At 36.4% G+C, this 121,896-nt stretch overlaps 1 protein-coding gene, 1 non-coding gene and 1 pseudogene across 6 annotated transcripts; 1 reads left to right on the top strand and 2 right to left on the bottom strand.

Moving 5' to 3' along the window:
• Positions 1-3,236: 3,236 nt before the first annotated feature.
• On the top strand, positions 3,237-99,474 carry SS18 (SS18 subunit of BAF chromatin remodeling complex). Of its 5 annotated transcripts, XR_001177920.2 has the most exons (12): positions 3,826-3,962; positions 6,384-6,460; positions 21,278-21,362; positions 48,721-48,874; positions 52,431-52,652; positions 73,383-73,550; positions 74,238-74,342; positions 77,192-77,284; positions 77,995-78,117; positions 80,419-80,552; positions 92,346-92,415; positions 97,692-99,474. XR_001177920.2 is itself a non-coding variant. In XM_045065469.1 (11 exons), the coding sequence occupies exons 2-11, from the start codon at positions 6,384-6,386 to the stop codon at positions 97,716-97,718; spliced, it is 1,188 nt and encodes a 395-aa protein (XP_044921404.1). In that variant the 5' UTR covers positions 3,237-3,454; the 3' UTR covers positions 97,719-99,474. The 5 variants fall into 5 exon arrangements, 4 of the variants coding, with proteins under 4 accessions (XP_044921404.1, XP_004742917.1, XP_004742918.1 ...); XM_045065469.1 differs by lacking the exons at positions 3,826-3,962; positions 92,346-92,415 and adding an exon at positions 3,237-3,454; XM_004742860.3 differs by lacking the exon at positions 92,346-92,415.
• LOC123387720 lies at positions 51,985-52,091 on the bottom strand. The gene has a single exon (XR_006602216.1). It is a non-coding gene; the product is annotated as a U6 spliceosomal RNA (small nuclear RNA).
• Positions 99,475-120,641: 21,167 nt separating the features above from the next.
• LOC106004824 lies at positions 120,642-121,331 on the bottom strand (annotated as a pseudogene).
• Positions 121,332-121,896: the final 565 nt, after the last annotated feature.

Below are 121,896 nucleotides of genomic sequence, written 5' to 3'. Positions count from 1 at the left end.
CATCTAAAATGGACCCCTTCTGGGCTATAATTTAAGTGTTAGCCTGCTGGGTTCCTTCTGGAAGCTCTAGGGGAGAATCTGCTTACTTTATCCATCTTCCACAGGCTGCCCACATTCCTTGGCTCATGACCCCCTTTTATCTTCAAAGATAAAACTTGACGGCCAGTCAAGTTTTTCTCAAGACACCATCTTACTGATTTTTTAACTCTGTAATTTCACTGTTCCCTAGGTAAGGATATTTATAAATTACAGTGGGCTGACTCAGATAAGCCAGGATAATTTCTTTAAGTTCAGCTAGTTAATCACTTGAATTTTGACACTTAATTCCATTTAGTTATTTAACCTATCATATTTACAGGTTCTGAGGATTGGGAGGTGGTCATCTCTGTGAGGATGAAATTATTCTGCCTATCACACCCATTCATAAGAAAGTTAACAATTCATAGGGAAAGTAGTATAGTTGACCCTTGAACAATGCAAGGATTAGGAATGCTGACCCCACATGCAGTTGAAAGTCAATGTGTAACTTTTAACTTCCCAGAAATTTAACTAATAGCCTACTTTTGACCAGAAGTGTCTTACTAATAGCATAAAAAGCTGATTAAAACATGTTATATGTATTATATAGTGTATTCTATAGGCTAGAGAAGAAAATGTTAAGAAAATCCTTAAGAAAAAAAATACATTTTCTTCTTTTTTTTAAGTTAACATATGATGTTGGAGAAAATACAATACATATATAATAACATATAATGTTTGGAGAAAATACATTTAGAGTACTGTATTATGTCCAAAAAGTCTGCATATATGTGGACTTATGCAGTTCAAAGCCACATTGTTCAAGGGATATTATAATCCTCTCTAAAACTGTGAAGTCGTTCAAGAGCAGTTATTCTTTTACTACAACATAGTAACCACATCATATAGAAGTCAGAGAACATCCTAGGTAGGGAAAAATCCCATTTGATTTCTGTTTTAGGCTGAAAAAACTTTTTTAAAAAAGATTTATTTATTTGACAGAGAGAGAGAGAGAATACAAGCAGGGGGAGCAGCAGAGGGAGAGGGAGAAGCAGGCTTCCTGCTCAGCCTCCCATGAAGGGCTCTGAGCCCAATTATGAGCAGACAGGCTTGGTCTATGCCTCCCCATGTATTCAAAGAGTTTATGGCAGCACAGAGACTTTAAATATCAGCAAATTTGATAAAATGGGTATTCAATTAATTACAAAACAGTATGTATTAGAGAAATGCTTATATGAACGTAATCTCAATTATCTGTACATATATGATATAATTTTGTGAATTAAGATAATTTTTAATGCCGTAATTTTGCCTTGTTATTATATGACCTCAATTCCTTCTTTACATGTCTCCATTTTTATTCCGTTTTCTCCTTAACTAAATACTGGGTACTCTTCATTCTTTTTCTCCCAAATCTGCTACCACTCAGTCTATACTTTGGGATTCCTCTCCCCCCAAAACTAATGGTCAAACAAGACAGAAAGGAAACTTGAGAGTAACATAGGGTTCCTTTAAAGTTTCTTTTCTTACAGAGATCATTTGATTTCTGGCTTGATCTTTAATGCCCTCCTATTGATGTCATGTGATGGACACAGAAAATAAAGGTATTTTTATGGCACACATGCCATCACAGAAAAGGCTGAGGTTATTCATGCCTAGTGCCCTAGGCCCCAATCTTCTACTCTGAAGGAAAGAACACCTTGGGCTGACCTGTTACTTATCTTCAGTTAATTTCTTTTCCTATTGTTGGGAAGCTATAATTTAAACAAAGAAGGTACTTATCTTTTGGTACCTACTTGGAATAGAAGTCTGCTTTGCACTTTTTTTTTTTTTTTAAATTGGAATATAGAAACTCAGACAACTATTCCCACTGGTTCATGTTGTTAAGATTTCAGTGCTATCTTCCAAGCAGACACAATTGGGTAGGATCATGCTTCATTTTTCCAACTGAAATATTCCTCTTAACAGTTAAGGTACCATTTTTAAAAAAAGATTTTTGTTTTAAGTTACCTCTGCTCCCAATGTGGGCTGGAACTCACAACCCCTGAGATTGAGTCACATGATCTACCCATTGAGACAGCCAGGTGCCCCAAGGTGCTTTTGTGTAAACATCAAGACATGATGGTGACAGTCAGGTGTTGGACATAGTGTGTTAATGGTGAACAAGACTTGGTAGGCCCCCCCCCATCCCCCAAGGCTTAGGGTAGTGAAACACAAGAATTCTAAGAAAAACTATTATTAGTAGGAGTATGAATTCTCTTTCTTTATTCTTAGGATAGCTTAAGTCTTTCTATCCTTTAGATGTCAGTTAACAGAGAAGGCTTCCCACTCTTACTCATGTGATTGCCCATCATTTTCTCATTCCTTATTGGCATCTAATCGTTTTAGACGTTTACGTATTTACATATTTGTTTGTTTCTAATCTGTCAGCCCTATCAGATTATAAACTCCATGAGAGCTGGTTCCATGCTCACCTTATTCACAGTTGTATCCTAGGTGTCTTGCATAAAGACAAGCAGACTAGCACACAAAATGCAGCCACATTTGCTTAATAAATGAAACTTATGACCTCTTGCAAAGAGCATGTATTTGAAACAAAAATTTTTCAATGTGCATTTTTATCTTATTTTTTCCAGTTTTATATATAAACGAAGTGACTGACTTTTGAGTCTCATTACTGTTGGGTCATATTTTACATAAACGTTTCCTTTGTGTTACATGGATGTCCGAATTTAGAGAATAATAATTATTACAACCCTGACAACCTCCCCCACCCCCACACACATTACCCACATTTGCCGGTGTTTCTGGCATAATTCGAGAGCTTTGGATTTTTTCTTTTTTTTTTTTTTTAATTTCCTCACACTGATTTGAAGCCTGGCAGCTCTGACCTAATTTGCAAGGCATTAAATGTATAATTGTTTAAGTGTGAAAGTGCACGATCTCAAAACTTAACCCGAAAGATCCACGTCGGACGAAATCGACGCGCATTTCTGCCAAGGGTTTGTCCCAAGCGTAGAACGACTCTCCAAAGTCTCTCTAGCCAAGTTGGCGGACTGCCCTGAGTACTGGACACAGCCTTCCTTTCTCGATTTGGGGGTCAGGCTTACTTCCCAACTGTTAAAGCACGCCTGTGTGTGCGTGCGAGACTTGTGAACCATGAGGTGCGCCTTTGGGGCGTAGCCGAGCAGTTTAAACCAGCGAATCCGCGTTCATCTACACCTTCCACCTCCGCTTATCTCGGCAGATGCTCCACGGGTTTGCACGAACTCGCGGGTCCTGACCCTCCTTCCCTCTCCGCGGTGCCGGGACAACCCAGGGCGGCCACTTCTTCCCGGGGGCGGGGGGTGAGGATGAAGTTGGAAAAACTGAACCAGGGCTACAGCCGAGCGCCAAAACGCACTTGGAGGGAGTCTTCAGCGCGCAGGAGAAGGAGGCAAGTTGCACCCGCGCGCAAGGGGCGGGCCGGCTCGGGCCGCTCGCATTTCCTGTGACAGGGTCTGCCCCAGCCTCTCCTTCTCCCTCGGCGGCGGGACCATTTCCTGAATCGCTGAAGCGGAGGGAGGACTGGGGCGCGGCTCTACCACTAGCTCAAACGGGAGGGGGGCCGAGGCAGGAAAGGAGGAAGGACGAGAGGTGTGCCAAGAACAGGGCAATGCTGCCAGGGCTGTGGTTCCCGGTAACGCGCCCAAAGAAGACTTCTGTGGGCCAGAGGAACTCCTGGAGGCCAGGCCGGCCGGCTCGTCGTCGGGCGCCGGAGCATCCCCCCTCCCCGCATTCCCGAGGTGGTTCGGCCCGAGAGGCCGGCGTCTCTCCCCCAGTTTGCCGTTCACCCGGAGCGCTCGGGACTTGCCCGTAGTGGTGACGGCGGCAACATGTCTGTGGCGTTCGCAGCCCCGAGGCAGCGAGGCAAGGGGGAGATCACTCCCGCTGCGATTCAGAAGGTGAAGCCTCGCGGGGTCGGGGATGCCAGGCGCATCCTGCCCTTGGGAGCGCACGGGGGGCCAGCCCGGGAGTCGGCTGGGCCGGGGGCGGAGGCGGGCCTGCAGGGAGGCGGTCGTGTGTGGGAACCCGAGCCGCGGGCTCAGCCTGAGTGGGTGGTGGAAGGCGGCGAACCGGTTCTCCCACGGAGTCCTGCGCGCGTTTGGGCTCTTTCCTACAGGCACAAAAGCCCAAATAACCGCCGCCGGATTTCTCTAGGGATGGGGCGGCGCTCGGGCGGCGGGGCGCGTGCGCCCGGCCGTAGCGGCCGCGCGGGGAAGGGCTGTTTGTCGGAGCCGGCGCCCCCCGCGGCCCCGCGCGTCTCTCCGGAGTTACTTTGGCGTCGCCCCGCCCAGCGCGCCGCGGCTGCTTCGTGCACACCCGACCTCGGGTCGCGGGAGGCCGAGGGGAAGTCGAAGCGCGGGTCGCCACCCTCCGCCGCGCTGCGCACTTCGGCCGACTTGGGGAGCTCCCGGGAGAACTTGGGGGGACGTTGCAAGAGCCCGAAGGGCGGGCGGAGGAGGGCCGTGTGGACTTAGGGGCTACCCTCGGAGTTCCTTCTCCCTTCCGGATTCACCCCCTCTCCGTGTACATCCGCTGCGAGTACTCATCCAGCGCCTGCTCTGGGTGCTGAGGCTCAGTGGTGAGCCATGGTCCCTGCCTTCATGGAACTTGGAGTCTCGGGGCGGAGACAATCTGATAATCGTGACCTATTACAGAAGTCGTGATAAATACACGGGGAGGTGCGTCCCTTTTAGAGGGTAGTGTTGCCTCTGTCGCTGCTGTGTTACTGCCAGTTGGGGACACAGAGCCTCTTTATTGTCCGCTATCCCTTGTTGCCTGTGAGCAAGGCAGTCGTCTGAATTTTAGTCAGCCAGACTTTGAAAAGTTACTTGCTAAATTGAGCAGTTTACCTTAAGTATTTCGGTCATGTTGTATACACTGGGATGAGGATGAAAACTGAAGAAAAGCCAACTTTTCCGTACCACTCAGGACACTATTGTATGTCCAGCGGATTATGTTAATGGGTTTCTGTTTACTGTCAGGTTCTTTCTAGTGTGGCATTTGACATTTGCCCAACTGTTGCTTTATTTTTTGCATAAACCCGCTTGTCAGTGCCTCGAAATGCACTGCGTTCACGTAGTACATTGAGCTGAGTCTGCAGCCTGGCAAACAGCTCCAAGTACATACACGGAAGACGCGTTTCTGGAGGGATTCACTTTTTATTTTTATTTTTGGACTGTAGAAGAGTTCTGTGGTTGGTTGGTTGGTTTCCAAAAAGTTTTTCCTACGGAGATACGTTGTGAAATCATTAGATTGGACTAATGGATTTTTAAAGACTTTTTTTTTTTTTTTTGCATCTTATGATTCTATTTAGGAAATAACTGTACTTTTTGGAAAAGGATGTCAGTATATATATTTTTTCCTAGCAAGTGAAGACTGTGATTCATTAGGTAGGAAGAAAGTCACAATTTAGGTTAAATGGATTTTGTTTTTAAAAGAGCAACATTAACTAAATTATTATTGTATTATACTTAATAGACTGATTAGACTGATTATTGTATTATACTTTATTAACTCTTGGAAGGGTGAGGCACATTCAGGAGGAACATCTACTTCTGTCCTTTAACCTTAAGATAAATCTGAGCCCCTGAAATCCCAAGTGATTTGCGCAGGATTGGGAAGCTGGCACTCAAACTAACTGACCTTTTCATTGCTACATCAGTACTCTTTACTCAATACTGCCTTGCTTAAATGAGTTATTTAACCCTTAAACCAGTATTGCTCTGAATTGTTTAAGACGATAGAGTGATAAACTGATAAGCTTTTTGTTTTTAAACTTTGGAACAATTTAATTATAAGGTAAGTTCATAAAGTCTGCAACAAATAATACATGATTAGAAATTATTATGTTTGATTATACTGTATTTGAAGAATCACAGAACCATGCTGTGTAACACTTGGAAACTAGCCATCCATCTCCTCAAGCTTCATGGGCCTACATTTTCATGTGTTCATTGTGGGTAAAGACAAAATTTTTCTTTACTACCGCAAAGCATAAGAATGATGCAGTCAGCTCGGACCCTTACCTCTTAGTTTTAACAGACTAAAGCTTCTATTACAGATAGTAGAAGTAATAAAATGTTTGAATACAAAAGAAACCCCTCCTGGGCTGCAGGAATAATAATATTCAGAGGGAGAATAACTGCAATAGAGTTACTTGAAAATTGTTGATACCATTCCAGAGGTGTAGATCTAAGACTTAAAAGACCAGAATAGATTCAATATCTATATGAATAAACATTTCTAGAAATCTGAAGGATTTTTAAAAATTTTATGTGATGCACTAGATTTATAATAAACTTTTTCTAATTTTATTTCAGATGTTGGATGAAAATAACCATCTTATTCAGTGTATAATGGACTATCAGAATAAAGGAAAGACCTCAGAGTGTTCTCAGTAAGAATGATATGAAAAAATTTTTTGTATTCATTTTTCTGTGTTAATTTTTTCTTTTCTTTTTAAAAACAGCTTTAATGAGATATAATTCACATACTGTGCAATTCACCCTTTTTAAAGTGTACAATTCAAAGCTTTTGGTATATTCATAGAGTTGTGTTATCATCACTTCAGTCCATTTTAGAACATTTTCATCATCTCTAAAAGAATCCTGTACCCATTAGCAATAACTTTCCATTCCCACCTCCTAATTCCTCACTCCCTAACAACCTCTAATTTGCTTTCTGTCTGTGTAGATTGGCCTGTTGTGGACAATTCATGTAAATGACTTCATATAATCTGTGGTCTTTTTTGACTGAGTTCTTTTCCTTAGCATAATATTTTCCGAGGTTCATCAATATGAAGCATATATCAGTACTTCCTCTCTATTGCCAAATAATTTTTCAGTGTTTTATTTATACCATGTTCTATTTATCCATCAGTAATGGACATTTGGGTTTTCATTTCTTGACTGTTATGAATACTTCTGCGAAGAGTAGTGTATAATTTTTTGTGTGACTTTTCCTGATTTTTGTAAAAAAATGTTTTATGGGCTGCAGTGGATGTCTTTTTTTTCTTTCTTTGATACTTATCCTGCATTGTAAAATAATGACTTCAAATTTCTGTGTAGTCTGATTTGTGGAAGAGTTAGATCGTTACATATGTAGGATATTTAATTACATCCATATATGTGGTTGAGAAAGCAAAGCTTGTATCTAACAGAGTGTTGGTTATCATTCATAAGAACCAAATTTGTGATTTTAAAGTGATATGTCTGAAGTAAATGCTATCCTTAATAGAATTAGGTGTAGTAGAACAAGTTCAATATTTTATCAGAAGTCTCTAGGATAGGGCACCTGATGGCTCAGTTGGTTAAGGGATTGCCTTTGGCTTGGGTCATGATCCCAGGGTCCTGGGATCGGGCCTCGAATTGGTCTCTCTGCTCAGCAGGGAGTCTGCTTCTCCCTTTCCCCCTCCCCTTGCTTGTGCTCTCTGTCTTTCTCCCTCTCTTGCTCTCTGGGTGTCAAATTAAAAAAAAAAAAAAAAGTCTGTAGCACTGTCCAGTAGAAATATATTGCAAGCCACATACATAATTTTACATTTGTTGATAAACACATTAAACAGGAACAGGAGAAATTAATATTAATAATATATTTTATTTAAGCCATTATTTCCAAAATAATATCACTTTAATACATAACTAGTATAAATATATTGAGATAGTTTATATTCTTTTGTTTCATACTTAGTTTTTGAAATCCCTTGTGAGTCTTACACAATAACACATCATTTGAGTTAGCCATATTTCATTCTACTTAGTGGCTACTTTTTTGGATAGTGCAACTCTAAAATATTTTATTGTGACCATTGTTTTGAGACACATTTGTCTCTTCTAGTGATCTCACTAGTCTGTCCTCAAGTAGATTTTTTTTTTTTTTTTTTTTTTTTTTTTTTTTTTTTTTTTTTTTTTTAAAGATTTTATTTATTTATTTGACAGAGAGAAATCACAAGTAGATGGAGAGGCAGGCAGAGAGAGAGAGAGAGGGAAGCAGGCTCCCCGCTGAGCAGAGAGCCCGATGTGGGACTCGATCTCAGGACCCTGAGATCATGACCTGAGCCGAAGGCAGCGGCTTAACGCACTGAGCCACCCAGGCGCCCTCAAGTAGATTTTTTAAGCAACCCTGGGTCTTGCCTCTGCATGCGCTTTCCTGTTGTACTGGACTTTTGCTATCACTTGATTTACCCTGTATCTAATTTTGAGACTCTATTGGTTGCTTTGTCTTTTCCCTCTTCGTTTAACAGCATTTTTGAAATGAAAAAGTCGTGTTAGGGTCATTGTAAAAAGAAAAAGTATAAAATTTGGTAGATAGAAAAGTAAGTCACATTTCACTTTCCACTCTTAACGCTTTTCTCCTTTCCTCAGGGGTAACTACTTTTAATAGTTTAGTACCTGTCCTTCTGAACATTTCTCTGTGTGTTTACACACATGGCATTTATATCTACATAAGCACATTTAGATAAATATTTTGTTTTTTAATAGGTTAGAATTTTATAAATGGAATGGCTGGGTCAAAGACCATGCTAAATTGCCAAATTACCCTGCAAGAAGATTGTATCTCTCAGCCAGATTTTAGAGCCTTGGTTTCTAACATCCTCTGCCAACATTGAATATTAGTCTTCTTTTGAATTTTTTCCACATCTGGTTGGTGAAAAGTGAGTGGTATCTTTTTCTAGAACTTTTTATTTTGAAATAATTTCATTCTTAGAAAAATGTTTTAAAGACAGTATAAGAAATTCCTGAAATTCCTATATGCACTTTAGTTTCATTTTTCTCCATATCATTCATTTCTTTTCCATATTGTTTCTCTGAAGCATTTGAGAATAAGTTGCAGACACGATTCTCTCTTACCTTTAATTACCTTAGGGTGTAATTTATAAAAATAGGCACAAATTCTTAAATAATCAGAGTATAATTGTTAAAATTAAGAATGCAATGCTATAATCTTAAGACCTGTTTAAAATTTTGCTAATTGTCCCATTAATGTATTTCTTCTGGTTTAGGATCCAGTGCAGGATCAGATGTTACATTTAATTGTCACATGCCTTGAGTACACCTTTGATCTGAAATCATTCTTCAGTCTGTTACCTCAATTGTTGAAGAATACATAGCAGTTATTTTGTGGGATATCCCTCATTTTGGGTTTGACTGTTGTTTCCCTTGATTAGATTCATGTTCCGTCCTTTCCGTAGGAGCATCACAAATGTCATGGTGTGTCCTTCTCAATGCATTCTCAAGTAGCTGTATGATAGTGATTTGTCCCAGTATTTGTGAGAATCTTAATCACTTAGTTAAGATGAGGGCTGCCAATTTCTCCGCTGTGAAGTTACTATTTTTCTCCTTTTAATTCATATGTATCTTATCCTTGAGACACACATAAGTTGTTCCTTCTTGTTTTTTTTTGTTTGTTTGTTTTTTGTTTTAGCATTTATTTTAGTATCCATCATCCAGTGTTTCTTGATTGAAACAATTATTACTGTGGTGGTTGCCAAATGGTGACTAAATCAATCATTCCTTTTATATTTATTTGAAATCCTACTATAAGGAAACCATTTCTCATTCCCTGCCCCCATTCACTCATTCATTTATTTATATGTGAATGGATTTATGTTACTTACTATGTTCATTAGGTTATAATGTTACTTTCTTACTATGTTTATTAGGTTATAATGCTACTTTACTTCCCTCCCTCCTTTTTTTCCCTCCTCCTTCCTTCCTTCCTTTTTTTCTTTCTTTCTTTAAGATTTTATTTATTTTTTTGACAGAGAGACAGCGAGAGAGGAAACATAAGCAGGGGGGGTGGGAGAGGGAGAAGCCGGCTTTCTACTGAGCAGGGAGCCCCTTGCAGGGCTCTTTCCAAGGATCCATCCCAGGACTCATGAGTCAAAGGCAGACCCTTAACAACTGAGATACCCAGGCATTCATCTGTTTTCTTTCTGAAGTTGTCCTCAGTGTTGACCACTCGAGCCCCTCAAGCTAGCTTTTTGATATGTATCCATGATTTTTTTGAGCATTTTCTTATTTTCTTGCACCACAAGAAGATCTCATCTTGTTCTTTTTCCTGCCCCAGTTTGGAATTACCCATTTCTTCAAGCCCGGGTTCTTTTTTTAGAGAATGGTATTTAGAAACTTAGGTCTGAGTACCAGGATATTTTCTTTTCTAGTCATTTGTACATTTTGTATTTTGTATGATCATTTCCATTACTTTTATGTATATTGTTTCTTCAAGGAGTCATGTCTGTTTATATTTCAAAATATTCTTTAAAAAATTAATTAGCTGATCTATTTCCTTAGTTTAACTATGGATAATGATCAGTGGTAGGGAGATCACTGCCTCAGATCAGCCATGGGATAATAAAAGTTGACAGTCTCTGATTAGAATACTTACTTTCACCTATGGTTTTTTAAACTGCCAGATAGAGCCAAGGATTTTGACATAGTACAGGTTCAGTTTCTTAGAGGACCCAGCAGTACATAGCATGGATAAGACATATTTAGATATAGAATCAGCCTTTCCAACTTGAGTCAACAAAAGAATATACTATTTTATTCTCTATATTCTTAGTTTTTGTGTGTGTATATATAATCATTTCCCCCTTCTCTGCATATTAGAATAGACCTCATTTTCTCACATATTTGGTGCAGATGGGGTTTAAATTGATTTAGATGGAGTTTTACATTTTGCTCTTTCTGATGGATTCTTAAATTTCTTTTATTCTTAAAGCTCTTTATTCTTTCTTTTTTAAGTTTTTGGTGTTGGTTTATGAGTAAAGAAAAAATTCTTCCTCTCAACCTTAAATGTTCTTGTTTCCTGCATTAGGAGAAGGAACAGGAAAATGAAGAAGAGCATCAATTAAATGATAGCCATCTGGGCTATTCGATTTTAATTAAACAATTCATTAAGATGTGATAACTTTGCCTAAAACAGTATATTTTTAATATAAAATAACTTTTTATGAAAGTAGTATATGAATTGTAGAAAATTTAAAAACACAGATAACGTAAAAATGAGATGACAGCCACTATATTCTCATCACATAAAGATTTTTCACTGGTAAGATCTCTGTGTATATTGCTGTACCTATCTTTATCTACATCTATGTATACACGTTCCTGTTATGCTCAATAAAAATTAACAGATCACTTGTAGAACTCATATGCACAGATTCTCTTCCCTTTAGATTGTGATAACGTGTGAGAATGTATTGTTGTTCTGTTGTAGTGTTTGATTTGAGTATTTTGTTAATCAACTTAAATATTTACTTAAATCAGCCCTTGTTTTCTGTATTTCATCATGAATGTAACTACTTCAGAGTGTACTGTAAGTGGTTTTCATGCAAAAAAATTTCTACTAATCATTATATAAAAGAATGTAGTTTAAAATCTCTGATTATGAATATAACTTTTATTCTGTAAATCGTATTTCTGTTGTCTTATACATATAATCTTCATAGTTTCTTGGTAAAGGTTTATTGTTAAAAATGAGAGTGACTTTTGGTTCATTTTTTAAAAATTTAATTATTATTTTTATTAACATACAATGTATTATTTGCCCCAGGGGTACAGATCTCTGAATTGTCAGGCTTACACACTTCATAGCACTCACAATATTACATACCCTTTCCAATGTCCATAACCGAACCACCCTTTCCACACCCCCCTCCCCCCAGCTACCCTCAGTTTGTTCTCTGAGATTAAGAGTCTCTTATAGTTTGTCTTCCTCCCGATCCCATGTTGTTTCATTTTTTTCTTCCCTACCCTGCAATGCCCCCCACTTTGCCTCATAAATTCCTCATATCAGGGAGATCATATGATAATTGTCTTTCTCTGATTGACTTATTTCTCTCAGCATAATACCCACTAGTTCCATCCACATCATTGCAAATGGCAAGATTTCATTTCTTTTGATGGCTGCATGGTATTCCATTGTATATATATATATATATATATATATATATATATATATATATACCACATCTTCTTTATCCATTCATCTGTTGATGGACATCTAGGTTCTTTCCAGAGTTTCGCTATTATGGACATTGCTGCTATAAACATTCAGGTGCACATGCCCTTTTGGATCACTGCAATTGTATCTTCAGGTTAAATACCCAGTAGTGTGATTGCTGGGTTGTAGGGTAGTTCTATTTTCAACTTTTGAGGAACCTCCATTCTGTTTTCCAGAGTGGCTGCACCAGCTTGCATTCCCACCAACAGTGTAGGAGGGTTCCCCTTTTTCCGCATCCTCACCAGCATCTGTCATTTCCCAACTTGTTAATTTTAGCCATTCTGACTGGTAAGAGGTGGTATCTCATTGTGGTTTTGATTAGTATTTCCCTGATGCCGAGTGATTGGAGCATTTTTTCATGTGTCTGTTGGCCATCTGGATGTTGTCTTTGCAGAAATGTCTGTTCATGTCCTCTGCCCATTTCTTGATTGGATTATTTGTTCTTTGGATGGTGAGTTTGATAAGCTCTTTATAGATTTTGGATACTAGCCCTTTTTCTGATATGTCATTTACAGATATCTTCTCCTGTTCTGTCAGTTGTCTTTTGGTTTTGTTGACTGTTTCCTTTGCTGTGCAGAAGCTTTTGATCTTGATGAAGTCCCAATAGTTCATTTTTGCCTTGCTTCCCTTTCCTTTGGTGATGTTTCTAGGAAGAAGTTGCTGTGGCTGAGGTCGAAGAGGTTCCTGCCTGTATTCTCCTCAAGGATTTTGATGGATTCCTGTCTCACATTGAGGTCTTTCATCCATTGTGAGTCTATTTTTGTGTGTGGTGTAAGGAAATGGTCCAGTTTCATTCTTCTGCATGTGGCTGTCCAATTTTCCCTACAACATTTATTGAAGAGGCTGTCTTTTTTCCATTGGATATTCTCTCCTGCTTTGTCGAAGATTAGTTGACCATAGAGTTGAGGGTCTATTTCTGGGCTCTATTCTGTTCCATTGATCTATGTGTCTGTTTTTGTGTCAGTACCGTACTGTCTTGATGATGGCAGCTTTGTAATAGAGCTTGAAATCTGGAATTGTGATTTCACCAACTTTGGCTTTCTTTTTCAACATTCCTCTGGCTGTTCGGTGTCTTTTCTCATTCCATATACATTTTAGGATTATTTGTTCCATTTCCTTGAAAAAAAATGATGATAGTTTGATAGGGATTGCATCAAATGTGTAGATTGCTTTAGGTAGCATAGACATTTTCATAATATTTGTTCTTCCAATCCATGAGCATGGAACATTTTTCCATTTCTTTGTGTCTTCCTCAATTTCTTTCATGAGTACTTTATAGTTTCCTGAGTACAGATTCTTTGACTCTTTGGTTAGGTTAATTCCTGGTTATCTTATGGTTTTGAGTGCAGTTGTAAATGGGATCGACTCCTTAATTTCTCTTTGTTCTGTCTTGTTGGTGTATAGAAATGCAGCTGATTTCTGTGCGTTGATTTAATATTCTGTATGAGTTCTAGCAGTTTTGGACTGGAGTCTTTTGGGTTTTCCACATAAAGTAATTTCTCTTTGTTCTGTCTTGTTGGTGTATAGAAATGCAGCTGATTTCTGTGCGTTGATTTAATATTCTGTATGAGTTCTAGCAGTTTTGGACTGGAGTCTTTTGGGTTTTCCACATAAAGTAATTTCTCTTTGTTCTGTCTTGTTGGTGTATAGAAATGCAGCTGATTTCTGTGCGTTGATTTAATATTCTGTATGAGTTCTAGCAGTTTTGGACTGGAGTCTTTTGGGTTTTCCACATAAAGTATCATATCATCGGCAAAGAGTGAGAGTTTGACTACTTCTTTGCCGATTCAGAATGCCTTTAATTTCTTTTTGTTAGTCTGATTGCTGAGGCTAGGACTTCTAGTACTATGTTGAATAGCAGTGTTGATAGTGGGCATCCCTGCTGTGTTCCTGATCTTAGCGGAAAAGCTCTCAGTTTTTCCCCATTGAGAATGATACTCGCTGTGGGTTTTTCATAGATGGCTTTGATGATATTGAGGAATATACTCTCTATCCCTACACTTTGATGAGTTTTGATCAAGAAAGATGCTATACTTTGTCAAATGCTTTTTCAGCATCTATTGAGAGTATCATATGGTTCTTGTTCTTTCTTTATCAATGTATTGTATCCCATTGATTTGCGGATGTTGAACCAACCTTGCAGCCCAGGAGTAAATCCCACTTGGTCATGGTGAATAATCCTTTTAATGTACTGTTGGATCCTATTGACTAGTATTTTGGTGAGAATTTTTGCATCTGTGTTCATCAAGGATATTGGTCTGTAATTCTCTTTTTTGATAGGGTCTTTGTCTGGTTTTAGGATCAAGGTAATGCTGGCCTCATAAATGAGTTTTGAAATTTTCCTTCTGTTTCTGTTTTTTTGGAACAGTTTCAGAAGAATAGGTATTAATTATTCTTTAAATGTTTGTTAGAATTCCCCTGGGAAGCTGTCTGGCCCTGGTCTCTTGTTTGTTGGGAGATTTTTGATGACTGCTTCAATCTCCTTACTGGTTATGGGCCTGTTCAGGTTTTCTATTTATTCCTGGTTCCGTTTTGGTAGTTTATATGTCTCTAGGAATGCATCCATTTATTCCAGATTGTCAAATTTGCTGGCATATAGTTGCTCATAATATGTTCTTGTAATTGTTTGTATTTCTTTGGTGTTGGTTGTGATCTCTTCTCTGTCATTCATGATGTTATTTATTTGGGTCCTTTTCAGCCTTTGCTGTGGCCCAAAGATTGTGAATAGTTGTGTTTTCATTTTCATTTGTTTCCAAGAATTTTTTCAATTCTTCTTTAATTTCCTGGTTGACCCATTCATTGTTTAGTAGGATGCTCTTTAGCCTCCACATATTTGGGTTCTTTCCAACTTTCCTCTTGTGATTGAGTTCTAGTTTCAGAGCATTGTGGTCTGAAAATATTCAGGGAATGATCCCAATCTTTTGATACCAGTTGAGACCCGATTTGTGACCTAGGGTGTGATCTATTCTGGAGAATATTCCATATGTACTAGAGAAGAATGTGTATTCTGTTGCTTTGGAATGGAATGTTCTGAATATATCTGTGATGTCCATCTGGTCCAGTGTGTCATTGAAGCCCTTTATTTCTTTGTTGATCTTTTGCTTGGATGGATCTGTCTATTTCAGTATGGGGGGTGTTAAAGTCCCCAACAATTATTTTATTATTGTCAATGTGTTTCTTTAATTTTGTTGTTATTTGGTTTATATAGTTGGCTACTCCCATGTTAGGGGCATCGATATTTAAAATTGTTAGATCTTCTTTTTGGACAGACCCTTTGAATATGATATAGTGTCCTTCTCTTATTATAGTCTTTGGCTTAAAATCTAATTTATCTGGTATAAGTATTGCCACCGGCTTTCTTTTGATGTCCATTAGTGGGGTAAATTGTTTTCCACCCCCTCACTTTAAATCTGGAGGTGTCTTTGGGTCTAAAATGAATTTCTTGCAGACAACATATTGATCGTTTTTTTTTTTTAAAGATTTTATTTATTTATTTGACAGACAGAGATCATAAGTAGGCAGAGAGGCAGACAGAGAGAGAGAGAGAGAGAGGAGGAAGCAGGCTCCTTGCTGAGCAGAGAGCCTGATGCGGGACTCAATCCCAGGACCCTGAGATCATGACCTGAGCCGAAGGCAGCGGCTTAACCCACTGAGCCACCCAGGTGCCCTGGGTTTTGTTTTTTTAATCCATTGTGATATCCTGTGTCTTTTGATTGGGGAATTTAGCCCATTTACATTCAGGATAACTATTGAAAGATATGAATTTAGTGCCGTTGTATTGCCTGTAGGTGGCTGTTATTGTATATTGTCTCTCTTCCTTTCTGATCTACTACTTTGAGGTTCTCTCTTTGCTTAGAGGACACCTTTCATAATTTCTATTAGGGCTGTTTTGGTGCTTGCAGTTTCTTTTAATTTTTGGTTGTCCTTGGAAGCTTTTTCTCTTTCCTTCTATTTCCAGTGATAGCTTATCTGGATATAGTATTCTTGGCTGCATATTTTTCTCATTTAGTGCTCTGAATATGTCATGCCAGTTCTTTCTGGCCTGCCAAGTCTCTGTTGATAAGTCTGCTGCCAATCTAATATTTCTGCCATTGTATGTGACAGACTTCTTGTCCCAAGCTACTTTCAGGATTTTTTCTTTGTCACTAAGACTAGTAAATTTTACCATTAGATGATGGGGCGTGGACCTATTTTAATTGATTTTGAGGGGATTCTCTGTGCCTCTTGGATTTTGATTCTTGTTCCCTTTGCCATATTAGGGAAATTCTCTGTTATAATTTGCTACAGTATACTTCTGCCCCCCCCCTTTCTTCTTTTGGAATCCCAGTTATTCTAATACTGTTTCATCTTATGGTATCACTCACTTATCTCTCGAATTCTCCCCTTATCGTCCTGTAGTTGTTTGTCTCTTTTTCTCAGTTCAGTTTTTTAATTCCCCGTCATTTGGTCTTTTGTATCGCTAATTCTCTCTTTTTTGCCTGATTTATTCTAGCAGTGAGAGCCTCCATTCTTGATTGCACCTCATTAATTCCTTTTTTGATTTCATCTTGGTTAGATTTTAGTTCTTTTATTTTCTCCAGAAAGGGATTTTATTTCTTCAGAGAGGGTTTCTCTAATATCTTCCATGCCTTTTTTGAGCCCAGCTAGCACCTTGAGAATTGTCATTCTGAACTCTAGATCTGACATATTTCCAATGTCCGCATTGATAAGGTCCCTAGTCATTGGTACTGCCTCTTGTTCTTTTTTTTTTGTGGTGACTTTTTTTTTGTTGTTGTTAAAGATTTTATTTATTTATTTGTCAGAGAGAGAGCGAGAGCGAGCACAGGCAGACAGAGTGGAAGGCAGAGTCAGAGGGAGAAGCAGGCTCCCTGCGGAGCAAGGAGCCCCATGCGGGACTCAATCCCAGGACGCTGGGATCATGACCTGAGCCGAAGGCAGCTGCTTAACCAACTGAGCCACCCAGGCGTCCCTGTGGTGACTTTTTGTCTTATCATTTTTGGATCACTTCTTTTTTTATTCTGTCTCTTGAACTAATAATTTCTAGATGTATCTACTGAAAAACAACAACTATTTGCCTGTTTGTCCTCCAGAATCTGGCCTCTTCCTCATTTATACTCCAGCATGAATCTTGAAGGTCCTTACAGAGTCATTTCATGGGTCACTCTATGGAGCACACTCAGCTCTCAGTCCCTCTGCTCATCATTTTCCCATGGAAAGGAATCCACTCTGGAGCTCATGACACTGGACCTTCCTCCCCTGGGAGAAATGGCATAGTACCACGATGCAGGAATTGGCTGGGTTTGGAGACTCCAAACAGGGCTGTGTGCCAGAGATAGAAACCGGTCCATTTTTTAATTATATCAATAAATTTAAGAGTGGTTATTTGACCCTACTCCAGATAATTGATGTAGTGGTTCTTAGTGGAATCTTTGGGAAGTAGAAGTGGAACTGCCTCTCATTTAATAGGTTAATAATTATGGGTATTTTGGAATATCTGCAGTATTTATTAGGAAGTTACCATCATCAAAAGTAAAATGTTTGTATCTGTCCTTATCATATATACTCAGGTTTTTTTTTGTTAATATAGACCATTTTAGAAATAATAAACATGTACATTAAAAAAGTAAAAGTATATACAGAATAAAGTTTCTCAGGAAAATATTTCTGTAAGATTTGTAGAAGAATCTACTTTTTTTTTAAATCATTTCAGAAGAGTCAGCTGAAACCAGATTCTTCTGGAATGTTTGCTTATTGCTTTTTAGGTGATGAATACACAGACTTGAATATGAATATATACTACCTTTTCATTAATATTTATCTTTAAGTCTTGAATGGATCTTAGGAAAACTTATTTGATGAATGCTATAAAAATAATGCAGATTACAAAAAAGAAACCCTAATGAAGTTAGAGAAGATAATTTAAGTAGAAGATTTGGGGCTGTTGGGAAAATTGGAGTAATTGAATGGGTTTGTGGATGATTACATGGTATTACTGTAGTAATATTCTGCTGTGTTTGTATATGGGAATTTCCTTGTTTTTAGAAAATGAAGTGTTGGGAGTAGTGGGATATTATGTCTGTAACTGAGTCAAAAGATTTTGAAGAAAGTGTGTGTGTGCCTGTATGTGTGTACATACTGGTGTGTGTGTTTAGAGATGGAGTAAGACAAATGTGAAATGCCAAAGATTGGGGAGTGTGGGGAGAACGATATTTGGGAATTCTTCATACTATTCTGAAAACTCTAAGTTTAAAATTATTTCAAAAATTAAAAGTTAAAAAGATTTAGGTTGGGAAATGTCTTAAAGTACTCCATAAAAGGGGGCTGTATTTATAGATACTTAGAACTCTAAGGGACTTTGGAGATCTACTTTAACTCCATTTATTTTTACAAATGAGGCCTTAAGAGTGTGGCAGATTAGATTTAACAGTATTCTAATATGGACTTGGTAAGTACTAATCAGTAGGACTAAAATTTTTTCTTGAAGGGTCATGAGGAAGCCTAGTTTCTTAGTAAGTTTTGTTATTTTATTTTTGCAGGGTGGTCAGCAAACCTCATACTGAATATTTTTTTTTTTAAATTTTATTTATTTATTTGACAGAGAGAAATCACAAGTAGATGGAGAGGCAGGCAGAGAGAGAGAGAGAGAGGGAAGCAGGCTCCCTGCTGAGCAGAGAGCCCAATTCGGGACTCGATCCCAGGACCCTGAGATCATGACCTGAGCCGAAGGCAGCGGCTTAACCCACTGAGCCACCCAGGCGCCCCCCCCTCATACTGAATATTAAAGCCATATTAATACTCAGAGAAGAAAGGAAAAACTTAGAGGTGTAAACTTTGAAATGGGTTATATATATATTTTTAAAGTATTTATTTATTTATTTATTTGTCAGGGAGAAAGAGAGCATAAGCTGGAGGAGCTACAGGCTGAAGGAGAAAAGCAGGCACCCCGCTGAGCAGGGATCATCCGTGATCGGTTTGGGGGGCGTGAGGCCTCTATCCCAGGGATCCTCACCTGAGCCAAAAGCAGGCTTATTCCACTGAACCATCCAGGTGTCCCCTGGGTTATATGTTCTAATTAAAAATGCCTGGTTGGTTTTAAAAAATGGCAAGATTTTGGAACCCTGTATTTTAAATTCCATTCAAGGTCTTTACAGAGTAGTGAAATAGTTCCAGCTAGTGTTTCCTTTAGTGTTGTTTTGACAATGTAATTAAGCATTATGAAAAATGCAGTACAATGTAATAATTCCTGGTCCTCTTGTCTAAGAATCACTGTAAAACAAACATTGTATCATGTCTGATTGAGCCACATAGTGTAATATGTGAGGAAGAACATTAAGAGCCTAAACTTCTTAAACAACAGCAAAAAAACACAAAAGGAAACCAAGAAACTTAGGGAAGTGTTGGTTATGTCTGTTACCTTGATTGTGGTGATGGTGTCACAGGTGTTTGCATATGTCCAAACTTATCAAATTATACAAATTAAATGGGTGTGGATCTCTGTATATTGGTTATGCCTCTAAGAAATCTGTAAAAAACAAGAGAACATGAACTTGTTAGGAAAATTGAAGGCCAATGAGAAGTAAGTTTTTTTTCTCTAATAAGAAAAAAGTAGTAAGGCCAATTCTAATAGAAATAAAATAATGCAGCAAAAGATTTTCTAGGATTCCTCCTATGGTGTATAGAGAACAACTTCATTTGGGATCTGTGTTAGAAGACTGTTTAGCTGAATAAAGTTCTTTTATCTTACTTTCATTATTTTGATTTGTATTTAATGTTTCTAGGTAAACAAAAATCTGAAACAGCCTAACAATTTGGTGTAGGATTTTTAAGTTTGTATTTGGAAGGTTTACAAACACTAGTTAACTGGATCACTACCAATTTGCAGAGACTTAGTAAAACTAATTCATAAGATCACCATGAACATATTTAACCACTTCATTGCACTAGTGAGACTTTGCTTTGTTTTTTAAAGTTAATTCTTTTTTTTTTTTTTTTAAGATTTTATTTATTTGACAGAGAGAGAGATCACAAGTAGGCGGAGAGGCAGGCAGAGAGAGAGAGAGGAGGAAGCAGGCTCCCTGTTGAACAGAGAGCCCGATGTGGGGCTCGATCCCAGGAACCTGGAATCATGACCTGAGCTGAAGGCGGAGAGAGGTTTTAACCCACTGAGCCACCCAGGCGCCCCCTTTTTTTTGTGCCCCTCTTTTTTTAAGCTAATTCTTAATGATATAGTCCCCTATCATATTCTGTCTCATGTAGATGTATGTATGTGTATATAATATATTACAGTATAATATAAACTTGTGTGTGTGTGTATATAAGTGAAAACACCTATTCATTGTTTCCTTTACATGCTGAGCCCTAACACATGTTCGGTACATCTGCAGCAGGTATCAGTTGTTGCTTACTGCTGCTGGAGAAAGAAAAGTTGTGTGATTCCTGCCTCCTTCCTGACATTTTCAGCAGAGCCTGTTGCCTTAACTTGGGTTTGGGGTTTTTGGCAATATGAAAATGGCAGGGTGGAGGGATTAAGCATATCAATTTTGTTGATTTCCTCCTTCTAGCTCTGTTTTTAGAAAACACATGTGTGGGGCACCTGGGTGGCTCAGTGGCTTAAGCCTCTGCCTCCGGCTCAGGTCATGATCCCAGGGTTCTGGGATCAAGCCCTGCATCGGGCTCTCTGCTCAGCAGGGAGCCTGCGTCCCCCTCTTTCTCTGCCTGCTGCTCTGCCTACTTGTGATCTCTCTCTCTGTCAGATAAATAAATAAAATCTTTAAAAAAAAAAAAAAAGAAAGAAAACACATGTGCTATGTATAGAGCTAATACATATCTCAGTAATTCCATTTCCTGAGCTGTGCAAATATTGTGTATGTTACTAACCTTTCTAAATCTCAGTTGCCTCATCTGGTAAAATGGAGAAAATAACTACTTTTACCTCATAGCTTGGGTTTGAGGATTGACTGAAATATAGGAGTATATAAAACAACTGTAGCAATATCTAGCACATGGTAAGATCTGTGTGTTTGTTATTATCTTGGAGTGTATTTATTATTTGGAATTATTTTGCAGAGGAACTAGGAAAAAATTGATGGGCTATTGATGTTCAGGTAACAGAAATCTTTTATTAAACTTGAGAAATAATTAGAATGCTATTTGTATTTAAGCAATAGGAAGAAAATTATTTTTAATATTGGTATTTGTTTTGTTTTAATAGGTATCAGCAGATGTTGCATACGAACTTGGTCTACCTTGCTACAATAGCAGATTCTAATCAAAATATGCAGTCTCTTTTACCAGCAGTAAGTACCTTTAAAATAGTGTGAAGTAGACAAAATCTTACATAGAGTTATGTACAGGATAACACATTTTTGTTCAGTGATGTTGAAGTTTTGTTTAGTAAATTCTGCCTTCTGAGAACATCAGGGTATTCTTCTATATGATCTAAAAGCTTCATTGTTTTGTTTTCATATTTAATTTGAGTCGATTCACCTAGAATTGTTTCCCTTCCTGAAGAAGTTATATCCATTCATCCATTCACCCACATATTTACCCACCTGCCTACTTATTTATTTATTTTAATTTGTAATTGCACATATAATTTATGAATAAGCATGTAGTATTTCAAAGCAAATCCCAGGCATCATATACTTTCCCTGGTAAATACTTCAGTATGCATCTCTAGCAGAGAAGTAGCAGTATTCCACCCAACAAGAGTAACCAGAGTTTCTTAATTTTTTATTATACCCAGGCTATCTTCAGTTTTCACTGATTATCTTAAATCAAATGTCTTAAACCCAAATGTTAAAATGATTTTTTGGTGCAGAATCCAGACAAGGTCCACATGTTGCATTGGTTGATATGTGTTTTAAGTTTTTTTGAATCTATCAGTTAATCTTTTTTATTGTCCATTTATTTGTTGAAGAACTTGGGTATCTTATATCTGGATTTGGCTAAATGTATCCTCATGGTCCTTTAATGTATTCTTCCATTTTATCTCTTATTTCCTATAAACTGATAATTAGGTAGAGAAGCTTGATTAGAGTTAGATTCAGTTTTGTGTTAAGAATATTTAATTGAGGGGTGCCTGGGTGGCTCAGTGGTTTAAAGCTCTGCCTTCAGCTCAGGTCATGATCCCAGGGTCCTGGGATTGAGCCCCACATCGGGCTGTCCGCTCAGCGGGGAGCCTGCTTCTTCCTCTCTGCCTGCCTCCCTGCCTACTTGTGATCTCTGTCAGTCAAATAAATAAATAAATCTGAAAAAAAAAAAAGAATATTTAATTGAGGGGCGCCTAGGTGGCACAGTTGGTTGAGTGTCTGACTCTTGATCTCAGCTCAGATCATGATCTCAGAGTTATGAGTTTAACGGCTGTGTTGAGCTCCACTTAAAAAAGAAAAGAATATTTCATTGGTGGTGCTGTGTTGCCTATTATATGTATCACATCGGGGGGGAACATTTTGGTTGTTCCATTTTTAGTAATGTTAAGATTGATGAATGGTGGGGTGCCTGGGTGGCTCAGTGGGTTAAGCCTCTGCCTTTCGCTCAGGTTATGATCTCAGGGTCTTGGGATCGAGCCCCATCGGGCTTTCTGCTCAGCAGGGAGCCTGCTTCTCCCTTTCTCTCTGCCTGCCTACTTGTGATCTTCCTCTCTGTCAAATAAATAAATGGAGCCTGATGCGTGGCTCCATCCCAGGACACCGGGATCATGACCTGAGCCGAAGGCAGACGCTTAACTCACTGAGCTACCCAGGCGCCCCATAAATAAATAAAATCTTTAAAAAAAAAAAAAGGGCAGTTCTCTCTGGAAATTTAGATTTCTAAAAAAGATTGATGAATGGGACAGGTGTCTGGTTGGATCATTCAGTAGAGCATGCAGCTCTTGATTATGAGTTCAAGCCCTAAGTTGGGTGTGAAATCTACCTAAAGAAAAAAGAAGATTGATTGATGGGCCCAGTTGATACCATCCTGATGACTCTATTATAAATTTCCCCATCAACCTTTCATTTAATGATCTTAGCAGTCATTGATGCTTGTTGGCCAGATATGTTATTTCATATTTGGATCACAGAATGATGAATCTCTAATTTTACAGTTCCTCCTGTATTTATTAGTTGTACTTCTTTTAAAAAAGAAAAAATCCTTTCATCAAGTATTTGGTTATCCTGAGATAGAGAGTCCCTATATGAGAATGGTGATTAAAGGCTAGTTTCTAGCCTCTTAACAGTTTTCAGAATAACAAGTTGGCCCCTAGCAATCTGTGAAGGTGACCAGTGATTTTTTTTATTATTATGTCATCTAAACATACATGTTTTGTATTTTTAATGTGTCCATTGGAATATATATATATATTTTTTGATACTTCAGGTTATCTCTACTTTGATCAGTGAGAGCCTGTTCATTTGGCTGCTGTGTCCATCTGACATGATTCAAGTATTCTTGTATAGCTTCTTTTCTTTCAGGATTTGAGAGACCTGTCAGGCTGACTATATTTTCTGCCTCAGAACTATTCTGCCTCAGCTCTTCTTTTCAGGCAGCACTTTTTCAATGGGAATTGATATTTAGAGACCACATTTTGGATGTTTGGGGCATTCATTATTACTGGGTTTTCATTGTTTCTAGGTATTTTTGGTGAACAGAACTAGTAAACACATTTTTTAGAAAAAGAAATCAAGTGTTGAATTAGTGCTATTTCCCTTCAGGAAAGGTTTTTTTCCTTAGCTTTCATTTCATGTATAATCTCTTCTGTCTTATTCTAAAACTCTTGGTACCTTAATGACATTATTATGGTTGTTTATTTGCTTCATGCTACTACCTATATAAAAGTAATTTCATTATAACAATCAAGATTGCCAAACAATAAGATGTTTGTCCTTAAGATGTATCCCACTAGGAATATATAATCATACATTTCTTTTTGACTGTGAAATACTTCATGTGGTTATTGCTTTGAACTTGATTACCAGCTAGGTGGAATTTATTTTTGTGAATGATGTGAGGAATGGGTTCAGTTTCATTGTTTCCATATGGATAGTTTTCTGTTCCAGCATTATCTATTGGAAAAACAATAACTGGGCACCTGGGTTGCTCAGTGGGCTAAGCCGCTGCCTTCGGCTCAGGTCATGATCTCAGAGTCCTGGGATCGAGTCCCACATCAGGCTCCCTGCTCAGCAGAGAGCCTGCTTCCCTCTCTCTCTCTCTCTGCCTGCCTCTCCATCTACTTGTGATTTCTCTCTGTCAAATAAATAAATAAAATCTTTAAAAAAAAAAAAGAAAAACAATAACTTCTCTTGTCACCTCTATCTATATATATCAAATGTGCATATATATGTGGTTGTTTGATCTCTGTTCTCTCTCATTGGTATGTTATAAATTCCACTGTCTTTTCACACTTGTCGTTGTCTTCTAAATCTTGATGTAAGTGAAGTTCTTCTTATGTTTTTCAAAAATATCTTGGCTATTGGTCCTTTGCGTTGCCATATGTCTTAAAAATCAGCATGTCCAACATAATTTGTTTTGATTTTTGCTTTTAAGATTTTATTTATTTATTTGACAGAGAGATCACAAATAGGCAGAGAGGCAGGCAGAGAGAGAGAGGAGGAAGCAGACTTCCTATGGAGCAGAGAGCCTGATGTGGGGCTCGATCCCAGGACCCTGGGATCGTGACCCGAGTCGAAGACAGAGGCTTTAACCCACTGAGCCACCCAGGCGCCCCTGTTTTGATTTTTGTTGAGATTGTCTTGACTGTAAATTAATTTGGGGAGAATTTATATCTTCACAATATTGAGTCTGTCAAATCATGATCATTGCATGTATTTTCACTTATTTAATCCTGTAAATACCTTTCAGTGGAGTTTTATGATTTTTCCTGCAGAGGATGTGTACATCTCTCATTGGATTTATTGCTAGGCACTTCATATTTTTTGAGGCTATTTCAAGAGTCTGTTTTTTAAATAAAGTTTTATTTTCTAACTGCATTTGCTATTTACATGGAAATTTAGTTGATACTGAATTTCACAATCTTCTTCAACTCTTACTTCTAACAATTTTCCTGTAGATACCTTCTGTTTTCTATATTCACGAACATATTTGTGAATAATGAGTTTTGTTTCTTTCTTGCCGATCCTTACACCCTTTATTTCTTTCTCTTGCCTTACTTCTCTGGCTAGGACCTCCACTACATTCCTGAATAGAAGTGGTGATAGAGGACATCTTTATCTTGATAAGTTCCTGATCACAAAGGGAAAGCTTTCACTGTTTGACCATTAATAAGTATGATGTTTGCTGTAGTTTTTTGTAGATGCCTTTTATCAGATTGAGGAAGTTCCCTTCTGTTTCTGTTTTGCTAAATAAGAGTTTATATCTTGAATGGATGTTAAATTTTATTAAATGCTTTTATTGCATCTAATGAGATGATCACAAATTTTTTCTTTTTTAATCGTTAATGTGAATTACATTGGTTTACTTTTTAATGTGCAATCTATCTTGCATTCTTGTAATTAACCTATTTTTTCATGACCCACTTGGTCAGTATCTTTGGTTTGGTTTGGTCGTGGTCTCTTAAAAAATTGCTGTATTCAGTTTGTTAAAATTTTGATAAAGATTTTTATGTCCTTGTTCTTGGGTGTAATTGACCTTTAATTTTTCCCTTCTTAGAATGCTTTCGTCTGAGTTTTATTTTGAGGTTATGTTGGTTTTATAAAATGAGCTGGAGAATTCTAGTTTTTCTTACCTGGAGTAGTTTGTACCACAGAGTTACTGTTTCTTAAATGATTGGTGTACTTCTTTAGAAAAGCTCTCTGGGTCTGGAGTTTTCTTTGTGAGAAGGCTTGTTACTAATTCAGTTTCTTAATTGGTTGTAGCACAATTTATAACATTTTGTGAGTTTCCTGTTTTGGTAAATTGTGCTTTTTAGCATTTACTAAATTTTCAGATTTATTGGCATAAAGTTCATGAAATATCTTTCTTATGTCCTCAGAATCTGGTGATATTTTCTTTTTTATTTTTCACATAGTTTATTTTTATGGCTTCTCTCTTTTTTCCGTGTGTGTGTGTGTGTGTGTGTGTGTGTGTGTCTTTTCAAAGAATCAGTTTTTGGCTTTGATTTTCACAGTGATAACATTTCCAAAGCTTTTTGTTCTCAGAACCACATTAAACTTAAAAATTATTGAGGAAAAATAAAAATTATTGAGGACTCAGGGGTACCTGGGTGGTTCAGTTGGTTAGGCGTCTGCCTTTAGCTCAGGTCATGATCTCAGGGTCCTGGGATTGAGTCCTGCATCAGGCTCCCCACTGCTTCTCCTTCTGCCTGCTGCTCCCCATGCTTGTGCTGGCTCTCTCTCTGTCAAATAAATAAAATCTTAAAAAAAAAAATTATTGAGGATTCTGAAGAACTTTATATGGGTTATATATATTGATAAATTTGTAAGTTTTCCCAAGTTTTTAAATTAAGACTGAGAAAATTTTTAAAGTATTTATCAGTTCATTTAGAATGAACAATAATAAACCCATTGCATGTTAATGTAAATAACATTCTTTAAAGAAAAAAATAACTATTTCTTTTAGAACAGATTTAGTGAGGAAGGAATAGTACTGTTTAGTAGTTTTGCAGATTTCTTTTAAATGTCTGATTTAATAGAAAACAGCTGTAGTCTCATATCTACTTCTGAATTCAATCTAGTGTAGTATGTTTTGGGTGAAATAGAACAAAATACAGTTTTGCTCAGATATGGAATTGGGAAAGTGAAGACTATATTTTAATAGCCTTTTCAGATTGTTGTACAGTAATCTTTGATAGTATGGGGGATCTCAAAAAAGTGTTTTTTCTAAAGGTTATTTGCAGTATGGAATCTGATACAATATTAATAGATTTTTCTTATTTTGGTACATTAGAGTTCATTGGTCTGTCCTGCATTTTGGATGGATCTTCTAATCATGCATAATTTTGTAACATGTTTTGGTCATTTGGAAAGTATTAAGTGCATTGAGTTATGTACATCCCTAAATATTGACATATTTCATTGTAGGATACCAAAAACCACATTTGTTGAAATTGCCACTAGTCTCATTAGAAGTTAAGTATTAGGATGCTGTCAAACTCAAGACAGTAGATATAAGTTTGCCAAATTCCCAGTTCTTGCCTGAAAAGTCAAGTTTAATCATAGGCAGCAAATGCTGTTAGTTTTTTTCCAGGCTTACTGTGTTCATTTTTGAGCCACTGTCTGCCAGATACCCAAGTCTGGATAAGTATAGTTTGTCTATCAATTGTTCTTTCAGTTAAAAGTGGTGTTCCAAGAAAACTCAGTCACAGAGTACTTTTATCATACTTTGATATGCAACAGATATATTTATTATTTTCTCATTTTGTCCCAGAATATTTTTTTTTTTTTTTTTTTTTTTTAAAGATTTTATTTATTTACTTGAGAGAGAGACAGCGAGAGAGAGCATGAACGAGGAGAAGGTCAGAGAGAGAAGCAGACTCCCCATAGAGCTGGGAGTCCGATGCGGGACTTGATCCCGGGACTCCGGGATCATGACCTGAGCCGAAGGCAGTCGTCCAACCAACTGAGCCACCCAGGCGTCCCTGTCCCAGAATATTTAACTGAGTAGTTTTTACTGTTTCATCAAGGACATTCTTAAGTGAAAAAAAAATTTTTTTTAAACTACTTGTCTGGCAATCAATAATACAATGATTTACTGTAGAGTTTGGTGCCTGGATTCATGCCAAGGCTTTTGCAGTTACACCCACTTTCTTTCTTTTGCACCATTGTTTTAAATTCCAACATGGCATAAAAGTATTGTTATGGAAGTAGTTTGACCTTTTGGACTCTAAAAGAGTCTGGAGGACCACATTTTGTGAACTAATGCTCTTTTGCATGTTTTTGAGTGTGATTAGCTTCTGATCTTGTTTTTATTATTTCCTTTTACTTTCTTTTGTTATGTTTTGCTGTTCTTTTTCTGAGGTTTTTTTTGAAGATTTTATTTATTTATTTATTTGACAGACAGAGATCACAAGCAGGCAGAGAGGCAGGCAGAGAGAGAGAGAGAGAGGAGGAAGCAGGCTCCCCGCTGAGTGGAGAGCCCAGTGCGGGGCTCCATCCCAGAACCCTGGGACCATGACCTGAGCCGAAGGCCCAGGCTTTAACCCACTGAACCACCCAGGCGTCCCTCTTTTTCTGAGTTTTGAGATGAATGCCTACTTTATCAAAGTTTTCATTTTTTAATGCTAATATATGCATTTAAGGGAATAAATTTCTCCCTAGTCACAATTCTGATATGTAGTATATTCATATTTATTCAGTTCCAAATATTTTCTAATTTCCAGTGTTAAATTTTCTTTATACATGGGTTGATAAGCACACTTTTTAGTTTCCAAACATATGGGAATTTTGTTATTTTTTAATTAATGTTTTCTGCCTTTATTGCATGTGGTTACATAACATTTTATATGATTTAGTTCTCTGGAATTCTTGGAGATTTGTTTTATGTTACAACATATGGTCACTTTTTACTGATGTTCTACGTATACTTACAAAGAATATGTATTTTTTAGCACCTGAATGCCTGTAGATGTTTACTGGATCAAGTGTGATGATCTTGCTTGAATCCCCTGTAGCTTTACTGGTGTTTATTAACCGCTTTGTTCTATCAGTTACTGAGAGATGTATATTTAAAATATAGGGATTGTCTCTTTTTCCTTGTAACTTTTCCAAGTTTTTGCTTAATATCACATTTTGAGGCATTGTTAGTAAGTACATACATATTTTAGAATATTACAGCTCTGGTTTTTTGTAACATTGTCATTTATAAAGTATTCTCCTCTCTGTGTGTAATAATGCATTTATTTGGTCGTAATGTTTAATTACCTGATACTAGAGTAACTCAGTTGGTCTTTAGTGTTTGCATGCTATAGTCACCTTTCCATTCCCTTATGTTAGAGATATGAACGGCATGTAGATTTTTTAAAAAAATCTAGTGTAGTAGTCTTTTAATTGGAATATTGAATGTAATCACTGTAAAGTTACCATCATACAGTGTACTTTCTGTTTGTCTCATCTGTTGTATATTCCTTTCTTCTGTTCTTTTTTGCCTTCTCTTAATTTTTTTATTCCTTTTTTTCTCTTCTAGTTTGGAAATTATGTACTTATAAAATTAATATTCTTTCAGTGGTACTATACTGTTTGTAATATGCATCTCAGACAATTCATGGACCCGTGGATACTTTTATATCTATTCATTTCTCAATGATTGATTTATTGTCATGCATTTTAAATCTTTACATGTTTACTCACAAATGATTTTAAGATTTATTTGACACAAGAGAGAGATGCAGCAAGAGAGGGAACACAAGCAGGGCAAGTGGGTGAGGGAGATGTGGGGCTCCATCCCAGGATCTTGAGCTGAGCTGAAGGCAGATGCTTAACTGACTGAGCTACCCAGGCCACCCACAAATGATTTTTTCTTAATATTTGTTAGACTTATCGTTGTTATCATTTCTGATGCTTTTAATTTCTCTCTTCATTTACAGTCTTTTTTCTCAGATCATTTTCTTTTCACTCCCTTAAGAACATATTTTAGTATTTTCTTTAGGACAGGTTTGTTCATTTTTTGGTGATCTGAAAATGCCTCAATTTCACCATTGTCGTTACAGAATATTTTTGCCGGGACAGATTTCTAGCTTGTATCTATTAGAATATATAGTTGTTGATTACTATTTTGATGGTAATCTGTTTTTTGCTTTCTGAAGTCTTTTTCTTGAAATCTTGCTGTATCCGCCGTATGTGTGTGGAGTTCTTTGATTTATCCTTCTTGGTGTGTGTTGAGATTGCTGAAATCTGTGAATTGATGTCTTTTATCAGTTTTGAGAAATTATCTGCTGGCTTTATAGACTGGCTAACATGTCCATAGCAAATATTATGCCTCCCCACCCCCCAAGTTTGGGCCCACCTCTCTGGATTTTCTTTTTTCTTTTTCTTTTTTTTTTTTAAGATTTTATTTATTTATTTAACAGAGGGAGAGGGAGATCACAAGTAGGCAGAGAGGCAGGCAGAGAGAGAGGGGAGGAAGCAGGTTCCCCGCTGAACAGAGAACCCAATGTGGGGATCATGACCTGAGCCAAAAGCAGAGGCATTAACCCACTGAGCCACCCAGGTGCCCCTCTTTAAACATATTTTTAAAATATTCGTTGTACTTTTTTGGTTGTCCTCAGTGAAAAGTTGTTTGAATGTCCTAGTTTGCCATTACCTTAGATGATTCTTTCAAATGTTAGAATTGTATTCTGTTTTGCTGTCCGTGGAATAACTAAGAGAATATTAGTTACTTTGGATTCTCACATAAAACTCTTTCTTTGGTGAGAGAACAGACACTTGCAGAATGACTACTATGCATTGACTCCTTTCAGTATTTCATCCTCAGAAGCCTTTAAGATACTAGCTCATTCTATAGTTGAGGAAATAGAGTCTCAGATAGGTTAATTAACATGCTCAGGGACTCATAGTTGGTAAATGGTAGGCATGGAATTTGAACACTTGCCTTACTGAAAGTAGTTTGTGCATTATGCTATCATGTCTTGTTACTACTAGAATGGAAAGAATATAAAATCCTGATCAATTTGCTCTTAAGTTGGTGTATCCAGGTAGAAGTTAGCTAGGTCTTCATAGAGTTTGAATCTGAATTTTAAAACCTACAGTGTCTTGATTGTTCTCTTATGTTGTTATGGAAATGAATGCCTTAATCATTTTTGGTTGTTTTCTTGGTCTAGCATTATTCTTGTACTTAGGTGTTAATTTTAAAAAACGTTATATGACTGGATCTGCTTATAGTTTGGGGACTAAAGTATAAGTTAGAGTGGTAGGTTAAGAATTTAGCTTATCAGGGCACCTGGGTGGCTCAGTGGGTAAAAGCCTCTGCCTTCTGCTCAGGTCATGATCTCAGGGTCCAGAGATGGAGCCCTGCATCATGCTCTCTGCTTAGCGGGGAGCCTGCCTCTCCCTTTCTCTCTGCCTGCTTCTACACCTGCTTGTGATCTCTCTCTCTCTCTCTGTCAAATAGATAATTGAGTCTTATCCTAGTTTCTCTGTTCTAGCACATCTGAAGATATGACAGATTCCCACCATGTTCTCATCAGTAACAACTAACTATGGCAGGGGTTCAAGTCTCAGGGCGTTGAGGGTGGAAAGGGGAACATTTCCCTTTAGGTCGTCTTATTTAGAATCATGTGGGTAGTTGGGAAGTGGTACTTTGCAAAATGTCCTCTGCTGATTATGTATCCCTTCTAGCTAACCATTTGAAATTCTTTGTGTAACTTATGATACAGTGCAAACTGGATTTTTTTTCAGTTTGTCTTGATTTGAAATATTGTCTCCATAAAATGTAGAAATATCTTAAAGCCTCAAACATTATAGCCTCTCAAATATGTCTCATATTCTCTCTAGCTTTTATGTAGAGTACAAAAAATGTTTGGTCAGATCATGTGTCTTGAGATTTAGTTGCTCATTTCTCTTGCCCATCTTCAGGAAGGTAGTAATTCTTGAGATGCCAATGTGATAAAATTGAGCTTATCATAGAAATTCATTTTGGTACAACAAAACCTCCTAGAATTTACTATTCTGTTCTCACCCTGTTCTCATTCTGAAGTTTATGTTACAAACTTTTGAGTTTTTTTGCATTTGTTTTCTATAGAATTTACATTTTTCCCTGTAGATTAAGTAGGATAGTAAAAATTGTTACCACTTATTCAGGGAAGGTATTACTTCCATCATGGTTAAGAACCATCATAAAGGAGGGCGCCTGGGTGGCTCAGTGGGTTAAGCTGCTGCCTTCGGCTCAGGTCATGATCTCAGGGTCCTGGGATCGAGTCCCGCATCGGGCTCTCTGCTCCGCAGGGAGCCTGCTTCCCTCTCTCTCTCTGCCTGCCTCTCCATCTACTTGTGATTTCTCTCTGTCAAATACATAAATAAAATCTTTAAAAAAAAAAAAAAAAGAACCATCATAAAGGAAAGAGATAAATTTCATTACTACCCATTTACCATTATTTCACTGTTTTAATATGAGGTCACCATTTTATATCACATTTTACTAATGAATATAAAAGCTGCCACTTGTATATTTTGAAATAAAATTTTTGCCTCCTAATGTTGGTCAAGGTTTAATTTGGAATACATGGCCATATTTTCATTTAAAAATATGAGCCTTTTGGAAGTCAAGTTGCTTGAGACGTTGAATTAAAGGAGGAGGAGTTTTTGAAAAAATTGGAATAAATATATCCTCACAGTAGGAGGAATAAGAGAGAATTGAACCAGTAAAGAAAAGTGGGGATTTAGAGGGGGAAAAGAATCAGCTAGAAGGAAAGCAGTTGGATTGTACTAATACTAGAGTATTAGTACATAATAAATACAGCCAGTCTGCCAGAAGTGACAGCATGCTAGTTAGTAAGTACAGTTTGAGGAATTTTGATCCTGAGAATGAACTGTGTGTTTTGGGTTAAAAAAAGTTTTCCAGAATGGAGTTTTTCACTTCATTTAACTAGTTGTGAGAATTGGAAATAGGATTATATGTAGGTTTAACTTTCAGTTTGTTTCATTTCCCCCCGCCAAAGTGGAATTAGGTATTTAAAGTACTATTTCATGTATCTGGAACTAGGCTACATTTAGCAAGCTTCTCCTGTTTGAAACAAAGTCAAGAATTCAAAAACCAGGAATAGATGGAAAACAGTCTATAAGGAAAAAAAAATAACTTACAAAGCCAGTGCATTAACACTTAGGCATTTTATTATTTTTTTTTGTTTGGGTCCCTATGTATTCTTAATTCAAAAGCATTATAAGTTCATTATATTTTTAACCTTATACATATTTTAGCAAGTTTGTTTCTTTAATTTTAAGCCTGTAGCTAGGACACAGTAAATCAGAAATGGGGAAGTATGGTCTATAGGCAGGCATATATACAAGAAGTATAACCAGCAAAGGTGGTGTGGAAAGAGACCAAATAGTTATAAAAAGCTGATGTAATTGGAAATGTGCACCAGGGGCTCAAGGGTGTCTCAAACATTAAGCATCTGCCTTCAGCTCAGGTCCTGGGGTCCTTGGGTCCCACATTGGGCTCCCTGGGGTCAGTGGGTCCCACCTTGGGCTCCCTGCTCAGTGGGAAGCCTGCTTCTCCCTCTCCCACTGCCTCTGCTTGTGTTCCCTCTCTCACTGTCTCTGTCACATAAATTAAAAAAAGAAAAGAAAAGAAAATGTACACTACTTTAGCTCCCTTGGTATATGCACATGGGGCCCTGTTTTTCTTGGTAAACCTTGGAAGATCATTTGAATAGTAGTTTTCAGCATTGCTTTTACTTTCTGAAATAGCATGAACCATTGACACAATTATTTTCATATAGAAACTAGGAACATTTTGCCATTAGAAAATATGACTATGTTATATGTAAGTCTTTCCTTCTCAAACATACATTGAAGAAATTACATTTTTAAGTTTTAGCCAAATATTTATTTGTTTATTTATTTATTTTTGTCATCTGGCAGTATTAGTGTGTATACAGTGATCCCATTGGTTTAGGAAAGAATTATAAGAGAACAGTTCAAATTTAAAAAGTTATTTATTTATTTATTTTAGAAAGATTTATTTATTAATTTTAGAGGGAAAGAGCAAGTGAGCACACATGTGCATGAGTGGGAGGGGCAGAGGGAGAGGGAGAGAGAGAGTCTCTAGCAGACTCCATGCTGAACACAGGACTTGATCTCATGCTGAACACAGGACTTGATCACAGGACTAGAGAGAGAGTCTCTAGCAGACTCCATGCTGAACACAGGACATTGAGACCTTGACCTGAGCCTAAACCAAGAGTTGGACACTCAACCAATTGCACCAACCAGGTGCCCCAAGAAAAGTTTTTTTTTTTTTTTAAAGATTATTTATTTATTTGATAGAGAGACAGAGTGCACTAGCAGGGGGAAGGGGCAGAGGGAAAGCATACTCCCCAATGAACAGGGATTCAGACTGGGGATTTGATACTAATGATGAAGTTCTAGAACCTAGGTGAGGTTTGGTGGGCTGAGGTCCGGAGCCGATGACCAAGAAAGAATTCTTGAGACATCTTTGGTGCAAAATGGTAGTTTATTAAAGCACGGGGACAGGACCCGTGGGCAGGCAGAGATGCGGCCGCCCCGGGTTGTGAGGGGTGGTTGGTTATATACGCAGGAGTTGGGTAGGTGAGGACAAAGGGGTATTCAGAAGGGCTATTGGGGCAAAGAATACTATCAGGATATTGAAGGCTTAGTTACTATCAAGTAAAGACAATTGGGAGTCTCCTGGTGGAATGTTACATTCCTGCCATCAAGCATCCTTGTTAATGAGATTTAGGTTTAGAAGAAATTTAACTTTATTTACTTTTCCTTCTCCCTCCACCTCCTTCGGTTTTTATGGAGGGGAGGGTGACATTAGGCTTGAGAAACTGAGTTCTGTGTCTTTGGAATTTGGGCTATTGATAAGGTAACTTCTTTGTTTGTAAATCTCAAGGACATTTGCAAACCAAGGGAGACTCCTGTCTTGTAGAATTGTGATCTGAGCAAGTTAACTATTTATCATTTTATGGCAGTCAGGGGTGCCTGAGGAATGCTACACCTATGGAGGGGAGCGGATGGAAGGGGGGGGTGCAGGGCGCCAGCTCTTGCTTTGTCCTCAGCCAGCCTCCTGCTCCCTCATCACTAAGATACTGGGGACTTGATACCAGGACACTGAGATCATGATGCTTAACTAACTGAGCCACTGAGGTGCCCCCCCAAGAAAAGTTTTTACTAATTTAATTTTTATTTGGGAAAACCTTGGGGGAGTAAAGAGTCTTTCTATTGTAGTTCATTTGAAGACATACAATCTGGAAATAGTAAACAATTCAAAATTTTAGAGCTGGAAAAAACTTGGAAAAAACCTAAAAAAACCAGTCTAGTGTTTCTCTACCTTGGCTGGATATTTTAAAAGCTTCTCAGGTGATTCTAATGTGTGTCTAGGAATTGAGGACCTTATATTTCCATGCTTTTTAAATGAAGTATTCAGTGACATTCTGAGGATATGTAAATTAAAGAAATATTGCTGTTTTGATACTAGCAATGTCATTTGATGTTTTGTACCATGAATCATTTTTATAATATGGGAAAGATAATACTTATTCTATAATGTCATTATGAGGATTAAATAAAACAATTCATGGTATCCAGCATGGAGGATGTACATAGGAAACACTGATGGTAATGAAGATGAAGGCAGTACATAATTAGTAAGTATAAAGAAAGCAAGAAGTCCTATTCAGGAGTATTTGAAGTAAGACTAGCAGGACTCAATTACTAAATACACATGAAGGGTAAGGGAGAGAGTTTGGAGACTTGACTGACAGTGACATTTCTTGAGATTGTCTCTTAATTTCAAAGGAAGGTTGAAGGCTAATAGGAATTGCTTATCCTGCTTTTCACTTAATTCATTGAGTATTAAATTTTTTTTGAATTCCTAAGAAAAAAAGTTGAAAAATTCCCCAGTTTAATTAGATAATACTTCTTGAATTTTGAGCTTATTGAAGATAATTTTTGCTTATTAGGTGTTCTTTATAAAGAATAAAAGTCTGGGCTATTAATAAAAATTGATTTAGAGGAAGTACAGTAGTCTTATGTTTTATATTTCCTAAGTTGCATTTTTTTGGTGATACACACTCTGTGTTCTCAGCAATCCTTTGCAGCACTTGATTAGCCTTTCATTACACAAAATTTAGTAACAGTAATAACATGTGGTCTTTATTTTTTTTACATATATATTTTTTAATGTATATGCGTAGTCTTTAGATGCAGTGCTGATAAAGCATCTGTTAAGGTAAATTATTGACTAAAATTTGGTATTACAGGATTCACTGCTTATAGATTTGATCCCCCTGAAGTGAAAGAAAACATGCTTAGAGCTGTGGAACATTTACAGATTAGCAGAGTAGATTTCATTTATAAATTTTACCTTCACATTCCACATAGGTAGTACTTTGATATGGTTAGAACATCAAAAACTACAAAAGGTCATCGGGAACCCCACTTCCATCTCTGTTTTGGATTATGTAATAAGACCCACTATAAATACATACTTTCCCATTTTCTGTGCAGGTGGAACCTTGCCATCCATTGTTGTGTTTTTTAAATTACATTTTTTATAAAAATGAAAGTGTTTACATTCTTAGAAGTATGGAAAGAAGAACTTTCCTAATTATTGCCATCATTTTAAGAATTTCTAAGTTCTGAGTGTTTGATAAACATGATAATATGTTTTTTTTTAAGATTTTATTTATTTGACAGAGATCACAAGTAGGCAGAGAGGCAGACAGAGAGAGAGAAGAGGAAGTAGGCTCCCTGCTGAGCAGAGAGCCTGATGCAGGCCTCAATCCCAGGACCCCAAGATCATGACCTGAACCGAAGGCAGAGGCTTAACCCACTGAGCCACCCAGGCACCTGATAATATATATTTTTAATCAGTATGATGTTAATTTTTTTCCTCCTTTAAAACTTTGTTGTTTTACTTCTCTGGTAGTTTTCTTTTTACCTTTCTAGCTGTTCCGCTTCTTATCTTTAACGTGCCCATCAATTGCTCATGTTCTGTTCTTGAACATCCTTTTACCATATACATTCTTTCTGGGAAATTTCATCCATACTCCTGGTTTCTTATATTCCTGACTTCAGATTCCACCTCTACTCAGTGACTCCCAAATGTGTATCTTCTTGGCTGAGTGTGAAACATGAATCCAGCTTCCAGTAGACATAATCCGTTTGGATATTCCACAGGTCTCTCAGCACAATGTGGGCAGGACACCATTCCCTCAGCTCTCCTTCTGTTTTTTCTTTGCTGTTAGAAGAAAAACAGCCCACAAGGCTGAATTTTATATTTCTTATCTCCAGTGAGTTGTATAAACCCTGAGTTTTCTAAGTCAGAAATGTAGTAGTCATCTGTGATTTATTCAGTTACTTTTGAAGTCTTCCTCTTGTACATAGTGTGGTGCTGCACAATGAGAGGTGTCTAATTAAAACATTTTTGGTATTAAAAACAAAAGCAAGACCACAAGTGATGAAATGTCTTAAAGTCTATGTTGGTATGAGATTTAAGATAGATTAAAGCATCAATTATTTATCCGATTTTGAGGTATGGAAGATTTAATTGAGAATGAAAACAGAGGAGAAAACTATAAGGAAGATAATGATTTTATTCTATTAGAAATATAAAATAAAACTTTCTATATGCCTAAAGTTCTTTAAATTAAAGACAACATATGGTAAGAATACAGTGTGATACATGTTATTTTAAAAGTACTGGGCGCTTAAAGTACATTTTACATAGTAGAAAAAGTGATTAGTTCTGCTGTTGAGTATTAGGAAAAGTTTCACAGTGGAGGTAACTCTGTATTTTGTAGAGAATCGATTTTTGGGGGTACATTTCTCTAGATTAGTTATTACAGGGAACATTTACCAATATTACTGCCTATCATGTCTTTTCAGAATCCTAGAAAAAAATCATGTTAACTGTTTGCTGGACAGTATATATGAAATTCAAGTACTAATTCAGTCCAGATATGTAAAGAGATTAGCTATATCTTATTTTAAGGAATATAAATATTTATGTACATGTATGTATATACATTTTTTTGGCAGAACTGTATTATTAAATCTGTGACAGTAGCTTCTATGTGTACTAAGTAAGGAACCTAAGGATTGTCTTTGTCATAATTGAAAATAATGTATCTAGCTCACTTATCTAAGAAGAGGCATTTCTTTGGCTTAAGAAAGAAAAGAAACTAAATATTGAAGGGGGAGTGCCATGACCCCTCAGGTGCGGGGCCACACGTGCCAGGAGAGGCCTGGAGGGGAGGGGTGGTGGCCAGAGCCAGGAGGCTTCCAGCCTGCTCTGCATGAACCTGGGGCCTGGGGACCACTGCTGGAAGGCTTCCCAGGCACTCTTTTCAACCCATCCTGCCCATTCCGCCCTGGGGCTACCCTGGCTTATGCAGCCGCTGCCAGAGCCCCTAGAGGCCCACGTGCTCGGCTGCCCCCACCTGCAGCTCTGAGGTGGGTTCTGGGGTGGGGGGCAACTAGTGGTCTTCTTGGCTGTTTGATGGAAAGAAACCAGGAGACCCAGCTTTGCGCCTGCTTGGACAGCTCTGTGGCCTCCAGAGCAAGATTTTATTTCTTTGAGAGAGGGAGAGCAAGCAGGAGGGGTGGGGGCAGAGAGAGAAGTGAACTCCCCATTGAGCATGGAGCGGGTCCCCATCCTCTGGGATTGTGGCCTGAGCCGAAGGCAGACGCTTAGCTGACTGAGCCACCAGAGGTTTTATGACATCTGCAGCAAGTATTTTGAAGAATCCCTCAGTGCATTGTTATCAGACAGTGACCCTGATAAATAGGGGATAAGTCCCAATTTCTCTGAGTGACAATATGCTTGCATAGTCTTAGATCTTTTTGGCCCCTGGCAACCACCATTCTGCTCATTGCTTCTATGTGTTTGACTATTTTGGATTCCACATGAAGCTACTGAACTTTTTCCTAGGATGACTGTACCGTTTTGTATTCTTACCAGCAAGTTATGAGAGTTCTAGTTGCTGTGCACCCTAACTGGGTGGGGGTGGGAGCAGAGGGAAAGGGACAAGCAGACTCTATGCTGAGCACAGAGTCCCAGGTGGCTCTTTATCCTACAACCCTGAGATCCTGACCTGAGTCAAAACCGAGTTAGAGGCTTAACAGACTGAGCCACCCAGGTGCTCCACTTATGATGCTGCAGTAAACATGGGGGTGCAGGCATCTTTTCAAGTGAGTATCTTTATTTCCTTCAGATAAATACCCATAAGTGGAATTGCTGGGTCGTACAGTAGTTCTCTTTTAAAATTTTTCAGGAAATTCCGTGCTGTTTTCCAAATTCCGTGCTGTTTTCCATAGTGGTTGCACAATCCCGCTAAGCATGTGTAAGGGTTCCCTTTTCTTTGTATTTTCACCAACACTTACTTCTTTTTGGTAATAGCCATTCTCACAAGTGTGAGATACTTCATTGTAGGTTCCTCATTATAGATATTTCATTGTAGTTTTGATTTGCATTTCCCTGACATTTGATGTCAGGTGTCAGATGAGTACCTTTTCATGTTAAAAAGGGGGGGGGGTGGCAAGAAAAGAACCTAAATGTTGGAAATTTATGTAATTCACTCTTAATTTGCACAGAATGAGTACAGAAAAGGATTTGTATGGGACTGTTAATTTAAGCATTGTTGATATTAGCAAAACAAAACCAAACTAGGAAACTAGTCTTAGTATTGAGGTGGGTTAAAAGGTTTTAAAGCTTAGGGGCCTTTGGGTGGCTCAGTTCTTTAGCCTTCTGCCTTCACCTCAGGTCATGATCCTTTGCCTGCTTCTCCCTCTCTCTGGCTCGCCCTGCTTGTGTTCCTGCTTTCATTATTTGTCTTCTGTCAACTAATTAAAATCTTTTTTTTTAAATGATTTTATTTATTTTGACAGAGACACAGCGAGAAAGGGAACACAAGCAGGGGGAGTGGGAGAAGCAGGCTTCCCACTGAGCAGGGAGCCTGATGTGGGGCTCGAACCCAGGACCCCTGGGGTCATGACCTGAGGCGAAGGCAGACACTTTTCAACTGAGCTACCCAGGAGCCCCAAATAAATAAAATCTTCAAAAAAAATTTTTTTTAGCTTATATAGTTGAATTTTACACTCTTAAATGAGATTGAATTATATGCCGATAAAGAATAATTTGTACTATAGAATAAAAGAAATCACACAGTAGTAGTGTGATCCTCCTTTTGAAAACTGTATGTGTGTGTGCGTGTACATTTTTAAAAAGTTTCTGGAGGTATGTATGTAAAGTTTTTAGCAATGATTCCTAGTTGCATTGTTTCTGTTTTTGTAATAATTACACATTACTCTGTAATTTAGCCAGATTGGTATAGATGTAAAAATAATAAATTCAAGATTAAACAGTTACATATATTCCTGTTTCTTAATTAATGGTATTATTACAAATATAAGAAGGGCTTGGATTCCTGTCTCTCCATGTTTTAGGAGTGGATTAGTTGTGTTTTTGGAAGTATATTCCAGAGAATTCTCCTAGTCTGGGAAGAAGGCATTTATTTCATTATCTAACATTATATGGATCTGGAGCAACTACTTAGTAATTCACATCATTAGGGTTACAGAGACTTAGTTTTTCATAGTGGAGATAATCTGATGTTGGATTTGTTATGGTAGGAGTGTTTGCTCTTTAAAAAATAAAGGTTGAATTTCCGGTGAACCAATTACTAACTGGGGGGACTATTGTTGGTAAGTGAATTATTTGGGAGCCTAACTCCTTAGGAAATTTGGAGAATTATCATGCTGTGAAAATAGGTATAAATGTTACTAGTTATAGAAATTCAACTGGTCAGGTTTTATATAGTAGGACTAAATTATATATTAGCTTAGGGAGAAGATGACACAGCTGATGAGATTATTATTTTTTAAGATTATTAAATTGACAAAATCATTTGGTAAGTTCATCAGTTCAAGGCTACCCATGATGGCATCCTAACATTTCTGGTGGAATTAGTGAGGAATCAAGATCTTTCTGAACTGTTTCAGATGTGTATGGAACTCATTTTTGGCAAGACAATAGGTCTAAGAAGTAAGGCAAATGTAATAATGATGCTTTTGGATCCATTCTTGGTTGACACTTTCATTTGTGTATGTATTGGTCATCTGTCAGCTTTGGGAGTGCCATTCATATATATATATGTATGTATGTATATACATATATATATATATTTTTTGTTTTGCATAAAAGTTTTTACATCTCCTATGTGTCATTTTAGTGCCTCCTTGTGGGGAACTGTATTAATGACAGTTACACAAATGATATTACACAGGAAGGGTTATTATTAAACTAAAAATTATATTTTAGAGTGATATTTTTATATTTTAAAGGAACATTGAAGATAATTTTATAGTCAGAATTATTTTTATTTTTATACTAAATCATTTAAGTTTGAGAGTTCATTTATTTATTAAATATTAAGTGCCAGCTCTATGTCAGGCAATAGGTACTTTTTGGAACATCAGTTACCAAAGCAGATGAATATTCCTGCTCTCTTGGGTTTTACATTCTAGCAAACAAGGCAGGTATAATAAATGATTAAATCGTATAGCTTATTAAAATATGATAAGAACTGTGGAAAAGGAAAACAGCAGGGAGAGATGTATTAGTGCTGCATGTTGGGGACGGAGTTTGCAGTATGAAGTAGAGTGGTTTGGAGGACTTCATTGAGAAGGTGACAATTGAGCAAAGACTTGAAGAAGAATGTTTTAGGCAGAGGAAACAAGCAGTGGAAAGGTCTGTTCCTAACTTGTTCAAGGAACAACATGAGGTTTGTGGCTAGAACTGAATAAGGCAAGGGAGTTGTGTGGACAAATCCTATCTTGCAAGCTATTTTAGGGACTTTAGTTTTACCTTGAAATTGGAAGCTCTTGGAGGATTCTGAACAGAAGAGTGAACTGACAGTAAGCTTGTTCTGATAACCATGTGGAAAATATATTATAGAGGAGCATGGATAGAAGCAGGGAATCCAGTTAGGAGGCTATTGCAGGTAATCAACATGAGAGGCATGATGGTGGTTTGTATCAGCATGGAAGGAGGAGGAGGTGGAAAAAGTGGTCAAATTATAGTTATATTTTAAAGGTAGAGTCTAAAGGATATGCTGAAAATTGAATGTGGGAGGCAGAGGATAAGAATAAGAAACATGGAAGGGATGATGCTGTGATTTTCAGAGAGCAACTAGAATGATGGAATTGCCATCAACTGAGACTGCCGGGTAAAGGGATTTGGGTAGGGGGTGGTGGTGGAGATGTCCTGGATTCAGTGTTTTAGATTTCAAGTTTGAGATGTCCGATAGACTTCTAAATGGGGATGTGGAGTATAGAGTATAAGCAGTTTTGACAATAAAGAACACAAAAGCTGTCACAAAAATATCGGTCCCTAATTGAATTTGAAGTGCTGCTTATATTTCAAAATAATTTTTTCATTTAGTGACTGTTGGTTGAGTACCTCTATTTCTTTTAAAGATTTTATTTATTTATTTGAGAGAGCTAGCAAGAGAGAAAGAGATGGACAGAACTAGTCAGGGGAGGGGCAGAGGACGAAGCGGACTCCCTGCTGAGCAGGGAGCCTGATGGAGGGCTCCATCCCAGGACCCTGGAATCATGACCTGAGCCAAAGGCAAATGGAAGGCAGATGCTTAACAGACCAAAACACCCTGGCACCCCCTTTACACAAACATTTTAGATGACAGTTGTGGCAGGTGCTATGAAGAAAGGGCACCTAGGACACAGGAGATAATGGTGCCGATGATTCTGATAGTCCTGGAAGGCTTTCTTGAAGGAGTGTCATTTGAGGTATAATTCGCATAAAATAAGATTCACTTATTTTAATTGTATAGACAGATGAATTTTGACAAATCTGTGTAAGCACCACTATAGTTAAGATATAGATACAGATCAAAAGATTTCTGGCACCCTGTTTCTGTCCATTTTTACATTGGGTTGTCTTTTTTTTATTGATTTGTAGGAGTTCTTTATACATTCTAGATATAAATCTCTTGTTGCCTATGTAATATTTTCTACCATTTTTAAGCTTTTATTTTAATCCTGTTTAACATCCAGAATTACATTAGTTTCAGGTGTACAGTGTGATTCCACAGTTCCGTATAATACCCAGTCCTCATTACAAGTTCTCTCCTTAATCCCCGTCACCTATTTAACCCATTCCCCTACCTACCTCGCCTCTGGTAGCCATCAGTGTGTTCCCTGTATTTAAGAGTCTATTTCTTGGTTCGTCTTTCTCTCTCGCTCTCTTTTTCTCCCTTGCTCATTTGTTTTGTTTCTTAAATTCCACATACGAGTGAAATCATATGGTATTTTTCTCTCTGACTTATCTTCCTTAGCAGTAATGCTCTCTAGTATATTATATTACATCTCTGTAATATTCCATTATTATACATCCATCTCTGTAATATTCCATCACACACACACACACACACACACACACGAATCTTCAGCCATTCATCAGTGGACACTTGGGCTGCTTCCAGATCTTGACTGTTGCAAATAGTGCTGCTATAAACATCAGGATGTATGTGTATAGCAGCATTTGATTTCGTGTTTTTGTATTCTTTGGGTAAATACCCAGTAGTGTGATTGCTGGATCGTTAGGGTAGTTGTATTATAACTTTTTGAGCAACTTCCATCTGTTTTCCACAATGGCTGTATTAGTTTGCATTCCCACCAGTAGTACAAGAGGGTATCTTTTTTCCCACATCCTTTCCAACTCCTATTGTTTCTTGTGTTGTTGATTTTAGCCATTCTGACAGGTGTGAGATTATGGTTTTGATTTGTATTTCCCTGATGATGAGTGATCTTGTGTTGTTGATTTTAGCCATTCTGACAGGTGTGAGATTATGGTTTTGATTTGTATTTCCCTGATGATGAGTGATGTTGAACATCTTTTCATGTGTCTGTTTACCATCCGTATATCTCCTTTGGAGAAATGTCTGTTCATGTCTTCTGCCCATTTTTTAATTAGATTATTTGTTCTTGGGTGTTCAGTTTTATTTATAAGTTCTTTACGTATTTTGGACAGTAATTCTTTACCAGATATGTCATTTGCAAATATCTTCTCCCATTCCGTAAGTTGCTTTTTAGTTTTGTTAATTGTTTTCTTCACTGTACTGTTTTCTCTAGTTTTGAAAATTGTTTTTATTCTCTTTATATATTTATCTGAACATCTTTATATGAACAGTTTCTAATTGAAATGAAGTCCATGATCATGTTTTTCTTTCTGTATGTTGTTTCAAAAATAGTTTGTTATATCAAGTTCATGAAAATATGCTTGTATTTTCTTCTAAAAGTTTTTATCCATTATCCATTGCAAATTAAATTTGTGAATGATCTGAGTCTAGCAGTCAAGGTTCATTTTTGTTCACGTAATATTCAATTGATACAGTACCATTTGTTGGAAATACTATTTTTACCCATTGAATACAGGTTGTTTTAAGGAAGGTGACTCTATGTGTGGATCTGTTTCTTACTTCTGTTCTGTTGGTCTCTATCTTTGCACCAGCAACATGTCAATTATGGAGCAATGCTGGTTTTTTTGTTGTTGTTTTTTGTTTTTTTCTTCAAGAATGTCCTGGCTATTCTAATTCTTCTGCATTTCTGTATGAATTTTAGAATCACCTTGTGAATTTTCTTCAAAAAGCCTGCTGGGATTTTGACTGTGATTTCATGGAATTTTTAGGTCAGCATTAGGGAAACTGGTATCTTCAGTCAATAAAAATGGTATATCCCTCCATTTAGTAAATTCTCATTTCTTTCAACGGCGTTGCAATGTAGAAGTATTGCACATCTTATTAGATTTATTTCTAGTTATTCATTTTTTATGCGATTATATATACTCTTATTTTTAAAAGTTCACTTTTTAGTTATTTTTTGAAAATATATAGAAATACAGTTGATTTTTATATATTAATCTTCTATCCAGTTACCTTATTCAAATAATTTTTTATAGATTCTCTTGGTATTCTGTGCATTCAATCATGTCATACGTGAATAATGACAGTTATGTATCTTTTCCAATCTTCTTTTTTTTTTTTTTTTACTTTTGTGTTTTATTTCCATTCTTAATACTATTGATTTGTCTATGGGTTTATTTATTATGATAAATAGATATGGTGTTAATGGATATTCTTGTCTTATTTCTGAAAGCAAGGAAAAAGAGTCCAATATTTTATCAGTAAGATGTTATTAGCTGTAAGTTTTTTTATAAATTAGATTTATTAGATTAAGGATTTATCTCTAAATTTTTAAACGTTTGTATTATGAGTAGGTGTTAAATTTTGTCAAATACTTTTCCTTTGTATATTGAGATATTATGTGGATTTTATTTTGGTAGTTTGGTGAATTACAGTGATTGCTTTCCAAAAGTCATACCAGGTCTCATTCTTAGAATTAACATCTTTGGTTGTATGGTTATAGGATGCATCATCTTTTTAATATAGTCTGGATTCAGTTTGCTAAAATTTTGTTTGTGTTTTTGTGTCTATGTTCTTTTTTTTTTAAAGATTTTTATTTATTTATTTTTCAGAGAGCGATCACAAGTAGGCAGGCAGAGAGGCAAGCAGAGAGAGAGAGGGGAGGAAGCAGGCTCCCGATGCGGGACTCGATCCCTGGACCCTGAGATCATGACCTGAGCCGAAGGCAGCAGCTTAACCCACTGAGCCACCCAGGCGCCCTTGTGTCTATGTTCTTGAGAAAGTTTGGCTTGTAGATTTTCTAATAATGTGCTTGTTAGGTTTTGGTATCAGAATTTGGTGACCTCGTAATAGAATTGGGAACTGTTGGGGCACCTGGGTGGCTCAGTTAGTTAAGTATCTGCCTTTTGCTTGGGTCATGATCTCAGGGTCCTGGGATTAAGCCTCATGTTGGGCTCCCTGCTCAGTGGGGAGCCTGCTTCTCCCTCTCCCTCTGCCCCATCCCCTTGCTTGTGCGTGTTTACTCTCTCTCTTTCTCACAAATAAATAAAATTTTTTAAAAAAAGATTTTATTTATTTATTTAGCAGACAGATCACAAGTAGGCAGAGAGGAAGTCAGAGAGAGAGGAAGGAAAGCAGGCTCCCTGCTGAGCAGAGAGCCCGATGTGGGGCTCCATCCCAGGACCCTGGGATCATGACCTGAGCCCAAGGCAGAGGCTTTAACCCACTGAGCTACCCAGGCGCCCCACAAATAAATAAAATTTTTAAAAAGAAAAGATTAATCTGTGTTGGATTATGTATCAGTACTTCATTTCATTTGATGACTGAATAATATTCAGTTATAGGATATTTTTGTTTATTCATCAGTTGATGGACATTCTGAATTTTTTCTGTTTTTTGGCTATGATGGTTAATACTGCTGTGAACATTTTTGTGTAAGTTTTGTGTGAATGCTTATCTTCAGTTCTCTTGGGTCTATACTAGAAGTGGAATTGCTCTGTCATATGGTAATTCTATGTTTAACTTTTTGAGGAACTGCCAAATTGTTTTCCAAAGTGGCTGCACGCCTTACAGTCTTGCCAGCATGTATAAGAGTTCCATTTTCCCCACATTCTTGCCAGCCCTTGTTACTTTTTTGTAGTTTTTTTTCTTTCTTAAATTATTATAGCCATCCTAATGAGTGTTGGCTGTTCATTCTTATTTTTTAGAATGCTTTATAATTTTTCATCAAGTGCTGGACTTATGAATGAACAATTGTAGAGGCTCTACATGGTGTTATTTTCCTCCAAAGAGAGTTAAGTTTTCCTTTGGAAGGTGAAGCACTAGATTACCTTGAGTGTTGAATGTTGACTCTAAGATTTGTTAGGGCTGATATTTCCATTTTGACCTTAATCTAAGGAGAGTCCTTCTGAAGTCTCAGCAGAGGGCTAGAGTTATTTTTGAAGGCCTTTCTGGCTTGGTAGAGACTACACTCCATCCAGTCTTTGTTTCTCCAGCATTGGGCAGAAGCTGAAATACTCCACTCAGCTCTTTACTCTCTTAACTGCTGTTTTATGCTAGTTTTCTTGAATTTTTGTCTTTTTTGTGATTCTTCCACTCTGGGACTTTGTTCTTTTGTTTCTATCTTTCTGATAGCCCAGAACTCTGTCTTCTTCTCAGTCCAGTAGTGCTGCCACTTCTGCTTGGGCTCTCTTTTCCTCTAATACAGCAAAGTCAAGGACGAAGCAAAGGAGATTGTGGAGCTGATCTTTGGTGCTTCCCTTCTCTTAAGAGTTGTAGCCTCTCCTGCTTCTCTTGCCTATATTGCTCTTCAGTGTCTTCAAATAGTTTTTACATTTGTCCAGATGTTACAACTTTTATCATGGTTAGTTTGATATAAGCTACTCTATTATTATGGGAGTCGTGAATACTGATGTTTCATTAAGTACATCACAAGAAAATGAAGAAACTGATATCTTTTGAGAGTGAGAACATAAATTTTCAGCAGAAAATTTGGACAAGAATATAGAAGGATTTTTATTTTCAAATGAGAGGGTCACAGTCCACTGTGTTTCAAGGATAGTAAAGTATCATTTCATAGTGAGATAAGTGACAGGAAGTTGATGTTTGGTAATTTATTTTAAAAAACTGAATAGTCATTAATTGTTTATAGAATCCAAAGTAGATAAAAAATTTAAAATGAGAATTAAAGAGGAAATATTTAATAAAAGAGCAATTATTTCCTGGATTTAGTAGTGAAGAAACCAAGACGCTGAGTTTTATTTATTTATTTTTAAAATTTTATTGTTTATGTATTAAAGAGAGTGAACATGAGCTGTGGGGAGAAGCAGAGAGAGAGGGAGAAGCAGACTCCTTGCTGAGCAGGGAACGCAGCATGGGGCTCAATCCTGGGACCCTGGGTTCATGACCTGAGCCAAAGGCAGACATTTAACCAACTAAGCCACTCAGGTGCTCTAAGAGTATGAATTTTAAGTGGTTGCTATTAGAATAGAACTTGGTTATTTGTATAAATGTTAGTGATTATTAAATGGTTGGGATTTGAGTATTCACATGTGATGGTTAAAAGATAGTGTTTATCTGTTAAGGGTGCCAGAGAGGATTGTGTTCACAAAATCTGGATGGTACAGAAATGCTAGCTAACTAGGCATGTAAAAATGTGGGAGGAAGAGAATGACTAAAGTTATAGGAGTAGATGTTATGTTTTCAGAACATGGAGAAATAGAGAAAGAAGGCAGAAATAGATGTGTAAAGAATATAGCTCCTTCTCCTCTAAGACTTAAAAATGGGGATTTGGAAAGCAACTAACCATTTGCTTTCTTCACCAAAATACCCCTAAGAAGGGAGCCAGGTGTTGCAGACCACCCTGTATCTGTGTTTTTCCTTTCGCCCTTTTGTGAACTCTCAAGGTTAGTCAGTGATTTTCTTCACACTTTCATTAGGAAATTGCCAAAGGCATCCTTTTGAGGCAGCTGTCTCTGTACCCTTGGAGGCCATCAGTAATGTTTCTGATCTATAGGAGTCGTCGGCACAAAAATGTTGGACTGAACTGAGTCTTCGTGGTTTAAAACATTCCCTTGCCAAAATTACTTTATTTTCCCCTCGAACAGTATTACAAAGTATATTACGTTTTGGGGCTTCTGGTCCTTTTTATAGTTTTTTGTTATTGCATCTTTCTAGGTAAAATCCAATATTAAAGTAAATATATCTAAATATATTAATTATGAAAGGAGACTTAAGTTTCAAAACATAATTTAACTACAGTGGACACATTAAAAATCCTTATATATAGATAAATGTGAATTTATCTATAAGAATTTAAAGAATTTATTTTTACTATTGAGAATTTTTAAAGTAAAATATAGTTTAATTGGTGGTGTTCTTTTGGTTTGAGGCAGTCAGATGATATCTTCATACTAAGATAAGTTTTGGGGTATACTAAATTTGATGTAAATAATTAGTCCATGATTAAAATGCATTAGAATGAGTTGAAATGCATTTTTGTTTTTGTTTCTATTCAGTTTAATAATATATGCAACTGTTATATGCATCTTTAATATATTAGTCTGTTTCTCTTGTTTTACTAAACTGTCTTCTTTCAGCCACCCACACAGAATATGCCTATGGGTCCTGGAGGGATGAATCAGAGTGGCCCTCCCCCACCTCCACGCTCTCACAACATGCCTTCAGATGGAATGGTAGGTGGGGGTCCTCCTGCACCACACATGCAGAACCAGATGAACGGCCAGATGCCTGGTAAGTTTTTCTCCTCTAAGACATTAACACCAGAGTTGCTTAGCAACTGAAACGACATGGGGGCTCAAGGGATACTAGATTGTTGATGACAAAACTGCTTTGAATGCCCCGGAGTACAAGCTCTCTTAGAGTTTGTTAGCTACAGAGCTACGTGACCTGTATTCAGTGTTTATCAGGCTGCCCTTGGGCTTTGATGTAGCTGACACACAGCATTCCTCTGATGAACAGAACTGGCTAAATTTAGTCTGTCTGAAACTATGCAATACAGCTGGCTTTAGAAGCTTTTTGGAAAAAGACATTGTGCCATGACTTAAGAATTAAAATTTCTTTATGGATTATAAAGATACTATAACATTTCCTTGGGTTTTGTATTTACTTAAAAATGTATTGGTCCCAGAAACAGTATTGCTGAAAAAAACACGTGGGGAAAAGAAAAAAAATCTGTAAAATGCTAATATATTTAGTATTTCCTCATTGATACTATTGAAGCTGCGTATAGATTTTTATGAATACATATGCTTATAGCATAATATATATGCAAATTGATATTAAAGCAGACTTAAAAGAAGAAAAATAATGTCAGATGTTTTATATAATGAGATATTCTCTTTACTACTTATCCATTTTAAGTTTGGAGTCACTTAGAATCTCTTCTAGGTCATTGGATGCTTAATTAGTTACCTTTTGCTGGTTTGAATTTTTAATCTGAAAAGTATCTTTAAACTATTTTGTTTTTGTAACAATAGCTACAACCCATACCCATAATTTTTGGTGGGTTGTTTTCTGCATTTACTATGAGAATATTTGTACTTTCTAAAAACAAAGGCTATTTTCATTAACTCCAAGGAAGTATTATACAAATAGGAATAATGAAAATAAATTAGAATAACAACGCAGTTCATTTTTTAAAATTAGTAATTAGCATCCGTAGGATAGCTGATTGTGTTGGATGGTAACATTGGTGTTCAGAGACAATGGGTACAGGAAATGAGGTAAAGGAGAACACGGAGCAAAAGAAGCCAGGTAGTCTCGTTCATAGAAGACTGATGTGTGATTCATGTAGGAGGTTGGCACTGTTTTGGTGGCTATCTTGTTTCCTTCTGAGGCTTGCCATAATCCATGGCCACCCTCCCCCCAACCCACACCCTGTGTGGGGCTGGGAATAAAGATGTAACTACTTGTTAGGTTGTAGTCAGGAGGATGCTTCTTGCTGAATTCACATTTAACTCATCAGGACCTGTTGTTTTTTTGAACCAGAAGGGTAGTGCTAGTGCATGTTAGCAAGTTAAGAGTTTTGTGACTTTTTATGGTGGTACTGTTAATTAGAATTTTGACTTAACTTCTCTGTGTAAAATTAAAGCTTAAGGCCAAAGAAGCACTTGAATGGCAATGTAATTATTGTTAACATGACATTTGGGTTTTTGTATACAGCCATCTGGAGTAGTTACATTCTTTATAAACCAGAGATTTTCAACTAGTGATGACCTGCGTTGTCTAGAACACTGTAGAGCTTCCAAAACAATTCTCTAATAAAAGAGCTCTACGTAGGTGTAGGAGAAATTGAAGTCCAGTTACTTTGTTTCCTTTATTTAATATACTCCTTCATAGAGTTTTGCCAGCTTTTGTATGCACATGAATTTGTATCTAGGCTTTTAATAACCTATTTAAGTTTTGTTTTAATATTTTCTAATCTAAGTTATAGAGGTACTTATGTGCTCCTTGATCTTGGTCAAATAACCACAATCTCATGTTCCTTTTTTAAGACATTTAACAGATTAAAAAAAAATTAGACAATAATAAACCTGTGGTACCAAAGTCAAAAGGTACCAAAGGGTATATAGCCCCTGCCTCCAGATACTTCATTCCAGAGAGTCATCGGTTCTAGTTATCCTTCAAGAGATATTCTCTGTATCCAGAACATATGCATAACACTCTTTTTTCTTTTGTCTTATTCTTTTAAAAAAAAAAATCACAAGTGGTAACATACATCACGTAGTATTATATATGGTATTTTTTCCTTCTTAAAGATAGATCTTAGAGACCATTTTGGAGAGACCACTCAATACATGAAGAGCTCCCTCATGCTTTGGGTGACTGTATTTTCTTTCTCATGGATGCTCCTAATTTATTTGAACAGTTCCTTATGATGGAAATACAGGTTATTTCTAGTCTTCTGATATTAAAAATTATGCTTTGTGAATATGCTTGTAAAATAAAAGTATATTAGTAAGTAAATAAACACACATACACAGTTTTGCATTCATGCATGTGTACACATAAAGGCCTTATATTTATAGAACTGCAGTTGTTGTGTTAAAGGTACATGCATTTTAAAATGTGGTAGTTATTGCCAAATTGCTCTACATAAAAATAGTACTTATTTGTATACTTATATACCTCAACAGTGTCTGAAATTACTTTTCTTCATAGATCAAAACTTTGGGTTTTTGGAATATGAAAGATGAAAAAAGGGTCTCATGGTTTTAATTGGCCTTTTTATTATAAGTGAAGCAAGCAGTCCTCTCATATATGTCCCTCTGGTAGTTTTGTATGAACCGATTATTCATGTCCCTTGCCATTTCTTTTATTGCTGGTGGTCTTTTACTTATTTTTTATGTTAAATAATTAGTTCAGTCTGTGATAGGTCTTGTTAATAATTTTTTCCCACTTTTTACTATTACTATATTGTTTTCATTTGGTCTGGCGTGGTCATATTTAATTTTTTATTTTTATGTAGTCTAGTTTAGCAGTCTTTCAGGGCTCTGGGTTTTCTGGCATGTAAGAAGACCCTTCTGCTTCAAGATCATTTTAAAAAGTTCTCCTTTTTGAAATTCCCCTTTAAGATTTTTTTTCCTTTTTCTTTTTTCTTTTGTAGTATTTAATTTTTTATTCATCTGGAACTATTTTAGGTAGAAGGAATGTGGTAGACTGTTTTCCAGATGGCTACTCAGTGGTCACACTACATACTGAATTGTCTTTCTTTTGCCTACTAATACTTAATTTCACCACTTAATTTCTACAAAATTAGAAATTTCAGTGTGTTTTTAGACTCTACTCTGGGCCCATTAATCTGTTAATTCATTTATGTGCTAATACTGTATACTTTTTTTTTTAATATGGAACGCTTCATGAATTTGCGTGTCATCCTTGCGCAGGGGCCATGCTAATCATCTCTGTATCGTTCCAATTTTAGTATATGTGCTGCCAAAGCGAGCACAATACTGTATACTTTTAATTACTTCTCTTTTATACATTTTGCTCTCTTATAAAGCTATTCCTTTATCATTCCTGTTCTTCCCCCCCAGAATGTTGCTGGCTTCTAAAAGCATCAGTTCCTTAAATCTATAAAATGGGAATAGCGTCTACTTCACTATATTTGCTATCGTTCATAGAAAGCATTTACTTCGTTTGCTATTGATTAAATACTCAAGTTATTGTTTAGTATTATTATTATGGTATGCAAAAAGATTAAAAGCTTTTAAAGTACTTTTTTAATAGAACAAAGTTTAATAGACCATTAACTTTCGTATTTGATTTTGACCACTTTTCTTCAAAGGGCCTAACCATATGCCTATTCAGGGACCTGGACCCAATCAACTCAATATGACAAACAGTTCCATGAACATGCCTTCAAGTAGCCATGGATCCATGGGAGGTTACAACCATTCTGTGCCATCATCACAGAGCATGCCAGTACAGAATCAGATGACGATGAGTCAAGGGCAACCAATAGGAAGCTATGGCCCCAGACCAAATATGAATATGCAGCCAAACCAAGGTAAATAAGCTTGATGTCATTCTTTTTTTTAAAGTTTTTTTTTTCTTTTTTTCATTAAAGATTTTATTTATTTGAGAGATTGAGAGTGAGCATGAGCAGAGGGAGGGGCAGAGGGACAAGCAGACTCCCTGTTGGGCAGAGAGCCCCACACACGGGGTTCCAAGTGGGGCTTCAGGCAGGGCTTGATCCCAGGACCCTGAGATCATGACCGCAGCTGAAGTTAGACCCTTAAATGACTGAGCCACTTAGGTGCCCCTGATGTCATTCATTTTTTTTAAAGAATATTTTATTTATTTGGGAGAGCACGATAAGGAGGGAAGAGCAGGCAGACTTCCAGCTCAGCAGGAGCCAGACTCTGCCTCATCTCAGGACCCTGAGATCCTGACCTGAGCCAAAGGCAGACATTGAACCAACTGAGCCGCCCAGGTGCTCCAACCCCCTGATGTCATTTTTGACTGGAATGCTGTGTTAGTCTTTGAAAAGGAAATTTTTTTTTTCAAGTTGGTAGCTGATTCATGAAAATAGAAGTTTGAGCGAGCCATAATCATATCCATAAAAAAGGAACATTGAGTTTGAAACTAGCTTAAAATAATTTTTTATTTTTACATTTAGAAGTTTGCTTAATTAAGCTCTTAAAGCTTATTTATCTTTATGTCTTTTGGACAGTTTAAGATTCTTGGGTGTTTTTTAAGAAAAATTTTTTAAGCTAATAAATGAATAACCAAACATTTGGTTTAGAGCAAGGAAGTTGAGAAAATAATAATTTCATCTTTGCAAGTTCAACTCCTTAAAAAACCTTTACTCTATGATTTATTTTACTTATAAAGGATATATTAATTTTTATGAATTTCCCTTGATTTTTATGAATTTTCTGATGTTATATTTCAGCATTAAGAGGTTATTTTAACATAATTTGTTTTTTAGAGTGTTCAGTGGAGATGCTGCTGTATTCTTCTATTCTTAGAATGGGGTGAAGTCTATTAAAGTTTATTACCAATCTCAGAGAATGAAATTATTGTCATGTTTCTTCTTTAAGTATTCTTGTGAATAATAACTAAAAACCAGTAAGTGGCGCTCTGTTCTGCTAATTGTCCTTTAAAACAGTTGGCATATTGCCAGCCTAAAGCTATTTCATTACAAAATGTGAGGTTAATGCAACAAAATTTTCTAGATTTTGATTTTGAAAAACAACTAAAGTGCACCCAGATAAAGGTAGTTAAGGTTAATCTGTTGATAATTATTTTTGATAAAATCATATTTTCTAATGCTTAAAAAAGAGTAATACAGAGTTTTTTGTAATTTTGATGAAATGCACCGAAAACAAAGAGACAGTAGAAAATTGTCAATGTAGATTCACAAAACTGGTGCTTGCTCCATTTTTTTCCCTCAGAGTTGTTTAGTACCCATGATAGATTTTTTTTTTTTAATTAGGGCAATTAAAGTTTCAAAATAACAGCAAGATCCAGTCAGTGCCAGGTCAGAAGGGAGTCCAGATATTTCTTTATAGAGTTTGGTTAAAAGGAGAGATAGCAAGAAAATTGGTAATAATTCTCACAGCAACTACAGTAATGAGGGTACACTAGTTCAAAACTATCATGGACAGTAGGGTGTGCACAGGAATGCATGTTGCTGTAGAATGGGTCCATATGACATCATAAGATTTGAAGAACCAAAAATTATGCCTATGGCAATGTGTATGTAGAAAATAGTAATTTTTTGGAGAAAGGAACTGAGGTTGTTTATAGGAATATTTTATTCTAAACTTACTGTTTTTAAAAATACCACATTTTTTATTTGTAATGTACAATTTTTCCTTTTACTATAATATAGCACTTTCTGCTTTGTTTACATAATCTGAATTTTTTAATAGTCATTTTCCATATAAACTATTTTCTGTATAGGGTTCTGATTTAAAGAAACAAGTTATTGTCAAGAAAGGAGGATGGAAATCAGTGGGGAACTTTTCAGTATTTAAAAAATCTCTTCAGGACAAATAAACTTTGCAGTTAAATTTCGGAATTTCATATATAAAGAACACCAAAGAAAATTAGTTGCCAAAAAAGAAAGTTTTATGAGGTTGTAGCAGTACTTACTGTTTAATCCTATGAGTTCCTTGTAAAGATAGGTTAATTATATGATATCTATTGGATGAAAAAAAAATTTTTTTAATATGAGTTTTATTTAAAGTTTTAATAGTCACTTCATGTAAAACATTCTCTTGGGGGCACCTGAATAGCCCAGTTTGTTGAGCTTTTTAAAAAGCCTCTGACTCTTGGTTTCAGCTCAGGTCTGATATCAGGGTTGTAAGATCGAGGCATTCCCCCCTCTTCCCCTACTGGACTCGGCCCTCAGCACAGAGTCTGCTCGCATTTCTCTCTGCTTCAAACCTTTATGCGTGCTTTCTCGCTCTCAGATAAATAAAATAAATCTTAGAAAAATATTTTCTTAGATAGCTTTAAAAATAAGGTCATGTTTTACATTAAAAGTTTTCTGTTCTTAGGCTCTGTGCTCAGAAGGGAGTCTCCTTAAGATCTTCTCTCTGTCTCTCTCTCTCTCTCTGCCCCCTCCCCCAAAATAAAATAAACAGAATCTTCTGTTTTGATAGATAGGTGGAAGTAAACCAGAGGAGACTACGCTTTAAATAGTCCTCCTTGAGAAATGCTTAGGAAACACTAAAATTCTATGAACAGAAACATTTTGACTTTCGAAAGTTTTTCTTAATGTTTGTTGAGATATTACTAGCTATTCTTTGAGTTAAAATCAAAGTATTGAAATATTTGGCTATTGAAATATTTTGGCTATATTTCTAAGTACATATCTCTATATCAAGAGATACTAGAAAAATTGTTAAAGCTACTTACGATTTTTTAATAAAGGGGTTAATTAGTCAAGGAAAAGAAATATTTGTGGGATTTCTTACACTAAACTTCTGTCAAGTGACAGGAAAAATAGAAAAAAAGTAATCCAGAGAATTTTAATTTTGTTTTAAAAAGGAATGATTAAAAGGCAATTATTTAATTATTATATTAATAGTTACTAACTATTTAACGTATTTCGGAGCTTTAACTGATGATGTGGTAGTAGTTTTTTAAACAAAACACTGCACTTATTCTACAATATGAAAGAAAGTTTTAAAGTGGCTTTCTTTTTACCCTCTCCCTGTTCCCTTTTTTCTCTCTCAGCTTTGCAAATGAAATTAAGGGGGAAAGAGTAATTTGTCATTGTAATTTGAAATGGAAAATTGTAATTTTGTAAATTTAATTTTATAAAATTATAATTGAAAAATCTTGTCATTGTAATTTAGGAGTCTGATTGAAATTAATCCAAAGGATAGATATACATTTATAATTTATCATTTTGATTGTTTCAGAGAGCAAAAAGAAATAGTTTGTTAATTTATGCTGTTAGCTCTAATATAATAAGGCACATTGTATACTAGTATTAAAATACAAGTATGGGGGCGCCTGGGTGGCTCAGTGGGTTAAAGCCTCTGCCTTCGGCTCAGGTCATGATCCCTGGGTCCTGGGACTGACCCCCGCATCAGGCTCTCTGCTAAGCAGAGAGCCTGCTTCCCTTCCTCTCTCTCTGCCTGCCTCTCTGCCTGCTTGTGATCTCTGTCTGTCAAATAAATAAATTATAAAAAATCTTAAAAAAAAAATACAAGTATCATTTCTAGGAATGAAATTGTGGACTCTTTTTAGCTTTATAGTTCTTTAAAAGTTGTTTTTAGCTTTTGAGTTTTACTGAAAAATTAAACCAAATCGGTGTAAAGACTATTATAACAAAAACTTGCAGACCTACCACACAAAATATATCTTTTCAAAAGCTGCACAAAAAGTTGACCCCTTAAATTTGTTAATTATATATTACTGTGTTCATGATAATTTAAAAAAATTTCAACAGTTACTTTTTTTTGAGCTTAAAAAATGCATATATGACAATGGTATTGTAATTGGTGCCCACTTCTAGTTGATTTGTTGGTTTATATGTATCTATGACTTGAGAAGATAGAAATATTATTTATTTATTTATTTATTTTATTTTATTTTTTTTTTAAGATTTTATTTATTTATTTGACAGAGAGAAATCACAAGTATATGGAGAGGCAGGCAGAGAGAGAGAGAGGGAAGCAGGCTCTCCGCTGAGCAGAGAGCCCGATGCGGGACTCGATCCCAGGACTCTGAGATCATGACCTGAGCCAAAGGCAGCGGCTTAACCCACTGAGCCACCCAGGCACCCCAGTTTAGGAAGTTTTTAACTTATTTCTTATACTGCTGGCAAAATCTTGTAAATGGTCAATCCAACATACGCTTTCCTGTTATTTAGGTAAAACTTCAGGGCTATTAAAAATGAATCACCATTGTCTTACATAATTGGATCTGCTTACTCCTATGTACAGTACAAACTTCACTAGAATTCAAATACTTGAATTCATTAGAATTACCCCCCCCAAGAAAGGAGGAAGTTTACTGTTCACACTTTTGTTCTAGTGCCTAAAACAATGTCTGATGGTAAGCATACAAAAATATGTTTCTTCAGTGAATAGGAATTAAACTAAAATATCATGTAGTAATCTGGAAAGACAGAGTTCGTAACTTAATATATTTCTTTAATAAGCAACAGAATATTCATTAGAGTATTAAAAGTCAAATTAAAATAGCAAAGCTTTCTGAAAATGACCAATATTCACATTTGATAGAATAAGCCTATTTTTTATTCCTAGGCATTAAAGATTATAGCTTTTCTCATTTAATAACATTTTACTAATTACATATTCAAACATAAGGAGTTTTCACAAATTACTGTATTTGTGTTAAAACATGTATTTCACAAGTTCAATGTGTATAATTCTTCAGACTTGGTTCCAGATCTTGGCCCTGTAGATTATTGTATGTGAGACCTTTGAGTAAATTACTTAATCATTAAGTAAGGTTAAGTGAAACGATGCAGCTTAAAACCCTAATTCAGTAATTGTTTGCATAATTCATATGAAATTATTTGGTCAGAATAAAAAACGCTTTTTTAAATAACAAAGTTTGAGATAGTTTGTCATTTGTTCTCTTTTAAGCACATCAACTTTGTTTCTGGTTTTAGTTTTATTTGAGTAGTATTAAGAAAGTCCTGATTCATTTAGGTAATACGTTGCAAACGATAATGGTCTGATCTGGAGGCTTGATAAGGGAACTTTTTCTTTCAGTACATTTATTATGTAAATAAGGAGGGCAAAAAAATACGAAGGGCAACAAGTATATATCATCATAGCCAGGAGTGTTACATTTATCATCTTATTATACAGTGAATTTTTTTTTTTAAGATTTCATTTATTTATTTGACAGAGAGAGTGAGAGAGATCACAAGTAAGCAGAGAGGCAGGCGGGTATTGGGGGGGGGGCGGCGGGGAAGCAGGCTCCCTGCGGAGCAGAGAGCCCAATGCAGGGCTGGATTCCAGGACCCTGGGATCATGACCTGAGCCAAGGGCAGATTGGATTATTGTCTGGTAGTAGCTGTACCAAGTAGATGTGCTTGAGAAAAGCCTACCACTTACTTGTGTATGTATGTTGTAGTAGTGTATTTCCTTGTGCCTCTTTGTTTTCAATATTAATGGATCTACCTCATTTTAAAAATAGCCTTCATTATATGGATCTAGCATAATTTATTTAACAAAACTATATATATATCCCCTTTTGATAATGCTTCTAGTCTTTTATTAATACAACTACTTCTGGGACAGACTTTTTTTTATGTTATGTTTTTCCCCATACAGTGATCTTTAGTTGTTTTTTTTTTTAATTAATTAATTTATTTATTTTTATTTTTTATTTTTTATAAACATATATTTTTATCCCCAGGGGTACAGGTCTGTGAATCACCAGGTTTACACACTTCACAGCACTCACCATAGCACATACCCTCCCCAATGTCCATATCCCCACCCCCCTTCTCCCAACCCCCCTCCCCCCAGCAACCCTCAGTTTGTTTTGTGAGATTAAGAGTCACTTATGGTTTGTCTCCCTCCCAATCCCATCTTGGTTCATTGATTCTTCTCCTATCCACTTAAGCCCCCATGTTGCATCACCACTTCCTCATATCAGGGAGATCATATGATAGTTGTCTTTCTCTGCTTGACTTATTTCACTAAGCATGATACGCTCTAGTTCCATCCCATGTTGTCGCAAATGGCAAGATTTCATTTCTTTTGATGGCTGCATAGTATTCCATTGTGTATATATACCACATCTTCTTGATCCATTTATCTGTTGATGGACATCTAGATTCTTTCCATAGTTTGGCTATTGTGGACATTGCTGCTATAAACATTCGGGTTAGGGTTAGGGTTAGTTCTTCTTTAAATGTTTGGTAGAATTCCCCCGGGAAGCCGTCTGGCCCTGCGCTTTTGTTTGTTTGGAGATTTTTAATGACTGTTTCAATCTCCTTACTGGTTATGGGTCTGTTCAGGCTTCCTATTTCTTCCTGGTTCAGTTGTGGTAGTTTATATGTTTCTAGGAATGCATCCATTTCTTCCAGATTGTTAAATTTGTTCGCGTAGAGTTGCTCATAGTATGTTCTTATAATAGTTTGTATTTCTTTGGTGTTAGTTGTGATCTCTCCTCTTTCATTCATGATTTTATTTATTTGGGTCCTTTCTCTTTTCTTTTTGGTAAGTCTGGCCAGGGGTTTATCAATTTTATTAATTCTTTCAAAGAACCAACTCCTAGTTTCGTTGATTTGTTCTATTGTTTTTTTGGTTTCTATTTCATTGATTTCTGCTCTGATCTTTATGATTTCTCTTCTCCTGCTGGGCTTAGGGTTTCTTTCTTGTTCTTTCTCCAGCTCCTTTCTTGAGAAAGGCTTGTACCGCTATATATTTTCCTGTCAGGACTGCCTTTGTTGTGTCCCATGGATTTTGAACCGTTGTATTTTCATTATCATTTGTTTCCATGATTTTTTTCAATTCTTCTTTAATTTCCCGGTTGACCCATTCATTCTTTAGAAGGATGCTGTTTAGTCTCCATGTATTTGGGTTCTTTCCAAACTTCCTCTTGTGATTGAGTTCTAGCTTCAGAGCATTGTGGTCTGAAAATATGCAGGGAATGATCCCAGTCTTTTGATACAGGTTGAGTCCTGATTTAGGACCGAGGATGTGATCTATTCTGGAGAATGTTCCATGTGCACTAGAGAAGAATGTGTATTCTGTTGCTTTGGGATGAAATGTTCTGAATATATCTGTGATGTCCATCTGGTCCAGTGTGTCATTTAAGGCCTTTATTTCCTTGTTGATCTTTTGCTTGAATGATCTGTCCATTTCAGTGAGGGTAGTGTTAAAGTCCCCTATTATTATTGTATTATTGTTGATGTGTTTCTTTGATTTTGTTATTAATTGGTTTATATAGTTAGCTGCTCCCACGTTGCGGGCATAGATATTTAAAATTGTTAGATCTTCTTGTTTGACACACCCTTTGAGTATGATATAGTGTCCTTCTTCATCTCTTATTATAGTCTTTGGCTTAAAATCTAATTGATCTGATATAAGGATTGCCACTCCTGCTGTCTTCTGATGTCCATTAGCATGGTAAATTCTTTTCCATCCCCTCACTTTAAATCTGGAGGTGTCTTTGGGCTTAAAATGAGTTTCTTGGAGGCAACATATAGATGGGTTTTGTTTCTTTATCCATTCTGATACCCTGTGTCTTTTGATTGGGGCATTTAGCCCATTAACATTCAGGGTAACTATTGAGAGATATGAATTTAGTGCCATTGATTGCCTGTAAGGTGACTGTTACTGTATATTGTCTCTGTTCCTTTCTGATCTACCACTTGTAGGCTCTCTTTTTGCTTAGAGGACCCCTTTCAATATTTCCTGTAGAGCTGGTTTGGTGTTTGCAAATTCTTTCAGTTTTTGTTTGTCCTGGAAGCTTTTAATCTCTCCTTCTATTTTCAATGATAGCCTAGCTGGATATAGAATTCTTGGCTGCAAGTTTTTCTCATTTCGTGCTCTGAAAATATCATGCCAGCTCTTTCTGGCCTGCCAGGTCTCTGTGGATAAGTCAGCTGCCAATCTAATATTTTTACCATTGTATGTTACAGACTTCTTTTCCCGGGCTGCTTTCAGGATTTTCTCTTTGTCACTAAGACTTGTAAATTTTACTATTAGGTGGCGGGGTGAGGGCCTATTCTTATTGATTTTGAGGGGCGTTCTCTGAACCTCCTGAATTTTTATGCTCATTCCCTTTGCCATATTGGGGAAATTCTCCCCAATAATTCTCTCCAGTATATCTTCTGCTCCCCTCTCTCTTCTTCTTCTGGAATCCCAATTATTCTCATGTTGTTTCGTCTTATGGTGTCACTTATCTCTCGAATTCTCCCCTCGTGGTCCAGTAGCTGTTTGTCCCTTTTTTGCTCAGCTTCTTTATTCTCTGTCATTTGGTCTTCTATATCGCTAATTCTTTCTTTTGCCTCATTTATCCTAGCAGTGAGAGCCTCCATTTTTGATTGTACCTCATTAATAGCTTTTTTGATTTCAACTTGGTTAGATTTTAGTTCTTTTATTTCTCCAGAAAGGGCTTTTATATCTCCTGAGAGGGTTTCTCTAATATCTTCCATGCCTTTTTCGAGCCCGGCTAGAACCTTGAGAATTGTCATTCTGAACTCTAGATCTGACATATTACCAATGTCTGTATTGATTAGGTCCCTAGCCTTCAGTACTGCCTCTTGTTCTTTTTTTGGTGGTGAATTTTTCCACCTTGTCATTTTGTCCAGATAAGAGTATATGAAGGCGCAAGTAAAATACTAAAAGGGCGGCAACAACCCCAGGAAAATATGCTTTAACCAAATCAGAAGAGATCCCAAATCATGAGTGGGGAGAAAGGGGATAAAAAGAGGTTCAAATAGAAAGAAAGAAAAAAAAAAGAATTAGAAAAAGAAAACAAATAAAGAAAAGTATAAAAATGAAAAAATATTTATATTAGATAAACTAGTTAAAAAAACGTTAAAAAAGAATAGGGTAAAAGATAAAAAAAATTAGCAGAAGAATAGAAAAAAAAATGAAAAAGAAAAAAATTAAATTAACTGCAAGACTAAAAAATCACAGGGAGAAAGCCATGAGTTCCGTGCTTTGCTTTCTCCTCCTCTGGAATTCTGCTGCTCTCCTTGGTATTGAAACCGCACTTTTTGGTAGGTGAACTTGGTCTTGGCTGGATTTCTTATTGTTCTTCTGGGGGAGGAACCTGGCGTAGTGATTCTCAAGTGTCTTTGCCCCAGGCGGAATTGCACCGCCCTTAACAGGGGCTGAGTAATCTGCTCGGGTTTGCTTTTAGGAGCTTTTGTTCCCTGAGCGCTTTCTGTAGAGTTCCGGAGGATGGGAATACAAATGGCGGCCTCCTGGTCTCCAGCCGGCCGAGAGCCCGGGGCCCCACTCCTCAGTGCGCCCTCAGAGAACAGCGCCCAGTTACTCCTGTATGCCTGACCTCTGGCCGCGCTCCGAGCTCACCGAGCCTGCGACCCGTTCAAAGTAACTCCGAGCTGTGATCTCACTGTCGGCTCTGTCTCTGTAGCCGGTTTTCCCGTTCCAATACCCGCAAGCTCTGCGACACTCAGACACCCCCGATCCTTCTGTGACCCTGCAGGACCTGAGGCCACACTGACCCCGCGTGGGCTTCGCCCCAGTTTAGGCTCTGCAGTGATGTCCCTCAGCGGAACAGACTTTTAAAAGTCCTGATTTTGTGCTCCGTTGCTCCGCCCCTTGCCGGGAGCTGGCCCCTCCCCCTGGGGTCTATATTCCCATCGCTTTGGATTCACTTCTCCGCCAGTCCTCCCTTTCAGAAAGTGGTTGTTTTTCTGTTTCTAGAATTGCTGTTCTTCTCTTCAATCTGTCGATGGATATGCAAGTGTTTGCAATCTTTAGATAAGCTATCTAGCTGATCTCCTGCTAGCTAAAGTAGTCTCAGCCTGCTACTTCTCCGCCATCTTGACTCCTCCCCTGATCTTTAGTTTTTGATGTAGTGCTCCATGATTCATTGTTTGTGTATACCACCCAGTGTTCCATAACCATCCCTTTCATTTTTCCCTTCCTTCTCCTAATGTTTTCGAAGTTATTCCTTATGTTCCACAAATAAGTGAACCCATATGATAATTGACTTTTTCTGCTTGACTTATTTCACTCAGCATAATCTCCTCCAGTCCCATCCTTGTTGATGGGAAAATTGGGTATTCATCATTTCAGATGGCTGACTAGTATTCCATTGTGTATATGGACCACATCTTCCTTACTCATTCGTCTGTTGAAAGGCACCTTGGCTTTTTATATAGTTTGGCTATTGTGGACATTGCTGCTATGAAAATTGGAGTGCATGTGGCCCTTTCTTTTCACTACATCTGTAGTGGAAATACATATTTTTTCCACTACATCTGTGGAAAATACCCAGTAGGAGCAATTGCTGGGTCATACGGTAGCTCTGTTTTTAATTTTTTGGAGGAACCTCCACACTGTTTTCCAAAGTGGCTGCACCAACTTCCATTCCCAAAGGTGTAGGAGGGTTCCCCTTTCTCCACAACCTCTTCAACCCTTCTTTTTTCTTGCCTTGTCAATTTTTGACGTTCTAACTGGTGTAAGGTGGTATCTCAGTGTGGTTTTGATTTGCATTTCCCTGATGGCTAATGATAGTGAACAGTTTTCTATGTGTCTTTTAGCCATTTGTATGTCTCTTTTGAAAAGTGTTCACAAGTTCTTCCCATTTTTTGACTTGATTATTTGTTTTTGGGGTATTCAGTTTGAGAAGTTCTTTTTCGATCTTGAATACCAGCCCTTTATCTGTGGTGTCATTTGCAAATATCTTCTCCCATTCTGAGGGTTGTCTCTTGGTTTTGTTGACTGTTCCTTTGCTGTGCAGAAGCTTTTTATCTTTGTGAAGTCCCAAAGTTCGTTTTTGCTTTTGTTTCCCTTGCCTTGGAGACATGTCTTGAAAGAAGTTGCTATGGCTGATGTCGAAGAGGTTATTGCCTGTATTCTCCTCTAGGATTCTGATGGATTCCTGTCTCACATTGAGGTCTTTGATCCATTTTGAGTTTGTCTTTGTGTGTGTTATAAGAGAATGATCAAGTTTAATTCTTTTGTATATAGCTGTGGGACAAACATTTTTGTATATATATTGGAGTACTTACACAAGAATCTTGTAGAATAAATTTTGGAAATGAAATTGCTAGTAAAATATATAAATACTTAAAATGTCTGAGAGACACAGATATTCAGACCATAGCATTAGTCATTTGCATTTTTTCCTGTGAATTGCTTGCTTGTGTTCTGTTTTCTGTGGTTTGTTTATTATAAATTTGAAGGAGTTCTTTTGGATTAAGGCTGTCTTTTATTTCATATATGTGAGAACATTTTTAAGTTTTAGGAGAATAGGAATTTAACTTTTTAGAATAGCTCATTCCTACTCGTAGGATTCTGAAATGGTAACGTTACTTCCGTGGAAGAGGATAGTTCGTTATTAATTATGTCAGGCCTTTCATTCAACATTTGTTAAATTATGGTCCAGATAGACTTAACATAATAATTATTGATAAAATACTTCGGAGGACTCAGCATGCTTACTGGTGTATTAAAATACCTAAAAAGTCTTACAGTAAAGGAACTGATTTGATTTGGGTTAACACAATCATATTACAAGTATAACACAAGTAGCAATACTTGTTGTTGTTGAGGGTGCATATCAGAAATATGAATTAATATTTAGTGAGTGCCAGGTACTGTGATAAAGTATGTGTTGTCTTTCGTTTAATCCTCACAACATCTTTGAGTAGGAGTACTCTTACTATCTTCATTCCATGGGTAAGAAGACACATCCCATGGTAATATAGGCACGCCTCATTTGTATAGTCTTGGTATGCATGAATTTCAGTTACCACAGTTTATCTAAATGACACCGTTTCCCTAAGGACATGGTACAAATTTTATGAAATTTGGTTATGGTATATGAACTGTGAGTCCTTACATGAAGTACAAACTTAGCTTCTCTCTCTTCAGTTTACGAGTCACTGCATGAATAACAGATGATTGTCGTCATCAGTGACTATTCATGTCACTTTTAGATATTGTCAGTGATTGGCCACTGTGTATCTATCATTTATGCACACAGGGCAGAGTACGTAATTGTGTTGCTTCCTTGGCTCCCACTTATAAACCTATGTGATACTTTACAAAAGATAAAAGTGTAGCAGGGAAATGAGAAGTAATACTGCTGGAAATAAAATCCAAATCCTTCGTAAATAGAGTTAGAGAAGAAATTGCTGGCAGGGGGATGTTGACACTGCTGCCGTTTGAGAGACCCTAGATGTGCTCTGCAGGTGCTTATGAAGGTGAACTCACTGACATATCATGAGAAAACTGGTTGTGATGAAAAGAATGAAGATGTCCCAGAGAAAGACCAGCAAAATACTTCATATGGAAATTCTTGGAGACATTTCATAACATTGAAAGTACAAAGGATAAAATGCTGGAATCTGATCCATATTTAGAAAGGAAAATGACAGTTGGCCAAGCTGTCGAAAAAAAATGCTAGCTCCTAGAATTCAGCCAACTGCAAAGTTGCAGGGAATGGTTCCTAAGATTGGCCTCACTTCTGACACCAATTGCAAGTTCTAAGGTTCCCAAAAGCGCCCTCAGGATCAGTAATTTATTGGAAAGGCTCACAGAACTCACGGAAAACTGTTATACTCACAGTTACGATTTATTACAGTGAAAGGATACATCAACTAAGGGAAGAAGTGCACAGAGAAAAGTCCAGAAGAGGTACCAGAAGTGGTTTGTCTCTTCATGGGAGTCAGGATGCTCTCCTGGTCCCAGCGTGTGATGATCAGCCAGGGAAGTTCACTTGAGCCTCAGTATTCAGCCTTTACATTGGCACTCCATTATGGAGATCTGATTGATTGTCCAAGTTACTAATCTTAGTCTCTAATGTGTAGTCCTTCTGGGCATGATCCAAAGCCCCCACTCAGGTTCAGGAGTTCTAATTTAATCAATACATTAAAACTTCAATATGAAAAAAACACTATAATACTATTTTTCGCCTTTCAAATATAGCGCAGAAAATTTACAAATGAAGAAATTATTTCAAATATTATATTCCATGGAAATATCATGCTTGGTTTCTAGTGGATTTGAATATCTGAGAATTGTGTGTATACTCCTTTCTCTTCACTGTTAAAGTTGCCAAATCTATGTAATATTGCTAATATTGCAGGTTTCTTTTAGTTACAGTTTTAGGTTTACACAGTCATTATGTTACAGTTCAGGTTAGATATTTTGATTATAATTTGATCATTGCCATATTAGATGAATTTTTCAAGGTTTACCTTCCCCAATGATGACAGTTTTCTGGTTATAAAAATAACTAATAATTAATATGAAATACCTGGAAAATACTGAAAAGAATAAAGCCTAAAATAAAAATCACTTCCAATCTTATTCTGTAAGTTTTAAGTTACTCTGCAGACAAACTGCAGTCCTTAAGTATAGTAAGTAGGCAGTACTTAGGGTCTTTGTAGCAGAGGTTTGAGTACTTGTAATTACATAATTATTTATAATACCCATTTAATTATTTTTCCCTGGACTCTAAGTTCTATGAAGTCAGGAACTGTGTCTTGTTCCCTACTGTATCTGTCCTATTTGTTGACTGATACATTAGCTAGATTTCCTCATGCCATAACAAATTAGAAAACTAGCATTCTTCTCTATGCTTTGTCATCTGTCAACTGTCATTCCAGGAATGAGCCAAAGAAAACTGTCAGTTACTGTCAGATAAAACAGATGATCATCAGTTTTACAAAAACCTTTTGGGCTTAGGGGACAAAATTCAGATGAATTTCTTCAATAGATTATAAACTCAATTTCATTATGATGCTTTTTTTTTTTTAAAGATTTATTGTTTGGAGGGGCCAAACAGATTACTAAAGTTTCTGTACCATTTTACGTTCTCACCAGCAATGTATGAGAGATCTGCTTTCTTCAGATCCTTGTCAACATTTGGTATTGTCAATATACTTTGTTTAATCTTAGCTGTTCTAAATGTATAGTGATAAATCACTGTGGTCTTAATTTGCATTTCCCTAATGGCTACTGATGCTGAACATCTTTTTGTGTGCTTATTTGCCATCTGTATATCCTCTTCAGTGAAATGTCTCTTCTTGTCTTTCCATTTTCTAGTTGGATTGTTTGGTTTTTTTACTGTTGAGTTTTGAGAATTCTTTATACTTCTAGGATTAATTTTTAAATTTTCTCCCAATACTTTATTATGTAAAATTCAAACATGCAGGAAACTTGAAGAATTGTACCTGTATGGTTGCCACCTTTGTTCTACAGTTAGTGTTTTACTGGATTTGTCTATTTTCTGTCTGGGGGACACCGGAGTGGTTCAGTCCGTTAAAAGTTTGCCCTCAGCTCAGGTCATGATAACAGGGTCCTGTGATTGAGCCCCCCGTTGGGCTTCTTGCTCAGGGGATCCTGCTTCTCTCCCTCTGCCTGCCACTTTCCCTGCTTGTGTGTGCTTGCTCTCTCTATCAAATAAGTAAATAAAATCTTTTAAAAAATTAAAAAAAAATCTTTCCATTTACTAATCCATCAATGCATCATATTTTTCAAAATGCATCTCAGAGTAATTTGTAGATATTAGTATACTTTACCCATTAGCACCTTAGTCTGCCTGTCATTAGGGCTTAACATTTTAAAATTTTATTTTTTAAAATATTTTGGGGGGGGCACCTGGGTGGCTCAGTAGGTTAAAGCCTCTGCCTTCACCTCGGGTTGTGATCCTGGGGTTCTGGGATGGAGCCCCACATCGGGCTTCTGCTCAGCAGGGAGCCTGCTTTCCCCCTCTCTCTCTGCCTGCCTCTCTGCCTACTTGTGATCTCTATCAAATAAATCAATAAAATCTTTAAAAAAATAAAAATTTTTTTTCTTTAGGTAACATTTACATACAATGAAGTGAGTAGATCTTAAATATATCATTTGATGAGTTTCGATACATTTATAACACAAACCCTTAGGATTTATTTTATAGCTAACATCTTAAGTACCCTATGGGATGTAGACCTATTCCAACGTAAACATTTTATATGAACCATAATGTACCTTCTTTTATGATAAAAGTGGATGATTGGTTTTCTTTCTCTTAGAACTCTATTTCAGTGTGTAGTCCTGATACTGTGTGGATCAGAATCATTTGGGGGTAGTTGTTAAAAAAGGTTTGTGTACCCCATCCCATACCTGCTAAACCAGAATCTCTACAGGAAAATTTTAGAAATTAAATTTTAACAGATATTCTAAGTCATGCTTATATAATTTCCATTCCCTCAGGATTATTATGGGCAGGACAATCTCTTCCAGCTTTCTTGCATAGTGACACTAAGCCATGTGTTCTAATGTATCCCATCTCCATGGCTTTCTACTTGGGCTTTTGGAGTTCCTTTTGGTCAGCTACAATAGATATTTAGCAGTGACTTTGTTTTTAAGTTAATTTTACTACTCATTATAGTTGAAACTATGTAAGAAGCCTCACTCTAAGGAAGTGCTCAATCTTTTATTTTTCAGAATTTATTAAGCAACAGTATATCCCTTTTCTAATTTTCAGTCACCAGAAAACTAAATATATAATCTCATTCTCAGACTAGTTTGTAGAGATGCCTATGATTTAAAATTATGCTCTTGAGACTCCAGGATTTCTTGACTCAACACTGTTGACATTTTGAACTGCATAATTTATTGTGGGGGCCTGGCCTGAGCCTTGTGCGGTATTTAACAGTGTATCTGCCTGGAACCCACTAGGTGGCAGTAGCATCACCACTCATACCAGTTGTGACCACCAAAAATGTCTCTAGACTTGGCTAAAATGTCTCCTGGGAACAGAATCACGCAAGGCTGAAAATCACAGCTTTAAGAAATGGTTAGTGTAAGAAACTATATATAAATATAGTTTGTGTTACTAAAGAAACAACAACAAAAGCTATTGGTATTAGTATGTTCCATTACTTCTTAATACTTAAATGAATTTTTTAAAAAAGATTTTATTTATTTATTTGACAGAGAGGGAGACAGCAAGAGAGGGAATACAAGCAGGGGAAGTGGGGAAAGGAGAAGCAGACTTCCCACCAACCAGGGAGCCTGATGCTTTAGTTTGAGATTAAAATTTTAAGGAACAGTAGTAAAATGAGACTAGGTGGTGAAATATGAATTGGAAATTAGGCTTGGAGGGTATTAGGCAGTTTCGTAGTCTAATTCTTATAGATAAAGATGGGATGATGAAATTTCTTGCATTTTAGGATTTTTATATTATGTTAGTATGTATTATATACTATATTTTTGTATAGTAGCATTGTTATCGCTATAATAGTGTGTGTATATATACACACACATATATGTATATATTATTGATAGTATATTGTAGGTAATGTTATATAGAACTGTTATCCTGGAAGATATTACATGGGAGAGGTAGGATTTGACTTCAGAGAGGAGATACACATAGTGGTTAAGATTATGACTGTAAAGTTGTCATCATTTACTAGCTGTGCAACTCTAGGTAAGATTCTTGATGTTTATAAACCTTAAATTAAATTTTCTTACCTGTAAAGTTTTAGTATTACCTGTTTCATAGGATTTGGGAGAATAAATAGTAGATAGAAAGCTCTTAGTTAGTACCTGGCCTATACTAAGTTCTCATTAACTGTTAGCTGTCATTTTTAACCTTTATTTAAAATAATTTGTAGATTAATGATACGATTTATAGAGCTTTAGTGTATTGGTTTGCATTTGAAGATGTGAATATGTATGTGTGTATTTATGTATACAGAATTTTAAAAAAAGACTATAACCCTAAATTTTTCACAGATTAATTTAAACTTAATGTTATCTTTTTAGTTGAGTCTCAAAATACTCTTTTTGTGACCAGTAACTTAAGATACAATTAAGTATTAACCATCTCACTGGAGCAAAGAATTCCAATAATAAAAAACATGGTGATTTGGGGAATATTTTACTTATGTTTAAGATACAAGATATTATTTCCATAGAATATCTGTTAGGTATAAAACTCAAAACGGAAAGAAATAATGTGATGAACATTTGTTACATGTCCTCTTAAAACACTTCCATAAAATGTTGACAATTAAGGCATTAGGATCTTAGTGTATATATCATCACACTTTGTGGTGCATCTTAGCATCAAAATGATTTATGTAAAAGATGAAGAATAACTTTTAAGCTGTACAGTAATGTCTTAATGTTCTTGCTTATGAAAATGGTTATAATGGACTCATTTTGTAGTCTTCCATCCGTCCGTAGTATATACTTTTAGAACTTAGTTTGGGATTTAGCTTATTTGGGATTTAGAACTTATTTTGAGATTCGGCTCTCATTCCTGTTAGTGTCTCAAGGGATAGTAGACATTTGCCAGTATAGCATATTTCATTGTCATAAGGAAAATAATAATATTCTTAAACAATCAGAGTTGAGTCGTAATTTTTTTTTTTTTAAGGTGTAAGACTTCAAGGAAAAAGATGAAAAGCATCATGTGTTAGCAATGCTATCCTTCTCCATTCTCTGTGGTTTTAGGTTTGATCCTGACTGATGTTGAGGATCCTCAGAGGGAGGGAAGTGACAGAGAATAAAAGAAGGATGGTAATTGAGCTCTTTGGGATTGAAACTGCTGACAGTCCCAGAAGATAAAGCACAAGTGGCATGGTCTTTTCTATCTAGGGCTTAAGCTAGAATTGCTTTTCTTCTTTAGAGCAAAGCTTAGAATTTTTTTGTTATTGTATCCTTTCGGATTTTCCCCCACTATTACGTTATTGCTTTCTTCCTCCTTTATTTTAAATTTTGGTTCCAATGCATATTATATGCATTAGTTTTATAGTTAACCTTGTGTAAGACAGGAGGTCTTTAATCAGTGTTGGAGAAGAGAATCAAGGCAAAACCTAAATTATGCATGTTAGTATTCAGTACTTTATTATATACAAAATATACCTTAAAACTTGTAAGTTCAATTAAACTGGTTTTTTAAATTAATTTATTTGGAGAGAGTGCACTTGTGCATGTATGTGTATGATTTGGGATGGTAGGGCCAGGGAGAGAGAGAGTCTTTTTTAACATTTTTAACATTTTTTTTTTAAAGATTTTTTATTTATCTAGTTGATAGACAAGAGATCACAAGTAGGCAGAGAGGCAGACAGAGAGGGGGCGGGGGGAAGCAGGCTCTCCGCTCAGCGCTGAGCGGAGAGCCCGACGCGGGGCTTGATCCCAGGATCCTGAGATCATGACCTGAGCTGAAGGCAGAGGCTTAAACCACTGAGTCACCCAGGCGCCCCGAGAGAGAGAGTCTTAACTAGCCTCCACACTCAGTGCTGGTGCAACCAGGTGCTCCATCTTCCACTCCTGAGATCAAGACCTGAGCTAAGATCAGGAGTCCAACACTTAGGGATGCCTGGGTGGCTCAGTCAGTTAAGTGTCCACCTTTGGCTCGGTTCATGATCCCAGCTTCCTGGGATCAAGTCCCAGTGGAGCTCCATGCCCAGGGGAGAGCCTACTTCTCCCCCTGCCTCCTGCTCCCCCTGCTTATGCTCCCGTGCTCTCTTTCTCTGAAAAAAAAGAAGAAGAAAAAAAAAAGGTCCAGTGCATGACTGAGCCACTCTGACACCCCTTCAACTGGTTTTAAAACTTCAGTTAAACTAGTTTCAAACCTATGTTTTGTCTGGTTCCCAATTGATTATCTTGATCTTTGCATTCCTTAGCTAAAAACTTGAAAATTAGGATCCATATCTCTGGTAGTTGAGGTTTACATGAAATAAATGTGAAAGTGTATCTGGCAGTGTTAGGTTCTCTTCCCTTCCATTCTCCACTGAGCCATCTTATTCCTACTATTAAGAGTTTTTTTCCTTGTTGAAAGAAAAGTCCTAGAGTAGCCTTTAAAAGGTTTGTATTTAGGGTAAAATTAGAAGGAAAAATGAAGTAGAAGAGTGAAAAGACAAATAGACAAAGAGCTCTGATAAAATACTTTAGATAACACAGTTCTTCAAATTAGAAGAATTAAATTCTTCCTGCTATGTTGCTGCTTTTGTAGGCTGCTAGTATGTTTAAAGAGAGGAGCAAAGGGAAGGACGCCTGGGTGGCTCAGTCAGTTAAGCCCCTGCTTTCAGCTCAGGTCATGATCTCGGGGTCCTGGGATCCAGCCCCTTGTCTGGCTTCCTGCTCAGCAGGTAGTTTGCTTCTCCCTCTCCTTCTCCCTCCGCCCCTTTCCCTCACCCCCCTCAACTCCTGCTCATGCACATACATTGTCTCATCTAAATAGATAAATCTTTTTTTTAAAAAGTGAGCATGTTTTGTTTTAACTTTTATTTAAATAAACAATGAGCTATTGGCTCATCTGTGTAATTTTGCCTGTAAAAGTTTTCTTGGTCCTCTAATCATTCCTTTTGTGCTTAAATTGTCCATAAGTCTATAAAGGAATATGTAGCTATTTAAGCAGTAAACTAGGGGATGACTTATACATACTTCTGAGACAGTAATGGTTTTAATGGTAGAATGATGAGTTTGCTATACCATAACTTGACCCAGTGAACCTCCGAGGAGCTCTTTACATTGTTAGATGGCAACACAGAACTTTATGGCCATTGTCGATTATTTCATGCAGTATATTTTACCATTGCCATCGTGATACTATAGCTGTGGTAGTTTGGCAACTTCAGCATTGCTTGCTTTGGAAACTGTGGTTCTGATATCCGAGTCTGCCTTATTACATTTTTTCTGCCTGGTTATTTTTTATTTTTTTTTTTAAAGATTTTATTTATTTATTTGACAGAGAGAGAGAGATCACAAATAGGCAGAGAGACAGACAGAGAGAGAGAGAGATGAGGAGAAGCAGGCTCCCTGCTGAGCAGAGAGCCCTATGCGGGACTCAAACCCAGGCCCCTGGGATCATGACCTGAGCCGAAGGTAGAGGCTTAACCCACTGAGCCACCCAGGCGCCCCAACTGCCTGGTTATTTTTGATGATGTGTGTGTTAGAACTTACTAAGAAGCACTACAGCCCTTTGATTTCAGGAAGGTTTTTTTTTTCACTTATAAATCTTACAGTTGGAAAAGGGAAAGAAGACCCTTTAAAGTTTTGTCCTAAAATTAATGTTTGTGAAATTCTACCTGTGTAATTGTATTTATAAGTGTGTAATTTCCCTGTCAACCATTATATAATGAAATGAGTGGGCATTGAAAAAGGTAGGAAAAATGGGTATCCAGAAATTAGATTTCTTTCCCTTGGTTTGACCACTGATTTGCTGTGTGATTTTTGTGAAGTTTACTTTGTTTTAGTTTATTTTCTTATATAGCTTAAGAATTCTATGTCTCCCAGAAGGATTGTGTAGCTAGATATTATGTAGTATATAATAAAAATATACATACATTCAGGATGTTCATATATTGTATTCACTTCACTTTTTGGAAAATTACTAGAATACTCTTCCAGGAGATTTTTAAATCCACTACAGTGGGTTAGTTGTTTTCCCTTGTTTGCAGATTGTTTTTGGCATGTGAACTTCAAATGAAAGATTTGTTTTTATTACTTGAAGTCAGTTTTCATTACAATACATTATATATTTGGGGGATTATATTACAAAAAGTTTTTGCATTTCTCTTAAGGTGTTAAAATTATTTGCAGAAAAATTGTGTGCATGATGTTTTGTCTGTTTTCAGGTCCAATGATGCATCAGCAGCCTCCTTCTCAACAATACAATATGCCACAGGGAGGTGGGCAGCATTATCAAGGCCAGCAGCCACCTATGGGAATGATGGGTCAAGTTAACCAAGGCAATCATATGATGGGTCAGAGACAGATTCCTCCTTATAGACCACCTCAGCAGGGTAAGATGACATTTGGGAGATTTCCTGCTTAATATAAATAACAGTAGTTGAAAGTCTTTATTTTAATAAACTTCGCAGGTAGGCAAAATCAGGGCTTTTTGTTTCTTGATTTTTATGATTATATATTCTTTTCTAAAAGGTAGTATATATAGTAGGTACAAAGGGTCATGAAGTGGTTAGGAACTTCCTGTTACACAGCTTTCTTTTATCTGTTCTTTTCTGGGAAAAGGTTATATCATTAAATTTTATATCAAAAGCTCACTAATATATAGCAGAATATACTATATACTATATAGCAGAAGATACTATTTTAATTTTGAGAAGTTACTTATATGGTCAGAAACAAACCCTAGTTTATTCCAAACTGCTCTAATATCAAAAAGAAAATTAATTTTGTACTAGTTTGAACTTCTTTTTAAGAAGTTAGTATTTTTTTTTTTTAAGATGGTTTTGTTAGACAGTGCTTGTATGGTCGTAACAATTTTTGTGAAATGTGATGTGTGGTGTTGCTCTGTGTTTGTGTATCTGTGTGTGTGTATAAGAATAGTTAAATGTATCTCAAATGCCAGAGCATGGGAGGGCAATCTACAGGTGAGAAGTGATCTCTTATGATATCAGATTAGAAAGAAAGCCTTTGATGACCTAGAGAACAAATTATTTACCTCTTGACTGGTTGTGGTTTTTCAGGCCCACCACAGCAGTACTCAGGCCAGGAAGACTATTATGGGGACCAATACAGTCATGGTGGACAAGGTCCTCCAGAAGGCATGAACCAGCAATATTACCCTGATGGTAATCTCTCCTAATGTTAATCTTCCCATTTTCTGTCCCTGCCCAAGATTAATGTAGATAGCTGTTCAAAATATTTTAATGAGGGTGAAGAAACTAACAATACGTTTCTTCTAAAAGGAAACACTTTAATAATCAAAAGCACCAGTCAATGCTTTAGTTTTATAATCCATTTCAAAGTATGTTTTGTTTAGATAGTTCATGTTAGTACCATCATGAATCACATTCTGTCACTGGAATCCCTTCTTCTATAAAAGGATCCTTTTATGTTTGGAATTGTTCATTTGAACCAAAGCAAGTGTTACTTACTTTTTTAATAACCACTTTATTGAGATAATTCACATACTATAAGATTCACCCATTGGTTTACTTTTATTCATGGTATAAATACATAGAACATCTGGTTCTTGAGTATTTTTCCAGGTTTTATCATTTTAGTCAATGTTAAGTATTTCTCAAAGAACTGTGTTTTATATACGTTAGCATTTGCATCCGAAAAATTTTGGAAGCTAAATTATATCCATGATGTAGCTGTGTATAGAGTTGATAGGGTAGGAAAAGCATTTGGAAACAGATTTTAATTATTTAGTTTAATGATTTTTTTTTTTTAGTGGGAAGGTGGTTTGTGAAAAAGCGTTCACTAAAGGTGTACTGCACTTGGTAATGACGCAACCAAAGTGGGCTTCCACTGTACAGAACTTTCAGGTTTTCTGTATGTTTGAAAATTTTTTGATACACTGTTGAGGAAAAAATAATCTAAACATATAAAATTGTGATAAATTAGAGGTAGCTGTTCAGATTATAATACGATTTGTCTTGTTATGAAAGGATTTGTCAAAATCTTCATTTATCTAGTAAGCTCTCTTGGTATATTTAAGGTAAACTCTTTGGCAGAGAAACTTGGACAAACTAAAAATTAAAAGCTGAAGTGTTGGGACTGTCGACTCAAAGCTAGTGTGGACTAGTAAGAAGATACAATTTGTTGTATTTAAAAAATCATTTAGCTTGCCATTTTTTGGTTAATGGATAAAGCATAAAAGTTGTATCGGTATGAGGACTTTGGTTTTTTACTGAAGAGGCCCTGCCAATATGGGCAGAGCACTCACTCATCTGTAGAATTTCACATATAATGATTATTCGTTAGTAATAGTGATACGTATGGGTATTTCTTGTTGGAAAGTGATGTCTTTTTTTAAATCTCACGTTTTCTTGCCCTGAATTATTCAACATGTTGGAGTTTTTTGTTGTTGTTTTTCTTTCATATGTAGATATTATATTAAGATTTTTTTTTTAATGAGAAACTTCAGTATGTTTGTAGACTGTGGATATTTTAAAGAAGTGAAATCTAGTTTGTCAGATTTTATGTATTAGGAAGTTTGAAAGTAAATGCTGAAAGTGAACAATTGTTTTGTTTTATTTTTAAAATGGACTTTATATAATTGAAATGAATTTGACATTGTTATTTTGGTCCTGAGTATTTCCTGAAATGTGAAATGTATATTGTTGCAAATATGACCTTTCTACTCAAGCAGATAGATATGTTATTTTTGTGTATATCAGATCTTTAAGGTTACGTAAATCATTTATTACATCAGGGGATTTAAAAATCTAACTGGTGTCATTTTTGCATTGGTGTATATTAATTTACCTAGAGTATTCCATTTATAACAACAATTTTCCTAAATGGCATTGGATATTTTCTTATCATTCAGATATTTATGCCAGTAAATATGTAGGTTAGGAGTAGGCAAACTTTTTTCAGTAAAGAGCCAGAGAGTAAATATTTTAGTCTTTGCAGGCCATATGGTCTTGGTCTCAATTACTGAACCCTTGTCATAGCATGAAAACAGGTAGAGAAAATGTGAGTGGGAATGCCTGTGTTCCAGTAAAACTTTATTTACAAAAAACAGGCCGCTGGCCATATTTATATTGCAGGCCATAGTTTGCCAGCCCTTAATGTGGATATTTATGAGGTGGTTTGGGTACGTTAGAATCCTAGAACACTGAATATAACATTTATTCATAACTGTATTCCTCTTCTTAATTAGGTATTCTTTTAAAATTTAGTTTAGATTTTAGCTAATCTGAAGCGTTATTTCCTGTGTTCTCAGTGCAACTTAATTCAAAGAACTAAACTATTGATTTTCATTAAAGTCCAGTCATAAAATTTATTGAACCTTAAAACTAAAGGTGTACCCTAGCACTTGACTCAGTATAAGTTTTTGAAGTGTATGTTTTTGATACTCAAGAAATAATTTCTAAAGGCTTCTAGGAATGGCAGCATTAAGCAATAATATTATTGCATCTGAAAATGCTTTATAAGATATGTATACTTTATGCAAGTAAATAGAATGTGAAAAATTTATTTCAGTTTCTTTCAGGGGAAAAAAACTTATGGAGCTTTTTTACATTTTTTATATTTTGCATGTTTTAGCATATGCTGTGGAATTGGCGACCAGCAGAACAGGTGTTTGACAAAATATGATAATTGTTTCCTTTGTTCATTCTAATTTAATTCAAGTTATTTACATGTAAAAGGCCTAAATGCTTTCATCTCTCTTCTTTTAAAAAAATTGAAGATAAAGTTTTTTCCCCTCTTGGTGAGGATTATCAGTTAAGACTAAGTGTAATGTTTCTAAAACTACTGTTTTTTGCTTTTAAGAAATTTGCACGTTATCTCAATATGAAAACAATCACATTGGTAAATATTTGGCTAATGCAATTGAAATTATTTTTTATGTATTTCCATTTCTTTTTCTTTTTTTCAATTTTATCTGAAAGTTTAAATATATTTAGGGTTTTCACTCAGTGGCCATTAACGTTTCTTCCTGTCTCTTGTCGAATTGATGTAGGTCATAATGATTACGGTTATCAGCAACCGTCGTATCCTGAACAAGGCTACGATAGGCCTTATGAGGATTCCTCACAACATTACTACGAAGGAGGTATCTATATACCTTCACACACATACACATATATATCCCCTTCTACAGGAATGCAAATCCTTGCATAAGACATCTTCTACCCATGCAAAGCTCTTGTAGAATATTAGTTGCTGGCTGTCTTGAAAGTTACAGGGAGCCCAGAACAATCAAAATAATTTCCTTACAAATATTTAAAAATGTATAACCGTGACTTGCCATTTCTAACAACAATAAAAAGACTAAAACATTTACAAATAATTTTTTCCTCAGTGGAAATTTTCTATTTGAACATAAATCCATCGATTCAATTTTTTTTTTCTTGTGTGTGTTTACATATGTATAATTTTACATATAAGTATAGTGCCTTTAGGAAACAGCTTGCTGATCTTGTGTAGCTAGTGTGTGCTCTTGTAGCTGTCTTTAATTTTGTCTTTTTTATTTTATTTAGCATAGTCATGATCTTATGACTGTGATGTTCCAGTAAATGTAATGCTCGTATGGCAGAGACGCTGAAAATGCTGCAGTTCAACCTTGCAAAATTGGCTTTAACTGCAGTTTGTTTGGCCGAAATCCTTCTGTTTGGTTTGAGTTTTTTCTTTGTTTTGTTAACTTTCAAAAATCAATATGGCATTTCATTTTGTTCTTGTGTTGTTGGCTATGCATCTTAGAGTAAAAAAGTTAATTAAGCGAACTTCTCAGTTTCTTCTTTCTCTTCTCCAATTATCCTGTAGGAAATTCACAGTATGGCCAACAGCAAGATGCCTACCAGGGACCCCCTCCCCAACAGGGGTACCCGCCCCAGCAGCAGCAGTACCCGGGGCAGCAAGGCTACCCAGGGCAGCAGCAGGCCTATGGTAATAGCTTGGTGCAGTTTATTTTTGTCACAAAAAATATGATGGTTGCTGTTTTGAAATATTCAAGTGAATATTTAATGTTTATTTTTCCTAGAATTCTTTACCTCAGTCTGTTACTGGAGTATTTCTTTAAAATGTTTTCCTCAGATAAACTAGTAATCCATTTAAAAAGAAACATAAACTAGAGATGGTTCATTGACCAAAGGTAAGGTATGTAATCGATTTAAAATGGGTTCTTAAATGAATTCTTAAACCTCTTTGGCATTCATGACCACCCAGCAGCTTTGTATGTGCTTAGAAAACTGATGAATTGGGTGATTATTAACCACATCTATATAATCTGCTTAGCAAATTTATTTCTAAAACTAATGACTGTTACTATGAAAAATAACATTGATTTTTCTAGTACAAATGAGATGTATTTGGAATGCATGAAGAAAATGCTTTTGTCATTCTTTGGTTCAGTAGCAATATATTCATCCATAGAGGTGTATTTATTGCTGTTATGTATATTACAGAGTTTGGGGGAACTGTGGCCATATTTTCTTATTATATACTCACTGTGAGAGCTAGTAGCTGGGTATCTCGCTTTCAGTAACTTCATTAGATAGGGAGTGGGGAATGATAAAGACCTGATCTTATTCTTAAATTTTAAGCTACTGTCACTACTTTATATACAGGAAAATATGGTTCTAATGTTAGAGAAGTAACTGCTTATTAATCTGATATCTTCTCTTGCTAACAGTGGTCTCTTTTTTATATCAGTAATATCTTACTCTTTTCATCCATTAGTTTAAGCTCTGCGATTACTATGGGCACATCTCTCTACCCATCATTGCACATCTAAGAACAGGATCAGGCTGAAATTCTCTTGTGCCTTCAACATAAGCATTGAAATTAAGTCAGGTGTTGGGAGCCAGGCATTTCCCCCAACTGATAAGTTCTGGTTCCTTGAGATATGACTTTAGAAATATTCCTTGGATTTCTTGTTTTTACAAGGGGACTTTCTTGCTGCTCTCAAATGGCAGTTTTCCTTTCGTGACCATTGAATGTCTGTATTTTGAATAAGTAGAGTATTCTGATTTTATTGTGGTTATAGGAAAAAAATTATGGTGTGCTTACGTCAAGTGAATTCATTGATACAAATATTTTAAATGGGAAGAAAGAGTAAATGAAACTGAATATTTTCAGTTTAAGTAGTTAAATGCCGTTTTGATAGAAATTGAGAATCCCAATGAAGTTCCCATTTTGCTTATTCATAGGCTTCTATTGTACTTTCTTCTGATAGAAAATTTAGAGTTTTAATAGTTGGGTGTATAATAATTAAGTAAATAATAGAGTGATGGGATTTATTTAAGCTTGGAAATATATTCTCTTTTGACACTTTCTTCCACCATCAGTGTGTTTCTTTTTTTTTTTAAATGGCAGGTTTTGAATGGCAATGATAGAAAACATGAAAGTGTCAAAGCTTTTCAGCTTATGCTTTAAAAAGCATCCTTTACAATAGGCAGTAGTGGAATTTATGAAACAGACATATTTGTTTGGCAAGCCAGATTAGTCCCTTGCCGTCTCTGGAATTGGAAATCATTCATTTTTATGGGTTAGGTATTAAAGGTGATTGGTACACAGAACATAACTTTTGAATCAGGTTTTTTCACATGCAACCTGTGGCTTTTCAACTCTTCTTTAGTTTTGGTTTGAAAATATTGTGATAGTAAGTTTACCAATGCAGAGCATAAAGCATTCTTTTGATGATTGCAAATATTAATCTAGAATTTACATGGAAAATTATTCTTTGTGATTCTTTGGTGATTGCAAGTGTGACTCCAGAGTCATACTGCTATAAATATCATTGATTCTCAAACTTTATTCAAAAATTATTTCAGTATTTTAATTTGAATCTGCTTCTTGCTTCTTCTTTTATCTGTTGCTTATACTGGTTACTTTCTAGTGGAGCTACAGATGAATTTACTTAATGTCATAGAATTAACCTGAGTCTCTTTTACTCATTGAAAACTCCTGAATCTCTTTTACTCATTAAAAAAAATTTTTTTTGATGGCTAACACATAGCTTATTAGCTATACCGAATCAAAACATCTTGTATGTGGTGGCAGTATTACAGTATTATAATATTTTCACTCTTACAACCTGTGGAATTTATTTTAAAATGTATTTGAGAAGATCAGGATACCAAACTATCCTTTTTTGTTTAGATATAAAAATGTAATAACATCTAGTTCTAAACCCTTTTGAGAGTTCTGTTTTTATCTGGGTTTTTGTTTGTGTTAATTATTTTGCAGGTCCTTCACAGGGTGGTCCAGGTCCTCAGTATCCTAACTACCCTCAAGGACAAGGTCAGCAATATGGGGGTTATAGACCAACACAGCCTGGACCACCACAGCCGCCACAGCAGAGGCCTTATGGATATGACCAGGTAAGTTATTTGGCCAACTGTGTGATTGCCCCATTGTTTGTTCACTCTTCATTAGGGTGTTTTTGACTTGAAGGCTCATTTTTTCCCTCCTCTTGTTTATAGCATATGAGTTAACAAAAAAGAAATTTACTTATAAGTCTTTTTCAGAGAATGCTCGCACAGTTGATCGTAGTTACTTACAGTAACATGTAAAACATGCCTAATCTCTGGGTACCAGCATTCATTCATACTCATTCATAGTCTCTCTCTCCCTCTGGTCTTTCCCCAGGCAGACTTCCTGGAGGTATTACAAACACCATTCTCTAACCTAAGGCCCCTGTTTTCTCTGATCTCCCTCATGTTTACTGCCCTGTGGAGATGTGGAGTCCATCTGTGTCAGTGCTCTTTGTAGCTCTCATCTTGACTTCAGCTTCCCCACTGCACTTCATCCACATCCCTGTTGTCCTTCCTCTCTCAATTCCTATTTACCTCCTGTCTCTGATGCCTCCTTTCATATACCTGTCCATTATCTCAAGTACTAATAATCTTTATCTCCTATTCTCTTTCCTTCTATTTTCATATATGTAGAGATGTATCTCGTTCTAAGATGACTGTTCTCTTGAACCTAGGATTTACTTAAGTTCCTTCTTTTTGTCAGTAAACTTTTCAGACTTAATCTGTGCAGCAGTGAATCTTGTTATAGGTACTCTAAATTATAATGAAAATGGTTTATGAAGTTATCAGTTTCTTTAGATTGATTTCAGTATTGTCTAATGACTTTCTAGTGAGGATAATCTTGTCTGCTCACTACTTAAGTTCTTTAAAATAGGTTATTGTTTTTTTTTTTTTTTTTGGTAAGTTAGGCTTCTAAGACCAGTTTAGACGATCTGATTTGAGGAACAACTCAGTACCATACTAATTAGAACTTGAGACGTGAGCAGTTCTTCTCTCCATGCTCTCTGAAGCCTACTGCCCCTTGTCCTGACATTTCCTATTTCAGAGGTAAAGGTAAAAGAGATAGAAGAGACTTAAACTAAAAGGGTAAGGACAAAAGAGTAATATTTTTTAAAAATCCCTAATATGAAGCCAAAGAATTAGATTGAAATTTTACTTACATTTTAAAAGTGAAATAAGGGGGCGCCTGGGTGGCTCAGTTGGTTAGGCAGCTGCCTTTGGCTCAGGTCATGATCCTGGAGTCCCGGGATTGAGTCTTACATCGGGCTCCCTGCTTGGCAAGGAGTCTGCTTCTCCCTCTGACCCTCCTCCTTCTCATGCTTGCTCTCTCTCAAATAAATAAATAAAATCTTAATAGATAAATAAATAAAAATGAAATAAGTCGTGGCTAATGACTCAGGGCAAAATTCCTGAGGACAAGATTTAGGCTCTTTTTAGATAAGTTAACTTTTTAAAAAGTGAGCTTCTGATCTTTTGTCCCCTCAATCAGCAAATATTTATTAATTTTTTGTGTGCTGGACACTATATTAGGTCCTGAAGGAATAAAACAGACATGGTTCTTATGGCTGGTGGAGCAATCTTTTTAAAAAAGATTTTATTTATTTATTTATTTGGAGTGAAGGGAGGGGCAGAGGGGGAGAGAGAGAGACTGTCCAGTAGACTCTGCTGAGCGTGGAGTCTGATGCAGGGCTCAAGCCCACAAGTCCGACATCATGATCTGAGCTGAAATCAGGTGTCAGGTGCTTGACTGACTGAACCACCCAGGCACCCTTCTGTACCAGTGAAGTATCTTGGTCTTTCTTGACTTTACTTTTGATATATTTGACGTGTGTTCCTATTTTCATTCTTGAATGGTTTTGTTTAACTTCTAACTACTGTGCTTTTTAAAATTTAACACTTCCAGTAATTCCTTCTTTATTTTTTTCATTTGTTTCTCATCTTTTATCCAAATATCAATCCTTGGCTTGGTGTTTTTCTTGGTCTCTCTATTCATCCCATCTTATATTTTCAGTACCCTCAGACTACCCTTCAGCTCCATTTTTTTCAGCTGTGTATGGAACATCTCTCTTTGGATGTCTTGCTATTTCCATCAACTTGAGCATGTCATGGACTAAACTAGCCATATTCTCTCTAAATGATGTGTTTCTACATCCCTGAAGCTTGTTAGTCATTAAGTAAATGTTTCTTGAGAAATATTTGTACGCCAAATACCTAAAATTGGGGTACATTGGGAAATAAGATAAGCATAAGTTCTGTCTTTGTGAACTTAAGTCTAGACGAATAAACAAATGTTATAATATAGTATGAGAGGTACTTGGGTGAAGAAAGGCAAGATTTTTGTGGAAGTGAGCTCCTAATGTAGATGATAGAAAAAATGTTCTTTGGGAAGTATTGTATTAGTGTGAGGGCCCAGGGATGAATAGGTATTAGATAAGTAGACATAGAGGAGGGAAGGATATTCTAGTCAGAATGAAGTGCATTCCTAAAGGACTAGCATTGAGATGTGTGGTAGAATAAAACAGAAGCATGGGGAGGGAGAGGCAAGATTGGAGAGAAAAGTTAAGGATTAGATTAGAAAGACTCTTACAAGCCATATTAGGGGACTTGGACTTTATCCTGACATCATTTGGAGCCTATAAAAGGTTTTAAATGATGTGTATAAAATATTAGCTATGTGTGGTACTTGGTACACATATATGATATTATGTGTGGTATGTAGTATATATGATAGACATATGATATACTACCATTTTTATTATAATTAGTCCACCCCCTGAACTACTTGGGAATTTGGGATGGTACTGTAGATAAAGACCCATGGTGTTTAGGTAGATGCCAGCCACATTTCCTTTCCCACTAGAAAAGGCTATGAGGGGGCACCTGGATGGCTCAGTGGGTTAAAGCCTCTGCCTTCAGCTCAGGGCATGATCCCAGGGTCCTGGGATCAAGCCCTGCATCAGGCTTTCTGCTCAGCAGGGAGCCTGCTTCCCCTCCTCTCTCTCCCTGTCTGTCTCTCTGCCTACTTGTGATCTCTCTGTCAAATAAATGAATAAAATCTTAAAAAAAAAAGTCTATGAGGAGGGACCAACTTAGCTACTCTAGTGTTAGTCTGTCCACATTTATCAAGGGTTTTTACCTTATCTATATCCCCCAACCCAAACACTTGTTGGTCTCTTCATTTTAGGGGAGGTATTAGATAGTGTTAGTATTAGACAGATAGACTTATTAGATAGATAGAAGCATTAGATATTAGATAGTATCTTCAAGATAGTGAAGGATTAGAAAACTGATACAGATTCTTAAATCCAATAATAATATAATTATCGTGGTGGTTTAGGCAGATGATTCTTAGAGCAGTGTGCATGATGAACTAAAAGAGGGGAAAAATTGAGAGAGAAATCATTGCTAGAGGCTGTTGCTTCTCCATTATTTTTTTCTATCTCAGAAATAGCTGCTTGATTCTTTCAGTTCCATAGTCTAAAAAGCTCGAGTCATCCTGGCTCCCCTCTTTTTTGTAAATCAAGTATCTTGTCAACCAGCAATTCTCATCACCTTTTCCTTCAGAATTTATCCAGTATCTAGCTGTTTTTTACAACCTCTTGCTCTTACCCAAGTCAAAGTTATAACTGTCACTCACTTGGACTATTGCAATTATCTTCCTTCTTGGTCTTCCTGCTTTCATTGTAGCTCCGCTATAGAATATGCTCCACATAGGACCCAGAATGATCTTTTAAAAACATTTTAAAATATTTAAAATTTTAAAAATGATCTTTTTTAAAAAAAGATGCTTTTAAAAAATTTATTTATTTGATGGAGAGAGAGAGCAAAGGGCCATAAGCAGGGAGAGTGGCAGCAGTAGAGGGAGAAGCAGGCTTCCCCCCCCCCCCGGAACAGGGAGCCCAATGTAGGACTCAATCCCAGGAGCCTGGGATCATGACCTGAGTTGAAGGCAATTGCTTAACTAATTGAGCCACCCAGGCATCCCAAAAACATTAGTTGCTTTTTTTTTTTTTTTAAAGATTTTACTTATTTATTTGACAGAGATCACAAGTAGGCAGAGAGGCAGGCAGAGAGAGAGAGGGGGAAGCAGGCTCCCTGTGGAGCAGAGAACCTGATGCGGGGCTCGATCCCAGGACCCTGGGAATCATGACTGAGCCGAAGGCAGAGGCTTTAACCCACTGAGCCACCCAGGTGCCCCTTTTAAAGCCACAGCTCAAAGCCCTGTGGTGACTTCAGTCTTATAGTGAAAGCTATAGATCTTTTTTTTTTTTTTAAGATTTTATTTATTTATTTGAGAGGAGAGAGACAGTGAGAGAGAGAGCATGAGTGAGGAGAAGGTCAGAGGGAGAAGCAGACTCCCCATGGAGCTGGGAGCCCGATGCGGGACTCCATCCCGGGACTCCGGGATCATGACTTGAGCCGAAGGCTGTCGTCCAACCAACTGAGCCACCCAGGCGTCCCGTGAAAGCTAGATCTTATAATGACCTACAGAGCCCTACATGCCTTGTGCCCCCCTCACCTGTCCCACCACCTCATCTCTGTTTATAGCTGCCCTCATTTAGTTTGCTTCAGTCACCGTGGCTTGTTTGCTGTTCCCATACAGATCAATTATATTTATCCCTGTTCACTGCACCCTTTATTGCCCAAACTCTTCCCCAATAACTTGCAATGTGTGGGTTCCTCACTTACTTCCAGTTTCTGCTCTGATGTCTCACCATGTCATATCAAGAAGTCCTTCACAGTCTGCCTATTTAAAATAGTAACATCCTTGGACCCCTTGGTGGCTCAGTCGGTTGAACGTCCGATTCTTGATTTCAGCTCAGGTTATGATCTCAGGGTTGTGAGATCAAGCCCCACGCGTCGAGCACCTAGCTGGTGCCCTCTCTCTAAAATAAATAAATAAATATTTAAAAATAGTAACATCCTCCATTGCCTTGCTTTGCAGTAGGCCCCCCCTTACCCACAAAGGATACATTCTAGTTCCCTCAGTAAATACCCAAAACTACAGTTCCCTCAGTAAATACCCAAAACTACTCTGTATATACCATGTTTTTCTTATGTATATATATTTATGATAAAATTTGATTTATGAATTAGGTATAGTAAGAAATTAGCAGCAATAAAGAATAATAAAAACAATTATAACAATATACTATAATAAAAGTTATACAAATGTGGTCTTTCTCAAAATATTTTTTACTGTATTGTATTCACCTTTCTTATGATGATGTGGGCTGATAAAATGCCTACGTGCTAAGGTGAAGTGAGGGGAGTGACATAGACATTATGTTGTAGTGTTCGGCTGCTCTTGACCTTCTGAAGATGTGTCAGGAAGATCTTCTACTATTGGACCACAGCTGACCACTGGTAAATGAAACTACAGAAAGCAAAAGCAAAACCATGGATAAGGAGGGGACTATTGTATTTCGCCACCCTTCTGTATTTAGACAACTTTATTGAAGTGTTATTGATGTGCCAGAAAATGCACATATTAAAAGTGTACTATTTGATATTTTTTGATGGGTCAGTCTTTTCAGTTTTACCTATTTCTAACAACGATGTATAATGATAGGTCATTAAGCTTTTCATTTTTACGTCCCAAAGGACAGGTGATAGTGACTTATCATGTACTTCTTTTCCATCTGTATAACTTTTCTGAAATGTCTGATCAAATCTTTTGCTTATTTTAAAATTCAGTTCCTTATTTTCTTGCTGTTGAGTATTGAGAGGTCTTTCTATATTGTACATACAGGTCATTTATCAGGTATATAGTGTGCAAATATTTTTATCCAATATATAGCTTCTCTTTTCATTCTTTCAGCATTTTCTTTTGAAGAGAGGAACTTTAAAATTTTTATGAAGTCCTATTTATCAACTTTTTCTTTTGTAGATCATGCTTTTGATATTATATGTAGGAAATCTTTACCTAATTCAGAGTCACAAAGATTTTCTCCTCATTCTTTATTTTAGAAGCATTATATTTTTAACTTTACATTTAAATCTATAATCATTTTAAGTTAATTTTTGTAGGAAGCATAAATTGGAGTTTGTATTTTTGTTTTCAAATGGATAGCTGATTTTCTGAGCACCATTTGTTGAAAAGACTGTCCTTTCTCTACTGAATTGCCTTTGAACCTTTGCTGAAAATCATAAATATGTCCGTTTCTGGATTGATCTATTTATTAGTCTTTATGTCAATACCTCTTTATTACTATAGTTTTATAGTAAGTTGTGAAATTAGGTGTTGTTAGTTTTCCAACTTTGTTCTTTTTCAGAGTTGTTTAGGCATATTTTTTTTTAAGATTTTTTTTGTTGTTATTTGAACAGAGAACACAAGTAGGCAGAGGGGTAGGCAGAGAGAGAGAGAGGAGGAGCAGGTTCCCTGCTGAGCAGAGACCCCGATGCGGGGCTCGATCCCAGGATCCTGGGATCATGACCTTAGCCAAAGGCAGAGGCTTTAACCCACTGGGCCACCCAGGTGCCCCACTACTGTAAATTAATTTCAATTTATAGTTGTTAATTGCTATATATAAAAGTGTACTTATTTTTATTTTTTAAAAGATTTTATTTATTTGAGAGAGAATGAGAGAGAGTGAGCATGAGAGGGGGAAGTTCAGAGGGAGAAGCAGACCTCCTGCTGAGCAGGGAACCTGATCTGGACTCGATCCCAGGACCCTGGGATCATGACCGGAGCCTAAGGCAGACACTTAACTCACTGAGCCACCTAGGCATCCTTTTTGAAGGAGCCTTCTTCAGTTTTCTTGAAGGATTTGTGTAAAGTTGTTATTATTCCTTTTAAAATGTTTGGTACTATTTATCAGTGAAGCTATTTGAGCCTGGATTTTCTTTGCAGGAAGGTCTTGTTTTTGTTTTTTTTTTTTTTTTTATTTTTATTTTTTATATTTTTATTTTTTATAAACATATAATATATTTTTTATTTTTTATAAAATAAATAATTTTTTATAAAATATTATATTTTTTATTTTTTATAAACATATATTTTTATCCCCAGGGGTACAGGTCTGTGAATCTGTAGGAAGATTTTTAATTACAAATTTATTTTCTTTATTAGACATAGGCATATTCAGGTTATCTGTTTTTTCTTGAGGAGATATTTGTATTTTTTAAAGATTTATTTATTTGAATGAGAGATACAGAGAGAGCACAAAAGGCAGAGTGGCAGGGAGAGGGAGAAGCAGGCTCCCCAATGAGCAGGGAGGCTGATGTGGGGCTCAATCCCAGGACCCTGGGATCATGACCTGAGCTGAAGGCAGCTGCTTAATCGACTGAGCCACCAGGTGCCCCTGTATTTTTTTTTTTTTAAGATTTTATTTATTTATTTATTTGAGAGAAAGAGAGAAAGAGAAAGAGCATGAGAGGTAGAAGGTCAGAGGAAGAAGCAGACTCCCTGCTGAGCAGGGAGCCCAATGTGATACTTGATTCAGGGACTCTGGGATCATGACCTGAGCTGAAGGCAGTTGCTTAACCAACTGAGCCACTGAGGTGCCTGAGATATTTGTATTTATTAAGGGATTTATCCATTTCATTTGTTGTGTTGAATGATTCCCTTTTTATCCTTTTTAGTATCTCTAGTATCAATAGTGATCTCTCTTCCATTTCTGATATTGGTAATGTGTATCCACTCTCTCTTTTTTTTTTCCTCCCAAGTAATTTGGCTGCCTGTTTTATGTACTTCCATTGGTCTTCTCAGAGAGTCAGCTTTTTTTTTTTTTTATAGATTTCCCCCCTCCCCCTGCCCCACCTCTGTTTGTTTTTCTTTTTTTCCTTGATTTCTGCCCTCTTCATTATTATTTCTTTTCTCCTGCTTGCTTTGGGTTTCATTTGTTCTTCTTTTCCGATTTCCTAAGGGTAATAGCTGAATTCCCATTCATAAAAGAACCACCCTCCTTCGTAATTTAGGTGTTGATTGCTGTAAGTTCCCCTCTATGTACTTCTTTTAACTGTTTAGTGCACAGATTTTTTTTTAAATTTATTTATTTATTTATTTATTTGACAGAGAGAGAGAGAGAGAGAGATCACAAGTAGGCAGAGAGGCAGGCAGAGAGAGAGGAAGGGAAGCAGTCTCCCTGCTGAGCAGAGAGCCCGATGTGGGACTCGATCCCAGGACCCTGAGATCATGACCTGAGCCGAAGGCAGCGGCTTAACCCACTGAGCTACCCAGGCGCCCTGCACAGATTTTTTTATGTTGTATTTTTATTAACAGTCAGTTGAAAATATTTTCTGATTTTGCTTTTGATTTCTTCTTTGATCCAAGTGTTATTTAGAAGTATATGATTTAGTTTTTAAATATTAGGAGATTTTCCAGATATTTTGCTCTCACTGATTTCTCATTTAATTCCATCATCATAATTCTATCAACATACGTTTATTGAGACTTATTACTTTATGGCCCACAATATGGTCTGTGAGGATGTTCTGTAAACGTTAGATCAAGTTGGTTGATAGTGTTCAAGTCTCCTATATCTTAGCTGATTTTCTTTCTGCTCTATTAGTTATTTAAAAAAACACATTAGATCTCTGGCTATAATTGTGTGTTTGTCTATTTTTCCTTGCAGTTCTGTCCATTTTTGCTTCATGAATCTTAGTGCTACCTTTTTAAGGTTTTTACATTTTTAGGAATTTTATGTCTTAATTTATTCCTTTACTATTATGAAATAACTTCCTTTTCCATGATAATATTCTTTGCTCTGCGATCCTTTTGGTGTTAATATAGCCACACCAACTTTCTTTGGATTATTGATAGAACTACATATCTTTTTTTACCCTTTTATTACTAGTTTTTTTTAAGATTTTAGTTTTAAGTAATCTGCATCCAACGTGGGGCTCATATGTACAACCCCAAAATCAAGAGTTTCAACTTGATTACCAACTGAGCCAGGCAGGTACCCCTTATCCCTTTATTTTTAACATATTGGTGTTTTCTTATGTTTAAATTGTATTTCATGAAGGCAGCATTTGTGAAGTCTTGCTTTTTTATCCAGTATGACAATCTGCCTTTTAATGGAGGGGCTTTGAACATTATGTTTTTTTATGTGATTGTGGATTAGACTGAATCTATCATCTTGATTTTTACCCCTTTTTTGTACGTTATTTTCTTTTTCTGTCTTATTTTGAACTTTTCTCCTCCTTAAAAAAAACTACATTTACTGATAAAATTCACATGCCATTCAATTAACTCAGCCATTTTAGAGTATACCATTCATTGGGATTTTTTTTTTTTAAGTTTGTTCATTTTTCTCTAAACATCCAGCCCTAGGAAACAAGTAGTTTACTTTCAGTCTGTATAGATTTTCTTACTCTGGATATTTGAGATACATGGAGTTGTGCCATAGGTGGTATTTTGTGATTGGCTTCTTTCACTCAGTGTGATGTTTTCAAGGTTCACCCATTTTGTAGCATATTTTAGGTAATAATATACCACCTATGTGTAGTGTAAAGCCTTTCAATAGTTTACTTCCATTTTGTCTCAACTTTTGTGCTATTATTGTAATTTTGTTTGTACATGTTATAAACTATTGCATATGGAATTTATTTTGTTTTTTAAAAAAGCAGTTATCCTTTAAAGATACTTAAATAATAAGAAAAAATCTTATATATTTACTATTTCTGGTACTCTTGATGCCTATGGTAGATTCATAGTTCCATCTGGTATCATTTTCCTTTGTGTGAAGGAAAGGAAATTGTTTCTAATATTTATTGTAACACAGGCCTTCAGTTCATGTATGTTTGAGATAGTGTTTATTTCTCTTCCATTATTAAAAAATATTTATTCTTGGTATAGAATTCTCTTTTTGTTTATTTGTTTTGTTTTTGTTTTGTTTTGTATTTTTACTTTCAACACTTTAAAAAATGTGGCTCCACTGTCTTCTTGCTTATATTGTTTCCAAGGAGACATCTGCTGTTACTCTTCTCTTTCTTTTCTGGTAGTTGGTATTTCTTTTTTTGGCTGTTTTTTTTTGAGATTTTTTCCCTTTGTGAAATTGTTTGGCTGTTTTTTCTGCATAGGGTTCACATATCTTTTTGGATTTCTGGCTTTATGGTTTTCATCAAATTTGGAAAAATTCTGACAAAGTATTTTTCCTTTTCTTATCCCTATATCCCTTTCTTTCCAGTTACATGATTAGTTAACTCTAATTACATTTATATTTGACTCCTTAAACTTGCATCATAGTTCACTGATACTTTGTTTTTTATTTTCCTTTTTTGTTGTTGTTTTATTTTGAGTAGTTTCTTCTGCTGTGTCTTAAAGTTCACTAATGTTTTCTTGTTCATTGTTTTATCTGCTTTTGATCCATTCCCAGGTATTTTTCATTTCTAGAATTTCATTTTGGGGTTTTTTCCTAGAATTTCAATTTGGGTCTTCCATGTCTCTGCCTAAATTTTTGAATATGTGTAATGCAGGTATGATAACTATTTTAATATCCTTTTCTGATAATTCTTAACATCTGGATCAGTTTTGATTGATTTTTTTTTTCTTTTCATTATGGGCCATTTTTCTCATTCTTTGTATGCATGATGTTTGATTATATGCCAGATATTATGAATGCCACTTTTACTTTGTTGGGCGGTGGATACATATGTATTCTTAGAAATATTCTTGAGCTTTGTTTTGGAATGCAGTTAAGTAATGTAGACATATCTTGATCTTCTGGGGATTGCTTTTAAGGTTTTTAGGCAGGACCAAAGCAGTGTTTAGTCCTCTGCTAAGTATTCCTGCTAAGTAACTTCGAGTACTCAACCCAATGCCCTTGAATTGTGAGATTTTTCACTCTGACTGGTAGGAATGTGCACTATTTCTGTTTCTTTAAGAGTGCCAAGTATTGCTTCTTCTAATTCTTTTGGTTGTTTCTACTTGCATTTGCATATCAGTACTACACTGAGTATTCAAGAGAGTTCCTTTGCAGAGCTGTACAGTTCTCTTTCTATGCATTTCTCTCCTTTCTAGTACTCTGTCCTGTGAACTCTAGCCCCTGTTTTCTCTCCAGACTTTAAGCTTTTTGTCTTTAATTCAGATGCAGGCTTAGTTCCACTCCACACACTGCAGTGTAGAGACTTCTTGGTACAGTAAAATGTATAACCAGAGGGCTCACTTCATTTGTTTCATTTCTCAAATTGCTGTTCTTCATTACCTTGTGTCCTGAATGCGAACATTTCATATGTTTTGAGTGGTTTTGGGGCAAATCCATCTTGACTGGAAAGCATGTTTTAATTTTTTTTAGATAGGCTTTATTGTTTTGAGCAGTTTTAGGTTCAGAACAAAATAGAGCACTAAGTACAGAGAGTTTTCATATAAATCCTACCCATAAATATTTATAGCCTCTCCTGCTATCAGGATCCCAGAGTGGTCCGTTTGTCATAATCAGTGAACTCAGACTGAAGAGATCATTATCACCCCAAGTCTATAGCGTCCATTAGGGTTCACTCTTGGTGTCGTACATTTTGACAAATGTATAATGACATGTATTGACCATTATAGTATCATATAGAATTGTTTCATTGCCCTAAAAATCCTCTGTGCTCCTCTATTTATCTCTCTCTCCCCCCTAACCCCTGGCAAACAATGATCTTTTTACTGTCTTCATATTTTTGCCTTTTCTGAAATGTCGTATACTTGGAATCATGTAGTACGTAGCCTTTTCATTTCACTGGCATTTCACTTAGTAATATGCATTTAAGTCCTTCTCATGGCTTGATAGCATATTTCTTTTTAGTGCTGAGTAATACTCCATTGTCTGGATGTACTGAAGTCTGTTTTTCCATTCGTTTTTTGAAAGATATCTTGGTTGCTTCCAAATTTTGGCAATTATGAATAAAACTGCTATAAACTTCCATGTGCAGGTTTTTGTGTGGGCATAAATTTTCAACTCATTTGGATAAAAACCAAGGAGCACGCTTGCTGGATTATATGGTAAGAGTCTATTTAGTTTTGTGAGAATCTGCCAAACTGTCTTCCATAGTGGCTGTCGCATTTTGCATTCTCAGCAACAATCTCATTCTACATCCTTGCCAGCATTTGGTGTGGTTAGTGTTCAGAATCTTGGCGATTCTAATCTTGGTAGTGGTATCTAATTGTTTTAATTTGCATTTCCCTAATAACATGATGTGGACATCTTTTCATACACTTACTTGACATCTTTATATCTTTAGTGAGATGTCAGTTCAGATCTTGGCCCATATTTTAATTGGGTTGTTTGTTTTCTTATTGTTGGATTTTTAGAGTTTTTTGTATATTTTGTATAATAGTCCTTATCAGATGTGCCTTTTGTAAATATTGTATTGTCTTCATGGCTTGTTTTCTCATTCCTTTGACATCGTCTTCTGCAGAGTACAAAAGTTTACTTTTAATGAAGTCCATCTTATCAGTTATTTCTTTCATGGATTATGCCTTTGGAATTGTATCTAAAAAGTCATTACCAAATTCAAATTACCTAGTTTTCTTCTGTGTTATCGTCTACGAGTTTTATTCTTGTGTATTTTCCATTTAGGTCTGTGGTCCAGTTTGAGTTAATTCTGTGAAGGGTTGAGGATCTCTGTCTTGTTTTCACTTTTTTGCCTGTGGATATCCAGTTGTTCTAGCACCATTTGTTGAAAAGACTCTTTGCTCCATTGCATTACCTTTGCTTCTTTGTCAAAGATCAGTTTATTACAGTTATGTGGCTTTATTTCTGGGCTCTCTTTAATGTTCTATTGATCTATTTTTCTGTTCTTTCACCAGTACCAACCACGCTGTCTTGATTGCTGTAGCTTTATAGTAAGTCTTAAAGTCAGAACTATCAGTCCTCTGGCTTTGTTCTTCTTCAATATTGTGTGGCTATCCTGGGTCTTCTACCTCTTGCTGTAAATGTTAGAATCAATCTGTCAGTGACCACAAATAACTTGTTGAGATTTTGATTGGGATTGTGTTGAATCTTTAAATTACATAAGGAAAAATTGACATTTTAACAATATTGATTTTCTTATCCATGAACATGTAACATTTCTCCATTTATTTAGTTTATAAAAATTTTTTATCAGTTTTTTAGTTTGACTCATGTACATTTTATACATATTTTGTTAGATTTATACCCAATTTTCATTTTTGTGTTAGTATAAATGGTAGTGTTTTTAATTTCAAATTCCAGTTGTTCATTGCGGGCATACAGGTAGGTGATTGACTTTTGTATGTTAACTTGTATCCTGTAACTTTGCTTATCAGTTTCAAAGATTTTTTTGTTGTTGTTGAATCTTTGGGGTTTTCTACCTAGATAATCCTATCATCTGCATGTTTCTTTTTCTTACTGCATAAGCTAGGAATTCTAGTACAGTGTTTGTAAAGGGGTGGTAAGAAGGGGACATCCTTGCCTGTTACTCATTTTAGAGGAAAAGTTTCATTAGTTATGTTAAATGCTTAAATATTTCAGTGTAGCATTTATCTCCATGTAATAGATTATGTATTATTTATTGTCATACTCTCTTCCCCTAGAATGTCAGTCCTTTAAAGACATCACCACTTCTGTTTTCTTACCACTGTTGAGTTTCCATCACCTAGTAGAACATAGCAATTAGCAGTAAATATTGATCAGAAAATAAAGTATAAATAAGTGAATAAATAAAGGCCTTTACTTCCTAAAATTTGAATGGTGCTCATAAGAATACTGAAAGAAATCCCTAAAAAGTATTGTGACAGAATAATTTTAAGACTTTTGTATGATTGGATAAATGAAAGAAAGAAATTGAAAGATGATTGGTATTGCTCAGGTTCCTAGGCTAGGGATGACTCTTTATTCTGTACACACTCCTTCGACAATCTCATTTACTCACATGGTCTCAGTTTATGGTGATGTTGACTCCCAGATCTCTATATGAAGTCTGACTCTCGCTTCTCAAAATTAGATACCTACTGGACATCTCCACTTAGATGTCTTGGTTCAGCATAACCAAAACAAATTCACAATTTTTCTACCCAAACTTCCTCCTCCTTTCTGTTTTCTCTGTCCAAGAGAAGTATTATCATCAAGTAGAATGCCAAATGCCGCTTTAGATTTCTAGGTTTTCTCCCTCCATTTAACACACGACAGAATCTGTTAACCCTTTTTCCTAACATGTTTTTAAATCCATCCAGTTCTCTGAAATCACTGTCTTACCTTTATTGAGACCATCAACATCTTCTAGGTTCATCACAGCAGGATCCTTCTACGCTGTCTTGCTTCCTTTCTCATTCATTCTTTACACCCTAGTCAGAGGAATTTTGTAATTTAAAAAAAAAAAAAATTGAAGCAAACAGACATAGAGAAGCTGAGGTTTTAGAGAGTCGGAGTGATTTGCCCAAGATGATAGAGCCAAGAAGTGGAGTTGGCTGGCAAATTCTGAGCAACTAGAGCCTGTAGTGACTGACTAGAACATACTTTCTCAAGCTGCCTCCAGTAATATCAGTGAGTACTTGAGTATTATAGAGCATTTTCAGGTGTTCTTCTTTTTGAGGCAGAGATTATAATTACTCTTATTTGTTAGATGAGAAAATCAAGAAAGGAAGGATAAGTAACTTTCTCAAGGATAAGAAGCTGTTAAGTGGTAGAGTTAATGCTAGAAGTTGGTTTCTGGCTCCCAAACCCATACTTTTAATTCTGGAATTTGCTAATGGTTACAGATATACAGTACACTTTTTTGGGCTTGAGATTTGATTGGGTTGCAGTACTGTGATCAAGTCTGGGTCAGCTTTTTTTAATTCTCATCTCAATCTCATCTTGTATAAAATGGAGATGGTATTTACTATATAGGTTGTAGATGGGCACAAAACATTTATTAGTGTCTGACACATGGTAAGGTCTTAGTTATTGAGATACAGAGATTGCTATATTGCTATGTATTGAGATTGCTATTATTATTAGCCACACTTCTTTCTGTTACGTCAGGCTCTGTGTTACCAAGTAATAGCATCTGCTTCTCATTATTGTATATTCCTTTTTATTGTCCACTTAAGTGTCCTATACCTGTTTTTCCAACATGCCTTTACTTTAGCTATTCCTTTATTTGAAGCGCCTCATTTTCTTTTTTCTGCTATTCAGAGTTTTACTGTTTTCTTAAGGTTTCCACCCTCTCTCAAATATTTTTCTAATTATTTTAGTTGTGTTTATCTTTTCATTTCTGAACTCTTGTAGAACTGCTGTAATTGTACTTTATTTATTTCTAAGTTTGACCTTCCCTGTTTTTCAAATTTATTATAGTGATGAGCATGTATTTGCTCCGTAAATGGTTATAATTGCTTGAATATAGTATTTGGCAGACATTATCTAAGAAGTCTTATGTGTGAGTGCTGGGCACTCTTCAGTACTTGGGGCCTCAGGATGGATAAGCCCTAGTGCCTACCTTCCCTACCCTCAAGTAATTCATAATATAGTAGATAAATTATAGCTTATATTTATATAGCACAGCAGTTCTTAACTTCTCTTCTGTTTTCACATCATTCATAATATGTGCAAGTCACTTTCATCATTAATATCACATTATACACATTTACTAGGGGAGCATTTCCCTCCAGCATTGAGGCTTACTTATTTATAATATTTAAAAATTTTTAAAAGTCCTTCCTCATGTCCTCTCTTATTTAAGTGTCCTAACAAATAGATGAGGTAGGAATTAATGTAGCCGTGAATGGAAAGAAAATTGAGATCTAGAGATGGAGACATCAGAGTCACACCTTTTAAGTGTGAAAAAAATGAGTCTCAAGGATCTTTTTTAGACTCAGTTGGAAAGATAACAGTTGAGTTGGGACTTAGATTACCTAAATACTGAAGCTGAGTTTTAGCAATTGAGTAAGAAGTTCCTGATGCTAAGTATTGACTTATATTTCTTATTTTAAACTTTGTTTTATAGCAGTCTGTACACAAATACAAAAAAGAGGAGTATCATGGATCGTCGTGTATCTTATCAACCAACTTCAACAATTATCAACAGTTTGCTAATGCTGTTTTATATACCCCAAGCTACTTTTTTTAAGAGAATTTTAAAGCAAATTCTAGATTTGATACTCTACCCATAAATATTTCAAGATGAGCACTGACTTTAAATTTTGTTGAATTTACCTATGGAAAGTACATTAATATTTTTTAAATGCCTTAATTCTCTTTATAATTTATTATTCAATTAGATATATAGTGGTGTTTAATAGATTTTCAAAAATATATATTTATTTGGATGGAAATGTAAAGTTTTAGGGTGTTATTTCTTAAGGCTTAGAAGTAGTTCAATTCTAGAATACTTTCTTGATATAAAATGATTAATATGACTTGGAGGGGGAAATTTTATCCAAAAGAAACAGTTAGCTGATTATGTGCTTCCTGTGAATACTGTTTTTTGAAAATAGGTGCTTTTAGGAACATCTTTTTTAAACACATCTAAGAAATCTTTCTTAAATATGTATTTTCTAGTAGGCTTTTCTTCTGCCATTCTTTTTCTTTTTCAGAGGAAGAGCTATTTCTTCTCTTCTCCAAAATCTAACCCTAACAGCTGTATACTAGACATTATTTACCTCCCTTGTAGAATTTCTGCTACTTCATTTATCTGTACTCTCTTTGTCTTTTCCATCCTGCGGGCCCACAGGCCTTCAAGTCTATCTTATTAAAAGCAACAAAAACAAAACAAACTTCTCTTGATTTTATGTACCAGCTGCCTGTCTGAATGCCTTTGCTGACACTTTGTTGGCCTCAGGGAAAAGCCCAGCTCCTTTAGTATGGATGGAAGGTTCTTTTCCCTTTATCTTCCAGGCATCTTTCCATCCTTGCTACTGATTTCAAATACTATTGATGTTAATTTGTAATAGCAATTAATAATAAGCTAAACAGTCACAAAGTTGTTACACTATCTCTTAATTAATACACAGTACATACCACAGCAGGATTTAGAACCAGAACTCACTCATTCTTGCTCAATTCATTCAATAAAATTTACCAAACACTTAAATTCCTACTTTGTGAAAGATACTATTCTAGTTTCAAAGATTCTGAAATCCATTTGCATTGAATGTAATATCAGAAGAAGTTACAGAGTTACTATGTACTTAAATATGTAACAGTTTTGTTTGTTGTCAGTGAAGTCACTTTTGTGGTATGCCAGTGCTAAGATTTAAGAAAATTTTCTGTGCCTAGCTATTATGGTCAAACTATGCTCAAACCATTATCTAATTATATTTTTAAATTTATCTTTTAGGGACAGTATGGAAATTACCAGCAGTGAAAAAGTACTCACATTCCAATAGCCAGTATCTATTAGCAGCCATATTGTCACCTCAGCACTGTGGACACCTCTGTGTGAAGAGATTCTTCCATTCCATCTAGTTTTTGGAAAAACCTTGTGGATAAGTGGCTGTTTCCTCAGTAAGCAGCCTTTGTGGCTTAGTTGTAAAGGCTTTAGTAGCTAAAAAATACTCTTGATTTCACATTTCTACTCTAGATGGCAACATTGGACAGAAAATACAATGACATAACCAATTTGCAATGATTTGGGAACTGTGTTTCAAATGGACTGTTACAGACTGAAAGGTGTGAACAGCTTTGTATGTTTATGAAGGTTAAGGGAATTTAATACTTTTCCACAGATTCTTTTGTAAGGGGAAGAGGGAAATGTACACTTTTTACAGCAGCAATATTTTGTATATTATGTTTATTTCATGTGGTGAATATGCAAGGCGGTACACTACGCATTGGACAGAATCCGAAATCCTCTGTTAAAATGTGGATTGGAGCATGGTGGATGCTTGATTGTGTTGGTCTCAAAATGGTGTACTATAAAAGATAAAGGTGAGGGAGAAGACAAAGCACACCATATGTCCACTGTTATGTTCTTTAGAGGAAATTCAGATCCCTTTTATCTGTTAGATAATCAAGGGCACTGTGATAGTTTTGAGTAAAAAGACATTTTTTTAAAAGCTTTCCAGTTTTGTGGATTAAAACCTTTTTATAAAGATCATTTATAATACAGTTTTAAAATGTGAGGCAATAAGAATTATTTCATGTGGGATCTGAAGAATCTTGGTAGCAGTTTCATGTAAATGAAGTGGTAATTCTCTCCAAAAATAGCAATAACTGAAAATGGAAGTGTTAATTTTACTTTGAGTAATCAGGGAACTTAGTAAGTAATATCAAAGCATTTTTAAAATAATATCAGAGAGGAGTCAACATTGATCTAGTAATTTTATTTTTTAACATTAGAAGGGCAGTTGGTTTATATAATAGAATAGTTCAGGAGACTTTACAAACCTTTATTTCAACTTCCTTCCCTGGAAATAATAACATTTATAAAAGGACACTCTTAAATTTTGCCCTTTTTATTTTGGTTAACGTAACACAAAGAGATGTTTAGGAAAATGCTTATTGATGAGGTTTATTCTGGTCTATATTAAAAGCATAGAGGTTGCATTCTAGATCACTTTGTTCATTAGCGTGGCATATTTAATCATATTTGAGACTGTCCTGTGCCTGATTATTTTAGCTAAATTCAGGGATATTGCATTGGGCAGGAAATCATGCATTGAAAAGTTTATAACCACAATTATTTAAGCATAATCTGAAAACATCTAGCCCAAAGGTAAGTTGCTATTTTCATCACAGTTGCCTATGCCCAGGGAATAAGATGTATTCTTTATAATTGAATTGGTTTTTCCCACTTCTAACTGGAAACAAAACAGAAGGGGTGCCATAAATTTGAATACGTAAAATGTACTGTTCTCAACATACTGTAATCAAAAGGAGGAATTTTAATGTGTTTCTGTGTGTGTATGAGAGAGTGTGTGTGTGTTTTAAGGTCTGAATAGAGTTTTTTTGAACTTGGTCAGTAGAAAATGGACATCAAGTTTGAACAGATAAAGCATGGACAGCCTTATTGTGATTGAAAATGCTTATAGGTTCTGTGCCAATTTTCCACCACTGTGTACTTTGTTGCTATTTAAAACTGTATCAACTCTAACGGAAGAATAAATTATTTGTGATTTTAATTTTCTCATTTGTTTCTTTAAATTAGATCTCTTTGACTCTCTTGTTTTGTCTGGAGACTTAGCTGTGGGTTTTTTATATAAGTTAGTCTGGTATAAGCAGACTATATTTGTATTCTAGGACTTTATCAAAATTCTCTTGCCATGCCCAAGTTAATTAGAATTAACTGTTCAGTAATCAGCATGTTGTGTGGGCTGTTTGTTATAGAATTCTTTCTCTGAAAATGAAGTCCATGAGGCTATAATCAAGATGACTGAATTAGATAAATGAGTTGAGGAGACAAAATTGTACTGAACCCAACCTGGTGTAGATATGTTATCTCATTTGAAATAAGCTCAACTGACATTAAGAAATAATTTGTCTTGCCAACCCATCTTCTGTTGTCTTATTCTCCTTTTAATGGAAACTAAAATTGCAATTTTAATAAGCAGAATTTCCTCCAGGACTTTCTTCCTAGAGACTAGTGCATTTGCAAGGTTTAATTGTTTTATAACAGTCCTATTTCGTAAAAGTTTTTAATTGGTGGTGACAAAAATTACCTTACTCCTTTGATACCTAGTAAGAAGACTGACTATACCGGGAGCTTTCTACCAAATTTGACATCCCTGCATAGAATGTATTTCCCAAAACTGAAGTTATTATTTTATCAAAATGTATTATAATGAAGAAATATCATGCCATCCTATAAAATTCTGGAAACAAAAGGTTACTAAAAAATGAGTCTGGTAATTATTGATCAACATTTTGAAATACTTAACTGTACTAGTGTAGTTGTTTAGGAATATATTAGCATTATTCTGTAGAACTGCGGTGGCACATTGTTTTTGGCACATGTTTTTTGTTTTTAATTTTTTTAGTGGAATACTCTAACAGAAGCCAAAGTAACAAGGATATTACAGTGGGCCCCATGGACAATTAACCTAACTTGGGTAACTAGTTCACTTAGAAGCCATGGCTAATCTTTTTTTTTTTTTTTTTTTTCCATGGCTAATCTTGTGTTATCTATACACCAACCCACAAATGGAAGCAAACACTACATCCTTGAATTATTTCACTGAGTACCTCTAAGTACATTTGACCCTTGAATAATATGGGTTTTAACTGCATGGGTCCCCTTACATGTGGATTTTTTTTGATAAATGTAGTACTGAGTTATAAATTGAATTTTTTCTTCTTTATGATTTTCTTAACAGTTTCTTTTCTCTAGCTTACTTTATTGTAAACTACAGTATATAATACATATACAAAATACGATCAACTGTTTATGTTATTGGTAAGGCTTCTGGTCAGCAGGAGGCCATTAGTAGCTATGTTTTTGGTGAATAAAAAGTTATACGTGGATTTTCGACTGTGGTAGCCAGTTGGTGCCCCTAACTCCTTTGTTTTTCAAGGGAGTTAACTATACTATTTTAAAAACACTTTGGTACCAGGACTCTTCCTGCTCTTGAAATTTTGTAATTTCAGTATTCCTGATTAGAAACCATCTCAAAATTTGTATGAGTAAACCACTGCTCTTTCTTTTACTTAAAAAAGTAATTTGTGTTAAATAATTAAGACAGTAGCAAAAACAGATTACATGAAAAGTGAACATGCTCCATAATTTCATCTCTTAGTTAATGGTTGTTAAAAGGTTTGATACATTCCTTCCAACTTGATTTTAAACACATAAGCCATTTCAACAAAAATGGAATTATATACTAGCCATACTATTTTGTAACTTCCTTTTTTTTTTTTAATGTTAGAAATATCTTGAATGCTCCCTATTCTGTGTTGTTCTTAATTTTTTTTATATTGGGAAAACAAAGCTTTCATAAGCGATCTGTCAAAGGTTTGTTTTTTTTGTTTTTAATTTTTGTTTTTGTTTTTGGTATGCTTGTTGAGATATTTCTATTTGGTAAAATTTGATTAGGTGTAAAGCTATGTACATTTTAAAAAATATCCTCCTAAGAAAATAAATCCTGGCCAGCACCAGAATATTAGCCTTGTTAATTTTTACAGTTGTATTAGGCTTTAAAAAGTGCTATTTTAGGATTAAATTTTAATTACATTTGATTTATTTGTGATTGTGAACATCTTTTCAAATGCTTAACGACACTTCACTAGTTTTAGATGCAAAATGCCTCTTTAATGTCCTTTGTTCATTTTTCTTTTGGGATGTTTACTGTGTAAGAGAGGAAATAATATAAATACATATGTACTAATATATATAATTATATATAGTTCTCTATGCAAATATTAATCTTGTGTTTTCTGTATGTTGCACATCTCCTCAGTCTGTTCATTATTTATTAACTTAGATTATGATGTCTTTTACTGTATTGAAGTTTTAAGATTTCACATAATCAATTTCATAGCTTCTTGCAACCTCCCTGACTTGGGAATTTATTTTAAAAAATTTCCTTTTTTGCTTCCATTTTTCTAAAATTTGATTGTACCTGGTAAGGTTTAGAGCAATAACTTTTTTCCTATGTGGATAACTGGTTGTTTCAATATTACTTATTGAATAAACCAACTACTTTGAGATGTCACCATATTCTGTTTATTTAAAACACTAATTATAATTAAGACATGTTTGATTTGGGGCGCCTGGGTGGCTCAGTGGTTAAGCCGCTGCCTTCGGCTCGGGTCATGATCTCAGGGTCCTGGGATCGAGTCCCGCATCGGGCTCTCTGCTCAGCAGGGAGCCTGCTTCCTCTCTCTCTCTCTGCCTGCCTCTCTACCTACTTGTGATTTCTCTCTGTCAAATAAATAAATAAAGTCTTTAAAAAAAAGAAAAAAAAAAAAAAAAAAAAAAAAAAAGACATGTTTGATTTAATGGCATTTCAAAGACTAGTTAGACTCACCTAAGTGCAGTTTTGTTGGCATAAAGTTGTGGGTCCTCTCTGTTTTATTTTTGGGTGGGGTTTTTTTGGATTTTTTTTTGTTTGCTTTATTTTAAAGATTTTATTTATTTATTTCACAGAGATCACAAATAGGCAGAGAGGCGGGCAGAGAAAGAGGGGGGGAAGCAGGCTCCCTGCTCAGCAGGGAGCCCAATGCAGGACTCGATCCCAGGACCCTGAGATTAGGACCTGAGCCGAAGGCAGAGGCTTAACCACTGAGCCACCCAGGTGCCCCTGTTTGTTTTGTTTTAGATAAGGTGTGGTGTTTTTTTATGGAATAAGAATTAACCATAAATGTATAAACAGTGACTGGCTTCATAACAGTAAGAGAATTACTGAAATGTGATTTGATTTTGTATAGAATTACCAGAACCTCTTGGAGTTTTTGCTTGTTTGTAGTTTTCAAGTTGTTTAATTTTTTTTATACCTTACTAATTAATTACCTCTATAGATGTCCCAAAGTATTTCAGTTTGGTTACTAAAAAGGTAAGAAATCAAGATAATTTTTTTTAATTTTTAAAACTCCCAAGTCTCAGAAATGACAATGCAATATAATTTTCATTAATTCAATAAAGATTACATATGAGATGATCATAAATTTTATTGCTTAATCTGGGAAACTTTTGGTAATGAAAAGAGGATATTATATACATATATGTATTTATATGTACATAGGCATAAATATATATGTGCATGTGGTTTATATACTTGTACATACATGGAGATAAATATAAAAATTTTTATCTATTTCCTGATGGAGATCCGTAGTTTAAGAACTTAGGTATGGAAGTGATGCATTTGTTTAGGCTATAATATTTAACTGTGGTAACATATTGAGAGAATTTTTTTATGGGACAGTGCATTAAAAATAATTATTTAATGTTAAAACAGATGAATAAAAATCCTGAATATTCTGAGAGCTTCCATCATTTTTGGTTTGTGTTAAGAAATACTAATATTATTTCCTAATATTCTTTGTCTCTTAAAAAAAAAAAATCCCCAAGTTTTGGGTGGACACATAACAGCCTACCTAGTGACTACACTTAATAGTGTCGTTTGCAATCAAGTATGGTCAATGACTAAGTTCGAGCAGTGGGATGTGAGTTGGAATGACGAGTGCAGCTTCTAGATCATCACATCCTTAAAAATGTGCTCCTTTTTCTCTTTTCCATTTCCCAAGGGCTGGAACATGATACATTAGTGGGGAGCTTTGACCTTCTAGATTAGAAAAATATTCTAGAGAATGGCAGTGCCAACTAGATAGAATCAAAAATCCCCTGAATGTCCTCATGAAGCCCATTCTATTGCCTCTTGGTGTGGACTCTGACATGAGAAAATCCTGTCTTATTAAGCTCTTTGTTTTGGTGGCAAAGCCTATAGTCTAATGTAGGATCCTGTAGCAGAAGGCCAGTTGACATTACTCTATACCATATTCTGTTTGGAGTCACAGTTTTTAGGAATGACAAGCTAATGTTTTGTGTGTAGTGTACTTGATAATCGTTCAGTGACTAATCGTTCTTCACTCATGAAGTAAGACACACTCTTTACATTTATTTCATCTAAGATCATCCTTTGCTTTCCATCATTTGAATGAACTTAATGCTGTATTTAGTAACAATAGATTTAATTTTAAAGTATTGGTAAAAATATACTTTGTATTTATCATTTTGGCATGTATCTAGTAGACTTTTATAATTAGCATGTTTTCTAAGTCCTCATTTTAAGAATTGTGTCAGGTAGGACTTAACAAAATCTCTTCAGTTTTTAACTTTTATTTTGGCTTCTGCTTTAGTTTGGTCTTTGCACTTTTTCTCTAATCCTTTGTTTTGTAATTTCCCCATTCTTCTGACTTTGGCTATATGAAGTGTGTACTTTGATTCTAGTTTCCCTGCCAACTTTTCTTTTGGGAAAAAAAAATGATGTACTAAAAGCATTTGGTTTTTATACCTATTGTGGCTCTCATTATTCAACTTAGATCAAATATGAAGAATTTTTTTTATCTATAGGAGGTATAACTGTATTAACTCTGGAAGGATATTTTGGAATAATTATTGATTTCATGTACTATTTCATCCAGATCATCAAATTTTTTAACTTTGAGGACTCCTGATATTAGTAGATCAAAATGCTGTTTATAGCTTCCAAGGATTTTATCTTCTACCAATATGATTCTACCAGGGAATTATTTCTGTTAATGCTTAGTAAATTAAGAGCAAGGAAGTGTAGCTGTGGCTTTCTTTTCAGTACTAATATTTTTGTATCCATATAAATCCTATTTTCTGTTCATTAATTTCAGTATTCCATTCTTTCCCAAGATCTCACTTCACAGCAAGCTTTCATACTTCAAGCTCAACATGTTAGTGCTCAGTCCTCATTCCCACATAAACACAACCATTTTGAAAACGTGAACTGATATTAATTACCCCCTTGGCACCAAAAAGTCAGGATTTCCTGATGCGGCACGCTAATGTAAAATGCATTAGCGCAAACGCTGGCTCCAAGGGGTAATACTCTCTAAATAAACACAGCAATGTTTTTCTTTATTCACGACTCTCAGGCTATTCTGAAAGTCATTCATCCTCCATACCCCCCCAAAAGCATTTTGAGTTTTAATAAGTTATAACTGGATTTTTGTAAGAAGGAATTGAATTCCAAGCTGCAAATCTGTGGCACTTAAACTCTTTGGTTCTTTGAAATAAAATCCACCTAAACGTTCCAATGATTAAATGGCCTTGAACCCTAATTTGCAGTAGTCTGTTGGGAGATAATTTGTTTATTGTTTGTTGATTAGTATCACTAAAAATGCATTTTTTGACCTAAAAAATTTCTTTGGAAATTTCAGTCACTTAAGGCCAGAAAATAGTACATTTGGAGTTTTTTTGGTTTGTTTGTTTTGGCGCAAGTATGAGTTTATATGTCAATTTAAACATTCAGTGTAAATTTATGTTCAAGTAGACATTATGTCATGCTTTGACGTACCCTCTCCAAACATACTACTACTAGTATTACTACTATTACTATTACTACTAGGTAAAATAAGTGAACCAAACCAGAGATGGCCAGGCCTTAAACAAGCTAAGATTTAATGTGGGACAAAATGGAACAAAAATGTAAATTGCTAAGACTAAAGCCATAGGCTTTCTGGGTTCTGAGTCTAGAAGCTGGTAGTGTTATTTGAGAAATTGGCTCCTATGAAGAAATAGAGATAAAAAGTATTGTAAGATCAGATTCTGGAGCAAGGTTTACTGCTTCGCCTCAGAGGCTAGAATGTGACTCCCCCAGTTGCTCTGGCTTCTAAAAGGAGGTTTAAAGAAAAGCTTGCTGCTGCTGACCACCACGTAGGGCCTTGTTTTGAGGAAGCTGAGCATAATGATGTGGAAAAATACATACTTAGTTTCTTGATCTGGAGCTGAACTAAGATATTCTGAAGTTTGGTAATTCTAAAATATTCCTAAAATAATCTTTGTAGGGAAAAATTTCTCAAAGGTTTGATTCTGGACTTAAAGGAGAGACCTAGGAGTACAAATGCAAGTACAGAAGGATGGAGGAATGGTGGGGCAGACAGGAAAAAATTAAAAGAGAAGTAAAACCTCTTACTTTAAACAAGCCCATGAAACTAAAATCCCCAAATTTGTCAACAAACCTCTTGGCAGAACACGTATTCCCACCACATGAAGTTAATTTTATTAGGAGAGTCTGACATTTAAAAATATAAATGTTGAAGATGCTTGAGGATATAATCCATTCACACTAGATCCTCAAACAGATATGAGATTATAAAAACTTGGACAAAATTAAGCAGATATGTTTAAAAACTACTGAGAAATCTAAGCAAAAAATACAGTCATTGGAATAAGCTCAATTGGCATAAACTATAGGCTGGACACAGTTGAAATTTGTGAATTAGATGATAGTGTGAGAAATTGTTTCATATTGAAGAGATAGGGAAGGGATTGCAGAGTTTTAACAAGGTAGCTCCAGAAGAAGGAAATGGAAGGGTTGGTAGAAAAGCAATACATAGAAAAAAAAAAAAGAAGCTGATAGTTTTCCACTATTGAATCTATAAATACTCAGATTGTAAATCCACCCTAAGTCCAATCAGGACAAAGAAAAATGAATCTACATCCAGATACATCATGGACAGTATTCAGAAAGAAAACAATCTATTAGGAGAGAGAAAAGGCACCATTTAGACAGGAGAACTCCCTGCAATAAAAAGATACAGGAGTCAAGTACTGACAGAAAAAGTCCGACTAAATGTTACACCCAGCTAAACTATAATTCTGTTGTGATGGCAAAATAAATTAGACTCGCAAAGACTGAAAGAATTCATCATCCAAGTTGTACTTGAGCAAAAAAGAAAACCCAGAAGATGATATAGGATGCAAAAAAGAATGGAGATTACATAAAATTTGTCAAATATAGTTATTTATGGGGAACAGATCACTTCTCCTTTGGGTGCAAAGAAAAGGTAAAGTTAAATGTGATAGGTTGATTGCATTCGTGACCTCAATTCTTTACCCCTCTCTGAATTCATGCCCCTTTGCCATGGGATTTTGCAGTTCCTCTCATTGAAGAGGCAGAGTTAAACTTCTTGCCCCCTTGATTCTGAGTTTGGCGGTGTGACTTGATTTGGCTAGTGGGATATTAGTTGATATGGCTCAAAGAGTCTTGTAAAGGCACTGGTACAGTTTTACTTCTGCTCTGTATCTGCCTTTGCCATGGAAATCTGCCCAGGCTAACCTGCTAAGAAATGTGAGAGACAGATGAGACAAAACCAAGTCAACACAGCCAACACTGGCCAACCCCCAACCAAGATTAGCAGAGCCACCCAGCCAACCAGACAGCTGACCACAGATGCATACACAAATGTAGCCCAGATCAGCTAGACTCTGCAGGCTCTGAAGCTAAGTAAATGTCTATAGTGTGTGACTGATTTTGTGTGGTGTGTGTCTTTGTTATGCAGCATTGTAATAATAGATAGCTGATACAATAGCAAGATACAAGATAAACATGATGAATGAATAGATAAAGCCTTTCAGGGGTCTTTCATGTTCTGGAGAATAATAGACTGAAAAACCTTAGGGTTTGTTGGAAAATTTCCAGGTAAAATTATAAGAGTAATATTAGGAGTATTAGCATAAAAAATATAAGCATCAGCATTTTAAAGAGAAAATGCAATTCAGAAATTTAGGAGCTAGAAAAGAGAGAGGGAAAGTAGGAGGAGGAGAAATAGAGAAAATGTACTAATCCATTGTTGGGAAGGAATAAAGGAATAAAAAGAGAAAATGTGGCCAGAAACTCACAAAAGAATATGGTAAGATTATATTTAAATATATCAGCAGTAACTGTAAATATAAATTAAACTTCTTATTAAAGGACATTAAGTTAGGGAGAAACCCAACTATTACTCTTATTAAGGGATATTACCAAAACATAACAAAAAGGTGGAACACTGATACAGGTAATTAATTAATATAATTAATATACCAAAGTAGAATTTTTTTAAAAAAAATTATTTATTTATTTGTCAGAGACAGAGGGAGAGAGAGCTAGCGAGCACAGACAAAGAGGCAGGCAGAGGCAGAGGGAGAAGCAGGCTCCCTGCCGAGCAAGGAGCCCGATGTGGGACTCGATCCCAGGACCCTGGGATCATGACCTGAGCCGAAGGCAGCTGCTTAACCAACTGAGCCACCCAGGCGTCCCTACCAAAGTAGAATTTAAAGCAAAAGCATTAATAGGAATAAAGTAGGAACCTAAGTAATAGTATGTAGAAAATCATGTAATATATAATAACTTCAGAATATACAAACCAAAAACAGAATTAGGAACAAAAATGTAGAACTCTAAAACCGTGGTGGAAGGATTTTAATCTACTTAGAGCAGAAACTTGGCTCAGACAACAAATACAGACCAGTCTGTTAAATAGAAATACAGTGTCAGCCTTGTATGTAAGTTAAAATTTTCTAGTAGCTACAGTAAAAAATACAGAAACGGAAACTTTTAATGTATTTTATTTAACCCAGTATATCCAGAATGCTACTTCAACATAAGTAGGATTCACGAGACATTTTATATTTATTTTTTTTCAAGGAAAGAATCTAGCTTGTATTTCAACTTCTAGTACATCACTAGTCACATTTCAAGTACTCAGTCAGGCTACTCGTCTGAGGCTACTATACTGGATAGTCTTGATGCAGTACATCTGATAGATCTCAGCTCCTATTTATGATGGTATGCATTTTTCAAGTATATGTAATATATATTTTAAAAATTGACCTTATGTGAATTTGCAAAACTCCGATCAAATTTTAAGGAATATCATAAATCACTTTTCCTGAAAACAGTACACTTGCTAGGAACTTTCAAAATTTATTAATAAACAACTTGTGGTTGGAAAGTTGCAGTGGAGATATAAAAATTTTTAGAACTAGGGAGAGGGTGGTTAGATTATGGACCTCAGGGAAGGTATATGCTATGGTGAGTGCTGTGAAGTGTGTGAGCCTGACGATTCACACACCTGTACCCCTGGGGCTAATAATACATTATATGTTAATAAAAAAAATTTTTTTTTAGAACTAAGCTACAATAAAATTTGTCAGTGGCAAAACTTGTAAGGGGCTGATAGGACAGTTCTCAAAAATAAATTGATAGCCTTACATGCCTTTATATAAAAACAAAAAACACGGAAAATGAATCCAACTAAGAAATATTGATGAGGAAGCTAAAATTAAATGCAGATAAGGCACTGATAAGGAAGGATTTTAAAGGGAATAAGGCGAAGAGCATAAAGAAATGACATAAGACAACAATAAGAGGATCACTAAAAACAACCAAATCTCTGAAAAATAATAGCTATAAATTGACAAAAAAGTTAAGGCACAAGTAAGCAGTTTTAGAAAGAGGAACAGGAGTGTGACTAAAAATGTGCTATATAGTCCAAATATTTGCTAAAAGTGTACCATAAAAGGGCCATACAGCAAGCCTAGTTAGGAACTTCTTATATTTGACATTAATATCACAAAATATAAATAGATGTGACCACATAGGATATGGTCTCTGGCCCCTTTCGGAATCCTTGACTTTAGGAATCAAATTTAATATTTTTTTAACATTTTATTTATTTGAGAGAAAGAGCATGAGTGGGGGTGCGGGGAAGGGCGGCAGAAGGAGAGGGAGAAGCGGACTCCCTGCTGCGCAGGAAGGTGATGCAGAACTCAATCCCAGGACCCTGAGATCATGACCTGAGCCCAAGGCAGAGGCTTAACCCACTGAGCCACCCAGATGCCCCTCAAACTGAATTCTTTAATCACCTATAGCTCATTGATGAATTCCAGCTCCCTGAATGTGGAGACTTTGTCTACTGCTAGCCACCCGCTACATAGAATAACTTCTAATACGTAATGGGGGTTTCATTAAGTATTGGTTGAAGGATGGTATTAAGAATGTTGGTTCTGAATGGTATGTATGCAGGAATTTGGAATTGTAGATGAAGTAATAAGACAGATGGGTTAGAGTTAAAAGCCACCGCCTTAAAACAGTGCCTTTAACGTAAGGTCCACAATGCCTTCAACACAATTCACAATCCTGACCTATCCTGAGGTATCTGGCCACAATACCTAGCCTGACCTATGGTGAGGTTATGTATAGTCTGTCTTTATCTGACTCATTGCCCTGGAGGTACTGCATAATGTACGCTGTATGCACACATCTGGTCCTAGTTCAGGAGAAAGGGTTGCGAACCTGTGTAAATGCCTATCTTTAAGCCATATAATAAAAGGATACATTTCATTTTTAAATAGGCCAAGGGCGGTTTCCTGGTCATACTGGTGATTTATTTATGAATTATAGCATTGCAATCATTTTACGAATGGTTATAAAATGGTAAGCATAGCTAACTTTATTTTATTTTCCCTTGTTTAAAAAAAAAAAAAAAAAAAAAAAAGGGCTCCTTGGGGGAGAATATTCTTGTGGGAGCCCAGATGCAAGCATGATGACATTGATGCCAGCATTCCTCTGTTTTGGTCTCTGATCCTCTAGTCTGTGCCCAAAGCGAAATCATTAGGATTCTACAGCTTGCTAGGAAAATGGGCTCTCTTGCTCCTATACCGGTATAGCCAGCTATATGATACATATAACGATCTTACCATTGTGAGCTTCCTTGGGCCTCCCCTCCACATCTCCTTCCTGGCCTTGGCTGTCTGCCCATTCTGCCTTCACAATGCTCCTTCTATTTCTCTGTGTTTCTCCGTTCTCTTTTTATTACCCTCCCCAAACATTCGGTCACATTCCAAGTGGCTTTCCTTACTGCGTAATATTCACTCAACCATGTTCAAGTTGCCTGTTAAACCTGTTTCTTTTATTAACATTTTATGGCTTCTAAGCATTTCCAAGTTCCTCTAGGAGACAGCTCCCTTACATGAGGGGTGATGATGGGCTGCTGGCCTGGCATGTGTAATTATTAGCAATAATTTCTCTTCTTCTATGAAAAATAAATAGCAAGAGCCCCTTGGTAAGCATGCATAGGATCTGTATACTCATCTTCTGACTGACACATCAGTATGTTTGCCACAGGAAGATGAATGAAAATTCATCTAAGGGCTGAGGGCGTCTGGGTGGCTCAGTGGGTTAAGCCTCTGCCTTCGGCTCAGGTCATGATTACAGGCTTCTGGGATTGAGTCCCACATTGGACTTTCTGCTTGGCAAGGAGCCTGCTTCTTCCTCTCTCTCTCTCTGCCTACCTCTCTGCCTACTTGTGATCTATCTCTGTGAAATAAATAAAATCTTAAAAAAGAGAAAATTCAGGCTGAAAAGGAGAAGAAGCCATATCCTATCACTTTGTATTTGGGAACTCAGATCTATAATTATCTTCAAAAAGAAATACTACCTCCTCATCTGAACCAAATATACTATGTTTCATCTAATCTAAGACCCATTTAATTCCCTCTGAAATAGGGATTATTTTTCTCTCTTGATAATACATAAAATAATGGTGTGTCTTACTCTTACAATTAATAGTGTTTTAGACTACATGAATTACAGTATAAATGTTTTTAAAAGTATGCCATGGTATTTACATCTTTTTCATTTTCTTAGTAGACTAAAGTTTCTTAGAACCTATAATAACCTAAATTAATGAAAAGCCTATAATAGAAAAACCATATCTTTAAAAAACAAGCATACTATGTTATCTTTGCTAACTTTTGGTTACTCATTTCTCCTATTGTATAAAATTTGGCTTGCAGAAAATCCTTTTATTGTACAAATTTTATTGTATAAAATTTGGCTTGCAGAAAATCCATTTTTGCTGAGGTAAATATCTTTGCATGTACGCTTCTTCTATAGAGAGGCAAGACAGCAGAGTGGTTAAGCACATAGGATTTGAAATCAGACTGCCTGGTTTTGGATCTTGGTTCCTTCACTTACTAGTTATAAAACCTTAGGCAATGACTGAACCTCCCTGTGCAGCAGGTGCTGCACCCCTAAACTAGAGATACTTACCCCAGAATTGTAAGAATTAAATGAGATATAAACTACTCAAACTTCCTAATGTCATTACATGTTAATATATGAGATAGAGTAGTGCCTGGCACAGAGTATGTGCTATATAAGTGTAAATTTTTATTATTTCTTTAGGATAGTTTCCTAGAAGTAGAATTACCTTGTCAAAGTGTAGAAACATTTTCTAAGGTTCTGGTAAATACTGTGATTTTTCTTCACAATTAGATTATATTAATTCGTACTCCTAGAATGGATTGAATATATATTATCCCACTTTTGCCAGTTTTTAGCATTTTCAAAGATAACTCTTTGCTAATCTCATAGGTAAAGACAGTTTATTCTAATATTTATTTATTTGGTTATTAGTGTGGTTGAATTGAATATTTTCCTGTATATTAACCATTTGTATTTCCTTATTTTTAAAAAAATCTATTTATGCTTAATGATTTTAACAGGCTTCTTATATATTTGGATAATTTCAGTAGGTAAAAGTTATACTTTTATAATCTATTTGGGTAAGTTATGCAGAGGGTTATACTTTCCATACTAGTTGTTTTCATTTTGGCTTTTTTGATTTTGATTTTTTGTGTAGGAAAATATATTTTCTTGCTTGAAAGCTTGGAAAGTCCTTTTTCTTTGTTTTATGATGTTTAGATTTACTTTTTACATTAACTTTCGTTAATTTGTCATATTTTAAAAATATTTTTTTCTCAAATAGCTTATCACCTTCCCTACCACATTTATTGATTAATCCATTCCTCTTAAAATATTTTAAAAAGTAATATGTGCCAATTTTAGAACAACTAGAAAATACAGAAAAGTTAATAAGGAAGAAAACTAAAATTGTCTATAATTCTACTATTTAGTAATAACCATTATTAACATTTTGGAGTTCTTCCCTCCCTCCCCCCCTTTGCATGATATAATTTTGTTATTCTTGCTGTTTCCTTTTTTGCATATTAGCGTCTTTTCTGGCCTCTTTGTCTTATTTCATTATTATATCCTTGTCCTAAACCCCACCACTTTAACTGTTTTAGGTTTGTAATCTCTTTTAATTTAAGGATGTTACACTCACTTCCCTGCTGTTCTTGAACATGCCCATGACATTTCTGTCTCAAGACCTTTGATTTTGTTTTTCCCTCAGGTAACCACATGGCTCACTCCATACTCATCTCTCCAGATCTCTGGACAATGTCATCTTATTAGTATGGTTTTCCCATTTTAAAATAGGAACCTCTTCCCTCTGGGTACTTCCTATTCCCTTTATCTAATTTTTTTCCCAAGTTCATATAATTAAATCATATGCTATGTTCACTATTGCTCAGAAAAAATATTTTCTTTCAAAATATTACTGTTCATTGACAGTGCCTCTAGTCACCCAAGAGCTCTGATAGAGATGTACAATGAGAGTATTTTTTTAAGATTTATTTATTTATTTATTTTAGAGAGGGAGAGAGACCACACATGCCTGAACAGGGGGAGGGGAAGAGGGAGAAGGAGAGAAGCACACTCAGCATAGAGTCTACATGGGGCTTGATCTCACGACCCTGAGATCATGACCTGATCTGAAATCAATAGTCCCATGTGTAACCAACTGGGTCACACAGGTGCCACATTAAAATTAGTCCTGTTTTTATTCCTGCTAATGCAGCATCTGTTCTGCAGCCAATGGATCAAGGAGTAGTTTTGACTTTCAAGTCTTCTTATTGAGGAAATACATTTCGTAAGGCCATAGTTGCCATTGATAGTGATTCCTCAGATGGATCTGGGCAAGTCAATTGGAAACGTTTGGGAAAGGATTCCACATTCTAGATGCCATTAAAAAAATCGTGATTCATGAGAAGAGGTCAAAATATCAACGTTTATAGGAGTTTGGGAGAAGTTAATTCCAATCTTTATGGATGACTTGGAGGGCTTCCGGACTTATGTGGAGGAAGTCACTACATACGTAGTGGGAATAGCAAGAATTAAAAGGGAAGCGTGAAGCTGTGACTAAATTGCTGCAAACTCATGATCAAACCTGAACCAATGAAGAGTTGCTTCTTATGGATGAGCAAAGAAAGTGGTTTCTTGAGATGAAATCTACTCCTGGGGAAGACCGTGTGAAGATCGTTGAAATGGCAATAAAAGATTTAGAACATTTCCTTAGCTTAGTTGAGAAAGCAGTGGCAGGGTTTGAGAGGATTGACTGCAGTTTGGAAAGAAGTTCTAAGGGTAAAATCCTATCAAATAGCATCACATGCTATAGAAAAATCATTTGTGAAAGGAGTCAATCAATGTGGCAAACTCCATTGTCCTATTTTAAGAAATTGCTATGGCCACCCCAAACTTCAACAACCACCATCTTGAGCAGTCAACAGCCATCAACATCAAGGCAAGACCCTTCACCAGCAAAAATTAAAATTTGCTGAAAGCTCAGATGATGGTTAGCATTTTTTACCAGTACTTTTTAGTGAAGGTATGTACATTGTATTTTTTTTCACTGCTACTGCACACTTAATGGTCTACAGTATAGTGTGAACCTAACTTTTATATGCACTGGGAAACCAAACAAATGTTATTTGACTTGCTTTATTGCAGTGGTATGGAATTGAACCTGCAATATCTCTGAGGTATGCCAGTACAAATATTACATTTTTGTTTATTTTTTGAATGAATATATCATGCACATTGCAGATTATTCTGAAACTTCTTTTTAAAATGGTTTTATTGATGTATACTTCATATGCCATGAAATTCACCCAGTTTAAGTACAGCTCTCTCTCCTCTCCCTCCTCCCTCTCCCTCTCTCTCTTTTTACAGTGAAATATTTATTTACCAGTGAGAAGTCTGGGGTATACTGCTCAACAAGTTTTGGTAAATTCCTGCAGTTGGGGAGCCATCACCACAATCCAGTTTTAGAACACTTCCAAAGCATTTCTCATACCCATTTGTAGATAGTATCTGTTCTAATCCCTGATCCAGCAAACACTGTTCTGCTTTATGGTGCTATAATTTTGCCTTTTGTCTAAATGTCACATAACTGTAGTCATAGAGTATGCTGTTTTTTATTTCTAAGGTTTTTCACTGGTGATTTTGAGGTTCATCCTTGTGCATATCAGTAGTTTTCCCTCTTTTTATAGATTTTGCTTTTTCATTCATCAATTGATGGGCATTTGCGATGTTCCCAGTTCTAGGTACTTAGGAATAATGTTGCTATCAGCATTTGTTGACACATCTTTGTCCATTTATTTTCATTTCTGTTTGGTAAATATCTGGGAATGAAATTCCTGGGTTTTATGGTAGATATATCCTTAAGTTTTTAAGAAACTCCCAAACATGCACAAAGATTTGAGATGGACAATGAAGGTTCAGGTTTGAACTAACATGGAGTTGCTTATAGGCGATTGCAAATCTAAATACAGAACCAGGGAGACAGGTGAGGCTGGTGCTAGGAAATCGTGAGTCATAAAGCACAGGGGTGATGTTGAAGCCATGGAGAGGATGAGATGACCTGAAGAGTTCATGTATTATAAGGAGGACTGAACGGCGGGAGAGAGAACCATCTGAGGGGAGTGGGTAGGTCCAGAGCATTAGTGAGACAATGTGAGGGATCAAGAAGTAAGAGAAGCAGGAGAAATTATGTCACAGAAACTAAGGGGAGAAAAACTGGTATAGTAAATGGGAGGTATGATCTCTATTTCCAAACACACATGTCTAGTCTTTCTACAGAGAGCAACTAGTTGTAGACCGTGGCTGTAGACTAGCTCACTACTTTCAGGTGTACCCTTTCTTCTGGAGTGAGTTATGCACCGGTCTGCCATGCCCCTTGAGCTCCAGGAACCTTGGGGGATGCATTCCAAAGCAGTTGCGAAGGGCATTCTGAGCTTTACAGTGAGGGGAATATGCTTGGGGGTATCACTCACAGCCCTTTGAAAACTGTCTTCAGGAATTTCCATTTCCACAGGCCCATGACTTTATATCTTTCATGCTCTTGTAGTTGGTGTTGAGAAAAAAAGCCTTAGTAAAGTCTTATCTAGGTGGGCTAGCACCGTATTTGGAGTGTGTTTTGGACCTCAGCCTAAGGTAAAGCTAAAAAAGGTCTACTTTAATACACCAAGCACTTGAGAGTGCTCAAAATAAACAAACAAATAAACAAATAGATAAATGTTGAATGAATGAACAAATGATCCCATATATGTATGGATAATTTTCCTTCCTTGTGATCACCTCTTGGTGTCATTTATACTGTTGGCCACTCCCTGTTTCTTGAGCAACCGATGCCCTCTGCTGCCTCCATTTCTACCTTATCAGCTATTTCTCATCTTCTCCCAGGCTCACATTTTATTGTCTGCCCTTTAAATGGTGGTTTCCTCCAGGGTTTCAGCCTTACTACCATCTCTTACCTTTTTATTAAATATATTTTCCCTGAGGGAATTCCATCCATATACCTGGTTTGACTGCCACACATGCACTTTCCTTCCTGGGCCAGATTGCTCTGCGTCATTTTAAACCCGTGGTGCATTGTAGCCAGCCTGTACCGGCTCATGAGAGCCAGTTGTTAAATTTTCCAGAATCATGTAAGCCAGTGGATTGCAAACCCAGCCATTATTAAAACTATATAAATTGACAATGAAAAGTATATTAAAAACAAAGGTAATAGATACTTAAAACTCACTTTCTAACAATCTTGCTACTCTTATTATCAATGCTCTTGAGATTTTACATATCTACTGTAGTTTTGGAAATCTATAAAATGGTGGGCAACTGCATGTCTCTTCCAACTCCGTGTTCAGTGATGTCATGTTGGCCACTTGAAAACTGCTGCAGTAGGATAGAATTTGGGAAATGCTGCAAATCAAGGCTTAGTCTATTGTTCTATTGATTGTCTAGACTTAAGAAAGTGACTAAGAAAATCTCTATAATGTAGATTACACTTAATAGTGTGATCTATAGCTGTTACATGGTAACACAAAAAATTGAAGAAATATTCTAATATTAAAAAAATTTGTTCGATTCAGCAAAAAAATTGTGCTATCACTAGTGAATGAGAGAATTTCTTTTTTTTAAAGATTTTATTTATTTATTTATTAGAGAGAGAGAGCGTGAGCCAGAGGGAGGGGCAGCTGGAGAGGGAGAAGCAGACTCCCCACTGAGCAAGGAGCCTGATGTGGGGCTTAATCCCAGGACACCTGAGATCATGACCTGAGCTGAAGGAAGACGCATAACGGACTGAGCCACCCAGGTGCCACTGGAGAAGTTCTGTCCCATATTTTTAGCATTTCACTTTCTCTTACTTCCTCATGTAAACATAAATAACCATACTTGTGCCATAAGTGTCCTTATTCATCAACTGCAATCACAGGTTGGTTATAGATACAAGAGTTCGCAAAAGTCAACAGAAACATTTTGTGAAAATTGATTGGTGATAGGAAATTTACACTAAAGAGTAGTATGTGCTTTATTTTATTTGTAAATTAGGAACTACATGTCCTCTATGTCAGCAAAATGTATACAACTTATGTACAGATATATGTGTGCATTCCCCTGTCCACCAGAGAGCCAGTTAAATATTTACCATCACATCACTTCTTGGAACCCTCAATATCAGTTGCCTATTAGACATTTTAAATTTATTATGATAGACATCTCAGACTTCACATATCAGAAACAGAATTCATTTTCCTTCTAATGTCTTTTCCTCTTTTGAAACTCTGTATCTTAGAGAATTATATGCCCTAGGAGGGAAAAGAAGTGAAAACAGTAGTTATAGGTTGCTTTTTCCATATGTGTCATCTATCAAGACTGGAAAGAAAATAAGAGGGAGACAGTTGATGGAGTTTTTTGTTTAGTTAGGCTGTAAGAAAGAATGATCTTGAATATATTCATATGGGAAAGAGGCAATGAAGAGGAGAGAATTGGAAGCTCGAGGAAAGAGAGGGAACAGATGACAGTATAATTCGCGAGAAGGAAGTAAAAGGCAGTGACCGGAGCGCATTGGCCTTGGACAGAAGAGAGTCACCTTTTCCACACTGCCAGGAGGAAAGGAGGTGGGAATCAGGATGTGTCCTAAGTTAGGTTCTCTAGGGACAAAGCCTGGGACGGAGATTCTCGTTCAAGTGATTATGGGTCAGGGGTGCTCTCGGGAGAAGGAATGAGAGATATATGATAGGATAAGGGAAGAAAGCTAAGCGAGTGTGATCCTGACTGGAAACTAACATCAGCTGTGAACATAGAGGGAAGGGCAGCATCACAAACTGCCCCCAGGGTTGCTGACCCAGAAGCCCAGAGGCCCAGAGGTCCAGAGGTCCAGACTGGCCTTTTCCTCCTGTGCCAGTCATTCATTGGTTCATGTCTGCTCATCAGAGGAATGGGACATAATCTTGCAGGCTATGTGGGTTTTGTCCGGCTGAAGGCAATTCTCTAGGGAAGGCGGTAGCTACAAATTTTGAACAACCAGTTCCTTGGAACAGCTATGGGACAAGAAAACCTGCCACTAAAGGGGATCTCAGTGGGGCACCAATAGTATTCATTGTGGTGTGGCTACATACACAGGGATAGTGGGGGAAGGACGGAAGTGGAGAAGGGATTGAGGCATGTCCTGGTGAGTGGTCTCTCTAAAATAGTAATCCAAATTACCTGCTGAAGGTGGGGAAGAAGCTGATGGGCGCAGACAGCTTGAGCAGGGTGCCACGGCTCTTGTGTAAGCAGTGGGGGAGGAGCTGCCCCGGGCAGTACTCAGGGTCCAGCTACTGTTGGAGACATGGAGTAGGGACAGCATTTTGCATTGCTACTTATATTCTGCAGCAGTCTCAGTGTAGGGGTGCAAAAGGCAGGTGTTTGGCTTAACCCAGTGTTGACATTTTGCTGGGTAAGTATGGTGCAGGCAGAAAAGAGTATGTAAAGCATGAGGATGGTGGTGAGAGAGTTTTTGAAGGCTCCTACCACCTTTTGGGAAGGCAGAAATGTACACAACAAATTATAGGGCAAGACTGTTCACAGTGCTTCGATAGAAGTACAAAGTAGTGGGTAAGATCAGAGAAGAGAGAGAAGCAATTTCTGAGATGAGGACAGGAATTTCTACGGCTTCACATAAACGGCCTGCATTTGAACTGCCTCTTGAAGGGCCAGTGGAGGAAAAAAAATCTCTCTGGGGGAATGTGGAAGGGAATGATGTAGACAAGGCATGGAAAAAAATGCACGAAAGCAATCTGGTAGAGACTGATAACTTAAAAGTATATATAGTAAAGCCTGCAACAAGGCACCCACAATAAGTAAAATCAGATAGAGTGGTTGGCATTGGCTCTTGTTCTTACTCAGCCCCGTTCTCAAATAGGGACAGGCTAAGGTTCTTATACTGGGGGTAAGAGGATGGCAGTGGCTTGGATAGAGGCCTGGCTAGGAGAGTAGCATCTAAGCCCATCTTTGGAAGCTGGGAGGCAAAGAGTGTGTTGCCACATCTCAGTAGTCTCTCATACTTACTTCCACAGCTGGAAATGGGTACCAATTAACAAGGTGATAACTGGGTTGTTGGCACCGCCTTTGAAATCTCAGCCAGTTATGAGCCCAGAGTTGACCTTATTGATATTTAAATCAGAGTAGACATTGCAACTGACAGGCAAAGTCAAACCATGTTTGGATCCAGCACCTGCCCCAGGACCACAGGTAGCTAACTCTACAGGCTCATCCAAACTTCCATTAACTTTATAATAACACATATTAATCAATGTATGTTTCGGCTTCTGCATACATAGGATTTTGGTGGAGTTTTATTGTGTATAGGTGGTATTGAGGACAAAGTGAAAACAGTTGAAAAGAATTTTTGAGAACAGAGAAAGTGAAAATACTTGAAAGGTATTGTTTGTTAAAGAAAGTGAAAGTAATACATATTCTTTATAAATCAAAAATTGTAGGAATGTAAGAAGGAAAAACAAAAGTAACCATGTCTTCATTCTACCAGAAAACCCTTTCTTCCCAGAGATAATCATTGTTAACAGTTTAGTTAGTATATAGCTCTTTTTACATATAGAAGCACATATGGAGTTACCATATATATATATATATCTGTATATATTTATATACAGATATATATGTGTATATATATATATACACACACACAAATATATTACATATTATACACAATATTCTGGTCTTTAATGTAATGCCTTTCTGTCAGTAATATATCTTGGGTGTTTTTACATGATCATAGTTCTTTTTCATAGTTAACTATATTCCATGGTATTGAACAAATTTTCCATTAATGAGAATCTAAATAGATTCTACTTTTTTATTATTATAAATACCAGAACAATGAACATTTTATGTATACTCCTTTTTGTACTTAGTTACTTTAGATAAATTCCTAGAAGAGGGCTTATGGGATCAAAGGGTATGACAGTCTCACAGATCAGTTAACTCTCTGATACACATGGACAGCTTTCCAAAAATTTGTCTAAATTTACTTCCCAGTAAACAGTGTAAATACTCTTTAATTCTAATTAATTAGACAGAGAGAGAGAGAGAATAAGCAGGGGGAGCACCAGGCAGAGGGAGAGGGAGAAGGAGGCTCCCAGCACAGCAGGGACCCTGATGTAGGGCTCTATTCCAGGAACCTAGGATTATGACCTGAGCTGAAGGCAGACACTTAACCCACTCAGCTATCCAGGTGCCCCAATACTGCTTAATTCTTTACCAACACAGAACATTATCAGTATTTCTATCTGATTGGTTCAAGTTTTGCCTATGTGTAAAATTTAAATGTATATGTATAGGTATATATATGTGTGTGTGTGTGTTTACACATATTTTTATTGATTTTTGCTGCAAAAAGCATTGTTTCCAGGGTGGTTAAAAAGCTGCGTAGTGGCTGCAGGGAGAGGCTCAGGCACAAGCCCGAGCACCAAGGGGATGGCAGAGGGGCCCCTCAAAGGCTTCGGGGCTCGTGGGTCGTAGACGTGCTTGAGGGTAAGCCTTTCCAAGAGCTCCTCGTGCAGCCCAGCCTGGGGATGGCCAGCCTGCAGAAGTGAGTCAGGTGGTCACCCAGGTCCTGGATAAGTTTCACCTCCTCATCCAGGAAGTGGCTGTCCTGGCAGTCCCGGGGGTAAGGCGGTGGGGGTGGGGGGGTGGAGAGGTGCGTGTGCACGCAGGCAGAACCCAGGGCGTGCAGATGCACACGCGCCTGGTTCAGGTTCTTGTCCAGAGCCAGCGTGGCTTGCACAGCGTCCGGTGTTTTACACGCTCATCTTGGGACAGCTTCTACACCTCTTGGAAGAGGGCGCTGCCGACCGGCTGGCTCGGCATTTTCAAGAGATGCTCGGCGCCCTCCTGCTTCTCGGCCGGCTCGCGGAGGTGGCCTTGGCCTCCGGAGCCAAGTGGCTGGGGTTGCAGTAGAAGCCCAGAGAGAGGTAGGTGTCGGAGGCCCGCAGAGGCACGCTGACCCCGCAGAGGCCCGCGGCCCCCACTTAGGTGGGATAGTTCTGACGGATCTGGGGGCTCATGGTTGATCTGTAAATCAGGAGCTGAGCTCAAAATAGGGTGTTGGCTGTTTTCCAAGAAGATGATTCTGAGGGTTGCGACTGGAAAAAAGGTTGGAGGGTGGTTGGAGGCTGGTAGAAGAGGCGTCCCTGGGTCTGTTCTGTCCAAACACTGTTGAAATAAGAGAACCGCGGCACCACCAGGCGCACTGTTGGTTCAAGTTAGGTTTTAAGAAGCTTTTTAAAGTAATAATCATGGTGGTGAAAGAGAAACTCACACCAGGACGGTTGATACTGCGGATAGAGAATATTCTCTGGGTAGTTGAATTCAAAAGTATATTTAGTAGTTACCTTTCCTGAGATTCTGTTACAAATTTTATCGAGATGACGAAGATGGTATAGAAATCGTGGGGCTGCTGCCTTCACTCTTCGTGAGTTTGAAGCTCTACCCAAATTCATGGAAATGGAATTCACGTCTATGGTTGGAGATGGTCCCTCGGGAGAACGCCTTTTGAGAGTTTACTTGTCATGCAGAAATGAGTCAAAAATTTTCACTGTGGGGAATGTTTTCCAAAGGAGCTAAGCCCTC

This window comes from Mustela putorius, unplaced genomic scaffold (assembly GCF_011764305.1).
Source record: "Mustela putorius furo isolate JIRA1106 unplaced genomic scaffold, ASM1176430v1.1 tig00003858_pilon_pilon_pilon, whole genome shotgun sequence".
Taxonomy (NCBI): domain Eukaryota; kingdom Metazoa; phylum Chordata; class Mammalia; order Carnivora; family Mustelidae; genus Mustela; species Mustela putorius.
Note: the sequence above shows the minus strand (reverse complement) of the source record. Positions and strands in the feature narration are given on the sequence as shown.

What these genes read in the sequence shown, in the direction of transcription:
- SS18 (XM_004742860.3), top strand. Translation starts at nt 3,894, where the DNA reads ATGTCTGTGGCGTTCGCAGCCCCGAGGCAGCGAGGCAAGGGGGAGATC. An exon ending in TGCAGTCTCTTTTACCAGCA is followed by an intron (nt 21,363 to 48,720) that starts GTAAGTACCTTT and finishes GTCTTCTTTCAG; the next exon opens with CCACCCACACAGAATATGCC. An exon ending in CCAGCAATATTACCCTGATG is followed by an intron (nt 74,343 to 77,191) that starts GTAATCTCTCCT and finishes GAATTGATGTAG; the next exon opens with GTCATAATGATTACGGTTAT.